The sequence below is a fragment of the Nicotiana tomentosiformis genome, chromosome 8, assembly GCF_000390325.3.
Source record: "Nicotiana tomentosiformis chromosome 8, ASM39032v3, whole genome shotgun sequence".
NCBI classification, from domain to species: Eukaryota; Viridiplantae; Streptophyta; class Magnoliopsida; order Solanales; family Solanaceae; genus Nicotiana; species Nicotiana tomentosiformis.
The window spans coordinates 101,416,536-101,560,714 of record NC_090819.1 but is presented as its reverse complement, the minus strand read 5'-3'; the positions used below and the strand labels follow the sequence as shown (position 1 = coordinate 101,560,714).

Sequence of the window (144,179 nt, the reverse complement as noted above, 5' to 3'; positions counted from 1 at the left end):
TTGTCTACCTGCCTCAATATGTATTAAGCTTCCCATTGACTTACGGCTGAGAGCGTCTGCCACAACATTAGCTTTACCGGGATGGTACAATATCTCGACATCGTAGTCTTTCAGTAATTCAAGCCACCTACGCTGCCTCAAATTCAACTCCTTCTGCTTGAAGATGTATTGTAAACTCTTGTGATCTGTGTAGATGTCAACATGGACGCCGTATAAGTAGTGCCGCCATATCTTCAAAGCATATATTACTGCAGCCAATTCCAAATCATGAGTCGGGTAATTCTTTTCATGCTTCTTCAATTGTCTTGATGCATAAGCAATCACCTTCCCACGTTGCATCAATACGCACCCCAAACCTATACCTGAGGCATCACAATATACCACATAACCTTCTGTTCCTTCTGGGAGAGTGAGCACTGGCGCGGATGTCAATCGATTCTTTAGCTCCTGAAAACTATATTCACAAGCATCAGACCACTGGAACTTGGTAGCTTTCTGTGTTAACTTAGTTAATGGTGCTGATATAGAGGAAAACCCTTCTACAAACCGCCTATAATATCCTGCTAGCCCCAGGAAGCTGCGGACTTCTGACGGTGTTGTAGGTCTCGGCCAATTCTTCACTGCATCGATCTTCTGAGTGTCGACACTAATACCCTCATCAGATATCACATGGCCAAGGAATGCTACTGAGTTCAGCCAGAATTCACATTTAGAGAGCTTAGCATATAACTTATGATCCTGAAGGGTCTGTAATACTATCCGCAAGTGGCCCGCATGTTCCGCCTCCGAACGAGAATACACCAGAATGTCATCAATGAATACGATCACGAACACATCAAGATAGGTCCTGAATACACTATTCATGAGATCCATAAAAGCTGCTGGGGCATTTGTTAGCCCGAACGACATCACCAAGAACTCAAAATGCCCATATCTTGTCCGGAAGGCCGTCTTTGGAATATCCTTCTCCTTAACCCTCACCTGATGATACCCTGAACGCAAGTCAATCTTGGAGAAATACTTGGCACCCTGGAGTTGGTCAAACAGGTCATCAATTCTTGGAAGTGGATACTTGTTCTTTATTGTAAACTTATTCAACTGTCGATAATCGATACACATCCTTAACGACCCATCTTTCTTCCGCACGAACAAGACTGGCGCACCCCAAGGTGAAGTGCTAGGCCTAATGAAACCCTTATCCAGCAAGTCCTTCAACTGTGCCTTCAACTCTCGCAACTCTGCCGGGGCCATCCTGTATGGAGGGATAGAGATCGGTTGAGTGTCAGGCAATGCATCAATGCTAAACTCAATCTCCCTTTCAGGAGGAAGGCCTGGGAGTTCATCTGGAAATTCATTGACCACAGGGATTAATTGTAGAGTAGGCGGCTTCGCCTCCGCATCCCTAACGCGAACAAGATGATAAATGTAACCTTTTGAGATCATCTTCCTTGCCTTAAGATAGGAAATAAACCTACCTTTCGGCGTAGCAATGTTCCCCTTCCATTCAATGGCGGGTTCACAAGGAAACTGAAACCTAACCATCTTCGTACGACAGTCAACATTTGCATAGCATGAGGCCAACCAGTCCATTCCCATTATCACATCGAAATCAACCATTTCTAACTCAAATAAATTTGCCGAGGTTTGACGACTACAAATCATCACAGTGCAACCTTTATATACCCTTCTAGCAATCACAGAATCTCCTATCGGAGTGGATACCGCAAGTGGTTTACTTATCAATTCAGGTTCAATGCCAAACTTATTAGCCACAAAGGGTGTAACATATGATAAGGTAGATCCTGGATCAATTAGCGCATATACATCATAAGAAAACACAGACAATATACCTGTAACAACATCCGGAGATGACTCGAGATCTTGTCGACCTATTAGAGCATAAGTTCAATTTTGAGCACCACTCGAACTCGGCACTGAACCTCTACCTCTACCACGATATGTCGACTGTTGAAAACCTTGTGCTGGAGGTCGAACTGATGAGGAAGAACCAGACACAGATCCAGTCGGTTGAGCCATACCACCACCTCCTCTCTTAGGACAAACCCGCATCATATGGCCACGCTGTCCGCAAGAATAGCACGCATCGGAACCTCGACGGCACAGTCCAAAGTGGGCCTTGCCGCACTGATCACAACGAGGTGTTGGGGGTCTCGTCTGACTAGTATCTCTATGAAATTGTGAGCCTGATGCCCTCAAATTCTGACTTGAACCAGAATAAGTAAATCGATCATACCGAGGCCTCTGAAACTTTGGAGGAGCACTAGCTACAGGTGGCGCCGAACTCCTTGAAGATTGGGGCCTGATACTGCCTCTGAACTCATCAGAATACCCTGCAAATCTCGCCCTCTTATGCTGGCCCCTATCCTGCTCCCTATCTGCCCTTTGCTGGCGCTTACGATCCTCTAGGGTCTGGGCATAAGCCTGAATACGGGAAATATCCATGCCCTCTACCAAGGAGGCTGTTGTGCACTCATTTATCAGATGTGGTCCCAACCCGTTCACGAACAGATGCACCCTATCACTCATCTCGGCCACCATATGGGGAGCATACCTTGCTAAAGAATCAAACTGTATACTATACTCTCGTACACTCATATTACCCTGTCGAAGGTTCAAGAACTTATCAGCTCTAGCTCGTCGTATCTCAACTGGCAAGTAGTGACGAAGAAAGGCCTCAGAAAATTCCTTCCACACGGCTGGAGGAGCGTTCGGACCCCTAGATCTCTCCCAACTATCATACCAGAAAACCGCTAAATCCTGTAACCGATAAGAAGCCAACTCTACTGCCTCCGTATCACTAGCATGCATAACCCGCAATGTACGATGAATCTGATCAATAAATATTTGTGGGTCCTCCTTGGGGTCTGATCCGGTAAACACTGGAGGGTCTAGATTAATAAAATCACGAACTCTCGCACTAACCGGTTTATCAGCAGCACCGGTATTCTGCCTCTGAGCCTGAGCAGCTACCAAGCTAGTCAACAATTGCACCGCACTGCGCATATCATGGTCTGTAGTGCTAGACGGAGGAACTGGATGTACTGGGTGCCTCCTAATATCCTCTGGAGGAGACGGAGAGGTATGAGACGGCATCTCACTCTGAGCCTCACTTTGGCCTGCTCTGGCTGGAGGCACCTGAATGTTACCCTCTCCCACAGCTGTATCAAGCCGTTTACTAATTGCTTGCTTCCTAGTCGAAGGCATCGCTGAAAGAAAACAAGGTGAATATTAGATATGAACACTTACTACTCAACTCTACGCACGATCTAGATTCAGGAAGAAGGTAACAACCCTAGATGTCACGTAGCCTCCTGATTATAAATGTGGCGCGCTACACATCCATAATCAAAACTCTACTAGACACGGCTCATAGACATCCCCTAGGACAGACTTGCTCTGATACCAAGTTTGTCACGACCCAACTGGAGGGTCATGACTAGCACCCGGGCCATACTTGCCGAGCACCAACGTACATTTTATCTAACCTTCCTTATTATCTTTAAGGGCCGACAAGATCAATATAAATAGTAGACATGGATCATGAACATCCAACAATGAAAGATAATGTCATGAACATACATAACATGGGACGACAAGACTGTCAAGAAACTATATATATAAGGTACGAGCTATCATGATGCCATGAAAGACTATACAACAAAAATCAGCCGAAAAGGCATTCTAAACCATACATAAGTCGACACCTGTCTATGAGCCTCTAAAGGAACATAAGTGCTACAACATTGCCAGAACAGGGCCCCGACATACCCATAATGTCTATAACAAAAATGCATACCAAGACCACGGCAAGTCCGGAGAAGGGATCTCGCCAATAACCGCTGAACTGGACAGCCTACTGTGGTGGGGGAGCTACGTCTACTGTCTATCAGGACCTGCAGTACGACATGCAGCGTCCACAAATAAAAAGGACGTCAATACGAATAAAGTATTGAGTATGTGAGGCAAGAAAGCATAAGTAAGAACAGTAATGTAAACAGGGATAGAGAATATACAACCTGTGATATCTGGGTACCTCTGAGGGCTACTGACATGAAATACATGATACATACATATATATACATAAACTTTTAAAACATACGCCTTTGTGGGCATCACCATCATCATATCATACCCGGCCATAATAGGCTCGGTAAAACATACCCGGCCATCATAGGGCTCGGTAGAATCATACCCGGCCACGTGGAGCTCAGTAAAACCCAACTGATCAGTGGTTGCACAATAGGTGCCGTACCCGGCCAACTATAGCGCGGCTCGGTAGAGTAAAATAGATACATATATATATGATGCATGCTGGACTCATTGGAATCATATTTTGAACCTTTCGGAGTGACATAAGGTTGGTATCCTTCGTACACGTTATTAGGATTAACTCTTCATCAAGAATCTTATAAGAATCAGGAACTACCAACAACATTGATAATATAAGAATAAGAGAAGTAACATCAATATCAATCGTTTCATAAGAAGGGCAGCAATGTAAGTACTGCTAGCTTCTAAGAGTAGAGTATCTTTAGGAGCTCGTTCATTACATTATGTACAATTGGAGTCGTGAAAAAGAATGAAGGGGATAGCCTCACATACCTTGTATATACTGCCCAACCTCAAGCTATGCAAATGTCACGACTCCTTAGTCTACAATAAGACAAATGACACTATCATTATCGTTTAAGCGTCGTAACTATTATGTATCGACCACAACCTATTTTACGATGAAACGGACAGCACCTCCCCTATTTATATGACTTCCCACAAGTCAATACAATCACCAAACAGCCCAAACAACATCATTAATAATCATATTGAGCCTCCAAAACAGTCCACCAACCAACAACATTACTACCAAGCCTTTCGATATATATTTCACAAGTTCTAGCTTCAACGACTTAGCTGCAACTTGGATAATCTTAAATATATATAGAGTAAGAGGTTCCTTACCTTTAAACAGAAAGAACAATTCCAATTTGACCTTAATTTTCCACGAAATATCCCTTCAATTCTGCCACAAGAACAAGGAAGCGAAACTAGCAATTAATTCGGGTTTTTCGGCACTAGAATTACTTTAGAAGACTTGAAATCACCTAAGGTTGATATTAAAAACTTGAAGGTGTATTTACAGGACATAAAACACTTAAAACAACCTCCCACACGAGCTGGAACAACACAAAAATCAGCAACAACAAGAAGAACAAGAAACTTACTAGCGCCACGGGATTCCCGACATTTGATTTGTGTTGTTTGCCCTTTGTTTGGGTCTTGGATCATGAGAGAACCTTGAGAGACTATTTTTAGGGTTATAAGGTCTGAATATACTGAAAAATAATGACTTAAAACGGGGTTGAGGTATCTTATATATGTCCATATGTCTTAAACCGCCTTTGTGGGCCCCATAGAGAGCAGCTTGGCGCACTCTCGCGAAAACGCGAATATCTCTCTATTACGAGATCGTATCGACAAACGGTTTAATGCATTGGAAACTAGACTCATAGATCTTAAATTTGATAGGTAGATAACCCCATAACTCCAAGCACATTGGGAGAAAAATGCAGTAACATTTAACCTAAAGTTTAAGTAAAATTATAAACCTAAGTTGCGACAACTTTTATCGACTTTTGTTTCATAACTCGCTTGACTTCAAGACTTATGATGCGGATATTATATGATTCAAATACATTAAAACAAGACCTCTTGGGACAATTAATCACCTCTAGTGTTACCCGAAAATACGGGTTACAACATCCTTGATTCGTTTAACTTCAAATACTTGTTAACCACTCTTATACACCCTTGTATCGTTTAAGACCAATAGGATTAACTTCTTATCATCTCAAAGATAATCTCTTCTTGGATTTACGTCGACTAACTTACGGCGTGATCTATGGTATGCGAATTTGGGTTGTAACACCCTCTCCCCCTTAGGAACATTCGTCCTCGAATGTAAGGGTTTATGGGGTGTCTAACTCATTGTGGATTCCGACGGAGATTTCCGGCTGAGTTTCCCCTATAAAATGGACACTAGCCAAACTTGCAAGCAGTTAAACCTAACCTATGGCCTTACAAGACTATACAAAGCATTATGGATATGTACATTATCTGCATATTACCATTTTGTATTAAAAAAAAGAGTATTCACAAGCTATTGCTTACCTCATAGAGCCGTTTCACCTTATAATGCGTCCTTCTTTCCCCCGGCATCCTCGTTATCTTCACTCTGGAATAGGTAAGGGTATTTAGACTTCATCTCCTCTTCTGCTTCCCATGTCATTTCTTCTATATTCTTGTTCCTCCATAATACTTTCACGGAAGCTACATCCTTTGTTCTCAGCTTGCGGACTTGTCGATCTAATATAGCCACTGGCAGTTCATCATATGATAGATCCTTTGTAACTTGTACATCTTTGATAGGGACGACCCGAGAAGGGTCTCCAATACATTTCCTCAACATATGAGATCAATCGGACTTGATTTGATAGGTTTCGGCGTCAGATGTAGAAGTCTGAAACTTTGAAGTTCATTAGGCGTGAATTGATGTATAATTTGTGTTTTTAGCATTGTTTGATGTTATTTAAAGGCTCGACTAAGTTCGTGTGATGTTTTAGGACTGGTTGGTATATTTGGTTGAGGTTCCCTGGGCCTCGGTTGAGTTTTGGATGGTTAACGAATAATTTTATTTTTAGACTTAGAAGATTTTCTGGGCTGGTTCTTGTGTAATCGCACCTGCGCAAGATTTACCGCAGGTGAGAGCCCGCTGAAGTGGGCATTTGAGCGTAGAAGCGTGCTGGAGCAGTGTGGGCAGAAGTCGCAGATGCGAGGAAAATTCTGCATCTGCGAGACTGCATATGCGGACAAGGAGGTCACAGGTGCGCTGGAGTCGGAGAAGAGAACAGCTTCTCACATAAGTGTGTCCGCAGAAGCGGAGGTAAGGAAGCCTGGGCAAAGCCGCAGAAGCGGTGCATTTTCCGCAAAAGCGGGACCGCAGATGCGGTCAAGTGATCCGTAGAAGCGAAAACACTAGGCAGACTCTATTAATTCAAGGGTTCGGGATTTTTATCAGTGTTGGACATTTGAGCTCAGGTTTGGCTATTTTTGAGAGCATTTTTGAGGGATCTCTTGAGGCAAGTCTCTTGTGCTTAATTTGATCAATAATCTTGTTTCCCCATTGTTTTTCCCACCTAGATTATGTGTGTTTAAGGTGGAATGTGGGAGTTTGAGGTTAGGGATTTGGAGAGTAAAATTTGGGGATTTGAGCGGCGACTTGGTGTCAAATTTTGGTAATTTTGGTATGGGTTAACTCGTGGTTGAATGAGCATTCGTATTTTGTGACTTTTACCTGATTCAGAGACGTGGGCCCGGGTCGACGATTTGGGCCGAAGTTTTTGTTCTTTGCTAAAGTCGTAGTTTCATTATTTAAATTAGTTTCTTATAGTTTTCTTCATGTTATGTAATTCATTTTGTCTAGATTTGGGCCATTCGGAGTCGGAAAGTCGAGGGAAAGGCATTCTTACCGATTGATTGAGCGACATTTGAGGTAAGTGACTTGTCTAACCTTGTGTGGGGGAAATACCCTTAGGATTTGGTACTGTTGTAACAATTTGTGATATGTGAGCGCCGTGTACGCGAGGTGACGAGTGCGTACACGGGCTTATTATGGAAAAAATTGGTTCTTGCTGATTTGTCATCTTTTAAAATACATTAACTTAGTTGTCTTCTTTTAAAATACATTAACTGAGTTGCCTTAGCATATGTAGTGATCATGCTTAGTCTAGCATCACATGTCTACGTGCCTTAACTCTTACTTGCAATTTGTGCAACATGCTTAGTTGAATTACCTGCTTTCCTTGATTTGAATTAAATCTTTAACTGTAAGATTCTTGTTGAAAAATTGTGTTTTCCTTCGATTACTTGCTATATATTTACTTTGGGACTACGAGGCGGTTCCTCGGGAGATCCCCCTATACTGCATATTTACTTTGGGACTACGAGGCATTTACTCGAGAGATCCCCCTGTACTGCATATTTACTTTGGGACTACGAGGCGTTTACTCGGGAGATCCCCTTGTACTGCATATTTACTTAAGGACTACGAGGCATTTATTCTGGAGATCCCCTTGTGTTGCATATTAACTTTGGGACTACGAGGCATTTACTCGGGAGATCCCCATGTACTGCATATTTAATATGGGACTACAAGGCGGTTTCTCGGGAGATCATCCTGCACTGCATCTTTACATTTGGGACTATGAGGCGGTACCTCGGGAGTGCCCCTGTTGTGTACCTTTATTTATTATGCTGATATCTTTTGAAACTTCTTATTGTTTAAACTCTCAGTCATTTCAAAATATTATTATATCCTCTGCTTTACTTTTCTTTTAAACTAGTAGGGTCCTAACCTGACCTCATCACTACTCGACCGAGGTTAGGCTTGGCACTTATTGGGTACCGTTATGGCATATTCATACTACACTATGCATATTTTTTTGTGCAGATCCAGGTTCTTCCCTCCAGACCAGATACCAGTGAGTCGGACCATACGTGGAGACTTCTAGGTATATCTGCCAGCGTCCGCAGACCTCGGAGCCCCCCCTCTATCCTTATAAAGTTGTTTTCCTTATTTTTCTTTAGACTCTGATGTATAGAGACACTTAATAAATTCTCTTAGAAGCTTGTGACTAATTTCTACCGAGTTTTGGGAGATGTATTGATTTTGAATCGTAGTTTGAATTATATCACATGTTTAGATTTGAGCTTCAGTTTTATTATTCAGTTATTCCACAAATTGTTAGGCATACCTAGTCTTAGAGATTAGGTGCCATCACGGCATCCTACGGAGGGGAAAATGGGTCATGACATTGAGTAAAACTAGTATGGTTAGACTCGTAATTGAATGGGTTGTCGGATTTTGTGAGTTTCGTCGGATTCCGAGATGTGGGCCCCACAGGCAATTTTTGAGTTAAATTTCGTATTTTTATTGGAAAATTAGTATTTTCATATGGAATTAATTCCAATGATTTGTATTGAGTGAATCGAAATAATTATGACTAGATTTGAGTTTTTTGGAGACCAACTCGCGAGGCAATGGCATAGAGGAGTAAGAAATTACATGGTTTGAGGTAAGTAACATTTCTAAACTTGGTTCTGAGGGTATGAATCCCCGAATTTGGTGTTATATAAATTGTTTGGAGGTGACGCACACGATAGGTGATGAGCGTGTGGACGTGCACCATAGAAATTGTGATTTGAATAAATCATGTGAAGTTGTAAAAGTAAAGAATCATGTTATTATCTGAATATTTTCTACGTGTTAGGGAAATTGAGCTGAGGCTCTTATTAAATATAATGTTTAGGCTACGTGCCGATATTTTGGTACCCATGGGGTCGTGTTGCTGTTGAATTAATTGTTTTAAAAATGTACATTTCACACTCAATCATATTCGTCCATTGTCAGGATAATTATGGGATCGAGCTACCCGCCTGCAGCAGGTGTCACGACCCAAATTCCATTAAAGGTCGTGATGGCGCCTAACACCGTTGTCAGGCCAACCAACAATAATTAATTAACTTAATTACTCATTTCAGTATTTTTGAAATCATATTTTCCTTCAATTAAATAGTAAGAGATAGACTTTACAAAGTAAATGATAGTATTTTTACAACTACAATACTGAACAGCCCATAATCACCCCTAAAATCCGGTGTCACAAGTACATGAGCATCAACTAGGAAATATATTAGAAATACAACATCTGTCTGAAAGTACAATTAGACAGGAGAGGGTAGATAACTCTGATGGAGACTCTGTGTGCTGCGAATTCGCAACATGGGATGCAGCTCACCTATGTCCCTAAAATAGTCACACCTCTGCGCCCACAAATATGCTAGACATATATGCACCTGCACAAAAATATGCAGCAAGGGTAGTATGAGTATGTAAATCAACATGTACCCAGTAAGTATCTAGTCTAACCTCGAAGAAGTAGTGACGAGAGGTCGACTCTGACACATACTATGGGCAAACAATAAATTCTGTTATTATACTTAAGCATGGATTGTATGAAACAACTGTAAGCTCAATAAAAAGAAGTGAGTGGACAATTCTTATATTAATAGGAAATTTTGTCAAATTTATTCTCGTCATTTAATAATTTATATCTCAAACCATAGATGCATCTATCTGCTACCGAGGCGTTCGGCCCGCTCCATAAATAGAAAATATTTTAAGGAAAACACAAATTCTCAATAAGAGTCAAGTATTCCATTCACAAATTCAAGTAAGTGAAATTTAATTCTTTTATCATGTTTCAAAAGACTTAAGCAATTAAGTTAATAAGTAGGGGACAAACATTGTAAGTATAGCATGATATGGGTCCTAGACTACCCGGACAATAGCATAATTAGTAGCTACGTACGGACTCTCGTCACCTCATGTGTACGTAGCCCCCACAAATAGAAGAACCTTTTAATTCAATTCACCTAGCCTCAAAAGGTTAGAAAAGAGACTTGCCTCGCCTCAAAGCCTACTTTCCGGTCCAAGATTATGCTCAAACCCTCAATTTGGTTCCGAACAATCCAAAACAAATCAAATAGTATATAAACTAATCAATACATGTTCAAAAGTTCATATTCCAACTATTAAAGTGATTACCCAACCCTAAATATAAGATTCCTAAAATTCACCCGCGGGCCCACGTGCTCGGATTCCGTAAATTTTTGAAGAAAGTTGTTACCCATAACCTCACGAACTAAAATATATGATTTTTACTACATTCCTTAACCAATTTTGTGGTCAAATCCCATTTTTATCCAAAACCTAGGATTTCATCTAAACCCTTGATTTTACCAAATTTTTACATGTTAATCTACTTATAATCTATGTATTTAACTCATGTTGTGTAGAAATTACTTACCTCAAAGTACTAGGTGAAAACCCCCTTCCAAGAGCTCCAAAATCGCCCAAGAGATGAAAGAAAATGAGCTAAATGGCCTAAGTCCCGCATTTAATAGAGTTATGCACAGGTCTCAGATGTCGCATTTGCGACACCTGGTTCGCAAATGTGGCAAACTCATCGCAAATGGGAACCTGGGCTCCCACTGCCAAGGTCGCAAATGCGAACACTGCCAAGGTCGCAAATGCGACCAAAGTTTCGCAAATGCGAACACTACCCAGCTCAGGCTTCTTCAAAATTGCGAAGCCTTCCTCGCAAATGCGAGGTTCGCAAATGCGAACACATTCTCGCATTCGTGAGACCTGCAATAGCTGCCAAGAAACACCAAAAAAACTGAAGTTTTTCTCATCCTCCCGAACGTCCGAAACTCACCCGAGCCCTTGGGGCTCCACACCAAATACCCACACAAGTATAACAATATCATACAAACTCGCTCGAGCGATCGAAACACTGAAATAACATCAAAAAGCATGAATCGGACACCAAAATGCATGGATTAACTCATGAGCTCAAAAACTTCTAAAAATACTTCCGTGCGTCCGATTCCTATCAAATCAACTCGGAATTACCCCAAATTTTGCGTGCAAGTCTTAAATGACATTACAGACCTACTTCAACTTCCGGAACCAGAATTTGAACCTGATATCAAAAAGTACACCCTTGGTCAAACTCTCCAAAAATTTCAAATTTCCATTTTTTCGCCAAATGACCCCGAAACGACCTACGGACCTCCAAATCCACTTCCGGACGCGCCCCTAAGTCCAGAATCACCATACGGAGCTATTCCCAGGCTCGGAATCCCAAACGGACATAGATAACATTGTTATGTACCTCAACCCAAATTAATGAAATCTTTCCAAAATGCCAACTTTTCACAATAGGCGCTGAAACGCTCCCGGGTCATCCAAAACCCGATCCGGACATGCGCCCAAATCCAAAGTCATCATACGAACCTGTGGGACCTTCAAATCCTGATTCCAAGTTCGTTTACGCGAAATCATACCTTAGTAAAATCTTCCAACTTAAAGCTTCCGAAATGAGAATTTTCTTTCTAAATCAACTTCGGATTTCCCGAAATTCAATTCTGAACGCACGTACAAATCATAATACCTGAAGTGAAGCTACTCATGGCCTCAAGCTACCGAACGACGCGCTAGGGCGCAAAACGACCGGTCGGGTCGTTACATTCTCTCCCACTTAAACATACGTTCGTTCTCGAACGTGCTAAGAACTGTTCTGGAGTTGTCTGAAATCACCGTTTAACACCTCGTGCACCTACCTGTGCTACCACAACTCAGTTGAGCATATTAGCTCGAGCGAATCTGAAGATCTTCCCCTTTATTTAGTCAAGTAAGCCTTTGAGTCAAATTCCAGCATCCGAAATTCTCCACCAGTCTTGTTTCCAACATAGGAACACCGTATCAATCACTACACACTACACCAAACACGATTGTATACCCTTACTAAATTCTTACCATGCACCGCGTAACTCATTTTCCCAAGGCAATCTTTTGCAAAGCACAACAGCTAAAATTTCCACTTACCCGAAGCCCGTAGTGTACCTCATGACCAATTAAACCTTGCTTTAACTCTCACAATACAGCCACGACAGAGAAGATGTGCAGAACTCAAAACCACCTGCCGAATCACAATTTATGGAGTCTCTCCTCCCGACAAGAACCATTACCTCATTTTGGACTGAATAACAATATTTACTCTTTAATATGCCTTATATAAATCTGATCGCACTGATCCTAGGTCCAATAAAATCTTGTTTCACCCAGTACAAGCTTCTCAGGCAATAAGCCACCTCAGATACTGCAAAAGCCTCATATGATGCCACATTGTGCTAAAAAACTACAAACTCAAATGTGATACATAAGGAAAACGAACTCTGGAATGAACTACTCAACCCACGTAACTAATTTAATAACCGAAAAGATGTTATGAACCTTCCTCAGAAATGAGACACAAAACACACAGGAATAGCTATCGAAAACTGTACTCAATGTCACACTATTGCGGCGTGCAATTCGATCCACACATGATACCGTTGGGCGAGCAACCCGATCCAACCATGATACCTATGGCGGCGTGCCACCCGATCCACACATAATAATCTAAAAAAAACACACATCGAGTCGTAACGCTTATACTCACGAAATGCCCAATTATCAACCATAAGCACGCCAAGTGCATAATACAAATCCTGGGGAGACGGGTAGCGTCATACGCTATAAAACTCAAGCACAACTAAGGTGCGATATATGATCTACATCTCGAGAGACATCCTGCTTACATAACACCACCACTACGCGGGACCTTAACACATTGTATAAATAATCAAGTCGTCTCACAACCCACGGGGCACAATAGAGAATTACATGAAATAGTTGGCGACAAAATTAATATCCCATGCCCGAATACTCTTTCATAAGGAATGTTATGCTGAATGAACACACACAGGCTGGTGTAGAGTACACATCCACATTTGGACCCATCAACGGACCTCGAACCGATTCTGATCATACCATGCTTGGGCAAATAACCTCTCAAGGATCCACAATGACCCTTTTTCCCATGACACGCAAAAAAAAACATCGAATTCGGAACAAACTTTCACAATTCACAACCAACTAAATAGAGCACATTTTTAGGCCTAAACCCTCACATTAGCGATAGTACAAAAATCTCCATACTTGATTTCAATCTTTAATCAATCAAGTGACTACATGTCACACTTAAACAATCTTCCCGTGGGATACGCTCCCACGAACTTCCGCACCAAGCAATAAGTTTGCACCTCCATACCGCCGGCCACATTAATGATGTAAAGCAAATCAAGAATCCGCAAATCAGTACACAAAGCCTCTTGCACAGGACATCAATCTTAGGTGACGCTAAAGACAATACCAGCTGATTCTAACTATCTGAATTCTTTCCTGCTCGTCCAAGCTCGTGACATTCTTGCCAACACCGAACCGCAACCTTGATCCTCAGCTTTCGATTTTCATGTCACTCACTGCATCTAACATGACAATACGTGAGAGTACAAGAAGTTAACCCCTGATCCACTAATAGAATAAACACTCCATCATATAATAACCTTTCACTTAACTCATTTCAGGAGAACCATTGCAACACGTAACCGAATTCTCATAACCGCAGAAAATACAACCCCAAGTAGTGGTCTAAACCACCATGACCCTTCAGGGATCCATCTACACATAACATGCCATAATAACTCAAATGCCTCCAAGTAAAATCAACTACGGTGGCCGTCAAGTCTCGCACGTACCGCCACAACCACCTGTAAAACTTAACACGTTGAAGGAACTTATCATTGCCACATCATGCCGATTCAACCATTGCTAACCGATCCGACTTCTTCTAATTTACTTCGGACTTGCCTTAGGAATAATAATAGCTCCATTCAAAACGTGATAAACCCAATTCGCACTCATCCAGAAGGATCCTATTTCACGAGACCATGTTGTCTCAAAACCCACAAACCATCTCATACCCTCCCTGTGCGCACATTCGCATCTTCAACTGGCACACCCATTCTGAGATTTCCTTTATGAATCCAAAGTTATTTTCTACCATTCCTCCAGTGCTACACCACAGACCGATGATAACATAGAACACTCCAAGCCCCTTTTCGTAATCTGTTGCAATGCTCGATACTTAACCATACTACGGACTCGAAATCCTTAGGCACCGCACTTTAAATTTTTTTGAATCCACTAGGACCGTTGTTGTGAGTCACCCGCTCTAACTTGTTCCCAAATATGATCAAACTCCAAGGCTCTGCTAGCACATGAACGCCCTCTTAAAGAAGCACCCGGTTGAATCACCTTTCTCGTACATCATATCTACACGAAGCATAAATCCTAAGTCTTCCCAAAACTTGAACATGAATCGATAAGGCCAATTATAGCACATATTCCTCAAATCCTTTGCTCAAATCACCACTGATGTTCTCTTTCCTTAGTCGTAATAACCCACCGATAACCAGAAACCTCACAAGTAAACAACCATGCAATCCAATCATAGGCAGTGGGGCTCTCCCACTTAGCTTGAAGCTACCATTACATAACCCTGGAACCTACCAAAATTCCTTCTTTCTCACTGACATGACCTCGCATAATTGACCCGCCAAGCTCCTTGAAATCTTCCTGTTAACCATTTCGTGAACGCTCTGAATCCCTAGCCACATTCACGTGTTCGACCTCTTACCGGGTAGCCAGTAGAATTCTTCGCAGAAGCTTCGTCAACATCACGCAACCATTAACCTGCTCATCGAAAATAACCCACCTGTGTAAATTCCATGCTGACATCTTCCAACAACGCTGCACCGAGTACAATTACCACGAAACCAATAAACCATCCTGAGCCCGTGCTTATTCACCAGCAGTACGAGTCTGTTTAGTCCTTATGGACATTAACTAAAGGTGCGACGATACATTCCAATCCAAAGTCATGTTGTATCCTTCTTCATATCAAGCAACTTCTTTCCGTCGTATCCAACCTTTCTCCGTATAGCAGCCAATATTCCAAATTAAGTTCATAGACTTAGTCACTCTCCACCATGTGTTCCAAATCATTATAAACTTTCCTCAACGCGTGTAGCTATCCTACCACAGAACCTATATGCTACCCGACCACTCTCCCATTTTGGTCAGACCCTCTCCTTTAAGCAATTACTCGACTTCTGTTTTCTTACACTTGGCCTTCTAGAAGTTTAACCACCGCAAGACACCTCCCACATGTCCTTCCTCATCCTTCGCTACCCAGCCGTTTCTTTAAATCAAAATCTATCTCTGCAACACTTGGATTAATAGATCGCTACCAACTTTAAACCTCCTCGAAGATCACCTTTCTCGAGCCATCAACACTAGGAACACTGATTCGATTATGAACCACAGCACACAGCGATCTCTGACAGCCGTTTCCCCGACACCATTCCACCATACCCTGCCTCGAAGGCGAATTGAAGAAAACCATAACATCGGCAAACTTAACATATTCAACAAGGACAACTATGCCACATCAAATATGAAAATTTCGCCATGCTCGAAAATACCAAGTCTCGTTACTCCATCAACCTAACCCTGAACATTCATAGTCTGATTACCTTTCCTCTACTGGAAATAAAACGTTGAACCTCTTAATCATGCACTGAGAAAAACCTCCTTTCAAGTCATTCACTGCCCCGACACATAGGCAAGAGTTTTACCATTACATCAATACTATGTGATAACCACTCATGAATCATCATAACAACTAGTGCCCAACTTCAAAACCATAGGAATTACTGATACTGAGCTGAAATGACAGGACATCCTTCTGCAAGGCGACGACCATAGCCCAAGCAATTACGCAGGGAGAAACATCCTGCACCACATCTGTAGTACCATTAAAATTCATCGATTCCCAATTGATAATAAGCGCTTCATGTCACATAAGATTGAGTAGGAAAGAAATAAGGGCATAAGCCTCAAAGGAATAAAATTGCACAATGAGGAATCAAGAAGGGAAGTGCTCCTATCAGCCTTGTAGCCTCTCGAAGATAAGTACAGACGTCTCCGTACCGATCCGCAACACTCTACTAGACTCGTTCATGACTCATGAGACCTAAGTGAACCTAGTGCTCTGATACCAAGTTGTCACGACCCAAATTCCATTAGAGGTCGTGATGGCGCCTAACACCGTTGTCATGCCAGCCAACAATAATTGATTAAATTAATTACTCATTTTAGTATTTTTGAAATCATAATTTCCTTCAATTAAATAGTAAGAGATAGACTTTACAAGGTAATGATAGTATTTTCACAACTACAATACTGAGCAGCCCATAATTACCTTCAAAACCCGGTGTCACAAGTACATGAGCTCAACTAGGAAATATATTAGAAATACAACATCTGTCTAAAAGTACAATTAGATGGGAGAGGGTAGGTAATTCTGATGGAGACTCTGTGTGCTGCGAATTCGCAACATTGGATACAGCTCACCTAAGTCCCCGAAATAGTTGCGCCTCTGCGCCCACAAATCTGTTAGACATATATGCACCTGCACAAAAATGTGCATCAAGTGTAGTATGAGTATGTAAATCAACGCGTACCCAGTAAGTATCAAGTCTAACCTCGAAGAAGTAGTGACGAGGGGTCGACTCCGACACTTACTATGGACTAACAATAAATACAGATATTATACTTAAGCATGGATTGTATGAAACAGCTGTAAACTCAATAACAAGAAGTGAGTGGACAATTCTTTTATTAATAGGAAATTTTTCCAAATTTATTCTCGTCATTTAACAATTTATATCTCAAGCAAAAGAAGCAATATCAATTATAATTGGCTCTAAAGATTTATTATGCGCAAATTATGTCGAGGTCGTACGGCCCGATCCAATATAATATTTAAAATGTGCACTGCCGAGGGTCGAACGGCACGAACCATACATGCATCCATCTGCTACCGAGGCGTTCGGCCCGCTCCACAAATAGAAAATATTTTAAGGAAAATACCAATTCTCAATAACAGTCAAGTGTTCCGTTCACAACTTCAAGTAAGTGAAATTTAATTCTTTTATCAGGTTTCAAAAGACTTAAGCAATTAAGTTAACAAGTAAGGGACAAACATTGTAAGTATAGCATGATATGGGTCCTAGACTACACGGACAATAGCATAATTACTAGCTACGTACGGACTCTCGTCACCTCGTGTATATGTAACCCCCACAAATAGAAGCACATTTTAATTCAATTCACCTATGGGGTTAATTCCCTCTTACAAGATTAGAAAATAGACTTACCTCGCCTCAAAGCCTACTTTCCGGTCCAAGATTATGCTCAAACCCTCAATTTGGTGCCGAACAATCCAAAACTAATCAAATAGTATATAAACTAATCAATACATGTTCAAAATTTCATATTCCAACTATTAAAGTGATTACCCAACCCTAAAATGTAAGATTCCTAAAATTCACCCCCAGGCGCACGTGCCCAGATTCCGGAATTATTTTAAGAAAGATGTTACCCATAACCTCACGAACTCAAATATATGATTTTTACTAAATTTCTTAACCAATTTCGTGGTCAAATCCCATTTTTATTCAAAACCTAGGATTTCATCTAAACCCTTGATTTTACCAAATTTTTACATGTTAATCTACCCATAATCTATGTATTTAACTCATGTTGTGTAGAAATTACTTACCTCAAAGTGCTAGGTGAAAACCCCCCTTCCAAGAGCTCCAAAATCGCCCAAGAGATGAAAGAAAATGAGCTAAATGGACTAAGTCCCGCATTTATTAGAGTTGTGCACAGGTCTCAGATGTCGCATTTGCGACACCTGGTTCGCAAATGCGGCAAACTCATCGCAAATGCGAACCTAGGCTCCCACTGCTAAGGTCGCAAATGCGACCAAAGGGTCGCAAATGCGAACACTGCCAAGGTCGCAAATGCGAACACTGCCCAGCTCAGGGTTCTTCGAAATTGCGAAGCCTTCCTCGCAAATGTGAGGTTCGTAAATGCGAACACATTCTCGCATTTGCGAGACCTGCAACAGCTGCCAAGAAACACCAGAAAAACTGAAGTTTTTCTCATCCTCCCGAACGTCCGAAACTCACCCGAGCCCTCGGGACTTTACACCAAACACCCACACAAGTCTAACAGCATCATACAAACTCGCTCGAGCGATCGACACACTGAAATAACATCAAAAACCATGAATCGGATGCCAAAACACATGGATTAACTTATGAACTCAAAAACTTCTAAAAATACTTCCGCGCGTCCGATTCCTATCAAATCACCCTCGGTCAAACTCTCTTTCCTTCAGTTATTATAATGTTCTATACTTTCAGATAGTGTTTTATCAGTCAGACTTTGTATTCCTATTAGATGCTCATGCACTCAGTGACAACAGGTTTTGGGAGTGTTTATATTTGTATTTGTGAGATTCTTCCACTGAATTTAATTATTATGTTTTCAAATTTAAAAGATATGGTGGTTTATTGAGATTGTCGGCTTGCCTAGTATTGAGATAGGCTCCATCACGACAAGTGAGATTTTGGGTCGTGACAAGTTAGTATCAGAGCCTATCAAATCAACTTGGAATGACGTCAAATTTGGCGTGCAAATCTTAAATGACATTACGGACCTACTCCAACTTCCAGAACTAGAATCCGAACCCGATATCAAAAAGTACACCCTCGGTCAAACTCTCCAAAAACATCAAATTTCTATTTTTCGCCAAATGACCCCGAAACAACCTACGGACCTCTAAATCCACTTCTGGATGCGCCCCTAAGTCCAGAATCACCATACGGAGCTATTCCCAAGCTCAGAATCCCAAACGGGTATCGATAATATTAAAATGCACTTCAACCCAAATTTATGAAATCCTTCCAAAATGCCAACTTTCCACAATAGGCGCCGAAACGCTCCCGGGTCATCCAAAACCCGATACGGACATACGCCCAAGTCCAAAATCATCATACGAACTTGTTGGAACCTTAAAATCCCGATTCCGAGGTTGTTTACTCGAAATCACACCTTAGTAAATACTTCCAACTTAAAGCTTCCGAAATGAGAATTTTCTTTCTAAATCAACTCCGGACTTCCAAAAATTCATTTCCGATCACACGCACAAGTCATAATACCTGAAGTAAAGCTACTCATGGCCTCAAATAGCCGAACGATGTGCTAGGGCTCAAAACGACCGGTCAGGTCGTTACAGCAGGCCTTATAGGCTTTATTATTATATGGATCGGGGTTGCTCGCCTGCAGCAGGCCTTATAGGCTTTATTATTATACGGATCGGGACTGCCCGCCTGTAGTAGGCCATATCGTCTTTATATCATGCTTTGGCTGAAGGAGCCCCTCCAGAGTCTGTACACACACCCAGTGAGCGTAGATGATTATATATTCAGGATGGACTTCCAAGGGCATGGACTTACCTTACTTATTTATATTGTGATGAATTTCCCTGGACATGGATCTTGTCCGTATCATTTACATTTGGGGATAAATTTCCCAGGGCTGGATTGGCCTTATACGGTACTGAGTGACTAATTGTCAATCGATGTGTGTATATATATACGGGATGGAATATCCCAAGGTTGGATTGTCCATATACAGTACTGAGTGGCTGAATGAATTGTGACTAGTAGTACATGAGGTCTTTCCACTGAGATGTCATATTCCTCATATCATGCGGTAATGATCTATTTTTGCTTGTACTGAGTTTAACTGTTGAACTTGAAAAAATACCTACATTTCTGCACCATTATTTATGTCTTGGACTGTACGTGCGGAGCTCATCACTACTTTTAACCCAGAGGTTAGTCTTGTTACTTATTGAGTTGGTTGTACTCATACTACACTCTGCACCTCGTGTGAAGATCCAGGTAATTCCGGACACGGTGACTGTTAGACCTCAATGTGTTACCAGTTGGAGACTATCAAGGTAATTGCTTTGCGTCCGCTGACCTTGTCTCTCTTTCCTTCAATTATTACACTGTTCTATACTTTCAGACAATGTTTTATCAGTCAGACTTTGTATTCCTATTAGATTCTCATACACTCAGTGACACCGGGTTTTAGGATTGTTTATATTTGTATTTGTGAGATTCTTCTACTGAATTTAATTATTATGTTTTTAAATTTAAAAGATATGGTGGTTTATTGAGATTGTCGACTTGCCTAGTATTGAGATAGGCGCTATCACGACAGGTGAGATTTTGGGTCGTGACAAGTTGGTATCAGATCCTAGGTTACATAGGTCTCACGAGTCATGAGCAGGTTTAGTAGAGTCTTGCGGATCGGTACGAAGACGTCTGTACTTATCTTTGAGAGGCTGTCAAAACCTTAGGAAATTTCACTATCTTGTATTCTATCGTGCTTTATTGATTCAGCTTGAAACATAACTCTTTGAATCCCTTCCATGCATTCGTGTGCGTATTTGAGCGATCGGTATCGTCTGTGCATCGCCGGCTTGTGATTCCATGAACGAGGTTCGAGATGAGTATTCTGTGGTTTGGTGATGGGCCAATCTGGAGGACTTGAGGCTAGGGTTAGACCGCGGCTTAAGCTTGATAGTTTTGGTAGTGAGAACTTGTGTGTTTGGACTTATGGGTTCAGTAGTATCCCTATGAGTGGAATTTGTGGCTCAATGAGCGGTTGAATGACTATATGATGAGTATAATGTGAATGCGGGATGTGTTCAGATGGATTGAATGAGACAAATAAAGTTTACTTATGACTCAAAAGTTTGTTATTGTGTACTTGATTCGTGTTTTGATGTGACGTACGATCTTGAGTTGTGTGTGCGTTGAGGGATCCGTCATGTTGTTTAATTGTAGAGCAAAGTAGATTTTCATGTCGTGTTGATGAGTTCAAACTAAGAAATAATAAGTGATTCGGTAGTAATTATGGCTGCAAAAAGGTATAGCAAGATGCCAATTTGAGGCTAAGCAAGTGGGTTATCTCTTGCGGAGTAATCTACGTATGTGTGTTCCTTATAATATTGAGTGGAGGGTTTCTTTTCTCCTAGCGGGATATATGTGTTGAGATTTGAGTTTGGATTAGTTGAGAAAGTTGACTTGATCGTCACGGGGGTAAAGGAGAGCTTAATAGATAATTTGAGGTATTTTATGGTTTGTGTTACCTGAGCTTGTGAAGAATTTTCGTGGAATTTACTGCGGGATTATGTCAATAGTAGAGTATGGGTATGGTGAGTTGTCATATGTTTTGTTATATGGCTTTGAGCCAAGTAGGGGAGTCTGCTCTATGATTTGATTGCACGCTTATGTGCGGTATTGGTTTTGGTCCGAGGCATAATTGTTGATTAATTATGACTTGCAGAGGTTGAGATAGGGATGACTCGAGTAAGAAAAAAAATAAAAAAATTCTTGAATGCGGGTTACATTGCACTTTATGAAAATATGAAAAATCATGAAATGATTAAATTGTTATTTTGAAGGATGTAGTGCGCACAAAGTATGAATTTGATTGGTGGTGTTAAGGCAGGGTTACTTCTTTGGGGGTTGTGGTGCTAATGGGGCTTATGTCTTTCGGCCCGTTTGGGTGGTGCAATTTAGATTTAAGCATAGTGGGTGACTTTTGAAAGGGTTCTAATGGATTCAAAATATATTTATGTCAATTGAAAATGTTTCAAAATTTGTATATCGGCAGAATCAGCGGATGGTGCCAAGACTTAAGGTAATTCTGTATGACTATGGATTCTACATTTTAGTGTAAGAAAGGTAAGAAGAACAATTTTAAATTCACATAAGGTATTTTCAGAGTGAGTGTTACTGTTGCGGTACTTTTGTGGTGCTTAAGAAGAATACAATGGCTTATGGACCTTAGGGCGGTATGGTTTTATGTTAGGATGTCTTGTAGTGAGATATGGGTATGGATCGTAGTGTTCTGACAAGGAGAAGTGTCAACTTGAGGTTAATTAAGAAGAAACTCGAAGTAACTAGGATAACTGGGTAGTAGGATAGACCAGTATGGTAATGGTATGTTCAGTTCTTTTGGGTAATTATGATGTGGTGAGACTTTACAGATATTTTGGTGACCATATTCTTGGGTTTGGTGACCTGCGTGGCTTGGTCGAGTTAGAGGAATTCAGTTCCGATAGCTTGGCTATGTGCAAATGAATTTCAAAGTGTTCTTGATGGTTTCTACCATGGTTTGAGCCGGATATTTTCTACTGGTGTGGGGAACGTGTTGTGTATTATGATTTCCTCCTGGAATGAAGCAAGAGGGAGGTTTCTAACTGACCGAGTATGTAAATTGCTGGTGACTCAGAGTTGATAATGAGAATCTCGTGCTATTCACATGATGGCATAATAGATGTGATGTGTTGTACGGGATTAAGATTTACATGTACAAAGTGGCAGTTTATTCTTGAAGGGAAGGTCATGAATTCTGGGCAGAATGATCAGTTTCATATATTTAGATTAATGTTATAACTTATAATGACTCGGCCGGTCGTTTTGAGTATTACAACCCTGTTTCGTCATTTACTGCTCAATTTATGCTTTACAGTTATTATGTGACTCATCGGGGTGTTTGGTTCGGGTCTGGTGAAGTTATGGGATGAATGGGAACACTTAGTTCCAAGGTTTAAAGCTTAAGTTAAAATAGTCTTCGGATATCGACTTATGTGTAAACGACCCCGGAATAGAGTTTTGATGATTCCAATAGCTCTGTATGGTGATTTTGGACTTAGGAGTGTGTCCGAAAAATTATTTGGAAGCCCGTAGCTAAATTAGGCTTGAAATGGCTAAAATAGAAATTAAAGTTTGGAAGTTTGACCGGGGAGTTGACTTTTTGATATCGGAACCGGAATCCGATTCTAAAAATTGGAATACCTCTGTTATGTCATTTATGACTTGTGTGAAAATTTTGAGGTCAATCGGAATTGAATTGATAGGTTTCGGCATCGAGTGTAGAAGTTGGAATTCGTTAGTTTTCGTTAAGCTTGAATTGGGATGTGATTGGTGATTTTAGTATTGTTTGATGTGATTTGAGATTTCTACTAAGTTCGTATGATGTTTTAGGACTTGTTGGTGTATTTGGTTGAGGTCCCGGGGGCATCGGGTGAGTTTCGAATGGCTAACGGATCAAATTCGGACTTAGAAGAAATCTGAAAGTTTCTGCCTTCTGGTGCAACCGCACCTCCGGAATTTGGCTAGCATGTGCGAGCTCGCAGAAGCGGGAAGGGCATCGCAGGTGCGTAAGGTCCGCAGAAGCGATTCAGCAGAAGCGAGTCAGTAGAAGCGACTCTAAGGTCGCAGAAGCGAAGGCAAGGGGAGCTGGGCAGGACCACAGAAGCGGACAGCTTCTGCGCAGAAGCGAGTCCGCGGAAGCGAAGAAGGCGCAGAAGCGGAAGCATGACCTCAAAAGCGGGACTGCATATGCGGTTAGTTTTCCGCAGAAGTGGAACCCCTGGACAGATTACAAAATAGATGGGTTCCGATATTTTTGTCATTTGGGACATTTCAACCACGATTTTGGGCGATTTTTCAGAGGGAATTCACGGAAAAACTTGAGGTAAGTCACTTGTGATCATTGTTAGACAATAATATTGGATTATCATTCAGTATTTCAACTAAATTACATGTTTTTGAGGTGAAATTAGAAGATTTGGGCCTAGGGATTTCAAAAAAAGAATTTGAGATTTCGAGGTCGACTTGACGTCGAAATTTGGTAAATTTGGTATTGTTAGACTCGTGGTTGAATGGGCTTTCGGATTTTGTAACTTTTGTCGGGTTCCGAGACGTGCGATGTTTGGGTGAAATTTCGGATTTTTATGAAAAATTTATATTTTCATATAAAATTAATTCCTATAATTTTTATTGACTAAATCGGATTATTTTTGGCTAAATTCGAGGCATTTGGAGGCCGATTCGCAAGGCAAAGGCATTGCAGAATAAAGAATTATACGGTTTGAGATAAGTAACAGTTCTAAATTTGTTCCTGAGGATATGAAACCCTGAATTATGTGTTATGTGATTGGTTTTTAGGTGACGCACATGCTAGGTGATGGGAGTGTTGGCGTGCACCGTAGGAATTGTGACTTGGTCAATTCCATGGAACTGTGTAGTTGAATAATATGTTGATATCCGTACATTTTTCACGTATTAGGGAAATCGAACTATAAATAATGTTTAAACCATGTGTTTACACTGTTGGGACCCACAGAGGTCGTGTACTTGTGGAATTATCTGCTAAATTATTGTTTTACACTCAGTCACAGTTTATTTGCACATTTCATCTCAGCCTCTATTTTTCATTATTGATGCATCATATCATTTCTGCTTTGGCTGCTTATCACGATTTTTGAGAGCCCGAGAGACTGGAGAGGTTGATGACTGAGTGAGGCCGAGTGCCTCATTGTAAGGATATTTATGGGATCGGGCTGCACGACGCGGCATGTTTCATTGTTATATGCCATGATTAGCTTGTTATAGTGCTTGGGCTGAAGGAGTCCCTTCGGAGTCTGTACACACCGCCAAGTGAGCGCATGTACCTACTGAGTGCGAGTGCCGAGTGCTGAGTGATTGAGAGGAATGAGTGACTGTGAGGAATGAGTGACTGTGAGGAAAGAGTGACTGTGAAGTTGGAGTGAATGGGAGGACTGAGTGACTGTTACTCTGAAAGTATGCATTGATTTCATTATTGCTTCATTTCAGGTTTCATATATCACTGTTTTGGAAATTTTTGAAACACATTATCTTCTGTTTCAGTCGAAGTTGATATGAAATTACTGTGGAATTTTAAATGTTGAACATGAGAGCATGCCTACCCTTTTTGTGTTGAAAACTATTGTATTTGGACTTAGCTTTGAAGCTCGTCACTACTCTCAGTCCTTATTTATTATTGTTACTTACTGAGTTGGTTGTGCTCATACTACACCCTGCACTTCGTGTGCAGATCGAGGTGATCCCAGACACAGTGGGTGTTGATTCTTTTGCACAGTTGATTTTTCGAAGATTTAGAGGTAGTTGTCGTGTTTCGCAGACCTTGTCTCTCCTTCCCTATCTCCTTGTTTACTGTATTTGGTCCCAAGCTATTATAAACTGTGTTTTCCAGACTTGTAATGTATAGATGCTCATGCACTCAGTGACACCGGGTTTGTGGGAGTGTATTTATATCCAGTATTTGTGGGATTTTCTCTTAAACTTAAATTATTATGTTTTCTGTATTTAAAAGAATCTGAGGGTTATTGATGTTGTCGGCTTGCCTAGTATTGAGATAGGCGTCGTCATGACAGTTAGGATTTTTGGTCATGACAAGTTGGTATCAAAGCCTAGGTTACATAGGTCTCTTGAGACATGAGCAGGTTTAGTAGTCTTGCGGATCGGTACGGAGATGCATGTACTTATCTTCAAGAGGTTGTCGAACCCTTAGGAAAATTTCACCTTCTTGTATTCTGTCGTGCAAAATTTGCTGATTTCGAAAACTAAATTTATGTTATTCTATTCTCTCACAGATGGTGAGGACACATACTACCGGATCGGACATTCAGCCACCAGTTAGGGTCGCGAGAGGCTGGGGCCGAGGTGGAGGTCGAGGTGGAGGTCGAGGTGTAGTTCATACATCAGTTGGAGCAACACCTATAACACCACCAGTTGCTCCAGCTCAGGAGCATATTCCAGAAATATTTGAGCCGGCTGGACCAGCTCAGGCACCAACTGCACCTATTGTGATTCCAGGATGCTCTAGCACAGATATTGATAGTTTGCACTGGCCTTGCTCAGGTGGTTTCGGCTCAGGCCGCACCAGCCACTTCTCAGGCCGAGGGAGGTACTCATACCCATGTTGCCCATACTCTAGAGTAGGTAGTCCAGAGACTTCAGATACCATGGGCATTACCAGCCCAGCCGACTGTAGTTGCTCAGGCCCCGGTAGTCCCCGTTATGGAAGATGATGAGCAAAGGAAACTTGAGAGATCTGGATAAGTGCCAGCGAATGCTTCAGACAGCGGATATTCTGGAGAACAGTGGGGTCTCATTTACTACTTTTCAGTTTTTTGGGGTTGCCTTCAAATGGTGGGAGGCATATGAGAGGCACAGGCCGATCGGTGCGGCACCACTTACATGGAAGGAGTTCTCCGATCTCTTTTTGGAGAAGTTTGTGCCGCAGTCTCGTAGGGAGGAGTTGCGCAGACAATTTGAGCGGCTTCAGCATAATGGAATGTCTGTGACCCAGTACGAGATGAGGTTTTCTGAGTTGACTCGTCACGTAGTCTAGTTGGTTCCCACTGATAGGGAGAGGATTAGGAGGTTCATTGATGGCCTCACATATTAGCTTCTGTTACTTATGAAAAGGGAGAGGGTATCTGGTGCTACTTTTGATGAGGTAGTAGACATTGCTCGGCAGATAGAGGTAGTCCGTAGTCACGAGCATAGTGAGAGGGAGGCCAAGAGGCCTCGTGGACTAGGTGATTTCAGCGGTGTTCCTTCAGAGGAGTCAGTTTTACCGCGGCAGGGGTCGTCCTTACAGGCATGCTCAAACGGGTCGTCCAGTTCACCGTGGTGTATCATCCAACCATGGTTCATACAATTCTCATCAGGTTCAGCCATCGCTCGGTCCCCTTCCAGCCCAGAGTTCATCCCGTGCCCCTTCAGTTCAGGGTTTATTTGCATTGGGTGCTTCAAGCAGTTATTCTGGTTCTCGGGCCCCGATTCAGTCCGCACTACTACCAGTACCGGGGAGCTGCTTTGAGTGCGTGGAATTTGGGCATATGTGGAGACACTGTCCTCATCGCCTGGGAGGTCCGGTGCAGCAAAGGAGTCAGACTACGACTTCAGCACCTGTTACTTCACCACCCACCCACCCAGCTCGGGGTGGGGCTCAGTTAGCTAGGGGTCGCCCAAGAGGGGGAGGCCGATCAAGTGGCGGTCAGGCCCGATTCTATGCTTTTCCAACTAAGCCAGATGTTGTTGCTTCAGATGTAGTGATCACAGGTACTGTTTCAGTTTGCCACAGGGAGGCTTCTATATTATTTGACCATGGTTCCACTTATTCGTATGTATCATCGTATTTTGCCCATTATCTGGATATGCCCCATGAGTTCTTAGTTTCACATGTTCGTGTATCTATGCCGGTGGGCGATACTATTACTGTAGACGTGTGTATCGGTCGTGTGCGGTAACTATTGGGGGGCTGGAGACTAGAATTGATCTTTTATTACTCAGTATGGTTGATTCTGGGTATGGATTGGTTGTCTTCATGTTATGCTATTCTGGACTGTCACGCAAAAATCGTGACATTAGCAATGCCAGGGTTTCCTAAGGTCGAATGGAGAGGTTCGCTAGATTATGTTCTCAACAGGATAATCTCTTATTTGAAGGCCCAACGTATGGTTGGGAAGGGGTGTTTGTCATATTTGGACTTTGTGAGAGATGTTGATGCAGATACTCCTACTATTGATTCACTACCGGTCGTGCGAGACTTTCCGAATATATTTCATGCAGACCTGCCGGGTATGCCACCCGACAGGGATATTTATTTCGGTATTGACTTGGTGCCGGTCACTCAACCCATTTCGATTCCTCAGTATCGTATGGCACCAGCTGAATTGAAATAATTGAAAGAGAAACTTCAGGAACTCCTTGACAAGGGGTTTATTAGGCCTAGTGTGTCACCTTGGGGTGTATCGATTTTGTTTGTGAAAAAGAAAGATGGTACTATGCGTAAGTTCATTGATTACAGACAACTGAACAAAGTTACAATCAAGAACAAATATCCTTTGCCGCGTATTGATGATTTATTTGACCAACTTCGGGGAGCGAGGGTATTCTCCAAAATTGATTTGCGATCGGGGTATCACCAATTGAAAATTCAGGATTCGGATATTCTAAAGACGGCATTCAGGACTTGTTATGGTCACTATGAATTTCTCGTGATGTCTTTTGGACTAACTAACACCCTAGCATCATTTATGCACTTGATGAATAGAGTATTTCAGTTGTATCTTGACTTATTTGTAGTGGTATTTATTGATGATATCCCGATGTACTCACGTAGCCAAGAGGAACATGCACAACACTTGGGTATTGTACTACAGAGGCTGAGAGAGGAGAAACTTTATGCCAAATTTTCTAAGTATGAGTTCTGGATCAGTTCGGTGGCATTCTTGGGGAACATAGTGTCCAGTGAAGGAATTAAGGTGGATCCGAAGAAAATAGAGGCAGTCCAGAGTTGGCCCATGCCATCTTCAGCTACTGAGATTTGGAGTTTTCTCGGCTTGGCCGGTTATTATCGTCGCTTTGTGATTGCCTCACCTCTAACTAAATTGACCTAGAAAGGTGCTCCGTTTAGGTGTCGTATGAGTGTGAAGAGAGATTTCAGAAGCTCGAGACGGCTTTGACTACAGCCCCAGTATTGGTGTTACCTGTAGGTTCAGGGTCTTGTACTGTGTATTGTGACGCGTCGCGTATTGGTCTCGGCGCAGTGCTGATGCAAGACGGTAGAGTGATTGCCTATGCGTCCAGACAGTGAAAGGTACATGAGAAGAATTATCCGGTCCACGACCTTGAGTTAGCAGCTATTGTTCACGCCTTGAAGATTTGGCGACATTATTTGTACGGTGTCCATTGTGAGGTTTATACCGATCACCGGAGTCTACAGCATCCATTTAAATAGAAGGATCTTAATTTGCGGCAACGGAGGTGGTTGGAGCCGCTTAAGGATTATGACATTACCATTCTTTTATCATCCCGGAAAGTCCAATATGGTGGCCGATGCCTTGAATCGTAAGGCGGAGAGTTTGGGCAGCTTAGCATACTTATCGGTAGCAGAGAGGCCTTTAGCCTTGGATGTTCAAGCCTTGGCCGACAGGTTTGTCAGATTGGATATTTCTGAGCCGAGCCGAGTTTTGTCCCGCGTGGTTTCTAAGTCTTCTCTTTATGACCGTATCAGAGAACGTCAGTATGATGATCCTCATCTGTTTGTCCTTAAGGGCACGGTTCAGCACGGTGATGCCAAGGAAGTCACTATTAGAGATGACAGTGTATTATCGATGCAGGGCAGGCTATGTGTGCCTAATGTAGATGGCTTGCATGAGTTGATTCTCCAAAAAGCTCATAGTTTGTGGTACTCTATTCATCCAGGTGTCACGAAAATGTATCAGGATTTGAGGCAGCACTATTGGTGGAGGCGAATGAAGAAAGATATAGTTGGGTTTGTAGCTCGGTGTTTAAATTGTCAACAGGTGAAGTACGCGCATTAGAGACCGGGCAGATTGCTTCAGAGACTTGAAATTCCAGAATGGAAATGGGAGCGTATTACCATAGATTTCATAGCTGGGCTCCCACGAACCTTGAGAAAGTTTGATGTTGTTTGGGTGATTGTAGATCGGTTGACCAAATCCGCATATTTTATTCCAGTTGGTACTAATTATTCTTCAGAGTGGTTGGCTGAGATTTATAACCACGAGATTGTTCGCCTACATGATGTGTCGGTGTCCATAATTTCAAATCGGGGTACGCAGTTTACATCATAGTTTTGGAGGGCAGTACAGCGAGAATTAGGTACACAAATTCAGCTGAGTATAGCATTTCACCCTCAGACGGACGGACAGTTCGAGTGCACTATTTAGATATTGGAAGATATGCTACGCGCTTGTGTTATAGATTTTGGGGGTTCTTGGGATCAATTTCTGCCACTGGCAGAGTTTGCTTACAATAACAGCTACTAGTCGAGCATTCAGATGGCTCCGTATGAGGCTATGTATGGGATACGGTGCCAGTATCCGGTGGGTTGGTTTGAGCCGGGTGAGACTAGGCTATTGGGTACTGATTTAGTTCAGGATGCTTTGGAGAAGGTTAAATTGATTCAGGAGCGGCTTCGCATGGCGCAGTCTAGATAGAAGAGTTATGCCGACCGGAAGGTCCGTGATGTTGCTTACATGATTGGGGAGAAAGTTCTACTCAAGATTTCACCCATGAAGGGTGTGTTGAGGTTCGGGAAGAAGGGCAAATTGAGCCCTCAGTATATTGGGCCTTTTGAGATACTTAAGAAGATTGGAGAGGTTGCTTATGAACTTGCTTTGCCACCTAGTCTATCAAGTGTTCATCCAGTGTTTCATGTATCAATGCTCCGGAAGTATGTCGGGGATCCGTCGCATGTTTTGGATTTTAGCACAGTGCAGTTGGATGGTAATTTGACTTATGATGTGGAGCCGGTAGCCATTTTAGACTGGCAGGTTCGAAAGTTGAGATCAAAGAACATAGCTTTAGTGAAAGTGCAGTGGAGAGGCCAGCCAGTCGGAGAAACTACTTGAGAGACAGAGCGGGATATGAGGAGCAAATATCCACACCTATTTGAGACTCCAGGTATAATTCTAAACCCGTTCGAGGATGAACGTTTGTTTAAAAGAGGGAGAATGTAACGACCCGGCCGGTCGTTTTGAGTATTACAATTCCGTTTCCCTATTTACTGCTCAATTTATGCTTTACAGTTGTTATGTGACTCGCCGGGGTGATTGATTTAGGTCCGGTGAGGTTATGGAATGAATGGGAACACTTAGTTCCAAGGTTTAAAGCTTAAGTTAAAATAGTGTCCGGATGTCGACTTATGTGTAAATGACCCCGGAATAGAGTTTTGATGATTCTAATAGCTCTGTATGGTGATTTTGGACTTAAGAGTGTGTCCGAAAAATTATTTGGAAGCCCGTAGCTAAATTAGGCTTGAAATGGCTAAAATAGAAATTAAAGTTTGGAAGTTTGACCGGGGAGTTAACTTTTTGATATCAGGGTCGGAATCTGATTCTGAATATTGGAATACCTTCGTTATGTCATATATGACTTGTGTGAAAAATTTGAGGTCAATCGAAATTGAATTGATAGGTTTCGGCATCGAGTATAAAAGTTGGAACTCGTTAGTTTTCATTAAGTTTGAATTGGGGGGTGATTGGTGATTTTAGCATTGTTTGATGTGATTTGAGGTTTCGACTAAGTTCGTATGATGTTTTAGGACTTGTTGGTGTATTTGGTTGAGGTCCCGGGGGCCTCAGGTGAGATTCGGATGGTTAACTGATCAAATTCGGACTTAGAACATATCTGAAAGTTTCTGCCTTCTGGTGCAACCGCACCTGCGGAATTTGGCTCGCAGTTGCGAGCTCGCAGAAGCGGGATGGGCATTGCAAGTGTGTAAGGTACGCAGAAGCGAGTCAGCAGAAGTGACTCTAAGGTCGCAGAAGCGGAGGCAATGAGAGCTGGGCAGGACCGCAGAAGCGGACAGCTTCTTCGCAGAAGAGAGTTCGCAGAAGCGAAGAAGGCGCAGAAGCGGCAGCATGACCGCAAAAGCGGGACCCCATATGCGGTTAGTTTACTGTAAAAGCGGAACCTCTGGACAGATTACAAAACAGAGGGGTTCCAACATTTTTGTCATTTGGGACATTTCAAGCACGGTTTTGGGCGATCTTTCAGAGGGAATTCACGGGAAAACTTGAGGTAAGTCACTTGTGATCATTGTTAGTCAATAATATTGGATTATTATTGAGTATTTCGACTATATTACATGTTTTTGAGGTGAAATTAGAAGATTTGGGCCTAGGGATTTGAAAATAAGAATTTGAGCTTTCGAGGTCGACTTGAGGTCAAAATTTGGTAGATTTGGTATGGTTAGACTCGTGGTTGAATGGGCTTTCGGATTTTATAACTTTTGTCGGGTTCCGAGACGTACAATTTGGGTGAAATTTTGGATTTTTATGGAAAATTTGTATTTTCATATAAAATTAATTCCTATAATTTTTATTGACTAAATCAGATTATTTGTGGCTAGATTCGAGGCATTTGGAGGCCGATTCGCGAGGTAAAGGCATTGCAGAATAAAGAATTATACGGTTTGAGGTAAGCAACAATTCTAAATTTGGTCCTGAGGGTATGAAACCCCAAATTATGTGTTATGTGATTATTTTTGAGGTGACGCACATGCTAGGTGATGGGCGTGTGGGCATGCACCGTAGGTATTGTGACTTGGTCAATTCCATAGAACGGTGTAGTTGAATAATCTGTTGATATCCGTACATTTTTCACGTATTAGAGAAATCGAACTATAAATCATGTTTAAATCATGTGTTTACACTGTTGGGATCCACAGAGGTCGTGTACTTGTGGAATTATCTGCTAAATTGCTATTTTACACTCAGTCACAGTTTTATTTGCACATTTCATCTCAATCTCTATTGTTCATTATTGATGCATCATATCATTTTTTTGGGCTGCTTATCACAATTTGTAAAAGCTCGAGAGGCTGAGAGGTTGATGACTGAGTGAGGCCGAGGGCCTGATTGTGAGGATATTTATGGGATCGGGCTGCACGCCGTGGCATGTTTCATTGTTATATGCCATGATTAGCTTGTTATAGCGCTTGGGCTGAAGGAGCCCCTCCGAAATCTGTACACCCCCCCTAGTGAGCGCATGTACCTACTGAGTGCGAGTGCCGAGTGCTAAGTGATTGAGAGGAATGAGTGACTGTGAGGAATGAGTGACTGTGAGGAAAGAGTGACTGTGAGGTTGGAGTGAATGGGAGGACTGAGTGACTGTTACTCTGAAAGTATGCATTGATTTCATTATTGCTTCATTTCAGGTGTCATATATCACTGTTTTGGAAATTTCTGAAACATATTATCTTCTGTTTCAGTCGAAGTTGATATGAAATTACTGTGGAATTTTAAATGTTGAACAAGAGAGCATGCCTACCCTTTTTGTGTTGAAAACTATTGTATTTGGACTTAGCTATGAAGCTCGTCACTACTCTCAGTCCTTATTTATTATTGTTACTTATTGAGTTGGTTGTATTCATACTATACCCTGCAATTCGTGTGTAGATCTAGGTGATCCCAGACACAGTGGGTGTTGATTCTTTCGCATAATTGATTTTTTGGAGATTCAGAGGTAGCTGTCGTGTTTCACAGACTTTGTCTCTCCTTCCCTATCTCCTTGTTTACTGTATTTGGTCTTCGACTATTATACACTGTATTTTCCAGACTTATAATGTATAGATGCTCATGCACTCAGTGACACCGGGTTTTTGGGAGTGTATTTATATCCAGTATTTGTGGGATTTTCTCTTAAACTTAAATTATTATATTTTCCGTATTTAAAAGAAAGTGTGGGTTATGATGTTGTCGGGTTGCCTAGTATTAAGATAGGCGCCATAACAACGGTTAGGATTTTGGGTCGTGACATAAACGCTCGGTAGTCCCTAAGAAGGGTGCGTATTTCAGGAAGCGTGTTGTGTTTTGACTTACGGATGTTCATCGGTACTGCGGTACTCACCTGGGTGATAGGCTGATGATATTCCAATTATTGCTATGCGGCACTGAAGAATTATGGAAGTATTCCTAGTGGGATGATCATGCATGAAGAGTGTGATAGTCATTCGAGTGCTGGAGTTGTGATCAGTTACGGTGGTTCATGTGTTCTATGAATTTGGGGGACTAGGAGTTCTCAGAAGCAAATTGTTTCATGGTTGCGACTTGGTTGAGGTGAGTATTTTATTTAAACTCAGTGGAGGCACTAATTGCGTTAATTATTTGTGATAGTTGCGCGCCACGAGTGCGTACATATGGGAGGTTTGAGCCATATGCGGACATCGGGGAAAGTATTCATACTCGGAAGAATGCTTAGGCAAAGATATGCCTAGAGTTGACTGTTACGCGTAAAGTTATTAGTTATAACGTTTCTCGTATTCGTACCTTTGTTGAGAACTATCTGGACTACACTTGAGGTTATAAAGAGGCTAATTCCCTGAATAAATTGGGTAGTTACTATTTTTGCGTTAACTTGCTGATTTGAGTGGTGATAGCACACTTTGTACTTGCCTACTCTATGGCGTGTTATTTATACAAGTCCAGGAGCATGAGAATCTTAATTCATTTATCATATACATGTGTACTTATTTGATTTCTCCTATATGATATGCTTGGACTGGATGCTTGTGACCATGCCAGACGGATTATATTATTGGCACGTGAGTTGTCCGTGCGGATCCATATACTGATATTATTGGCACATGAGTTATTCGTGCGGGTCCAGATATTGATACTATAGCACGTGAGTTGTCTGTGCGAGTGATGTTAATGTAATCTCTAGAAGAGATGGTTACTGTTATTAAATTCGTGTGTCTTGGTTATACTATATATAATGAGCTTATAGCATTGCAGTTGTGGTGGTGCTTGTTGAACTTGCAATACGGTTCTCTAATTTGAGACATCTTTCATTTTGGGTACAAGGTTGCGCAGTTGTGGCTTGAGTTATATTGGTATGGCATGCTAGTAAGATAGTTGTGTTTAATAATATATGGTCATTGGACCTAGAATAGGTACTATCAGATTTTATTATGGTATATTGGGAGGATAATATTGAAAGTCGTCTTAGAAAGTGATTATGATTCTGGTTGGGGCAAGAAAGCTCCATGACTTGTTGATCTGATAAGGGGTTATGAGATTCCATGTGTTTCTTTCATTATTAGTAGTGTACGAAGGTTTTAGAATGAGGTTTTGTTTGATATAGGGTTTAATACCAGTACCAGGTTGATTTTGAGTAATTACTGTGATCGAGAATGGTGTTGTGAGTATGCGAGTTGCGTAGTATGTTATGTGATTATATCTGGAGTTATGGCCATGGCTTGAGACAGTTTTTTCCGACTTATACAATATATAAATGTGAGATTCGGGTCTTGAAAAGAAATTCTAAATGTTGGAAATTGAATTCCAGGGTTTATGGGCTAAGGTTGAAGTAATGATCTTCAATTACGTGGTATTGTCAGGTCTATATGGAATAGGGTGGTGTAGGATCACCCCCGGGTGTGTGCGTGGTAAGAGGAATAGTGGTGTGATGGCTTGAAAACAACTCTTGGCACGTTCGAGGACGAACGTATGTTTAACTGGGGGAGAATGTAACGACTCGGCCGGTCGTTTTGAGTATTTCAGCCTCGTTCCCCCATTTATTGCTCAATTTGTGCTTTATAGTTGTCATGTGACTTGCCAGGGTGATTGGTTCGGGTCCGGTGAGGTTTTGAAATGAATTGGAACACTTAGTTTTAAGGTTTAAAGCTTAAGTTAAAATAGTGACTGGATATCGACTTATGAGTAAATGACCCTGGAATAAAGTTTTGATGATTTCAATAGCTCCGTATGGTGATTTTGGACTTAGGAGCGTGTCCGAAAAATTATTTGGAGGCCCTTAGCTAAATTAGGCTTGAAATAGCTAAAATAAAAATTTAAGTTTGGAAGTTTGACCGGGGAATTGACTTTTTGATAACGGAGTCGGAATCTAGTTCTAAAAATTTTCATAGCTCCATTATATCATTTATGACTTGTGTGCAAAATTTGAGGTTAATCGGAATTGATTTGTTTGGTTTCGGCATCGAATGTAGAAGTTGGAAATTCTTAAGTTTCATTAACATTGAATTGGGGTATGATTCGTGGTTTTAGCGTTGCTTGATGTGATTAGAGGTTTCGTCTAAGTTCGTATGATATCTTAGGACTTGTTGGAGTATTTGGTTGAGGTCCCGAGGGCCTCAGGTGAGTTTCGGATGGTTAACGGATCGAAATTTGGACTTAAACAGCTGTTGGAATTTTTCTGATGCATGTATCTGGTTTCCTTCAGTCAGGGGCAGCGTACGGGGGTAGCGATCGGGGCAGCGTTCGCGACCGGGGGCAGCCTGGACAGAAACTTTAAGTTATAAAAAAAGGGGGGGACTTCGTCCCATTTTCTATTTTTGACAAATTGGAGCTTGGACACATAATTGAATGGGTTGTCGATTTTGTAAGTTTTGTCAGATTCTGAGACGTGGGCCCCACAGGTAATTTTTGAGTTAAATTTCGGATTTTTATTGAAAAATTAGTATTTTCATATAGAATTAATTCTAATGATTTGTATTGACCGAATTGAATTAACTATGACTAGATTTGAGGCTTTCAGAGATCAACTCGCGAGGCAAGGGCATAGCGGAGTAAAAAATTATACGGTTTGAGGTAAGTAACATTTCTAAACTTGGTTTTGAGGGTATGAATCCCCGAATTTGGTGTTATATAAATTGATTGGAGGTGATGCACACGATAGGTGATGAGCGTGTAGACATGCACCATAGAAATTGTGATTTGAATAAATCTTGTGAAGTTGTAAAATTAAAGAATCATGTTATTATCTGAACATTTTCCACGTGTTAGGGAAATTGAGTTGAGACTCTTATTAAAGATCATGTTTAGGCCAAGTGCCAATATTTTGGGACCCATGGGGTCGTGTTGCTGTTGAATTAATTATTTTAAAAATATACATTTCACACTTAGTCATATTTGTCCATTTTGAGGATAATTATGGGATCGAGCTGTCCGCCTGCAGCAGGCCTTATAGGTTTTATTATTATATGGATCGGGGCTACCGCCTGCAGCAGGCCTTATAGGATTTATTACTATATAGATCGGGACTGCCCGCCTGCAGTAGGCTATATCGGCTTTATATCACGCCTGGGCTGAAGGAGCCCCTCCGGAGTCTGTACACACACCCAATGAGCGTAGATGATTATATATTCATGATGGATATCCCAGGGCATGGACTTGCCTTATTTATATTGTGATATTGTGATGAATTTCCTTCGACATGGATCTTGTCCATATCATTTACATTTGGGGATAAATTTTTCAGGGCTGGATTGGTCTTATATGGTATTGAGTGACTGAATGTCAGTCGATGTGTGTGTGTGTGTGTGTGTGTGTGTGTGTGTGTGTATATATATATATATATATATATATATATATATATATATATATATATATATATACGGGATAAAATATCCCTAGGCTGGATTGGCCATATACAGTACTGAGTAACCGAATGAATTGTAACCAGTAGTACATGAGTTCTTTCTACTGAGATATCATATTCCTCATATCATGCAGTATTGATCTGTTTTTGCTTGTACTGAGTTTAACGGTTGAACTTGAAAGCATGCCTACATTTCTGCACCATTATTTATGTATTGGACTGTACCTGCAGAGCTCATCACTACTTTCAGCCCAGAGGTTAGTCTTGTTACTTATTGAGTTGGTTGTACTCATACTACACTCTGCACCTCGTGTGCAGATCCAGGTGCTTCCGAACATGGCGACTGTTAGACCTCAGTGTGTTACCAGTTGGAGACTATCAAGGTAGCTGCTTGGCATCCGCTGACCTTGTCTCTCTTTTCTTCAGTTATTGTACTGTTCTATACTTTTAGATAGTGTTTTATCAGTTAGACTTTGTATTCCTATTAGATGTTCATGCACACAGTGACACCGAGTTTTGGGAGTGTTTATATTTGTATTTGTGAGATTCTTCCGCTAAATTTAATTATTATATTTTCAAATTTAAAAGATATGGTGGTTTATTGAGATTGTCGCGTTGCCTAGTATTGAGATAAGCGTCATCACGACATGTGAGATTTTTGGTCGTGACAATAAAATAATGCACAACTAAAATTTAACTAAATTCATCATCTATGCATAGTTCGAGTCACCCCAAGAGCAAGGTAGGGAGTTCTTGGAGGGAGGGAGCCGAGGATCTATCGGAAATAGCCTCTCTACCCCAGGGTAGGGGTAAGGTCTGCGTACACACTACCCTCCCAGGACCCCACTAGTAGGAATATACTGGGTTGTTGATGTTGTTGACATCATCTATGCATATTCAAAAGATATTTAATACAATTACTATGAGAAGAATAATTTTTATCTTTTAAACAAATATTGTATTTTATTTTAATGTCAATGTACATATTTCTAATCGATAGACACTATACACACGTGCAGCGTACGTATACTAAAACTAATTCTCAAAATGATCGATCGGGTTGTTACCAGACTCAAATCCAATCACCTTGCATATGCAATTTTTGAATAATTTCCATGGCGGACGAGAAGAAAATAATGTAATGAAGCACTTTTATTCCATGATAGAAACGAATTAATTGAGAAACTATTGAAACTTGAAGAACACAATGAAGAATGTCAATGTTGAAAACCACGTGGTTGCAAACGAAAATTATATGGCAGTAGCACCTTTTTGCCTTTGTCATATAAAACTATTAAATTAGTATATCCAGTACAAAGTCTTTCAGGTTAAAGTTGTAAAAATTGGATTCCATAACAATGTACTGAAATTGAAAAAAAAAAAAACGAAAAGAATATTATATCAGTAACCCACTATAGGATCTTGGAGATTTAAGTTGCAAAAATTGAGCTCCAAGATAATATACGGAGTCCTAAAAAAGTGAAAAGAATGAAGAATTGGGTCTCTACCTTATTTTAGGCTGGAGATATTTTTGTTCAAACACTATTATCATATAAAAAAAATGACTAAATTTTAATTAATTTTAAATATGTGGTTTATTTTCAACTAGCAGTCAGAAAAGTGACTGTTTATGAGTTTTGTAACCGGTGTGGCCCAGCTAACAGCATCATGGCCACTTCTTTTGGGGAGTTTTTCCTATATATATATATATATATATATATATATATATATATATATATTATGATAGGAACTTATTAATTTATTTTCTCTAGGTTTTGTAATTTTCAAAAAGTATTTAGGTTTTTCTTACAAATTGTATACATTCTCCCCTTAAAAAGCTCTCATCTCATGATTAATACCTTCAATTAAGGGATTCAGTTATATTCTTTCCCTTTTTCACACTTCTCCTCATTTCAAGTGTCCTAATTTTTTTAGTATGCAGATCTCCTCTTCTCTCTCTTCGATAGTTGCACGTCTTCAACAAGAAGCTAGTAATTTTGCTTCAGTTGTTGAATGATTTTGGTTGGAACCTTCAAATACTGAATATAATGCCATACTACATATTCTATGTTCCTATTATCCTTATAATATTAGGAAAGTGATACATAATCTAACAAATCCAATAATACATAACTGATTTCCATAATAGATACCAAAAAGATACTTTTTCTTTGCAGTTATAAATCTATACACACGGCATAGAATGTCATGAGATGGCAAAAAAAATCAGTTGCTAGAAGTTTCTTCAATAATTCAAAAATTGTTAAACTCTAGCAAAATTATTACTAATAGGATAATGGCTCATACACAATCCAAATGTGAAATTGATCACAAACATATAATTGTTTATCACCATATACAATTATCATACATTTATGATATAACTTCTGCAACAATTATGATACAAATACAATTATGATACAATCGTGATACAATTCTGATCTTCAACTTTTTCAAGTTTAAATCACAACTCTAAACTTAAATTCTGATAAAATATTGTATTAGTATTGTATTAGGTATTATTTTACATATTGATATATTAGATACAAGTCAAATACAACTTTAATACAATAGTGATACAATTATAATACAATTATCATACAATCGTGATACAAATCAGAAACTTTTCTTCTTCGAGTTTCAATATGAAATTTTATCTAAAAATAACTTTAAACTTAACCAATCTCCCTCATAATTGAGATATAAACTCCAATTTATATTCTCAATCGTCTGCAAGAACACCCAATTCAAACAAATCACAAATTTATAAAACTAAAATGTTGAATTCAAAGCTTCGAAACTTTTTAATGATTCTCAATGGAAAAATCTTTGCTACTGTAATTTTAGAGATAATGTCGATGAATTTGTGTGAAGAGGATGAGAACAATTCACAATTTTGTAAAACCCAAATGTTGAATTCAAAGCTTCGAAACTTTTTAATGATTATCAATGGAGAACTCTTTGCTACTGCAATTTTAGAGATAATATCGATGAATTTGTGTAAAAAAGATAATATTTGGATTAATTTGTATGAAAGAGAGAAATATTTCAAAATCTTTTTGAAAATGGGATGAAAACGTGATTTTAGGGGCTTTGTATAACTGATATACATGAGAGTGAAGGGGGCTAACGTGGGGGAGGGGAGAGGGAAGGGTTGTATCAGTTACATCCTAGTTTTAAGGATGCTCTCTTTATTAAGGTTTTGTATATAAATTGTAAATATAGATAGAGAATATAATTTTTAAGAACTTAAAGAAAAGTGGTAAATAAGTTTTTATTATAGTATAGTTAGGTAAATTTTTTCTTTTTTTGTGATCTTTACACAAATAACTGGTGGAATATATTATTTATTTTTTTAGCTAGCATACATATATTATATACTGATTATATACAGTTATACATATATTATAAATAAATTATATACATAGTAATTATATGCCAATTTTTTAAAATATAAACAATTAAGTAGGCGACTATTTAAGTTAATTCTTCTGGTCAGGTCGGTCTAACCCAATTGACGCCTTGTGTATATCTAGTGTCCACCAAGAAAATCCGAAAAATAAAGACGGACTCATTTGTATCTTAAAAAAATTGTGAAATAAAAACAACGACTTTTACATTTTTCTATTCCCAAAATATCCGTCTAATTACAAAATTGTTCCTTCTACTCTATTTTTATTTTTCTAGTACCCCTTTTAAATTTTGATATATGTGTTATAAATAAAAAACTAGAAGAAAATAAATTATAGACAAGAATATAGAGAGACTGATATATTATTCAATTTCAAACTAATATACAAAATGAATTGGTTTACCTTCCTATTTATGGATGCCATGACCCAAAATCCACTATAGGTCGTGATGGCGCCTAACGCTACCGTCAGGCAAGCCAACGGTGATTGATCAACACTACTAAAAATTCGAAAAAAATCGTCCAAAATAACCGACCAAAGTGGGTCAGTAATGGCCAATAACTGTCCAAAACGCGACCATTTACCTGTTGACGGTATTTTGAAGGTCGGAAGGGCATACCGACCAACTTGGTCGGTCAATTAAATTCAAAAAAAATATTGTCGAAAAATCAACCAAAGTTGGTCGGTTTTTTCCGACCAAAGTTGGTCGGTATTTTAATTATGTAATTAAAAAATGCACCATCTGGGAATCGAATCGGGGTCTGTACTGTGGTCGAATACTACTCTACCATTAGACCATTGGTGTATTTTATTTTAAGACTGTCTTTTATTTCATTTATACTCTTTAATTGTATTTTTGTACGAAAATAACCGGCCAAAGTTGGTCGGTTTTATTAAAAAATAAAATTACCGACCGAATTTTGTCGGTTTTTTAAAATGACCGGCCGAATTAACCGATCGATTTTGGTCGGTTTTTTTAATATTAATTTTAATATATTTTAAATAAAAAACAGACCAAAGTTGGTCGGTTTCTTGAAAAATAAATTTTGCGGGACTCAAAAATAATTTCTCGCATTTTTGCGCCAAAGAAAACCGACCAAAGTTGGTCGGATTCGTAAAAAAAAAAAAATTAAAAAAAAATATTTTGAAAAACCGACCAACTTTGGTCGATTTTTTGGCCAGTTTTTTGACCGACCAAAATTGATCAGTCGACCGTGGTCGGTGTTTGCCGAATTTCTAGTAGTGTAATTTAATTACTCATTTTATTATTTTAAAATCATAATTTTTATTAATTAAATAGTATGAAATAGAATTTACATGAATTACAATAATCAACAACCCGTAGGAACCCCAAAAACCCGGTGTCACAAGTGCATGAGTATCAACTAGGAAATATAATAAAATACAACATCTGTCTGGAATACAAATTAGAGAGGAGAATATAAATAACTCTGATGGAAATTCTGCAGGCTGCGGATCGTAACATGAAATGTAGCTCACGGTAAAGTCGTTGCAATAGCCGCGCCTATGCGCCTAAAAGACCACCAAACATATATGTACTAGCACAATGAGTACAATAAGTGTAGCATGAGTATATAAATCAATGCGTACCTAGTAAGTATCTAGCCTAACCCCAGAGAAGTAGTGACGAGGGATCGACATCAACACTTACTAGTGGTCCAATAAAACAGATACAATAAAAGTAAGTTGATGTGAGTCAGGGTAAATAAATAAAATAACAAGTGAAAATGCGTGGTGCAGTCTCCTCTCATCAATAACTCAAGCTCCCAGCTAATAGATACCTCCTTATATATATATATATATATATATATATATATATATATATAAAGGACCACACCAGATAGGTCGTCACAATTCAAATTAGGAAAACTCACAAACACACTGGCTTCTTGCCAATTATTACGCACAATTTCATAAGAATATTTTATAGAAATGCCGAGGCATACGGCCCGATCCGTCATAATATTGCCGAAATATAGATACATCTATTGTATTGCCGAGGCGGACGGCCCGCTCCCATGAGAGTGGTATAAAATCATGCCGAGGCGTACGACCCGATCCATCGTAATGTGCACACTGCCGAGGGTCGAACGGCACGAAGCATAGATGTATCTATCTTGCCGAGGTGAACGGCCCGATCCCATTAGAATAAGAAGCTTTGACGGGTCCTCAACCCCACTCACGAATAGTCATGTGAGTTATAGATTTTTAAGGAAATTTTACGATGAGAACGCATAACGCGGAAGAATTTCGAAGGAGAGTACAATTAATTTGCGGCTTATCATGAAGCCCGTTAAATCTCAACAATAGCAAGTTCATCACTCTACACAAGTCTAGTCTCAAGTCGTAATGTAAAATAAAGGAATTTAATAGGCAAGAGACAACTCAAATAGTACAGTTATAGCATGGCGGGAACCTAAGTCTACCCGGACATAACATGAATCTAGCTACGTACGAACTCTCGTCACCTTGTGCGTACGGAGCCCCCGCAACAAGTAGCACATAACAAATACATCACCTAGGGGTAGTTTCGCCCTCACAGAGTTAGACAGGAGACATACCTCGCTCTGAAGTTCCATAACCGGCTCCAAAGCTTCTCGAACACCACAAACCGATGCCTGACAATCCAAAACTAGTCAAACAATATGCAAACCAATCAAAATGTACTCCAATACCCATAATTAATCAATTCAAATAATTTCCAACTCCGCTTGAAATGTCGATAAAGTTAACTCTTGGGCTCACGTTCCTGGATTCCGAAATTTTTTGAAGATAAACCTTACCCATAACACTACGAACTCAATTATATAATTTATTCTAAATTCCATGTCCAATTTTGTGGTCAAAACCAAAAATACCAATTTTTCTACGTTTTCTACCAAAATCCCAATTTTTACAAATTCTCATGCATAAATCCATATATAAATTATGTATTTAACTCACAATATGAAGAAATGATTTTCCCTTTTTGAGCTGATGAAGATGGCACTCCAAAAGTGCTCAAAAATTGGCTCTCATGGACGAAATGAAGTTGGATTGAGCCAAACCCTCATTTTAAAGAAACACATTGCCCAGACCGACTTTCGCACCTGCGGTCCAATAGCCGCTTATGCGGCTCCGCACCTGAAGAAAAATCCATCGCAGGTGCGGCTCCAGCTCAACCCAACAGTTCTCGCATCTGCGCCCTATGTAGCGCATCTGCGCTTCCGCTTCTGCGGCCCTCAAGCGCTTCTGTGCTGCTCAATTCTGCAGGTGCGGTCCCGCTTCTGCAAAAATGACTGCATTTACAGTCCCAGTACTGCCTAGCCAGGGTCCGCTCCTGTGCTTGCCTGGCCGCTTTTGCGGCCCATTTTCCGCAAGTGCGATTGCACTAGAACTCAGGCCCTTCAGCAATACAACAAGGCTCCAAATTGATCCGCGACTCGTCCGGAACACACCCGAGGCCCTTGGGTCCTTAACCAAATATACTAACACGTCCCAAAATATAATACGAACTTAGTCGAAACCTTAAAGCACGTCAAACAACATCAAAATCATGAATCACGCCTTGAATCAAACTTATAAATTTTCAAATTTCAAATTCTATATCTTGTGCCGAAACGTACCAAATCAATCTAGAATGACTTCAAATTTTGCACACGAGTCATAAATGACATAACGAAGTTGTTGCAAGGCTCAGAACCCCAAACGGACATCGATAACGTTAAAATTCACTTCAAACCAAACTTATGAAATTCTTAAACTTTCAAAATGTTAACTTTCCATAATAAACACCAAAATGCTCCCGGGTGATACGATACTCAACTCGAATATATGCCCAAGTCCAAAATCATCATACGAACCTATTAGAACCTTCAAATCCTGATTCCGAGGTCGTTTACTCAAAAGCCAAACCTTAGTCAATTTTTCCAATTTAAAGCTTCCGAAATTAGAATTTTTTTTCCAAATTAATCCTGAACTTCCCAAAATTCAATTCCTACCATGCGTACAAGTCATAATACCTTAAGTGAAGCTGCTCAAGGCCTCAAACCGCTGAAAATGCGCTAAAACTCAAAACGACCACTCGGGTCGTTACAATGAAAAACATAAGCTGCCAGCAAGTAATATAAGTAAGCTACTTCAAGAAGTTGCTAGCAAAGTTACTAGTAAACTTCTTTAGGAATCTACCTATAGAGATACTTGCCGAGGTACTTGCAAGTTACTTATAAGCTTCCTGAGGAAGCTTCTAGCAAAGCTACTTGTAAGCTTCTTGAAGAAGCTGCTCGCAGAGCTACTTATGAATTATTTGTAACCTACTTGTAAGCTTATTCAAAAATCTGTAGGATTAAAAATAGATATTCATAACATAGGATATTCATAATACTCTCCCTTAGATATTTATTGATAATAACGTGCCTTATTAAAATCTTACTAGGAAAAAATTCAGTGAAAAAAAATCTTAGGTAAGGAAAAAAGAGTACAACGTGTATTTTACTCCCTCGATGAAAACCTTGTTTCAAATATCTTCGTTTTTGTATCCCTTGATTATTTTAAATAGTATAAATATCTTTGTAATCTGATCGAATGCATTTTTTTTTATTTGAACTCTATGCTTCAGGCATTTACCTTCAGGGATCTTTATATAATTTTCATTATCAAGTGAACCATAAAGGTAAGATGCAACTACATCCATCAGATGTATTTCAAGAGATTCATTTACGGCTAAACTGATGAAATGTCAAAATATTATTGCATCCATAACTGGTAAATATATTTTTTCATAGTCAACAACGGGTCTTTGTAAGACTTCTTGTGCAACAAGGTGTACTTTGTATCTTATAATTTTATTTATCTTGTTTCTCTTTTGTACAAAGATTCATTTATAGCCAATCAATAGAAAATTATTAAGCATTTGGACTACAGGCCCAAATACCTCACGTTTAACAAGTGAATTCAATTTTGATTGAATTATCTATTGCCATTTTATCTGTATCAATATTCTTCGACAGATTGAGGTTCAAGATCCTCACTGTCTTGCATAATATTAACAATTAATAAGATGTAAATTTAAATAAAATACTAATTAATCTCAATACTACATCAATAAAATATAAGAAAAATAAATTTATATAGTGGTTGGTGGTGATGAGAATGATGGTAATAGTGGATGCCGACTAGCGATGGTGGTGGTAGTGCATAGTAATGGTGACTGACATTATTGATTAATGGTGGTAGTTAATAATGGTGGCTAGTAGTTATGGTAGATAATGATGATAGTTAATGGTGGTGATAAGTGATTACGGTAGTTGATAATAGATAGCGGTGATTAATGCTAGTGATTGTGAACAGTGATATATGGTGATTGATGATGGTGGTAGTTATAGTGATGATCGATAGTGATGACAGTTGTGACTGAGAATGCTGGTTATGAGTGATGATAATTGATTGTTTGCGGCGATGAAATTGCTGAGTGACAGTCATCAAATTAGTTAGAGTTATTGTGAAATGTCTTCTTTGCATAAGTTTTTGAACGAGTATCATCTCAGTAACATAAAAATTTTGTTATATGTTTTAATCATTCAGATCTATTTAAATCCATTAAGTAATTATAAAAGAAGAAAAAAATAAGCTTACTAATTGAGATTTTAATGTCTATGATCTGAATAATTAATATTCTAACATTCATTAAGGATAAACAAATAAGCTCTTAGTAGCCCTAATTGTAAGAATCTTTGCGCCTACACTATTCTTTATATCTTTTTAAGTGTCTCACCTAATTAATACTACACCAATTGAATTAATAAAGATAAATTTAAAAAAAAAATAATAAATGAGAGTGCAAAGTCTCGGGTCCATCTATTGATTTGCTAACGCAAAGCAAGGAGTTGAGCATGAACGGGTTATCAATCAAAGTCACTTTCGAAACTATATTTCCTATAACTAACAGTAACTCAGTAAGATCTAATGATAAGTTATACTTCAAATATATATTTTGTTTTTGTCAAAATGATAAACATTCAGGAGGGAGGGAATTGAATTTGAAACTTTATTCTACCTGCAATAACATGTTATTTATTGATACCTTTGAAAGAAACAGAATTCAAAATAATGATATTGACTATACATATATAGTTCATATGGTCCTGGGTGATGCTTAGGACACAGAAATTAATGGAGGTGATGGAATACGAAGGGGGTGGGGGGGAGGGGGGACACTACATCTGACATAGGAGGAGGACAATAGCACACAGTAATACATTCACGTGCACTTCTTCAATTGTATCCTTCCAAAATCCTAATATCAGAATGTCCCTACACACATCCGACCCCCACACCCTCACTTGCTAAAGTCAGCACAGTGCAATTACACACACATCTATCTCTGTTTCTCTGTGCCAGCAGCTTTCTCCCACACGTGTCCCCTTGTACTCTTCTGTTTTCTCCAATGGGAGTGCACCTCAGATCTTCTGCACCCACCAGTTATCGTTCCCTTGCTTTTATTAAAATCCCAATCTTTGCTTTGGAATGGCATCTCCTCTTTACTTGAACCCACTATTTTTACTATGTTCCTTTATTACTACTTAAATTCACAAAAGAAAAAATGACTTGGTTTCTCATTCACCATTTAGTATCCGTACTAGAGATTGAATAATGCATAAGACTTGTTATTTTTTATTAGGAATTTTGATATTCACAAAGTTAGAATGCAAAACCTTTGATAATGATAAAGGAATTCTATTCCTCCCACGATAAGTGTCACAAGCGAACAACTTAATGGTTAAGGAATTATCATTCAAATTGCAAAATACATCTTTAGATCTCAAGTGATGCTACTTCTGTCTAATTAAATTTTCTATTATTTGAAATTAGAAAACTTTTTAATGGAGTTAATTGTGTGATTTACGCAAGATGAAATCATAAAAAATATTTTTAATGTAAAATCCATGATTTGTATGAGGAATAATTGATGTAATCTTGGAAAGCAAATGATATGTCAAAAACTTGTGTTCTATTGTAATTAGAAAATACACAATCTTGACTAATTGCCTTATGTAACCATTTGTTTAGCGTAAGTGGTGGACTGGTAGTATAATTTAACTGAGGCTAAGGGGAAAATCAACATATTTTACTGCAGCAAACATCAAAAACATTAATATACAAGTAAAAGTAAAATCTAATAGCGAGGGACCTCATATATATATATATATATATATATATATATATATATATATATATATATATATAACTACTACTATTCTGAGATGTATTTTAATAACAAATCAATCCCTTTCATTTCAAGTTATTTGTCCTCAGTCAGTCAACTAAGTCAAATCATCAAGCTGATCCCTAATAATCAAAAAAAGAAAAGAGAAAGTGAATTTGGCATTAACATTATTTATTCTTGGTTAAAAACAGCTTCTACTTTCTCAAAACGTAAAGCGACAAATTATTTTGCTCCGATCAATGCCTATTTTAAAAAGGAAAAGAAAAGGAAATTTATGATTTATCATTAATTAACAATTTAACAATTATCATTAATTAACACTGCACTTTGGTAAAAATAATACTACTACTCTATTCTATTGAATTTAAATCATTACCATATGATTAAAGGTAAGAAATATAGAGCCTAACATAGCTGGGACTTTGGATTTTGGGAATCATATAACGAGGCTGAATTCAGCATTGCCATAAATAAATTACTCCGCAAAAAACACTATATTAACAAAATAGTACAACTACAAATACCAAAAAAGAAATAATAGAGGTACACCATAATTAAACGGGTCATTGATAAAACCCAGTAACCCGGCCCATAACACTTCTTTAGCCGCAGTTCCTGCTTGGGAAGTAGAAGCAGCACATCTATCTAGTACTAGTATCTACATTTCTCTCTCTCTCTCTCTCTCTCTCTCTCTCTCTCTCTAAGAGTTTTTCCCTATCAAAGTTTCCTCCATCTCACAAACTCCTCTATCCTTCACCTTCTTATTAGGGTTTCTTGTTAATCACTTCGTACACTCAAAAACACTAATAAAAAAATCCTATATACTAGAACATAAGTGATGCGTTTGTATTTGTTTCTACTAATCATAAATCTTAGAGCATAGTACAGCAGTTGTGTGTGTGTGTGTGTTTCTCTCTCTTGTAGGATCGGTTTTGGTTCAACGAAAAAGAACAAATCTGAAGAAAGGAGGTGTTATGCAATCAGATTATGAAATGGCTGGGATCCATCATCAGAGAAACAGAAACCAACAGCCACAAGTGGAGCAACAGCAGCAGCAGCAGCATAGATTTATAATGGAAAATGCTTCAACTTCCTCACCATTTTTTCCAATAAACTATAACCATCACTTCCCTCCTCAACAACCAAATCCTCTCCTTCAACCCTTTACTCAACAGTTTTTCCAATATCAACATCTCCATTACAGATCCATTTTAGAACAACAACAACATCAAGATATAAGGCTAGAGCTCAACGCAGAAGGCGAAAATCATCAAGTTCAAGATGTTTCAGCCCAATTTTTTCCTTTAAGTTTCAAGGAAGATAGTGTTAGTAAAGGAGAAAGAGAAGAAGATGCTTTGATTCGTGGGAGTGAGGGATACTGCAACGAGGCTCGACAAACTTCTCTAGCTGTGTCTCATTGTTGGCAAAACCAAGAAGATTCTGCTATTAAACAACCTTTCTGGTAATTTTATGTGCACTCAATCACATGTAAAATTATTATAATTACTCTTTTACCGTACACCCCTATTAATGACCCTACTACTCTCTTTATTTAAATTATTTATACTTAGATTTTGGTCCACTATTAATGCATTTCTTTTATTTTTATTTTTTGGGTTTGTATAGGAAGCCCCTTTGTGCGGAATTTTCAAATGGGAATAACAACAACAGCAATGAAAGTGAGAAGAACAAACAAGAAGAGGATCAAGAAATGTATCCTGAAGAAATCCATCAGCAGCAAATTATTAAGAGCTTAGAAGAAAATAAATGTAGAGTAGTATTTGGAGAGTTAGAAGCCATTTATGCTACAAATGCTGACAACACCAATACTACTCCTAATATTCATCGAATTGCATCTGAATCTGTTCTTACTGCTGAAGATTTGCCAATTAATAATAACAATAATGTCTCTTTTCCTGTGGCAACTTTCAATGATTCTAATCAAACCAGTGGGCCCACAGCCATTGCCACAACAACTGCTGCTGCAATTGATATTGGATCAGAAAGTGCATCCGTTGGAGAAGCAACGAGGGAAGATGAAGTTCATAATAAAAGGAAGAGAAGGAGAAAAGCAAAAGAAGGAACAAGTACTACAATGGCAAGATTTTTCGAATCCTTAGTAAAGAAACTCGTGAACCATCAAGAAGATCTTCAAAAGAGGTTTATGGAAACGATTGAGCGATTGGATCAAGAACGAAAGGAGAGAGAAGAAACTTGGAGGGAGCAAGAATTAGCAAAGCTTAAAAAAGAAGCAGCTGTTAGAGCTCAAGAAAGAACATTGGCTTCAAATAGAGAAGCTGCTCTTGTTTCTTACTTAGAAAAACTCACTGGTCAAAAGATCAATTTTCAACATGGATCAGAATTACCAATCAAGAATGAAGATAGGAGTTGTAGTAGCTTGGCAAAGTTGAATAACAAGAGATGGCCACAAGCTGAAGTTGAGGCCTTAATTCAGATTAGAAATAGCTTGGAATCTAAGTTCCAAGAAGTTGGTCCAAAAGGGGTACTTTGGGAAGAGACCAGTAACTCAATGGCTTCAATGGGGTTTCAGAGAAGTGCCAGAAGATGTAAAGAGAAGTGGGAGAATATGCATAAATGTAGTACGGTCAAGAGAACAAAAGAAATCACGAGGGAACAATTAAATGATGGAAATAATAGTATTGACTTTGTAACTCAAGGAAATGATATTGTTGATGATCATTTGGCTACTGTCAACCTAACTGAAGGAAACAAAGGGAATAGTGAAAAAGTTAAACATGGAAATGGTGAGAGCAAAAATGGAAATTGGAAAGAAGAAATGGAAGAAATAAAAGAAGGTGAGATATGAATTAAGGATTCATTCATCAGAATCCAGACAAATGAGACAGCCAAGCTAAGAACATTACTGGTTCCTTTCAGGTGTCGGCTTTTTTGCTCTTTAAATTTTGATCATTGCTTTTTATCTGTACTGGGTATTTATATGTTCATCCTGTCATTTCTTTTTCTTCCAACACTTAAATGAGTTTCCTCTTTTGATGTCGTTTCTTATATTTTCTAGTGTAACTATTGGTTTAAAATATGAAGAGTATTCTGTAGGCCATACATTGTTAATATTTTGTTGTTCTATCACTTAGCCTTTTGTTACTGCTACTTTTTATCTTGTCTTTAGCCGATGATCTACCGATCAAAAATAACTTTTTTGTTCTCCCACTGTGAGGGTAAGGTCTGAGTACACATTAACCTTCTCAGACTTACTCACTGGGCTTGTTGTTGTTGTTGATTCTGTAGGCCATACCAACAAAACTTTGTCTCAAAAGATATGCAAAACATGGTGCCTTGGTATACTTAGCAGCACATAGTTGAATGAAGTAGTTCAACCTCATTTCTTATGCATTGGAAATTATTATATGTTGAAGCTTTGTTCTCTTTAAGCTAAGGCAATACAATTATTGGAAAAATTGGACACCGAGGAAATGATGCTTAGGAAAGCATGATGAAAGATTAGCAGATGGCAGACAACCAGCTGGAACATATTAAATTACATTGATAGCGTAATTTTTTTTAAAACTATCATGAGTTAAATCTCTATCGTAATATATTGAGGTCTTGTTCCTACTACTATTATACTCCACATTTCATAATTTAGAAACAGGGACCGTATTGGCAAAACATGATCAGCCCATGCATTATATATAGAGTACATTCTTTTCATGACTCGATAAGGAGGTCGAGTGTCAACAACCAAGAAAATTTTTTGGATATTCTGTTTTAGATTTTTTGTCATTTAAGTCGTCGTATCTTTTTTTCCCATTATTTGAACAGTTGTTATATTGGCTTGGACAGTCCCTAGCAACTAGTACAAGGTCATTGCTAGACGTGGTCCAAACTTTTGAGGTCTGGGGGTAAGAGGAATTGTACTGTAAGATCAATTGTGGGTTTTGCTTTCGTCCAAATTTGGATTTAGATCTAAATTGAAGCTATACATGATGTTTCTTTTATCCGAAAGAATACTGGCTTCTAATCTGATTTCTATCATGGATCAAATGTTCATATGCTTCTATTAAACTTTTTTCCTTATAAATTTCAAGAGTTCACAAAATTCACAATTTTGTACTCACATGGAAAATTTGTTTGCGAAGACTTCATTTCATGTCTCATTTTTTGTTTCACTGGCTTGTTTGTTTTGTCTAATTTTCATTGGTTGGAACCTAAAAACAACTCTACGCATTTTGATTTCCTTTTCCCGTGTTTGATAAGAGCCATGCCCTCAGGGGTGACATATGCAATTTACTCCAACACAAATATAGCCCTCAAGGCTATATTTATTCATTCAAATTCATGTTAGGTCATTATGCCCATTAAAAATAAAAATAAAAAGTACTAGAAATAAAATAAGAAATAGAAGTGTGCGTTTTCTACTTTTCTTAAGTGTAGATGAACATGGAAAACTGAAATCGAAGCTTATAAATATTTAATCTTCAATCCATAAAGGGGAAGGGGGTTCCATAAGAGGAAAGAAATGCTGAGGGTGAAATAAGGGGTTGCATGAAGAGTTGCAAAGTAAAGGGAAGGACAACTTGGTTATAAATAAAAAAGGGAATGATAGATAGAAGTGTATTAGTATTTCACTCTTTCACCTTATTAATTGGTTTTTTTAGTGTACAACAGATTGCAATAAAAATTATCACCCTCCACCATCAGTCCAATGGAAGTTAATCAACAGATTTTTCCTTAATAAATAAGACAAACAACCTTTTTTTCGCGTCAAATAAGACAAATAACTCATAAGCACCAACAGATTTTTCCTTAACCATGAATGACGAGATTAGGAAAATGAATTTAAACAAAATAATATGAAGATAAGTCCTTCTGGTAAGGGGGTTAAACATATTATGAATATATATATATATATATATATATATATATATATATATATATATATATATATATATATATATCAGTCCGGCTATTCATATCCTAGAAGAACCAAGACCAAAAGTTTGAAGCAAGTTAATGGCATAGTATGATTCTGAAGTGCAAATACAAGTGCCAGAAACAAAAAAGGAAATTAAATTAATCAATCTCCAACTCAAAAAAAACTGCCTTAGTTTCTGAACACTATTATAAATGTTACATATCGAATTCATCATAATTTTGGCGTTCTCTCTGAGAATTCTGTGTGATAGCTAATGCCTTTGCACTTGAAAGCAGAAGACATAACTTGAGATATCCTACAAAATCACAAAATGCAACTGCAAACTCTTCTTGTTAGCTCGAAGATCTGCGAGCTATGACGAGAGAGATCATAAAGAAAACCGTAGAAGAGATGAGGAGAAAGAGAGAGAGAAAAGGGTCGGTGGAAAGAGACCCTGAACTTTATTATTTCTCATTATTGTTCTATGTATTACAAAATTGACTACTTATATTTATAGTAATAGAAGTATAGAAATTAAAGAGAAAATGGAAAATACAATTAGGTCGGGTATTTTAAACAGCACTATTGGGCCAGCCCTTTTCCCTTATCAGTACTCAGGTTAACACCCCCCTCAAGCTGGAGGGTGAACACGCACCAAGCTTGCCAAGGATGTTTTGATGACGCTGTCCACACAAATCCTTTGTCATTATGTCATCCAACTGGTTGGCACTGGAAATAAATTGCAAAGAAATCAGTCCAGAATTCAAGCATTCACGAAAATAATGGCAGTTAATCTCAATATGCTTAGTACGTTTATGGAAAACTGGGTTTTTGGCAATATGAAGTGCAGTCTTGTTGTCACAATAGATTGGAACAGGACTGTTAATAGGTAGGCCGAGAACCCCAAGAAGTCTAATCAACCAAGACATCTCAGCAACCACCTTTCTTAGTGCCCTGTACTCAGTTTCAGCTGAAGATAAAGAAATGGTGGGCTGCTTCTTACTTTTCCATGAAATAAGACTGCCACCAAGAGTCACATAAAACCCAATAACAGACTTTCGAGAGATGGCACAAGAGGCCCAATCAGAATCAGAATAGCCAATAAGAGAGAAATCAGAAGAATTAGAGAGAAGAACTCTCTGAGAAGGATCATTCATGAGATATCTGAGAACATGTAGGCCAGCCAGCATGTGAGGTACCTGAGGCTGATGAAGGAATTGATTCAGGTGCTGAACAAAAAAAGAGATATTAGGCCTTGTATGTTGCAAGAAATTGAGCTTCAACTGGAGAGAAATGTTGGCAATTGAACTCAGTGAGGAGATTAGTTGTGTACTTGTGTTGGCTCATGAGATAACCTTGAGAATGAGTAGTGATTTCCAGTCCCAAGAAGTAATGTACTTACCCCAATCCTTAATCTTAAATTGATCATCCAAAAACGATTTCAAGGAGTTCATTTCAGTGAGGTCATCTCTAACCAAAAGGATGTCATCAACATAAATAGCCAGAACCAATAAAGGACCAGAAGAAGACTTGGTGAAGAGGGAGTAATCATTCAGACTTGAAATGGAGCCTCTAGAAAGCAAGGCTTCAGACAGTTTTGAAAACTACTGTCTGGAGGCTTGCCTAAGGCCATATAATAACTTCTTGAGTTTGCAAACCAATGGAATGGAGGAAGAAGAATGAGTGACATCAAGACCTTGAGGTATTTTCATGTAAACCTCCTCATGAAGATCACCATGGAGGAAGGCATTGTTAACATCCAACTGGAATACAGTCCATCCTCTCTTGATGGCAAGAGTCAGCAGGCACTTGATAGTGGTGAGCTTGATAACAGGAGAAAATATTTCAGTAAAATCAATGCCTTCCCTCTGAGTATCACCTCTAATAAATAACCTGGCCTTGTATTTTTCAACAGACCCAATCTGCCATTTGTTTGATCTTATAGAACCACTTACAAGGAATAACCTTTTTATGAAGAGGAAGAGGAACAATGTCTCAAGTGTGATTTTCTTCAAGAGCATTAAATTCCTTTAGCATAGCCTCCTGCCAGGCAGGATGAGAAGCAGCCTGCTGGTAGAATTGAGGCTCGTGCATGTGTGCTTCACTAGGCAGAACCTTGGAGAGGGTAGAAGTATAAGGATTGGAGTTGGCAGAAGAACAGACATAGTCTTTGAGATAAGCAGGTTGTGTAGCAGTCCTGGTGGATTGTCTTAAAGGAGGGAGCAGCAGGTGTAGGAGTAGAAGAACAACTAGAGGAAGGAGGAGAGGTAGGTGGAGTAGAGATTGAAAGTGGTATTAAAACAGAGGAGAAATGGCAGGAGAAGTAGCAGGGTGAGAAGGGATGATATGTGGAGAGGATGGAATGTCCACAAATGGTGAAGGTAAAATAGTGGAAAGAGAAGGTGAGGAAGAAGAAGAGGAAGAGTAAGGAAAAATGTGTTCATGGAATACTACATCCCTAGAATAGAACGCAGAGGAATTGGACATATTCAACAACTTATAACCCTTCTTACCACAAGGGTAGCTTAGGAAGATACAAGAAATAGCTCTAGATTGAAACTTATCCCTACCAACCTTAGGAGAAGTGGCAAAACACATACAACCAAAAGACCTCAAGTGGTCATAAGAGGGTGGATATCCACGCAGCTTCTCATAAGGAAAAACTTTGAGCAAAAGAGGTGAAGGCATCCTATTTATAAGGTAAGTGGCAGTCAAAACACAGTCACCCCAAAATTTTAATGGTAGTTTAGATTGGAACAAAAGGGCTCTTGAAACCTCTAATAAATATTTGTATTTGCTCTCCACAATACCATTTTGTTGTGGAGTATGTGGAATAGTGGTTTGGTGTAATATACCTTGATAAGCAAAGAAGGTGACAGCTTCAGCACTACTTCCAAGTTCAAAAGCATTGTCTGACCTGAAAGTGTATACTGAAGAATTAAAGTGTAATTTGACCATAGAAGTGAAAGCTTTTAAGATAGATAAGGCATTGCTTTTGGAAGAAAGAAGATGAGTCCAAGTGACTCTAGTGTAATCATAAACTAAGGTGAGAAAATATCTGAATCCATTGTAAGTTTTAGTGTTATATGGGCCCCAAATGTCAATGTGAACTAGCTAAAAAGATGTAGTGGAATGAATTGTGCTATCATGAAAAGACAGTCTTTGTTGTCTAGCCATAGGACAGATTGGACATATAAAATTTCGTTTACTGGATACTTTATAAGATAAGAAAGGAATAGATTACATTTTATAAAAAGGCATATGACCTAATCTTTGATGCCAAAACAAATCCATCTTATTGACAATAGAAATCTCATTACATTTAGATGAAACAAGTACATACTGAGAAACTAATGCATGCTTATTACAAGGAATAGAACTTATAGTAGAACTAGAATCTATACAAGATATAGTAGCATGGGATGACAAAGCAGGGGTTGAAGTAGGAAATAACTCCGCATCTGGATGTAGGTAATAAAGTCTGTCAGCAGCCTTAACAATTACCAATGGCCTCTTCAGAGAAGGGTCCTGTAAAGAATAATGGAACTTGGTAAGTACTGCTATACGATCAAGTTGGGTAATGAGTTGATATATAGAGATTAAGTTGAAATAAAAAGAAGGCACAAGAAGTACATTAAGTAGGGTTATATCATGTCTCAGGTGCAAGGACCCAGTTGATATGACCTTAACTTTATAACCATTTGGTAAGGTAACAAGGAAATGTCTAACTAAAGGCACAATATCAAAAGGTAAATATTTGTGTGGAGTCATGTGATTGGTGTCCCCTGAATCCAAAATCCAAGGATCCATGATAGCCTGTGAAGATCCACACACATGAGAGTCTACATATTCTACAGCATAAGCAGTAAACAAACATGCAAAGTGAGCAAAACCAGAATCCTCAGCTGGAGGAATGTTGGAAACAAGACCAAGAGAGACTTGAACTTGTTGGAATAGAGTCAAGAGGTGCTGATATTGTTCCTTAGTAAAGCCATAAATTGGAGAAGAATTTCCTGGAAACTGATTAATAGCGGAAGATGATTGAGGATGAGGTATGTCACCTTGGACACATGATGCAGACTTCTTGTTCTTTGTGAACTTGAACTCAGGGGGAAATCCATGGAGTCTGTAATATTTTTTCATTGTGTACATGTCCAGGTTTCTTACAATATTTGCAAGAAACACCAATGACATTCTTTCTGGATTCAAAATTTACTCTTTGAGTAAAATTTCTATTGTTGCCTGATTGTGCAGGTGACACAGAGAAAGAGGCAGAATCACCAGAGAAATTAGAAACATTGGAAAGAGCTTCCTTTTGACTCTCATCCTGTTGTAATAAAGAATAAGCCTTGCTCACTGGAGGGAGAGGATTCATCATCATGATGGCACTCTTCACAGTGGAGTGTGACTCATTCAGACCATTAAGGAACTGGAATAGTTGTTGATCCTCTATGAACTTTGGAAGAGCTTCACATGAATAGACAAGACCCATATAAGAGGAATTTAACTCATCACGTAGACTCCTAAGTTTGGTGAAGTATGTGGCAATATCATAAGAGCCTTGAGTAGTTGTACTAATTTCTCTTTGAATTTGGAGATATTTGGACCCATTTGACTGACCAAATCTCTCATTAATGTCTCTCCAGACTTCCCTTGCAGTCTTAAGATACATGACACTGGTTGCAATTTTCCTAGACACAGAATTAGTGATCCATGCCTTAACCATGTCATTACATCTCTCCCGGTATGAATGATAAGGGCAGTCTGGTGAAGGTTGGGGAACTCTACCATCTAAAAGCCCTAACTTGTTCTTTGCAGATAGAGAAGTAAGCATACTACTTCTCCAAAGCACAAAACCACACCCATTAAAAGGTACAGCCACCAACTGACTACCAGGACTATCAAAAGGGTGCACATACAATGGATGAGACGGTCCAGTGTAAAAGGTGTAAAACCATCAGAACTCGTGCTATTAGGTGATCCTACATTATCCATGACACTACCCATAGCATGAATTTCAGCTAAATTGAGTTAAAACAACACATACAATAGCCTATACAGCACAACAGTTTTTTGAACATAAGTTAGAACATGCAACCAAAATCTAGACAATTTTACTGTTGAAAACGAGAAGGATATTACCAGCCTTCTTCTGAAACTCGAAAAAGAAGAGTCTTCTCTGAAGTATAAACCCTAGGAAGTCAGATTTGACCAAGTCAAATGCGGAATCTGAGATAATCCGAGATGTTCGGCATCATGAGATTACTGGTAGTCAATAGAAGAAGAAAACCCCAAAAATTATCGGTGGAAAATGTCGGTCGATAGTTTCATCATTCTGAATCAATAGAAGATCAAATCGACGAAAAGTCTGAGAGAGGGTAACATCGGAATGAAGGTTGCGATGAGATGAATCAGAGTTTTTGCTCTGATAACATGTTAGCTCGAAGATATGCGAGCTATGACGAGAGAGAGAGAGAGAGAGAGAGAGAGAGATAAATAAAATCCTAGAAGAGATGAGGAGAAAGAGAGAGAAAAGGGTCGGTGGAAAGAGACCCTGAACTTTATTACTTCTCATTATTGTTCTATGTATTACAAAATTGATTACTTATATTTACAGTAATAGAAGTACAGAAATTAAAGAGAAAATAGAAAATACAATTGGGCCGGGTATTTCAAACAGCACTATTAATCCAGCCATTTTCCCTTATCAGTACTCAGGTTAACACTTCTTTCTTAGGCCTACCTGCTAAGTACTTGACTGACAAGTAAAACATTAAGTTGGAGAATAAAAAATGAAGAGGAAGGCAATGACATCAATATTGTTGAAGGTGAAAGACATACGTTAATCTGTAGAAATTTTGTATGTCATCACTTCTAGCTCTGTGTCGTTGTTGCAGAAAAATTGTAGGATTGTGATTTTAATTTATTTTTTGTAGTTTAGTGATCGGTACTATGGATTTTTAGTTTAAAATAGAATTAATTTTTTTTATATAATTATCCATCATTCATTCTCGAGTAATCATTCACGACAAAGGCAGTATACAGATGGGTACTATATGCAAATTTTATACAACACGTAGCATATATTAGTTTTTGAAATATTTTCCCACTTTAAACAAATAAAACAAAATATATTACGTTCTCTGATCAAGTCCAAAATATTAGTCGTTTTTGCAAATTGAATTTGTGTTAAAATAGTTGATGTTTTAGGAAAAAACAAGAAAAAGATCTATTCACTTTTTTTCCCTTCCAAATCACACTTACTTCCCCAGTTCTTTATACTTTCAGTTAATAGTAATTGCACTAGTTTTGTTTGTAATGACTGAACTAGTTAATATTATTATCTCTCTTTCGACCAAATAAAAAAGAAAATACTTTATACTTAAAGCTAGTATATCTTCTTAATATGGACCAGAATAGAGGTAGCATGAAGCCATGAATTAATGCACCAAAACTTTGGACTTTGGGATTGTAAATTTATGCTATTCTCCATAGAGTTCAAGCTCTGCCTTAATGGAGATGGAGAGAGAGATGAACAAATGAGCTAAGATGTTCTGAAAATGAAGGAGCTTAATTCTCATTCTCCTTGCATCGGCATTTATACAAATGTTAACCGCCTATAACCAACGAATAGCTCATGTACAACTGTCAAGATCTAACTATAATACTCTACAACTAACCCTTCCAATAATTAGTTATTTAACTAACTCTAGTTGACTGCTAACTCTAGTTACATCAGTTCAAGTTACTCCTATTCCAATATTCCCCTCAAGCTGGTAGGTGTAAAAATGTTCAGCACTCCCAGCTTGGATAACAGGTACTCATGTTGTGATCTTAACAATGTCGTGGTGAGTATATATGCATGTTGTTCATTAGAGCACACATGTACTGTTTTCACGATCCCTTTTTGATTCTTTTCCCTGATGAAATAGCAGTCCAACTCTATGTGCTTTGTCATCTCATGATACACTAGATTTGAAGTAATTTGAAGGGCTGCTTTATTGTCATAGAACAATTTTACTAGCACTTCTACTTCTGCCCTAGTTCTTTAAACAGTCTGATCAACCATGTCAACTCTGCAACAGTCCAAGCCATGCTTATATATTCTGCTTTTGTTGAACTCCTTGAAACTGTGTTTTGTTTCTTGGACTTCCAGGAGATAAGTGAGTTCCCATGTTTGACAATGAACTCTGTGACTGACTTTCTAGTATTAGGACATGATGCCCAATCAGCATCGCAATATGCACTCAATGTGTTGCTCTTCTCACTGCTCATCAGTACACCCATGTCTGGTTCCTTTTTGACATATCTTACAATTCTCAAGGCTGCCTCCCAGTGACTACTCTTAGGCTGCTGCATAAATTGGCTCAATGTCTGCACTCCAAAGGCTATATCTGGCCTTGTTTAAGTAAGATATAGAAGCTTCCCAATGAGTCTTTGGTACTTCCTTTTTTCTTCTAATAATTCATCTCCCTTCACACTTGTAATATCATCAAGCTCCTTTACTGTGAGTTTCAAATTGTATTCAAGTAGAGTTCCCGTTGGCTTTGCTCCACCTAGTCCAAGTTCTTTAATAAGGTCAAGACATTATTTTCTTTGAGTCATCAGAATTCCCTTAGTCGACCTGCTAAATTCCAACCCCAGAAAGTATTTCAGCTCACCAAGATCCTTCATCTTGAAGGTTTGGTGCAACTTCTGCTTTGTGCTTTCAATTGACTGAAGGTTATTACTAGTGATCAACATGTCATCAACATACACCAAAATGATGACAATATTGATATCTTGTTTTAAGGTAAATAGGGAGTGATCCAGACTGCTCTAAACAAATCCTTTAGCCACTAAAGCCTCAGTCAGCTTTACATTCCACTGTCGACTAGCTTGCTTCAACACATAAAGAGACTTAACAAGTCTGCAAACCATAGGATTCTCTCCCTGACGAGTGAAGCCCCCAGGAAGTTGCATGTAGACTTCATCTGGTAAGTCACCTTGCAAGATGGCATTATAGACATCCATCTGATGTATGTGCCACCCCTCAATAGCAGCCATTGAAATTACAGATCTGACAGTAACAATCTTGACTACCAGAGAGAATGTTTCATTATAATCAATCTATTCTTGCTGGTTATACCCCTTGGCCACCAACCTAGCCTTAAACCTCTCAATATCACCATTAGATTTGTATTTAACCTTGAAGACCCACTTGTAGCCAATTGAAACTTTACCTTTAGGCAATGACACTAGTTTCCAGGTGTGATTATCCTCAAGGGCTTGCATCTCAGCCTTCATTGCCTCTACCCATCTAGCATCTTTAGAAGCCTCATGGTAGATCTTAGGCTCAACAACAGAAGACAAAGCAGCTATAAATGATTTATAGGTGGGGCTGATGTTGGAATATGAAACTGAATGATGTATAGGATGTGATGTAGTGGAAGAGGTACCAGCAGGTATAGTAACATAATCAGATAGTTAGCCTGGGGGATTCTTGGTTCTAACTGAATGTCTCAAGTTAGAGAAAGAAGCAGGATCTAAAGTAGTGGTTGCTGGTGCAGGATTTGAAGTAGGGACTTCAGATGAGACCATATGCTTTAACATAATCTGCCTGGTCAATATCATGAATATCTTGCATGCTATCATGAGATTCCTCTAGTGAACCTAAGTTAGATTGGTCAAGGTTATCTGAGACACCTTGTGGAGGAATTTCTCCAAGGAAATCTGAAGGATCAGTTGCCAAAGTGTCCATGTTCTGCTTCTGGCAAGTAGATTATGTTGCATTGTCAATGAACAAAGAAGGCTGCGAAGATTTTCTATGCTTGAAAGGAAATATGTTTTCCTTAAAAATGACATCCCTGTTGACAAAGAAAATTTGGTTAGTGTAGTCATATAAAATGTATCCTTTGTTGACTTCTGAATAGCCCATCATCACTACTGTAACTTCCCTGGCATCAAATTTTTCCTGTATATTCCTTTAAACACAGGCATCCGATCACTTTCAGATGATCCATTCTTGGCCTTCTTTTATGAAAAATCTCATATGGAGATTTGCCTCCAAGGACTATAGATGGCATTCTATTTATCAAGTATACTGCAGTTAATACATAATGACCCCAGAATTCCAAAGAAATACCACCTTGAAATCTAATTGCTCTTGCAATTTCCAAGATGTGTATGTGCTTCCTCTCAGCAATTCTATTTTCTGAGGGGTATACACAATGTCCTTTGATGAATTACACCTAGTGACTGAAAAAACAGTGAGCAGTTTTCATTTATGAACTCTCCTCCATTGCTTGATCTTATCATTTTAAATATTTTCCCAAACTGAGTTAGTACTAGAATAAAGAATCTTCTGAGTATAAGAATAACATCACTTTTAAGTCTAAGCAAATATAGCCAAGTGGTTCTAGAATGATCATCCATAATTGTCAGAAAGAATTTATTTCCATCAAAGGTTTGTACATTGTATGGTACCCATACATCAATATGTAGCAAGTGAAAAATATCAGCATTTCTACTAGTACTATTTGGAAAAGGTAGTCTTAAATGTCTAGCTAGAGGATAGATCATACAGCTACATTCATCCTGACTTAAGCCCAATAATTGTTTCATTGCTCCTATTGGTGCATGACCAATCTCTTGTGCCACAGTTCTACATCTACCTTCTCTTTTATTCCTGATAATCCTTTTTTTCAGTTGTGTTATTTTTTGTAGTGTTGTGAAGGAACAGGTAGAGGCCTTCATTTTCCTTACCAATCCTATTCACTATTCCACTGTAAAGATCCTAGAATATACAGAAATATAGAAAGAAGCACACTGAGCGTTGTAATTCTTTTGTTAGCTTAGATACTGATAAAAGATTATACATAAACTCTGGTATATATAGAACATTCTTTATTTCATCGCTTATCCGTCAGCCTACATGACCCAGTATGTGTTACTGTTGTGGTCTGCCCATTTAGCAATTGTACTCTCTTCTTGTTAATGTCATTACTTCTGATTTTAGTGCTCAACATACTTAAATCAGATACCATATGGTATGTTGCTCCTGTGTCAACTATCCACTTCTTTATCTCTGAGTTTTTTAAGAAAGCAGTAACATTACATGCCATGTTAGCTACACCATTACCATTTTGAACTTTCTGCAATGTTGTCCCTGCAATGTTGTCCTTGCTGAGCATTTTCAGAATCTGTGAGTATTGTTCAGGTGTGAAGTAGGGTCCTGTGATGTTCTCAGTCATGTTGATCTTGTCATTACCACGGGTGTTGCTTACTCTTATGCCATGTGGTTTGTACTCTTCCATTGTTGCACTGTGTGCAGCTGTGACTGTGAGATTTTTTTTGTATTTTGAATCTGTAGGGTAACCTATTAGCTTGTAACATCCCTCACGTGTGTGTCCTTTGAGTTTGCAATAGTCACAATACAGATTATAATTTTTCTTTCCTCTTTGAACAGGTCCATTTCCTCTAACTGTCATCAATATTGTTGCCTCTCCCATTTTAGTTAAGGGCACTGTATTTGTTATGTTCCTCTGGCTTTCCCTCTCCATCAACATTGAATATGCCTTGTTGATTGAAGGTACTGGGACCATCATTAAGAGTTGGCTCCTTGCTTGCTCATAAGATTCATTGAGTCCCATAAGAAACTGCAAAAGCTTCAGGCTCTCCATAAAGGTTATAAATTCACAAAACTTAGCACAATCGCAACCAGGAATTGGGGCTAAGCTATCAAATTCAGCCCAGAGTAAACGTAGCTTAGAGAAATAACCAGAAATTGAACTTGTTCCTTGATTAATAGTGGCAATCTCCTTGTGAATTTGAAAAATTCTAGAACAGTCGATTTTGTCAAATCTCTCTTTTAAATCCTCCCATACTGATGCTGCATTTGTGGAATATACTATCCCAATGTCAAATTTGTTTGGCACACAGTTCATAATCCATAACAGGACGATTGCATTATATTTCTCCCACAAATCGAATAAATCTGGACCAAAGCTTTCCCTTTTACAGGTGCCATCTATGAACCCTAGTTTGTTCCTACCTAGGATTGTGATTTGCATCGCACAACTCCACATAGAGTAATTCTCTGGTCTAGTCAATTGAAGAGATATCAAAACAATACTTGAGGTGTCTGTTGAGTGCAGAAACAACGGGTGATTGTGGCTTAATTTTTCTGGCTCAGTGTTGTCAGTCGCCATCTTTAGTTGGTAAAGCTTGAATCTAAGGATCGATATGGACTGTACTAACAGTCGTGCAGTTATGATACCATGTAAATTTATGCTATTCTCTACAAAGTTTAAGCTCTGCTTTAATGGAGAGAGAGAGAGAGAGAGAGAGAGAGAGAGAGAGAGATGAACAAATGAGCTAAGATGTTTTGAAAATGAAGGAGCTTAATTCTCATTCTCCTTGTATCTGTGTTTATACAAATGTTAACCGCCTTTAACCAACTAACAACTCATGTATAACTGTCAAAATCTAACTACAATACTCTACAACTAACCTTTTCAATAATTAGTTATTTAACTAACTCTAGTTGACTGCTAGCTACTGCTGCTAACTCTAGTTACATCAGTTCAAGTTACCCCTATTCTAACAAAGATTGCATGCGCAATGGTTAAAGTTGCCCTTTCTTCTCCTTCACTTGCTCCCTTTCCTCTTAGAAGATTTATTCTAATAGTTTGTGGATTAAAATTTATTTAGTAGTTTATTTGATGTGTCATGTCATGTCTAATCACATCTCCCCAATTTTTCTTAAGTTTCCCTCTATCTCTCCTTAGACCGATTATTGCCAACCTCTCATATAAGTTTCTAATTAAAATTTTGTATTAGCTTTTAATTTTTTTTATCTATGACTCTTCTCATGCCAACTAATGCAAACACGTTCTTGAAACCTTAATTAATTAAGAACCTCCAAAACATATTCCCTATAGGCAAATGTTATAATATATTCACCATAAATTGGGGCTATTTTGAAGCATTTTATCACGTTTGTCTATTCCTTTTTAAAACCAAATAATCGATGCGTTGTCCTGTTATAAATGGTAAGCAATTCTTGCTCTTCACTCCTACATTATAACATAAGCTTCTAATGCTTTGTACTGACATGCAATTAGTCAATTTATATGTTTGTTGTGCTAAGTTATGCTCTTGAAACCTTAGTACCCCGAAGCCTATACCTAGGCTAATATTACAAAATTTTCACCTGTTTTGGAGCTTGCTTTAAAGCCTTTCCGTTGACCTTCCAAATAAGAGTGTGTTTGGGTTGGATTATATTAAGTACTTGTTTTTGTGTTTGAATAGATAAAATAGAGGAGTTTTTTATACACTTGATCCTTTTTTAACTATTATTTTTAAAAAAATAGCATCATTTATTGTTTATTCCATAATGAGCACTTTTTTTCATTATTAGCATATTACAAAAACTAAGCCCAACATTCCTCTTCTTCACTCCATGTTTTAAAATCTGATGCATATGTGAATGCCACCTAAATTCAAGATGTATTGATTTATACGTCTTTTGTACTTTGTATATCAAGTATCACTTTAATTCAAAATTTATTTTTATGTATATAATTTTTGTATATTTATTTTGTGAAGTGCCATCTTATTTTAAGATGTATTTTTAATGTATATTTCAAATATATTTTATATGTCAAGTGTCATTTTAATTCAGGATGTATTTTTTATAAATATATTTTTTATATATTTATATATATATATATATATATATATATATGCCATCTTAATTAAATTTAAGATATATTTTTTTATGTGTATTTCACATGTTTAAGTGTATTTTTTATGTATATTTTATATGTGTTAATTCAATATATATATTTTTATATACGTTTTGTATATATTAACGTATATTATTATCGAAGTAAAATCTTTATGTTAAGAAAGGAAGAAAGCAGGAAGAGAAAAACTTAAGAAAGATAATTAAAAAGAAAACGAATGGAACAATTTAGAAAATAGATTGGCTTCGGCAGAAAATAAAATTAAGAAAATGAAGAAAAAGAAGGAAAGCTAATAGATAATGAGAAAAAAAAGGCATGATTTTTGTACAAAAAATTATTGACTTTCCATTCAAATTGCTTATGTTTAGAGATTAATAATCAATATTCCTATTTTAATGGAACTGTGTGCTACAAATATAAATATTTTCCTGCCACGATTGTAATATTTGATTTCATGCTACGAATTTATTATATTTTATTTAAATTGTGACAGTTATGTAAAGTTCCCAAAATAGAGTGCTTTTAAGCCAAACGCTTTTAAGCTGAAAAATCTAAAACAAGTCAAAAGCTTTGGATTAGAACTTAATCCTTTTGGGCCTTCCTTTTGTGTTATGCCGACTTCAACTTACGCATGCCCTGCTAGCCCATATATAGTACCACTAGCTTAGATTATTAGCCAATCAACCAGATTCACATCTACACGAAGAATGATTATAATAATGTAAACTTGATAATCTAATATTTAAAGAAACAACAAATATGAAATTTGATTATACATCAATTATAAATTTATTACTGAATCTACAGTTATATTTCACTTTACTCATAAATAGATTGCTAAAATCTATTACAAGACGTAAATTTTAATGTCACTTTTGATAATTTTAAAATATACATTCAATATCTTACAAGACTCGAGTACTTTGAAACCTTTATTGTCCTGTTTTATTTTTAAACTCTTCAAATTATCAAAATGTTCAAGTGAACAATCCAATAATCAAGAAGTTATTACTCAAATAAGGTTATATATGTAATATTTGGATGGGAAATGCAGTCGCATTCACTCCTCTCGACGCGCTCTCTCTCTATATATACACATTATCGCTTTTCACTAATACACTGCCTCGTAGCCCGTTTGTTCATGTGTTCTCCTCGTGGTATTCATCCATGGTATGATATTTTGTGAACACTTGCTCAAGCATTATATTTGTGTTCCCACGATTAATTATTTATCATAGTCTTTACACTTTGATTCAAAATTAATCTTTTCGGCCCTTTATTTTGTGGTATATCGCCTTCAACTTATGCATGTCTATGTCTTACTGACCTATACAGTCACACTAACATAGAGTATTGAATTTAAGATGGTAAGAAATTATCCATTAGTAACAAATAAATATTCATGAAGTGGATTATTAGCCAATTGATCATATTTAAACTACACCGATTATGATCGTAATAACGTAAACTTAATAATTTAATATTTAGAGGACAACAAATCTTGAAGTTTGATTACACATCAATTATATTTTGGTTACTGAATCTATAGTAAGATTTCATTTCACTAAAAAATGGATTTCTAAAATCTATTACAAGGACATAAATTTTAACTTTGTAATTTTAAAGTATACACTCAATATCTTACTACTTACAAGACGTTACTATTTTGAAGTCTCTATTGCCATATTTTATTTTTAAACTCGTCAAGTAAAATGTTCAAATAGATTATCCAATAATCAAAAAATTATAATTCAAAGAAGGTAATATATAAAAAATTTAGTCGTCATGTGTAGTCGTACCCACTCCTTTCGGCTTAAATATGTGCGCGCACACACACATACTATATCCGGTTTTCATCATTGACGCTTTTCACCAATACACTGCCTCATTGCTCGTAGGCTCTCTCGTTTATGTGTTCCCTAACGTTATTCATCTATGGCCGGATATATTGTGAATACTTGCTCAACAATTATATTTTTGTTCCCGCGATTGATTCTTTATCATAATCTTTACACTTTGATTCAAACTTAATTTTTTCAAGCCTTTATTTTGTGGTATTTGCTTCAACTTATGCATGTCTTGATGACATATATAATAACACTAGCATAGAGTATTGAATTTAAGGTGGTAAGAAATTCGCCATTATTAATAAGTTATTATCCATTAAGCGAATTATTAGCCAATCGATCATGTTTATTTCTACGGATAACAAATCTTGAAGTTTAATACTTAGGGTAACAAATCTTGAAGTTTAATTACACATCAGTTATAGTTTGGTTATTGAATCCATAGTACGATTTCACTTTATTCATAAATGGATTGCTAAAATCTATTTCAAGAAAGTAAATTGTAACGTCGCGTTTTGTTATATTAAAATAGCACTCAATATATTACTACTTACAAGGCAATACTATTTTGAATCGGCTAGTGTCATATTTTATTTTTAAGCTCGTCAAGTAAAATGTTCAAATAGATAATCCAATAATCAAGAAATTACAATTCAAAAAAGGTTATATGAAATATTTGGTCGTCGGGTGTAGCCGTACCCATTCCTTTCGGCTTAATTATACGTCCACACACATACTATATCTGGTTTTCACTATTGACATTTTTTACTATACACTGCCTCATTGCTTGTAGGCTCTCTCGTTTGTGTATTCCTAACGGTATTCATCCATGGCAGGATATATTTGTGAAAATATGCGCAACAATTAGATTTTTGTTTCCGCGATTGATTCTTTACTTTCCTCTGTACACTTTGATTCAAACTTAATCTTTTCATGCCTTCATTTTGTGGTATATCTGCTTCAGCTTATGCATGTATTGCTGACCTATATTGTAACACTAGCATAGAGTATTGAATTTAAGATGGTAAGAAATTCTCCATTGTTAATAAATTATTATCCATTAAGCAAATTATTGGCCAATTGATCATGTTTATTTCTACACCAATAATGATCGCAATAACGTAAACTTAATAGTTTAATACTTAGAGGATAACAAATCCTGAAGTTTAATTACACATCAATTATAATTTGGTTATTGAATCTATAGTAAGATTTCACTTTATTCATAAATGGATTGCTAAAATCTAAACAAGAAAGTAAATTATAACGCCATTTTTTGTAATTTTAAAAATGCGCTCAATATATTACTACTTACAAGGGCATTACTAATTTTGAATCTTCAAGTGTCATATTTTATTTTTAAACTCGTCAATCAAAATATTCAAATAGATAATCCAATAATCAAGAAATTACAATTCAAATAAGGTTATACGAAATATTTGGTCGTGGGGTGTAGTCATACCCACTTTTTTCGACTTAGATATATATATGCGTACACGCACATAATATATCCAATTTTCACCAATACATTGACACTTTTTATCAATACGTTGCCACATCGCTCATAGTCTTTCTCGTTCATGTGTTCTCCTCATGGTATTCATCCATGATAGGATATATTATGAACGCTCGCTCAACCATTAGATCTTTGTTCCCGCGACTGATTCTTTATCATGGTATTTATACTTTGATTCAATCTTGATCTATTCGGGGCTTCATTTTGTGGTATATCGGCTTCAACGTATGCATGTTTTTCTGACGATATATTAACACTAGCATAGAATATTGAATTTAAGATTGTAAGAAATTCTCCATTGGTAACAAATAATTATCCATTAAGCGGATATTTAACTAATTGATCACATTTATTTCTACACTAATGATGATCGTAATAACGTAACAAATAATTATCCATTAAGCGGATAATAAATTTTGAAGTTTGATTACACATCAATAAAAGTTTGATTACTGAATCTATAGTAAGATTTCACTTCACTCATAAATGTAATACTAAAATCTATTACAAAATAGTAAATTTTAATTTTGTAATTTTAAAGTATGCGTTCAATATCTTACTACTTACAAAGCTTTATTATTTCGTAGCCTTTATTGTCATATCTTATTCTTAAACTCACCGAGCAAAATGTTCAAATCGATAATTCAATAATCAAAAAATTACGATTCAAATAAGGTTATACGAAATATTTGGTCGGCGTACCCGCTCCTTTCTACTTAAATCATATATGTATATGATCAAACACACACTATGCACGCACATATACTATATGCAGTTTTTACCAATACGCTGACGTTTAACGTTTTGGCCCAGACGAAGCACACTTTTGATGTGTCCCAGTTGTCTTACTAGTTGTTACACGTAATAGCCATGCCGAGAACACGTGACCCTCCCCTCTCTTCTGAGTCATAAAACTCTATAGGAACCGCTTCAATTAGTTGTCTTCTGTTTTTTCAACTTCCGTTACTTGTTTAGCCAATTAGCCCCCTTCCTGAAGAACCCTCTCTCTCTCTCTCTCTACATATATATATATATATATATATATATACAGATAGATTTGCCAATCGTTTGAATTGGATCTGGTAGAAAGGAATGTCAATTCACTTCAAATTCAGGAGCTGTCCAAGCTTCGATTCCGTTGATATAGACGGCCGGCCGTCTATCTCGGTGCGAGAGCTGAGGTTGAAGATCATCCGCCGCAAGAATCTCAACATTTGTCAGGACTTTGATCTCGTTTTCTCTGACGCCCTCTCCGGCCAAGGTCCTTTAATTCTTCTGTATTTTTTTCCTTCTGTTTTTGTTTGAGTCATTAATTGGCCGTTTATTTATTGTACTTTATGCGCATGGCTTGGAATTTATTAACTCAGAGATACATAGAGCTAAGTATAGATAGTGCGTATATATTCATAGGTTCCTGATTTTTAATGTTTGAAATGTAGTTTTAATTAGTGTGCAAGCGAGAGAGAGAGAGCGAGAGAGAGAGAGAGAGAGAGAGAGAGAGAGAGAGATTGTGTGTGTGAGAGAGTGACGTGTATGTGAGTGTGGCGACATACATGTATTTGAAAAATTAACTTAATTCAGAGATGCGTATATCAACGTGTTTGTGCGTATGTGAAAGTTTACGTTTGGGAATTTTTTATTGAAATATATGAGAGAGAGAGAGAGAGAGAGAGAGAGAGAGAGAGAGAGAGAGAGAGTAGTTTCCTGAGAGTTCTAAGCCAATGCAACGGACAAAAATTCCGTATGCTGAAATGTATGATCAGAGTAACATCTATCTATGCATTCCTATATATGTGTTTGCATGTCTGAAATTTATCATAATCTTCTTGTGTTATTCATTGCAGAGTATAATGACGAAAATTTTCAGATTTCGAGTGGGTCAAGTGTAATTGTCAAGAGAGTTCCCGCTGGAACGATCCCTTCAGCTACTAAGTGAGTTCTTACTTCTTTGAAATGCAAAATCCCTTTAGGAAATTTTACTAATATATGTCTTACTATTAGGTATTACCTCAATTGAATTCATTTTATAACTAGATTCTTTCGTCTTTTGCTGTGAGAGAGTGATTTTTAGCTTTTCCCTGCACTGACTAATGGATATGTATTGTATGAGGTAAGATTAGTTTGTGAACTGTATAAAAGAGAATTGATGCTCAATTATGGATGGGCTTTGCATTGTTGACTTGGGATTTATTGGTAATCTTTTGAGTTAGAGCACTATGAATGTCACACAAGATGGACATACGATTATATTAGTTAATGGAAGAGGTAGATGGCATGGAGCCATGGACAGAACTGCTAGAGGACCATGATCTGAAGTTATATGGTATAAAAATGAGTTGTTGCTCGATTGAAGGTTGGCGCTTTTGAACGCCATTTGCATATGCCCGCATTCAAAGAACCACAGAGGACACATATGCTGTCTTTTATAGTTTTCTTGATATTGGTCGCGATTGATTCTATGTGAGTAGTATCCGGCAATAGTCATGTGATAGTTTTTCTTGATATTTGTTGAGACGATTATGCATGTGTAGCACTCAGCAATAGTGTATCTGCTATAAGCATATTTGGATGGAAAGTGGTGGAGTGGAAGCCTTGCTATAGTTGTAGTGTTAGCTGGTGCGATCGCAAAGGATTGCCTTGAATGGTTAGCGTCCGTGCATAGGCAGTTGAAATCACCCATTAAATGAGGGTGTCAGTTAAAAATCCAACAGAAAGTTGTATTGTTTTATCAATGATTGCAATGTTGTCAAAGGATTGTTTGAGACGCGCTTAAACCCTAAAATTAGGTTCAAAATAGGCTATGTGCTTTGCCTTGCTTAAGCGGTAGCCATACCAAGGCGTTAAGGCATGTGCCTCGTTGCCCGTAGGCTGTCTCAAAAAAGACTGACACCAAACAATAAATATTTCACCTAATTGTAACTTATCCAATTCTTTTGTTTACATAATTGTGGTTTGGTTTTATAGTCATTATTCTTGAACACATTTTCCCTTCAACTACACCTTTCTTTATTAAATCCTGCATTTTGTTAATGCTTACCGTTTAGAGCTCCAACTGCTTCAATTTTTCTTTCTGTCTTTGATAACACTGAATGATCGCAAATCGTGGTGATGCGTTTAAGTCAAAGTTTGTGGTTTGAGATCTTGCTGTAACAATGCTTCATTGAGAGCATACTTCTTTTTGATAAGGTAAACAATTTTATTAACAATTGGGGAGAACCCCCTGTATAAACCGTATACCAAAGAGAACAACAACAACAAAAAACCCAGTGACCTCATGGATACACCAAAATATGGTTCTCAACAAAAGAGACCCTATCCTCTATACAAATAGGGACCTCATGTGTACACCAAACAACAACAACGATCCAGTAAAATCCCACCCAAAGGAGTAGAGATGTTATTCCGGAAAGACCCTCAACTCAAGAAGACGAAAAGAAAAAAAAGACAATATATCAGTACCATCAACAGAAACGAGCGGAATAATAACAACATCATAAAAATCAAAAAATAGATAAAAAGCAATAGCAATAACCAGTAAATAGACCCGGCACTATGAAAAACGAAAGAGTAGTGAGAACACAACGTTAACCACTGCAGTCTAAGACAAAAATCCTATTAGACTAGCCTCTCATAGTTACGGAGTAGATCATGTGTACACCAAAAAGAAACTAAAAACAAAAGACCATTTTGCAACTTCACAAAATCTTGTTCCACCCCTTAAAATGCCCTTCTATTTCTCTCTTTCCAAATAACAGATCATTGAGAGCATTCTTGAGTTTACGTTTTTACTTTTCAACAACTACATTTTTTGAGATTTAAAATGGATTGGCAAAGGAAATATATTAGAAATATTTACTTTTCATATTCAAATTGGTAATATTTAGTGAAGTGGAAAAAAAAAAAAATCAAAAAGAAAAACAAGCATAGCATGAAATATGTACCATATGTTAACTACCATAAAATATTTTTCTATTAGCATTGCATACTAATATATACCATACGTTAAAAGGGATTATGCAAGCCAAACCTTGTTTTTCTTTTATTAAGAAAAACTTAATTTTTAATAACAGTGGTGCCCGGTCCAACTTACACATTAAGCTAAACTTTTCCTTCCAAGTTGCATTATCCCATACTAAAGTGCTAATATTGCAAAGATGGAATCTGGACGCGATCCTAGGTTCATATTCTTTCACATCACATGATTAGAAACAATGGAGGAATTACACATGGAGTTTGGGGAGATTAGGAATCGGTTTTGTTCCTGACGCTGACGCTGACACCATCTTCATTGGGGACACTACCATGCAAGGTTGTCTTATTTGTTAGTTCCTAATTAAGCAAGTGCATGTTTCCATTTCTCACTTCAATTAATTGGTAGAGAAAGCAAGATGGGAGCTCTCTAATCTTCAAATTATTAGTTTATCTCGTGAAAAGTTGCATCATTTAATACATAATTTGATCTTGTTACTTTTGGATGAGCATTTTGGCGAATTCTTCTACTTTGCCTGCTAGTATGGCATAAGTTGTTTAATGTCTTTTTGCATAGTCTTAGATATTCTTTGATGGGGTTATGTTGCGTTAATTATAGACTTGTTGAATTTTAGTATATTTGAAAATACCATTATCAAACTTATCGACAAGTCAAATTGTATGCGTTTAAAGCTTAGATTCTATAAAGTATTTTAAGTAGCACAAAAGTACCCAAGGGTGTGGCGTAGCAATTATTGAAGTGGGTGAAAATCTTGGAGACCAGAGTTCAATTCCAAGCAGCGATCAAAAACTCTTGGCGATTTCTTCCCATCAACCATAACAAATATTTTAAGTAACACAAAGATGTACCCGATTATCTTGGTGTTGTTTCTTAATAAAAGATTTACTTTGACTTGATCCAAAGTACATCTTACCCTCCCCAGACCCCACTTGTGGGAAACTACTGGGTTTGTTGTTATTGTACTTTGACCTGATCCAAAGATGTAATAAATTGTTATTTTCTTTTTCAGATTGACACAAGCCTAATTCATTGGGGTTTAACTTCTAAATTATCTTACCAAACAACCTTTTAGTGTTTGCTTAAGGATTAATTTGGCAACTCTTTGCGTGCTTCTCTTTTTCCCTAATAAATGAGTGCCATCTTTTTGGTAAAATAGTTGTTTCTTTATGAAAATAAGGAAAATCTCTATATCCATAATGAGTACAAAAAGCGGAGAATCCTATTCGATAATATGATTTTCTACAACAATGATCCAATCATTAATATTGATAAATAAATGTTGTTTTATACATTTTCTTGCTGTTCAGGTGCTAGATAGGGATGTTAATAAACTTTTAGAGCCTTTTATGACCAGAGATTCATCGAATCCAGGAAATTTCTTATGGTTTGATTATTTCGTTTTCTAGAAGCTTTTATGGTTTTCTCTAAAGATTAACAATGCTAAAATTTATCGTTCTGAGGCTTTGGTCTAGTGGTAAAAGTGCAATGCGTGATGTGTGCTAGGTGCACTCACGGGTTTGAACCCAGTCATTGTCAAAAGTCGGGCATTAAGTGGAGAAAGATAGAGGGACGGGCTTATTATCCTCCGAGTTCCTAACAATGCGCCACCATCGAGAATTTCTCGGTTAAAAAAAAGATTGAATATACAATAGAGAATTTGCTCCTATGATATCAATGAGGTATCAAGGTATAAATGAGGTCGATAACGAGTATCAAGCATGACGTCGTTTAGAACAATTTTTGTATCTAGGAAATTGCACATGCATTTAGACCATTTGGACATTAGTGATGTCATTTAGCAAAATGGAGTTATATTAATTATGAACCGAAGCACCTTGTCAGTTGGGAAAATCCCTTTTTCCTTCTTTATGCACATTTAAAGACAAAAGCTTTGCTCTATGAAGGATTTCTATTGAGTTGCTCCATGTTTTTGGGTCTACTGTGCTGCCTGATGTTAGTTCAGCCTCTCCTTATGTGTTAGAATCAGGTAGCAGAGGAGAAAAATAGGATAATTGTGGGTATACTTTTCGATATCATCACTTTGCTATTACATACTGAAGTTGGGTAGAGGACATGTACCGGAGAAGAGGGGAGATGTTTACCGATGAATATCATTCATTGGTAAAGCATGCTAAAATCCAAAACCCTTAAACATTTATGAGAGCCACCTTTACTCAATTCTCAATTCCCAATTGTAATTTCTTTCTTCTTTTCTTAATATACCTTTCCTCCTTTATCTTGACTGCCCCATTTATAGAAACATGCTTCTAAGTCTATTCATTATGATACAACAATTAGTTCTCCCTCATGCAAACTGCCTTTGCTTTACTGCTTGAACCTCTAGAAATCTTGGCATTTTAAATAGCAAAAATTTTCACAAATAGAAGTACTTTCGTGGGTGGCTGATTTGGTACAGATCGACTTGTTGGGTGTGTGGGAACAAAGCCCCATATGAAAAGTAGAAAAGAAAAAGAAACTACTTATAAGGAGTTGGATGTTCTTAATGTTATGAGGTCTTTTGGAGAAAAACCGTGCGGGCTTGACCCAAAGCGAACAATATCACACCATGTTAAGAATATCTTTGGGTCATTTTAGCCCCGACAACTGGTATCAGAGTCAATTGTTTTGCAGGACTATGGAGATGACGGAGTGGCGTTTGGACCTGGCTTAGTGCCTTTGCCCATCTACGGGGTTTACGACCTTTATCCGTAGCTTTGAAGACACGTAGGCTGGGCATCGGTGACCGTAAATACTCAAGATCATGTGGGTGGCACACAATTAATCTCCAAATAATGGATATGGCTCATGTGGAACTTAGTAAAATGGGGAGATTGATGGGTATGTGAACAAAGTCTCACTTGGAAAGTAGAAAAGAAAAAGAAGCTACTTATAAGGAGTTGTCTGTTTTTAATGGTGTGAGGCCTTTTGGGGAAAACCGTGCGGGTTTGGCCCAAAGCGGATAATATCACACCATGTTAAGTGTATCTTTGGGCCATTTTAGTCCAACAATTGAGTTGCCTATACTTAAATTTAACAAAGTGGAAATATATGGACCTTGACCTATTTATTGTTGGATGAGTCCCAGCTTGCAGAAGTGTGGTTGAATGTATATTAGTTATTAGCTTGAAGCTAGTTGGTGTTGTTTCTGGTCTTCACTTACTTATGCGACCAAATATTCTATTTGTTTTCCTTTTGTATGTTAAAGTTCTTAGGCCTTGCCTTAGTCATTGAATGGGGTTCTGTGTTGTATGGAATGTTTATGGTGTCGGTCACGATTCTTGTGCTTCCCTAACTATGTTGTCTAAATACTGAAGTGCTTTAATAATGATATGTCATTTAAGCTTGTTGCTGCTTTCTGAAGTTTCTCTCATGTGATCTGATATGGTAACAGGCCGCCAATTGGTATAATGAAGGAATTAGGGCTGAAAGATGCTGATCCTATTTATCATGCAGTAAGTGTGGTTACCATTTGTACTTGCCGCACCCATGCTATCTATAGCATTTTTTCCCTTTTAGATAGTCAACCCCAAAACTTTGTATGTTGCCTCATGTCTCACATATATTACAGAGTGGGCAAGTAGATGTGTTTGATGACTTTGGGGCTGACATTTGTCCGGTGGCTGAGGGAACATTTCTCGACAGTGATATAGGGTTTGGTAATAAGAACTGCTGGGACTTTGAGAAAGAAAACCTTTCTGGTCCAAGGTATATTATTTCTGCCTCTCTTTTTCAATTTGGAGTAAGTTTCTATTCAGCAAAAGAGAGTATATTTCTGGTTCATTGAGTAACCTCAGTAAGATTACCTCCCCCTACCCCCACCACCATAAAATGCAGAAAGTTTAATAATAATAATAATAATAAAATAAAAGTGGAATAGCTTTAAAACCAACTGCTTTACATATATGCTTCTGTGCACTATTCAGCTACGCTGCATAAGTAGCTGCTAGTTAGTGGATTACTGATACTTTATACTTGAATAATGTTAAACTGAAAAGGAAGCAGGGGATAGCTTGTTTAACCAATATGTTACATTGTACTCTCCTTTGTATTTCCTACAAGTATATACTTTGCTAAACTTATGTTTTTTTGTGTGGATACTAGCAGTAGCATGATAGTTTTTCCAATACTTCAGGATCTTGATAAAGACCGAAATATATGACAGATATTCTAGGTTCATCAGTTGAGTGAACAAATAGAATGTTGTGTTTTTATTCTTAGGCAGCTTTTGTAAGCTGAAAGTTTGTCCTGGAGGCTTGACCAAGAGGAACCCTTTGCTCCTTAATATTACTGGCATGTATAATGTTGTATACGCTTATTTTATAGGTTTCTCTTTGTTCATAATATCTTTATTAAACAAAGGAAAGTAAAGGGAAAAAAAAGTAAAGAAAGATTAGTCATGACTTCTACTTTTCTTTCTGTAAACTTCATAAATACCTATGCGTGACTCGAGTCAAGTCATATGAGCAACATGTGCATACTTTTGACACCGCTTGGTGTTTCATGATTAATATTTTGACTTATAAAAAAAAAGAAAAAAAATCCTCTAACCACAAATTCTTGATGTATGGCCCTCCAATTATTCCGAAGTTTTTTTCCTAGTACTCTTTGAACAATATTCTTTATTTTAACAAAATTAAAACCTGCATAGTACAATAGATACAATGATTCGTCGATCAAAGAAAATGGCAGATACCATGATTTTATGTTCTCTAGTAAATTCGAATTTTGTTTCATACTTCTGATAATGGTAAAAAAGCGATTGAAACACTATATTTTATCCAAATCATTGTCTTTCTATATATTATTTATTAGCAATTGTGTGACTCAAATTTAGAAAAGTATGTTTTTAAGGATCTTTTCTTGGTAGTTGTACTATTTAAGCCATTTGAATTTTGTTAGTGTCTCACATCGATGTGGGACGAGATTATTCGCATCACCTCATGAGCTAGCTTTTTGGGGTTGAGTTACGCCTAATGTTCATTTCTTCTCATCCTTTGAATTAGGGTCAAGGTCCATTCTTATCATCCATTATATTGTTTGATCTCAAAAAATGTTAGAACTCAAACTTGACACTGTAAACTAACATTTCTAGTGAAGTGTTGGTAGTAAATTGATGTAAAACCTACTTAACCATACCTCTAGCAAGTTTTGTTTTAAAGACCTTTTCCTATTCCATAAAAGGAAGTGATGTTAGTACCTGCTGCCAATGCTTAAGATTCTGAACTTTCTCTTTTGGGTAAGTAAATGAGATTTTATTGGACCCAAAAATAATTTCTCTAGTATAGAAAAGTGTACAAATAAAACGAGAACTAGGTAAAGATGTTGCTATCTGCAAGTAACATTCAATTTGCCCTTAAGGTTTTGGTTTAGTGGTAAGAGTGCAACGCGTCATGTGTGGGGTTATGCACACGTCAACAAGTTTGGACCACGCCGCAGATAAAAGCTTGGTATTTAAGTGGAGAATGGTAGAGGGAGTGGCCCACACCATTACAGTCCCCCAAAGTTCTCTCTTTCCGCATTGTTCATCATATTCTGATGTCCTTGCTACACGCCATAATAATTCTTTCGGGCAATACACTGAAGAGGTGTAATTACATATGTGGTGTTCCGCCTCCCTTCTTCCTCTATTCGTTCTCCTGTATCTAAATTCTTATTTCGTGCTTTGAGGGCCTACGTACCTAATTTTTCAGTCGCAGATGGGTTAGGGACTTGGTTCTTAGGCTCCTGCATTTGTATGCAATTTATATATCTCTGCCTAGTCTGTCTTATTTGTGTCAAAAATATGATAACAAATTGCATAGAATGTCGGGCCATAATATATACTTGGTTTCTCCTTGACTCTAGCCTAAGGAGCGGTAGTCTCTCTCTAACTTTTTTTTTGTGGGGGGGGGGGGGGGGGGGTTGAAGGTTGTCTGGGCCATTTTGTGTACAGCTCGGTCAATTCACTAGGTATTTGCGAGTAAAGGTACTGGGTAACTTTGTCTACTTAAGGCTCAAGTAGATGGGAAATGTTCACCTTCTCTTGCTTCTGCTGATTTTCAATCTTGGTTCCAAAGGTTGTATCAGTAAAATGCATTTCCCTTGGTTATGCCAAACCATGCAAATGCACAGCCTTTCTCATTCCCTTCTGATTTGTGATACATGGTGTTATTTTCAACGTTGACTGTTTCTTGCTTCTGCCTTCAATTCTCATTTTATTTGCAATCATGTCAATGGGGACCGTGCGATCTTTTTATTTTTATTTTTTGCATGAAACATGTCTGGTGTAATTAATATGATACTCCATTTTTGGATTATCATGGGTCATCCCTCAGTCAGGGAAGCCTATGATAGCTGGTTTTTGTGAAAAGTTGATAAGGCCATCAGAAGGATATGGAAAATGATCCCAGCACCTATTTTTTGGTGTATCTGGACAGAGAGAAATGGCAGACGTTTTGATGGTGTCTCAACTCCAGCTTGTTTTCTCAAGGCTAGATGTTTAGTTTGTCTTTTTGGTTGGAACTACATGACCCCTGTAACTAGCACCGACTATTTTTTGGACTTTGTTAGCTCCCTGATCCTATCCTAGCATAGCTTTTTTTGTATTAGCATAGCTAACCGTCATCTCTCTTTGTACCCTTTTTTTCTTATGCATCTTCTTGATGCCTTTTTAATGATAACACCTTACTTCATAAAAAAGGAATTAATGCGATTCTCCTTTCATCCAGGTTTCAGAATCAAAAGCTTGATTCAAGTGATCTAAGTCAAGCTATCCAAAGAGGTTGGTCTTAGTGTTATGTATATCTTAGAAGGTGATTTTCTTTTTGTTCCTTTTTTTTTTTGAAAAAAATTGGTTGAATTTTTGTCTCAGGTTCTAATCAAAGCAAGAATGACGCAAAATTACCTGAACCAAAAACTGGAGAAGTGGCAACATTGCAAAAGTATTATGTTCTCTACCTTCTATTTTAGTCATTCATTTAGCCCATAAGCACGGCTGATGTTTGTTGTCTTATGGATAAAGGGTGGTAAGCCCCAATTTTCCAGCATTGCCCAATTGTAATTTGCCAGCAGAACTGAAATGCCCTCTCTGCAACACCTTTTTTAAGGATGCTGTGATGATACCTTGCTGCCAGCACAGTTTTTGTGAGAAATGTGAGTAGTATCTGCATTATTGAGCAATTTCATTGATTCATCTGTCCCTGCTTCGATCATGCATTTGTTTCTTTTGAAATGTGCGCATTTTCATCACCTGCGCTATTTGCCTTTTTTTTTATCATTTAAGCATCTTCTGTTCTTGGATAATATATTCATCATTGAGAATATACTTCTAATTTTTCTGGGTATCTGTAGGCATTCGCCTAGTTCTTCTTGAAAAGGCAATGTGCCCAAAATGCCTTTCTAGTAGATGTAAAGTGGAAAATCTGCTACCAAATTTATCTCTCAGGCAAGCGATTGAGCATTTTCTTGAATCTCAGATGGTTGTCACTGGGTCAGAAAATGCTTTACGCAAATATGCTCCAGGTGAAAATGATTGCTATATGAGAAATGTGAATCTTGAAAAGAGACTGCTAGTGAATGAGGGCTGACTGACCTGCTTCTCAATGCAGATGGTGAATCTGGAATTCAGGTGAAGGATGTTTCCTGTGCTGTTACTGTTGTACAACGGGAACCAGAGATGCCTCATTCACCCTCAGCTACCGGAAAAGGATCCAATCAAGTAATGGCAGAATCTTTTTATGACTCACTTATTCGGAAAAATTCAAGGACAATGCAACATATGGATGGAGGAAGAGGTCGATATGCTAATCACTGGAATTTTCCAAGTGTACCTGATGACCCAGAAGATTGTCAGGGTGAAAGCAAGCCTCTTAATTTGCTTCATTCACATGTTCAGGATGAAGGTATTAGCTCATAACTGACTAGTTTTTGTAGCTATTTCTTCTGCATATGAAATGTTCATATGGTTCTCTTTTAAATGGTGAACATCTCAATATCCAATGTTTGCAAGTGCCGCCCCTATCCCCACTTCACTATGAAAGAAAAGCAAAGTCAATTCTGGTTTGTAATCTTTACTCAAGAAAAAAACTGATTTTCTTTTCCAATCACTATCTTACATAGATTTGAGTTTCAATTTCTATTGTACTCATTGTCTTATCCTTTTAGCTGGTTACGTTTAGTAACTTTTTGCATTGCTCTAGAGCATTGGATGTTTTAGGTTTTTCGTCCCCACCTACTATGTTGTGATAAAAAATGTAAAAAGGAAATAAGCACTGTTCATATTGATTGTCTCTTGACTAAAACAAGTTGTATCACTGCATGCGGTAAAAGGTTGAGATTTGTTTTACTTTTACAGTCCCTATATTTGCTTTGTCTCCTGGATTATTGCTCTGTATAGTGGTTTTAATGTACTTATTCACGGACTATTTGATTACAGCTGATTCTTCCATCAAGAAGAATAAAGGCCAGTGGTGTGACACAAGAGGTAGGGTTTACTTGTGGTACTGGCATTCTGAATTTCGTTCTGGATCTTTTGCTATCTTAATGCTGATTTTTTCTCATTAGTAACAAATCTTTTGTTGCTTATATATCTTAATGCAGGTGGGGACGTGAATTTTCTGCCTGCTGGTAGAGTTAAAAGGGTATTATGCAACTTTTATCCAGTATACTTGGCTACTGTTTTATGGTATTTTCATGTGGACATGTGTGCTAACCATTATAAAACTATAACAGCTGAAGCTTTTCTGTATCTTATCTTGGGTTCTTGTTTCCATTTTTCTTTGATTTTAAGATGAAATTGACCTATATGCTTTAAAGAGAGGTTAGTCTAACTTCAGGCTGAGCATGGTCAGTGATTTTAGGCTTAATTTTGAGTTATTTGTAATGCCTTCACAAACATCAACCCATGTTTTGCGTATAAATGCATGTTCTTTCTTGATGTCTTCATTTACTTTCTACTTGGCTATGTTAAGCTTTATTGGAGGAAGTGTATTTACTTTGCTGGCGTTACTTTAACTTATGCTTTTTCGCTTATTTAAGAAAGAAGCATGTTCTTATTAGTAATTTGTGGATCCTGAGTCCGGACATTTTTCTACTTTTGCCTTACTGGAAAAAAAGGTAAAACTATCGTCCTTGTTGTTACTTCTAACGTCTGGTTCTAGAATCAAGAAACATTTCTACTTTTTTTCCCTGTGGCTTGAAACTAATTTGTATTAAAATACATTATTCCTGATATCCTGGCAATGTTTAAGTTATACAACATTTTTGGTTTATTGATCAGTGATAGCCATCGTTGTTGGACTTCGCTAAAGCTTTTGGGTTGGTGATTGCGAACTCTAGCTTTCAGAAGAGGGAGGGGCATTTGGTTACTTTTCAAAATACGGTGGCGAAGACCCAGATTGACTATCTCCTCCTCAGGAGGTGTGACAGATGGTTGTGCAAGGATTGCAAGGTGATTCCGGGTGAGATACTCGCGACGCAGCATAGGCTTTTGGTGATGGACGTTGGTATTATGTTAAAGAGGAGGAAAAGGTCTACTCGAGGAAGACCGAGAATCAGGTGGGGAGCCTTAACTAAGGATAAAGCCCAAGCGTTGGAGGGGCGGTTGTCGGCTATAGGAGCTTGGAGGAGCAGTGGTGACGCGAGCACTATGTGGTCAACGACAGCAGACTGTATTAGGGAGGTTGCGAGAGAGGTGTTAGGGGTCTCGACGGGCGTCTCTGGTGGGTACAAAGGAGACTGGTGGTGGAATGAAGTGGTCCAAGGGAAAGTGGAAGCAAAGAAGGCGGCGTACCTGAAGTTAGTGGGGAGCATAGGCGAGGAGGAGAGGCGAGTGTGCATGGATAGGTATAAGGCAGCTAGGAAGGAGGCTAAGTTGGCGGTCACAGAGGCTAAGACTGCGGCTTATGGTCGTATGTACGAGGAATTGGGGGGAAAAAGTGGGGAGAAGAAGTTATTCTGGCTGGCCAAGTTGAGAGAGAAGAAGGCTCGGGATTTGGACCAAGTGAGATGCATCAAGGACGAAGATGGTAGAGTATTGATGGAAGATGTCCAGATTAAGAGGAGATGGCAGACTTACTTTCGTAAACTTCTGGATGAAGAAGGGGATCGTGATATTGTGCTAGGCGAATTGGAGCATTCCGAGAGTCACCGTGACTTTGGGTACTGCAGGCGTATCGAGGTCGAGGAGGTCGTGGGAGCTATGCGTAAGATGAGTAGGGGCAGAGCGACCGGGCCAGATGAGATTCCGGTGGAATTTTGGAAGTGTGTGGGGAGAGCAGGTTTGGAGTGGTTGACTAGGTTGTTTAATATTATTTTTAAGGGGAAAAGGATGTCGGATGAGTGGAGGTGGAGTACGGTGGTTCCATTGTATGAGAACAAAGGTGATATCCAGAGTTGTAACAATTATAGGGGTATCAAATTACTGAGTCATACCATGAAAGTTTGGGAGAGGGTGGTTGAAGCGAGGGTGAGGATGACGGTGTCTGTATCCGACAACCAGTTCGGATTCATGCCGGGTCGTTCGACTACAGAAGCTATACACCTTGTTAGAAGGTTGGTGGAACTATACAGAGAGAGGAAGAAGTTTCTGCACATGGTGTTTATTGACCTAGAGAAAGCATATGACAAGGTTCCTAGAGAAATTCTCTGGAGATGCCTGGAGGCAAAAGGTGTGTCGGTTCCCTACATTATGGCGATTAAGGACATGTATGATGGGGCTAAGACTCGGGTTAGGACAGTAGGAGGTGACTCTGAGCATTTTCCTGTTGTAATGGGGCTACACCAAGGTTCTGCGCTCAGTCCGTTCTTATTCGCCCTATTGATGGACGCGTTAACACACCATATTCAAGGGGATGTGCCATGGTGCATGCTATTCGCCGATGACATAGTTCTGATTGATGAGTCGCGAGCCGGTGTTAACGAGAGGCTGGAGGTTTGGAGACAGGCTCTTGAGTCTAAGGGTTTCAAGCTGAGCAGGACGAAGACGGAATACCTGGAGTGTAAGTTCAGCGCTGAGCCAGGGGAAGTGGGCGTGGATGTGAGGCTTGATTCGCAGGTCATCCCGAGTAGAGGCAGCTTCAAGTACCTTGGTTCGGTTATCCAGGGGGGAGGGGAGATCGACGAGGATGTCACACACCGTATTGGGGTAGGATGGATGAAGTGGAGGTTAGCATCTGGAGTCCTGTGTGACAAGAGAGTGCCACCGATACTCAAAGGTAAGTTTTATAAAGCGGTGGTTAGACCGGCCATGATGTATGGGGCTGAGTGTTGGCCTGTTAAGAACTCATATATCCAGAAGATGAAAGTAGCAGAGATGAGGATGTTGCGGTGGATGTGCGGGCACACTAAGATAGATAAGATTGGGAATGATGATATTCGGGAGAAGGTGCATGTGGCTCCCATTGATGACAAGATGCGGGAAGCGAGGCTTAGATGGTTCGGACATGTTCAAAGGAGAAGCCCAGATGCTCCAGTACGGAGGTGTGAGCAGCTGGTTACGGAGGGCACGAGAAGAGGTAGAGGGCGGCCTAAGAAGTATTGGGGAGAGGTGATCAGGCAGGATATGGCGAGGCTCCAGATTTCCGAGGACATGACACTTGATAGGAAGATGTGGAGGTCGAGTATTAGGGTTGTAGGTTAGGAGGTAGTTGAGTCGTGCCTTACTTCGTAACATGGTGGGACTAGCCATGTATTTTATTTTATTTTATTTTATTTTTTTTATTTTATTTTAAGATAACTAGTGGGAATGTTGTGGCTTACTATTTCTCTTTTCAGTACAGGTCCTATTTACTAGCTATCGCTTTTGCTTTACATCTTTCTTCTAGATTTCATGAGGTTCCTATTTTACTTATGACTGTTGTGGTGATACTAATATTTACTAATATTGTCTCCCTTTACTTTGCATCTTTCTTCTGGATTTCATGGTGTTCCTATTTATCCTATGATTGTTGTTGTGATACTAATATTGTCTCCCTTTTTGTCCCTTTTGTCTTTTTTTTTTTGAGCCGAGGGTCTTTCGGAAACAGCCTCTCTACTCCTTCGGGGTAGGGGTAAGGTCTGCATACACACTACCCTCCCCAGACCCCATTAGTGGGATTTTAGTGGGTTGTTGTTTGTTGTTGTTGATCAGTGATAGCCAGAGAAAGATATATAATCATTATGTACTGATTGGGAAAGAAAAATGATTATTTAATTAGTTATGCTGCTTTGTAGTGTAGGGCCTGTAGGCATAAACTGATGATAGTTTATCTTAATTGTTCTTAGGACCGTAACTGTTACATGTGTGGTTCTCCCGATCATCTCATCAGAGACTGCGCTTTTGCTTCCAATCCAAATCCGATGCTTCAGACAGGTATGCCCATTGTTTGTTTAATTCACATCATATGCAGTATGATGTCTGAAATATTTTTGCTTTGGTTGTGCTTGAATCAGGAAATCCCATGCTTACGGGTGGGTTTCCAGGCTATCCATCACCTTACTGGAATAGCAATACATATTCCACATTGAGGCCATTTGCAAATATGTATGGTAATGCTGGAAATGCTCCATTTAATGCTTATATGGTTCCGCCAACACCTTTTACTGCTCCTTATATGCGATCAATGCATGGTGGCGTGCCTTTACCTGGGTAAGTAGTTCTTTAGGTGGATATGTTTGATGAACTTTTGTAGCTCAAAAGTTGCTTGTTGTCATTTATCTAAATGAATGTCCTTTATCCTTTTAAGATCCAAATGAATTTAAGACCCTGGAAACTTCTTGCAGAGGAATCATGAGAATGGGTGGTATGGCACTTCCAGCTGGAAACAGAGATGATCTACCACTGAACCAATACGAGTACATGGGCCTCCAGCTTGCGGAAGATAAAAGCAGAATTCAGAATGAAAAACTGGGAAGGTAAGTCTGCTACATAAATCAGTCGTAGAGTGTGATTGGCACAGGTTTATTTTGCTCTCGCAATATCTAAAACAGGAAGTAGCCTTCCAAATTTTATATGTCATAGATTGCTTTTGGATCTTAGCTAGATGTAAGGCATTATTTGGAGTGGATATGATTTGGTTTTGGTTAAATCAGTCCCATTGTTCCTCTCCCTCGCGATCCTCTCAAATTCTGAATTATCACATCTCAAATGGTTGCTGATTAGTGGTAGCATGCATACTTTTCCTTTTGTCACATTATCACTCAAACACTTATTACAAGCAACAATGGGACCATCTGAACAATATGTTTTGTGAATATATGTTATGTCTCTTAGTACTTTGATGTGTCATTTGTTTTCTGGAATTGCTGATTTCAAGATTACTGTAGAATATCGATCAGTCAATTATCTCTCTCCTTTGATTGCTCCCAAGTATCTCCCTTGTTTTTGCTGGCTAAGGCTCCGTCTAAAATCCAATGATTTATTTGTCATCTTGTCAGATTTTACAGTTAAAGCAGGTTTGACAAAGGCCAACTATAGACTTTAAGAAGGTTGCTACTTTACAAAATTAGATTTTTCAACCTTGACAAATTCACTCTGCATTTCAATGTCATACAATATTGAATTCATTGACATCAGTCCTCGTGTCTGACTCTTGATGCTTTCCTGCTGAAGTAAAAAAGTGCATTCTTTCCCTTCAAAGTATGGTCAAACAGGATTCTACTTGACCACTTTAATCATATGTAGCCAAATATTCTAGTGCTTTCCCTTTGAAGAATTTTGTTATTTCCTTTGTCCTTCTCTAGAATAAGCTGAGAATTTATAACACATAATAGTACTGAGTTTCATTTCAGTACTTGTCATACTTCTTTTGCCTTTATCCTGCCTCCAACCTCTCATCCTTGATCCTTCTATAGTTTTCTACTTTTCTTTTAATTTGCTTTCCTTTTCATTTAGCAATTGTCTGATTGAACTATATTTTAATTAACACTATCATATTACAGTGGGCAACATTGTCAGGCTGAGTCAAACGTTAAGGAGCATTACCCAAAAAATGATCGAGAAGCATCAGGAAAGTTCCATAAGGAGAGGGAACCAAGTACAAGTTGTTCTGGGGACAGCTTTGTTCGAAAAACACGGAAAAAGCACCTCCATGTTGAGAAAAGAAGGGAGAGAAGTCCTCATTCCTCATCTGCTAGTAGAGATAAGGTGCCTCGTCACTCTGACAGATCCAATTCTGTCACTGATGGTTTTCCTAGTAGTTCTGATAGGCGAAGGAGAGAAAGTCATCAACACCATAGTCGGGACTCAAGAAAGCGCCATGAGTGTGATTCTACTTTGGATCACTATCAAGCCTCTGATCGTAAATACAGAGTCGATTCTCATGTAAGAGAATCTCATCAGAAGCATCACCCAAGTTCTGCACTAGAACCTAGTTCACCTGTGCACCAGAAAGCACGATTCAAAGAGAGGGGCTTTGGGCATGATCCAAAGTACTCCAGGCCCCATGCAAGAGACTCCACCGATGAGGTACATGACAACAAGAGACGGAGAAGCAGCGGCTCTTATGAAGATCACAGAGATGATTATTATCACAAGCGAAAAAGAGTTCATTGAGGGTAATGAACATGACTCATGTGGTAAACTTGTAAATGAAGTTGCGCTCAAATCAGTGTAGGTGATCAACCAGGTTCCTGTTTCCTTTCAAATAGGTACTTTGTATTAACTTGGTTTTGTTGTAGCTTTGGTATATGGTCTTTTATATCCCTATAGATGATGGAAATATATAGGTCCCTACAACTTATAAAATACATAGGTATTTTAGGATCTAATTTGCAATATCTGTTGGCTTTGTTGGTACAGATCTGTAGAATGGTCGGCTTTTGGACAGTAACATCATGACTAACCTTTGTTCATATTCCTAACTAATCCTCTTCACTTCTTTAGTGTGAGGTCTGGATGCTAGACAAAGGTTTTAACCAGAAGCCAACTGGTTACAAATAGTATTTTGGATCATTTTATATGCTGCCGAACAATCCTTTTGGACAAAGGTATGGAAGCTGATTTGAGGTATGTTCTCTGTCTTGAATTTGGAATAGGTTTGTTAATGCTTACTGCAGGTAAGTTCAACCGCTTTCACTGGATCTGGGACAAGTTGCTCCTCGAGTCCTATTCACTTAATTTGGTCCACCTACCAATTCCTTTTAGCTAACAACTAAATCTATCAAATAAAATAATAATTGCTATGATACCCGTCAATATAATCTATGAATACTATGATAACATAACTTACGATAAAGTTATACCGCGATATGTTGGTGAGATGCCTATATTCGAACAAGAGATGCACAAGCACTTGTGGAACCTTCCTTGGTTCACTGCGACAAGATTAGTTCTAATTTAAGATCTTGTATCATGGTACCCCAAGTGGGCCTCTATTACATTGCACGGTGGTAAAAGTGTGGCCTGGCATTACCTGGAACATGACGCAATTCCTCTGAGAATTCCTGGACGAGAACAAACAGGATCGCATTCAATTTCTTAATGAAAGCTCCCAATATATTAATTTGGAAGTAAAGAAATGTTAAATTCTAATTAAACATAAATCCTAGGATGGCAATGGTGTGACCATGTTCAGACCCGTATTAGATGATGTCGGGATGTATGCTGTCTGACACAATCTCCATGGTTTTTACGGATGTCTAGGAAAGTGTGGTTTGTCGACAACAGTACGTTATAGTGGCGCTCGATATGTTTTCACGTATATTGCTTATGTGGTTCGTCACAAACAAGTATTCGCTGTCAAAGTATTTTAGGAGAGTTCTGTTTGAGGTAGGTTGAGACCAGATCAATCGGGATGAAGAGGCAACTAGTCACCAACTATTGACAAGGAAAAAAACGTAATTACATCCAGTATTACACCAACCTAGTCCTAATGTGACATGTTCTCACATGTACATTTACAAATATATACCCCAATTTTTATTTAACCATTATAAATTACTAGTACATAGTTTTTGTGTAAGTATCGGGTGCTTATGTTTTTTGCCTAATGTCGCTAGGTACAGTATGTGCCATGTGGTGCATGATTCAGAAACGGGAGGATTTACTTGTGTGATTTATCTGCCATATAGCAGGCACTTTATTGCATAGTTAATTAGATTGATTAATACACGCTTGTTCAACAGAGTAGTAGCTGAACTGTTGCTTGCTTCCAAGCCATGCATTATCCTTATTTCTTCTTGAAACACTTTCCTTGCCGTCCCTCCAGAAACCCCCCTTCCCCCCTCCGCGCTCAAAAGAAAGACAACGGGCTCACTTGTTTTGTTTTCTTTGTGTCCTTCGGAAAATGCAAAGGAATTGGTGAGCATCGAGGTTGCACTGACAATACGTCATACTTCAATAGTGCCTCTCCCCCTACCCCCAACCCCCCCCCCCCCCCCAAACACACACACACACGCACCAAAAAGTATTCAGGAGAAGGGGAGAGCCGAAAAGAAAAAGAGAGAAAAAGGACCGAGCTCCTTCATAATTCCTTTGAAGAAAATTTTGTGAACTGGGAAAAACAATCCTACAGTAATTTTCTCAAAGTAGGATTGTCGATGGGCTCTTCAATATAATTGCACTCAGCCTTATTGGATGTACTTTATACGGGCAGTCGTAAATCGGTCTCTTACCATGCAGGTTCTTCTTTTAGCTAATAATATTGGTGTTGTGTATTATTAAGCATCAGTTATTTGGCCTGATCTAACTGTAGGGATACTTGCAACTTTAAGCCTAGAGCTGTTAAGCGGGTGAATTTAATTTTGGCTTAGTACGAAATTGGCTGAGATGAACAGGTCATGCCCCGACCTCTTAAAGTTGCTTGGGTAAAACTCGGTTGGTTCAGTTAGGGTTGAATAGCAGTTAATAACGCAACCTGTGCATTACCGATTCAAGTCAAACTAACGGAGAATTCCATCTACTTGACGGCTGTTTTGGGGGCAAGTGCACATGTAGCCATTTTCAGGGTGTTATTTAGAGATTTGCCAATGCTTATTCTGTTTTGAAATTTTAAACTAAAAATTTTAATTTCGGGACACTTTTATACCGCAAAACTGAATTGAAAAATTGAAATTTAGGACGTACTGATTAATTTTTAAATATCAACCCTTTAAAGTGGCTATATGGTGTCATTTCTTTGTTTTTTTATGGGTAAATTTGGGCTTTCTAGGTACGTCAAGTTGACCTTATTTTTTGAATGGATTAGTTTGATTTTGTGCCAGATTAATCTATTATTTTATTTATTCTAAATCAGACCCACTCAAAATTTTGAGTGGCTGGGTGGGTTTGGTGCGCGACATTTATATGCTGTTGACTTATTGTCTGGTTTAATTTGATCCACTTATATTGACTTGGGGGGTTGCGTCATGAATTATCTCTCATTTCAATCCGGTTTCACTTTACAGATATAAATCTGCTCGTATAGCATTTCAATTGTACTTAATTTGTCGATTGGCTCAGCTTAGATTAGTGGTTTAAACTCATTGAGTGCCAATTCCGATACATATATCTGTATTTTGGCTGATATAATTTTCTATAATAGTTCGTTAAAGAAGCTATGGATCTTCGCTTAAATGTAACAATTGCGCTTATTCTAAAAAAACAAATGAAACTAACATGACCTTATTTCTTCATGTTCTGATGGGTTTAATGTGACATTTCTTGTCTTTTAAAACGTGTATTTAGTATTTGCCAAGCATGTATGTATAAACTTTTTTCACGTATGTATGCTTTGGATTGTCTTTTGTCTTCTAGAAAGCTAGACAGTTGTTTACCAGAAAAAGAAACAGTCAAAATGTTTTCTAAAACAGTTCATCGAAATTCAACTTCAAGCACTCGTTTTGCAACCTAAAAAGGGAACGAGAACCATAATGAAAATTGAATGCGTCACATTATTAGAACATTATGTATCTAATATTGTCTTTTAGGCATGTTTTAATTGGTGAGGTAATCATACGTACCAATTTATGACCTTAAAAAATTGAACCAAATCAAAAGCCAAATAAATCAGATGTGAAAATCTAATATATCCTTTGATTTGATTTGGTTTTCAATTTAAACAAATTGACAGTATTTAGTTTGGTTTGACATTTAAGAAAAAAATCAAACCAACCAACTGTTGAGTATATCCATTTATAAATTTATATGACCATAAGTATTTAGTTTTATAGAGATGCCTTATATATTTTAAGCCATAAAAAATTGTATTGACATATTTGTGTGTACTTGAGTTTTCTATTCTTCTATATATTGTAATTAATTAGGAGTGATTTGTTTATTGTTTTAATCATTGAGGTTGGATGAGTTTGATCTACGAAAGTGATTAATTTTTACATCTCATGCATCGTTAAATTTGTTGCAGATATATGTTTAAATATAATAGCTTAATTAATTTTTTCAGTTTTTGCTAAACATATAATGTTGTATGTGAAATTATGTCTTTAATTTTAGTAGATTGAATGAAATGAATTTGTACTTCATGCAAAAAGAAAAATATAAGAAGGCCGAAATTGGAACACAAAGTAGACTTTATTTGGTTTTAGTTTGGTTTAATTTGTACATCTATTGAATCGAGGTTTTGTTTTGGTTTAGATGAAAATCAAACCTAATTGAATCACGAACACCCCTATTTTGGCGCATGGAATTTGATTAATTTTTGGAGTTACATCATATTCAATCATTTTAATATTTTAAAATTAAAATTAAGTACCGTAAGTTGCAATTCTTTTCATGTCAACACGATAAGAAAAATATATTTTATAATATTGGTCAAGTTTTTCATAATTTGAATCTTGAGATTCCAGCGCACTGATTGAGCTAGCTAGAAGCAGGAACTCCTATTTATTTAAGGCTAGCTGTAAACAAAGAAAACAAGAGATTCGTGGTTGTACCGATACCAGTTGACAGCAATTGGCCAGTTTCCTACAGTTGACCGATTGATCCATAAGAGCGGTAAGGGAGTGATATTTACAAGGACGGGAAGCGGTATCGAACAAGAAGAGCTGGAAACGAAGCACCCTTTGAAAAGCTTCTATCTGACAGGAGGAAGGGAAAGTATCACAAAATTGAGATGGAGGGAATATTTTTTAGCGCCTTGCTTCTGGCTAAGCTCCAATCATACAGTGTCTCGTCTGGTGTAGATAATATTAAATATAATCAAAGCAGAAAAAATTCGAACAAAGTTCAGTATAAGAGTCTTCACATTGTTTTTCCGAAAGAAATATCAGAAAGTACAGTTATATACTTGCTGAACCCTGGTTTCTTGTTAAGCTCTTCTCCTGTGAATCTTGCATTCACCACTTTTATCTCCTCTATATATATGCTTCTAGCACCTGTATAGAGGGTGGGAAGTCAAGCAATAGTAGTTGGTCAATCGGAGACTGCTACGAAATCTGTTTCTTTCTTTTTTTAATCAACTTATCCAGTCTTTTTTTTTAATTACTTCTTATTCCTTTTTTAAAAAACTTTAATCATTTCCAAAATAATGATTGATTTCTTTTTTCTCTGACATTTCTTGGAAGTCCAAGTCTGCCCTAGTGATGTGTTAGAAGTTTTTGCTGATAATATAGCAGTTGTTCATGAGCGGTACATTCTTGTTTTTCTTTTATGGTGCGTTCATTTTTGTGATATATTGGTGATTTGTTGGTGAGTTAAACACCCCATTATTTATCGAATATATAAAATAAGTTAATGTCACTTAACAACAAAGTCGTTGTAGTATAGTGGTGAGTATTCCCGCCTGTCACGCCGGTGAACCGGGTTCGATCCCCGGCAACGGCGATTTATTTTAATTAATTTTTGTTTTTGGTTCTTTTTATCTGAGACAACGAGGCCCTACTCGTCGGACTGTAGGCGAAGGAATTGTGCACGTACTAAACAAGATTGGGCTACCACAAAATCTCAAAGTGTAGGCCGAAATCAACTCACGATTTGTATAGAATGGACGTTGCCTTAAGATTGGATCTCAAGACCCTATGGTGATTATTTCCCAGAATACAAGGTTAAAGAAAGTATATATTATATATTCTTTAATTAACTGAACCATATTGATATTAGGTGCTTTTCTAATTTTCTCTTTCTTTTTTATTGTTCTCTGGACTTCATTCTAATATACTGGTTAAAGTTCTTATGCGGTTGAAGTGAAATAAATGAGAAGTCCCCTGAAGGTCAAAATTTCGAATCTCTTAAATGGTTAGGAAACGCAAATCTCTCATTTTTAAAGTAGGCCTTTTTTCTCATTCAGGGATTAAAAATGAACAACAGTCTATATCTATATTTATCTATATATATCTATCTATACTATATTAAAAGTACGAAGACATTTAACGAAATGTCGTTTGCCTTTTTTACCTTTAAAATATAATTTCACATTGAATAAAATAGTAATTTTATTTTCCTAATATTTGGGATTCTAAAATCCTATAATTTTAATATTAAATTCTTTCTTATTTGAATTACATAAGAAGTCCTAATATTTAGGACCTTCAGATAAAAAGTTTTTAAAAAAAAAACTTTAAAAAGGCTTTGATTTGGGTGTTAAAACTACTCTAAATTTTAGAGGATCTAATGTTTAGGGTGTTAGAGTTGTATTCTAGAAACGTCACTCATTCTATTGTAGCACAAATATATAAGTAGTTACTCGTAATCGAGCACGAACTTTCATATAATTGAAAAATCTTAACCCTTGATTTAAAAAAAGTAAAAAAAAGCAAGAAAAGAGCTTTGAAAGTTTAAATTGGATATTCCAATTATTCTAAAAGAATGTTATTTTTGCATGTACCCTAGGATATATGAGTAATGCCTTTAGCGAAATGTCGTTCGCCTTTAATACCCTTTAAAATAGAGTTTCATATTGGACAAAATAGTAATTTTATAATTTTTCTAATATTTAGGATTTTAAAATCCTTTAATTTTAGTATTGATTTTTTTTTATTTTGAAATATACAAGAAGTCTTAATATTTAGGACCTTCAAATAAAAAGTTAAATAAAAAAAAGCTTTAAAAAAAGGCATAGAATTGGATGTTAAAACTATTCTAGAATTGAGAGGAACTAATATTTAGGGGATTTAGTTGTATTCTAGAAATGTTACTCATTCTATTGTAGCATAAATATATGAGTAGTTCCTCATAATTGAGTACGAGTTTTCATAGAATTGAAAAATCTTAACCCTTGATTTAAAAAAGTAAAAAAGCAAGAAAGGAGCTTTGAAAGTTTGAATTGGATATTCCAATTATTCTAAAAATGTTAATTTTTTCTTGTACTCTACCATATACGAGTAGTTCCTACTTACAAGTAATGATAACACCGAATTTACATTGACATAGAAGATGTTAACGTTTGATCTTAATTAACATTAGGATAAAAAAATTCACAATAAAAATAGTTTATTCGATTTAGCAATTTTATTAATAAAAATAAAAATAATAATAATAATTTATCTAACCAATTTAGAATAAAAAAGAGTTAGAACCTTATAAATATAAACTCAATACACATACTACAAAAAAAATATTAAAACCAAATCTAGATTTTATAGCAAATCTCTAAAAGATTTTTATTTTAATTATGATTTATAAATTATTTTATTAATAACAATTAAACTCAAATTTATATATGCACAACCTATCTGATAAAACACTAACTTTCAACACGTAATGTTTATGATTTTTTTACCTTTTCTAAATGAATTTGATCTTAGATAAAATTGTAATTATAATTAATTTAAAACTTTATTATTGATTTTATTCATCGTTGGATCTTGAAGATTTCTTCATTTATCAAGCTAGCAAAATAGGACAAATATTCATTATTTTCAAGATTAACACCTCTTTTTTTTAGATTTTTGTTTTAAAAACTTTTGTTGATTAATATTTATTAAACTATATAGAAAGACTTACTATTAAATATTTTGTATATCTTTTCCTTATTTGAGATATGTAACAACAACAATTTTGCAGAAAATAAGTAATATCAAAAATGAAAAAATCAGCAGAGAATATGAGAATTATACTAATAATTTAATTATCTCAGTAAAAAGAAAAAGTAAGAAAGGCTTAAATTCGAAAATATAACTAAAGTCGATATGGCGCTCTTTCGATTTTCTTTATTCTTAACTATAGATTTACAGAAGTAAAATCAATTATGTTATATAAGTTAATTATCTTAAATAAAAAAAATTAGAGAAAGACTTTGTGAAAAGGTATACTTGATTCTTTGGGTATACAATAGTATGTCCATTACCTTTTAATTAAAGCTTTTTCTATGTACACGAAAATGCAAATACATCGAATTACCTCAATATTCATATTTATCATATTTTTGAACTCAACATTAAATCTAGAAATACAGTCAGACCTCTTTATAACGTCATCCCTTTATAATAGACATTCATCATAAAAGTCGAATTTTTCTCGAAAATCGAATATTATATTATGTTATAATATATGTCCTCTATAACAACACTTCACTATAGCAGCAAAAAAAATTCGGAATAAATAACGATGTAATAGAGATATTTGACTGTACATGTGAAATGTCACTTAGTAATAACACGTCATGTTATGAATAGTTTAATAATATTTAGATAATCTATTATAATTTTATACTTATTGATAGTAGGAAAACGAGAATTTAATCTACCAAAGCAAATAATTAGGCACATATGGTAAATTTGGGGAGGTTATCGCGAATTCAAAAACCTTAGGGAGGCATTTTATTGGCATAAAACTATTGGGAGAGACATGAAAATATCACTATACTTTGATGACGTTGTAAAGTCATGTAATCCATTGTAGTGAAGCCTCCTTGATAAAACGCTGTCGTTTCGAGGGGTGGAAGACAACGTTAGAAACTTGTCAACAGCTTCGGCATCCACTTCCCGAACACCGATATACACTATCTGAATTCTGAATCATGGGATTGGAAGAACCTGCTAGAATTTCAGCCAATGTCGGAAACAGCAGCGACGGCGGCGGCGCCTCCACTTCCGGCAGCGTGAAGAGGTTCCCACTGGCGGCGCAACCGGAGATTATGAGAGCCGCCGAGAAAGATGACCAGTATGCTTCCTTTGTCTATGAAGCTTGCCGTGATGCTTTCCGTCACCTCTTCGGTCTCTATCACTACACCCTTTTTCTTAGTTAGTTTCACTTCGTAACTGTATATCTTTCTGAAATTTGTAAGTTCCTGTTTTTTTCAGGTACAAGAGTCGCTGTAGCTTACCAGAATGAGGTAATTCCCAAATTTTCCTTTTGATGCTTCAATACTGTGTCGTCCCGAGTTGTTAACTTCACTAGACTATGTGCAGTGTGAAATAAGGAAAGAAAAAAGATTTATTTTTTGTATCTAAAGAGTTGAAAAACAAAATAAGCGATTTTAATTTTTTAACTTTTGTTACTGTTGAGTGGATTAGGGACCTTTTATGTAACTTGAGATTTGTTTTCTCTGATTGATTACTCTGTTTGTTGAAATGAACTTCATTGCAAAATGCATTTGGCGAGTGATGTATCTGAATTTGATTACTAGTCAGAATGAATTTTATTCCAATGTATTCACCTAATTTGGAAATTCAGAAAACTGCCACTGGGAGTTTTTCAGCAAGAGTCACCCTCACCTTTTACTGTGAACTTTCACACAATGTTTTTTTCATTCTGGTCCTCTTTTGGTTGGGGTAAGCCCAGGTGGTTAGAGTTAGAGTTCCATATGGCATCCTCGTAAGCTTAGGAGATCAAAGAAATAAAAGAAAACTATAGGTGGCAATCAGAAAATGACGTAGTAGTGGGTTGAAAATTTTGTGTACTCCTTTTACGTTGGATATGAGTTGATTAGAAGAAGTTAAAATGATTAGAATGATCTAGCATCAAGCGAACGATGTGATTTCAGTGCAAGAGCAACTTGCTTATCTCGAGGGCATATTATGAAGATAACTGATAATGTTACCCAAATAGTGGCTATGCATAATTCAATTATTTGCTGTAGAATTGGACGGGAAAGAAGAATTATGTTTATTTTTTCTCTTCCAACCATACCTAACAACAAAACTAATTGTACTAGTTTTCTCTCCTCCTTTACACTTTCCTTTTTCTATTGTGGAGCCAAAAAGACATGCAAGATAGCCTGTGGGTTTTAATTGTGAAGCCTAACAGTTCTAATTTCGTAAGTTGTTTACCTAGAAAATATACCCTATGGATAGCGATCACTTCCTAATACTAGCATTTGGTGCCCTCTTTTTTTTTCAGGCAAAACTCTTGGGGCAAATGCTCTATTATATGCTGACAACGGGTGCAGGGAAGCAAACACTAGGAGAAGAATACTGTGACATCACTCAGGTTCAGGGAGTATATGTTTTGCCCTTTCTGCCTCGGGACAAAGTATCCTGAGCCATTTGGCGTTACTTTTTTTGTCTTGGTTTTGTCTTCACTCATTTTTACTACTCCCTCCGCTCCAATTTTATGTGTGGAATTTGACTCAGCACGGAGTTAAGAACGATAGAAAGTTCCTTGAAACTTGTGGTTCTAAACCTGTCATGATATTTTAGTGATTATAAAAGCATGTCATTAAGGGTAAAATGTTAAATTTAGAGTTAAATTATTTCCAAATATAGAAAGGTGGCACTCTTTTTGGAATGGATTAATAAGGAAATAATACCACACAAAATGGAACAGAGAGTATCTTATTTGATAGGGAGGAAAGGATAATATTCTCTCTTGATTAATGTGTCCATGGATATATTTCCTAGCATAATTGTAATGTTCGCAAGCATGCATTTAGACATTGTATAAATGATGTTCTAGCTTACATGTAATTGGTTCCTTCAGCAGTTATATTTATCGAGAAGTTTTAGTCTAGAACATTCTTTTTTTCTGCTAAGAAGTCTTGGTCCAAAATGTTGAACGTAGAGTTCAAAACCAGTCCACAGTTCTAAGTTATACGATTTTACCATTTGATATTCAAAACTGCGTCAGCAAATATTTGCTGTTCTCCTGTGCAATTAAGCGTCTATGTTCCCATTACAGTTTACTATTACAGGTTGCAGGACCATATGGGCTTTCCCCTACACCTGCAAGACGTGCTCTTTTTATTTTCTATCAGTCAGCCGTTCCATACATTGCAGAAAGAGTCAGGTTCATCTACATTTTGTAGGAAACTTCATAGAAAGACATGCACATCTCTTACTTCTCCTTGTGCCAATATTTTATTAGTGTATGATTTTTGTAGACCATATCAATATTTATTGCCTTGTTATTTATTTATTTATTTTGTGTGTGTGTTTTGCAGTTCTAGAGTAGCTTCCCGTGGCATCACCCTTACTGATTCAATGGCCGGCTATATATTTGGGGACGTTCGTACTTCAAGCAACGAAGCTGAGGCATCAGCGACTGTTGAGATACAGTCATCTTCAACATCCACTCCCTCAATTTCAGCTCTTTCAAGATTAAAAGCCAAGATAAGGGATTTCTGGTTGTATGCTGTTCGAAGGTGGCCTTCGGTATGCTCCCTTCTTCCTAAGCTTTTTGTTATGTGAGATTGCCAAAGCCTGGGTGTTAAATGAAGTGTTTCTCTCTCACTTTTATATCTATTCTCTGTCACATATGTTATCCACAGACTCAGTGAATAAAGTTGCTTAAGTTAAGGAAGCATCTATGACATCTTGTATTTCCTGGAACATTTTAGACTGTTGGATGGTGATAAACTCTTTGAATCTTGTGCACTCGCCAATTGTTAAGCCAGGGGTGCCTTGTGGAGTATTATTACAAATAAATGTTTGTGATATTCTATTTATGTAGGACAAAGGTTTAGAATTACTTCCACCCTGAGTAGAATGCCTCGTAGCACGATAAATCCCTATTTACTGATGGTCTCCCCTTGGAGCTGCCAGGGCTGCTGACTGCCATGTTCAACTCCTTTATGTAACTTGCCAAAGTGGCTAAGATAGAGTTTACATGTAGAGATAATTGGGCAGTACTTTGAATTTTTGTTACATCCTTGCTGATTTTTGTAGGTGCTTCCTCTTGCTCGTGAGGTCTTGCAATTGGTTATCCGGACCAATCTCATGTTCTTCTATTTTGAAGGTGACTTTATTTGCCACAATAAACTTAAGTGCTGCTAGTTTCTGAAACACATGCTGAAAGTCATTAAACTTCTTTTTACGGCAGGATTTTATTATCATATATCAAAACGTGCTGCGGGCATTCGCTATGTGTTCATTGGCAAACCTATGAACCAACGACCTAGGTAAATTGCTTCCAGCTTCTGTTGCAGAAATAGTTGTATGAAGTCTATTGTCTGTAACTCTTTGCATCATTAGCATCTGTTCTTTGAAAAGTGACTTTTCCCTCGGACCAAATTTGGTAGATTTTCTGGCTATATAATTTTTCCATGCTTTTCTTCTTGTGGAGGAAAACAAATTTCACATAAATGGTTCTTTCATTGGACCAAGATGGCATCCCTTCTTGTATACCTTGGGACAATATTTTTGTATCATTGCTTATTAGTTTTCTGCCAGGTACCTGTGTTCTTTTTTTTAATCTTTCCCTGATTTTTAAAGGAAAAATTTAGAGTACCGTTTTTCAAATGGCAAGACTGCTTAATTTTGCGAAAATATTTTACATTGGACGTGTTGCCGCTTTATGTGCTTTGGGATGTGGGTAGTCAGCTACTTCACTTTCATGTACCACTTAAAAGTTTTTCCGGCCATTTTGCTTAATTTTCTATATCAAACTTCAAAGTAGTGGATGATCCTCTGTCTGGTACATAGTCATCTCTTAAGATAGTGTGGTTTATGGCTCTTATCTTCATTAAGATGTCAGTTGGACTTTAATGGGTGGCCAAAATGTTCTTGTTGTGCAGATATCAAATACTAGGGGTCTTCCTTCTAATTCAATTATGTATTCTTGCTGCTGAAGGTCTGAGGCGAAGTAGTTTATCATCCATTTCAGCTTCTGTTCAACAAGCACCCTTTGGAACCTATCAGACTTCTACAGGTGAAACATTTTGCATAGTCTCTTGGTCTAAGAAATCATGACATTCTCCGATTATCATGTGCTAAATGTTTATTTATGTTGATCACTCCAAAATACAAAATAATTTATTGTGTGAAGAAAAAGAATAGTTGTACCCATTATGGACTTTCATCACCTGCTCCAAGGGTGTCACTAAGGCTTCAACACTAATAGAGGAGAGAAGGAGATTAATTTCAAAAAAGCAGTTTCCTATGATTTGGAAGATTTGATCATGGCAGAAAGAGTGATTATGCGTCAGAAAGTTACAAAATTTGGTTACGGTCATCAAGTTCACTTTTTGTATCTTTGCAGTTATGCATCTCTTGTAGGTCTGCCAATATGCACTCGTAAATTAACATTTTGGCCTTTTCTTTTTTTGATGAAGTAATTTGTTCATTGATGGCATCAAGAAGATGCAGTAGTACAAAAGATAATACAGCAAAAAGAACTAAGTCAGCTCTAATACAAGAAATGCTAATCTAAGACCAAGGTGCTGACAAAGTTCAGAAAGCTGTCAGGGGTGTCTACAGGGGACAATTTGTGCCAACTAAAAAGAAACATTAAGCACCTAGCCTTAATAGAGTGAATTGGAGTTGATACACCATCAAAGCATCTCCTATTTCTTTCTGTCCATAAACACCAAAAAATACTAGCATGGATCATTCTCCAGACTTGTTTGATGGCTTTATCAACTTTCCATGTGTTCCAGTTTCTAAAGGCTTCCTTGGTGTTCTGAGGCATGACCCAGTTGAGTCCAAAAAGTGAGAGAAACATGTTCCACACATCTGCAGTACTGGACAGTGTAGAAACAAATGGCTGTTGGTTTCTTCATGGTTCTGACACATGTAGCATCTATTTACAAACTGGAAGCTTCTTTTCCTTAGATTATCCTGAGTGAGGCATGCATCTTGTAGTGCAGTCCAACAAAAGCAGGTGACTTTTAAAGGAGCTCTTGTTCTCCAAATAAACTTTCATGGCCAGCTTTCTACCATTTCATTTTGTGCTGTCAAAGATGTATATCCAGCCTTGACAGAATAGCAACCTTCCTTGGACTTGCCCCACTTTAGCTTGTCCACTGCATGAGCATTGATTCCATTATTCTCTAGCCTTGACAGTAGATTTAGCAGCTCCTCATACTCCCAGTCTTGTATATACCTTCTAAGAATAATGTTCCAACTGTTGTTTTCCCTGTATTGAGCAATGGATGAGTCAGGATCACAAGAGATCTGATAGAGGTTTGGAAAGTCATCTTTTAGAAGACAGTTCCCTAGCCATTTATTTTTCCAGAATTTGATGAGTGTCCCACTTCCCGTAGAAAAGTAGGCATTCTGATAGAATTCATCCCAGAGTCTGCTAATGTATTTCCAAGGTCCAACTCCATGTGAGGCTCGGGAGATTTTTGTACACCAATGGCTTTGGGCTCCATGCTTAACTGTGACTATCTCTTTCCAAAGTGCTTGGTTTTCCTGAGAGTATCTCTATAACCACTTCATTAGTAAAACTTTTGTTATGTGCAGCCAGATACTACATTCCCGGTCCACCTTGTATCTTAGGCATTGTGCATTTAGACCATTTGACAAGGTGGAATTTGTGTTCCTTACTGTTCCCTTCCCACAAAAAGTTCCTCCTGATTTTGTCAAGCTGTCTCAGTACCTTGCTAGGCATAGGGAATAATGACATAGTATATGTTGGAATGCTATCTAGAGTGCTGTTAATCAAAGTAAGTCTACCACCCATTGAGAGGTACTGCATTGGCCTTTCTATGTTAGTTTTTTCTTTCTTCAGGTCTATGGTAAGTATCTTTTTCACTTGTTGGCTGTAACCTTTTCTCTTTGTGCCTTTAGGCCGAGGTTTACCTGTTTTAAATGAGGAAGGCAATCTAATTACTGCTGAAACTGAGAAGTATGGGCTGGTTGCTGAATCCACATCAACCTCAGAGGTATATTTTGTTTTACTGTCAAGAATTAAGTTTTTTACATAATTCATTTAGGAAATTTAACCTAGAGCGAATTTTATCACTTTTGCACTATTCAAAAATTGCTAGTAGAGTAGTTGAAGGTTATATGAGTATAACTTTGACTTTGTGCCTTCTATAATGGGTTCCACTCTAAATTGTCAGACTTCAAGCACCCTTCTTTTTAATTTACAAAGTTACCATAACCTTCCCCTAGTTCTATTCTATATTGCAGAAGTCTCCGTTCCATGAGTCAAAGCATTTGACCTTCATATCTTAGTCATTAACCAACTAATATTTAAAACTAAATTTTAAAATACCTACGCTTTATTATGTCAAATTACATTAACTTCTATTTTTTTTTAAATAGAAAATTTTCACTATTTTGATTCACACTGATAGAATTGATTAGTAAGGTCTTTCCACTCAAACGGACAGTAGTGAGTTCGAGGATGAAAGAACCAAAAATAGTAAAAGCATGTTTGACATTGTCTTCTAATAAGATATTTGAACAAAATAATTCATGCTGCACTTGGCAATCTTGGTAATAACAATATAATTTGGGATACCTACAAATTAAATATTTATGTTGTATATGATGTGCCAAATATGTCAATTATTACTTTCAACTTCACCATTACTTACTAAGGCTGAGAGGTTTAGGGTTCAAAGTTTAAAAGAGAAGGTTATATTACACACACAAACATATAAATGCAGTTAAAGGAGATGCATTGATGCATCTCCTTCTTAGACTAATCATCTTTTTTGTTTCTGCTATTTATTATACCCTTGTTCTCCATTACAAGGTACTCAAGCACATGGAATTACAAATGATTAATCACAACCCCTACCTAGGTCCCCTTTTCATCATTGCTAGCTTAATCTTACGTTTTTCTAGCCTTAATTTTAACTAATCCAACAAATTATTCTTTTGTTGTTTCAGTCACAAGGAAGCAGTTCAAGCAAATGCACGCTTTGCTTAAGCAGCCGCCAAGATCCAACAGCCACACCTTGTGGTCATGTGTTTTGCTGGTATTGACTCCTGACTGTTTCTCTTTTTTCCCATTATTTTGGTTGACCTTTCATTCCCTGCAAAACCAAAACCAGAAAGAGAAAAAAAGGAGCAAAGATGTGAAGACAGCAGAAAAACTAAATAAGAGATTATGAAAGAAGAAGAAAACGACATAATGCTCTTACCTTTTGTTTTGACTACTATTTGTAGGAACTGCATAATGGAGTGGTGCAATGAGAAGCCTGAATGTCCTCTTTGCCGTTCTCCTATAACACATTCAAGCTTAGTTTGTCTGTATCATTCAGATTTTTAGTCATGGATAGGTCAGATATTGCAAAAAAATCTGCAAATAAATCACCAAGGCCGGGTCTGTTCTCGATGTGTCAGAAAACATTCAGTGGTACAGTTGTGTACTTCATACTGAAATGTGGGATCTCTTTTATTTTCGGGTGCTGGAAGCCATAATGGGGTAAAAAGGGTGGTTGTGAGCTGTGGAAGGAAGTAGAGTTTTGCTATTGATTTACTAAAGTTAATGAGGTTAACTTTTGTGCCATGTAATGGTGTAGCAGATTCATTTATGGAAAGCAAGCACACAACAGCCATTCCTCGTCTTACACAACACCGCTACTTGTCTTGCACTGAAGAAAAAGCATTGGATTTCCCTCATAAGAAGTTTTTGCTGCTGTTCCGTATATCGTCTATATTACATATGCTTCGGGACCAGATTGACTGGATAAAGTTGCGACTGAATCAATCATTGTTGAGGTATGACTGGTATTTGTGATGTATGACGAAACACATTTTCACCTGTGGTATTCAAAAGAAATTAGTTTTTTCAACCTCAAAATTATAGTATGTGGAGGTGTTACAGCTAACTGTCTCTGGTTTTCTAAACCGAAAGAGGAAAATATGCACCTTCCTTTATTTACTTCTCATTTTATACTTCTATTGCATTAGAAATACATTTCGTTGCTTGGTCTACTTAGCAATATTTGCTCGGTACTTCAGTATACCTGGAAAAAGAATTTACCAGACCATATTTTGACTTTACATTTGAGAGGATAGTATCAATAGACATTAAAGAACGGATGATCCCTGCAGAAGAATCACCTAAGTTAATAAGCCGAGCTGCATCATTTCGTTAATGCTGAGAGATTTGCTTCTATTTTGTCATATTTATTATTATTGTTATTTTTTTGAAAACTTTTCACTCACGTCTTAAAACTCATTTTAAATTTTTTTGATTATGTTTTCTAAGTTATTGTTTAGCAAAAGTATCAACCAAGTAATATAGGAAGGAAAAAGAAAAGCACATTTTGGAGCTTAGCAGTTTTGGAAGATTGTCAATGAAAGTCATTTCCTTTCTTATTTTCTTTCTTTTTTGTTCTCATTTTATTTTAGCAAGTGAACCAACTCTTAGGGGGTTGAACTAAAATTTATAGTCGTGGATCTGTCCTGTCCCTCACTCATGTATGTGCTACTTCAAGACAAGTATTATAATGAGAAAATGTGGGACAAATAGTACTACATTCGTGTAGCTCTCTGACAAATGAGTATTTTCCAGAGGGGTAAAAGTATACACAGGCAAAACTCAGTACTATTACTTATAAGATGAGAAAGAAAAGTTTTCCTGCTTATAATTTAATGAAAATTGGGTGAATCGTCTCTAACTGTCAGACCAAATACTCTTTTGAGTTTTGACCTCCTTATACATACCAGACAAAACTTCCATTCATTCTAAGACACACTTTTTTCACATACAGAAGTATTGGAAGTTAAATAACATAACAGCATCACCAATCCTCAAACCATTGCCGAGATAAACTCTGGAATATAAACAAAATGAGATATTACGCGCTTTGATATGGTGAAAACATATGTACTGATTCAAAAACATAGTACCTTATAAAGGACTAAAGTTGCTCTAAGAAAAGGCAAGATAATAAAGGCATGAGTTGCTAAAATAGCTCACTCAAAACAGAAAACAAAGAGAATTTCTTTTTAATCTTAATTGTATATCTGATGATATAAACTACAGAAAACTTTAAAAGGGGGTGTTGTAGTTATGACTTATGATGGTATTGTAATTAGCTAAAGTAACTTTTCACATATAAGAAACTAGTTCTAACTCCAGCTATGTCCGAACAGCAACACTACTATCAGCGACTAAGTACGTATTTTGGAAAAGTACTCGGCATTTTTTCTAAATAACAGCACTCTCATCAAGCTTCAACTTAAATCTATATATATATATATATATATATATATATATATATATATATATATATATATATATATATATATATATATATATATATAACAAAGAATTTTACTAAACTAATTTAGAAACCAAGAAGTTTGCAGTAAAACTAGGAGCATGTTCCCAATAAAAAGGACTATCATAATTTCTAGACTATCTTGCCAAGCAAAGAGCAACTAAATTTACTTGCCACTTAATACAAGCCAGATAAATATCGGAATTTCTCTTTAGCAAGAAACAACAATCTTCTAAAATTACTCTAAACTTTGTAAATTTTCACTCGAGGAGTTACAAGAAAGCACAATTTCTTTGGCATCACATTCGACTATACTTGGGCTATCAAAATGTGCAACAAGATGAAAGCAAAAAGCAAACACATAATTTCAACAGCATGCCTAGCATTGACGTAATTTCGAGCAGTAGTGGAGTACGGATTGTTGTGCGTGATTCGTCAGTTTCTAAGAGCAGTTTCTTTGGTTTTTCGAGGTCGTGTCAATAGGTAAATCATCTATAAGCAAATGGTCCCAGCGGCGGCCGAGGTAGCGGCATAAAAGGCGGCTCCTCCCTGAACCACCGCGCACTGGCGGAACGCATGTCGGCCCTTGGTACCCTATGATCAAAAACAAATCGACCACTGCTACTACTACTTCCTTGTCTCTTCCAAGCATGAAATTCACACTTGCATTCACGATCGTCAACACGTACAGATCGATATTGATCTTCTTTAGGTGGCGGTGGTACGTAATTTTCAACTCTATGGACCCAATCTTTACGTGGTGCATAATGATCACCCGTTGTATGAGTAGAAGAATCTTGATTGCAATTTTCACCTTCTCTTTTGTAGTAATTCCTTTCTCGAGTATCACTGGAATTATTCTGCATTGGACAATTGTTTTTAGGAATATTCTTCTGGTGACAATGATATTCGTTATAAGGGTTTTGAGTTTCCTTGGGCAAGTTGTTTTCGGCTTGATTTTCCATTGAAGTATTTTCATGAGTGTACTCATCTCTTTGATTCTTCTTGCCATGATATTTAACATCAGTTTTTGCCTCTTTGGAACAATAGAATATGACTTTTGCATTTGTAAGTTTTCCTGATCTTCGAGTAAAGTAGTCCATGACTGACTCTACATTGCCTGCTATTTTTACCCATCTCCTTTCTCTATCCATCTCAACTGAATAGACACCTGTCCATAAAACAAAAACTCCAAGAGTCAATAAAGATGATCGATCATGACTGGAGTTGCAAACTACATGCATCCATATGAGAATAAAAGCCAAAATAGATGGTCGGTCACATGTGTTATTGAAGACGAAAACTCAACCACATTATAAAATAATAAAATATGTACTACATTTTATGTCTTTTAGGCCTCATTTGTTTGTATTTTTTCATGTCTGGTTCAAGCCTCAAATCACTAAGTAGTTAAGGCAAGTAATCCGAATCGAAGTCCAGAGGTGCTCAAACTAACAAAACATTTACTTTATCTAGGCCGAGTAAATACTGACATAATTTATCCAGAATCTTTAAATCCTAGATCCGTCTCTATCAGTAATCACTAGCACTAGTCACTACCACCAATTACCTCCACCATCACAGTAGGAGCAAAGCTAAGAGGCGAGAATGATTCATCCGAATCCTCTTATATATGGTTAAAATTACTTTTTATGTATATAGAGTAGACATTGAATCCCCTTTACTTTTTGCTTTTTCTTCATGTGTTTAGATTCCTACATTTTAATCTTAAAAGAGAAAAACAACCCCACCCCTTGGGATACCTTGTAAAACTCAAAGTTTATTTTCAACAGCAACCCGAAAAGGAAAAATGAGAAAGCACAGCAAAGAGTTGTTTTTCTCTATAATATGGTGAACGAGTTTGTTGTACTCATCTACTGGCTGTAGCTTTATTATCCAAAGGTCTTCAAACAATCATTTTGACAAACGACATAGAAAGAACTTCATTAGCTATTGGACAAGCAAGAGCGGCACACGCTATTTAACTTGTCCTTAGACCTTTGTAAAGCACAAACCATATATATATATATATATATATATATATATATATATATATATATATATGCAGTTTATACTTATTTTCTAAAATACGAATAGTACTACAAGCCCAGAACAAAAAGCTAGTACCTTCCAGTCGAAGAATTCTTTTCCTCACTTTTTTGGCACAGACATTGCAACAACCAATGGCCTTTATTTGTAGTATACAATCCTGCAACAAAAGAAGAAGAATATAAACTAGTTTACCTACTGAACTAGGAAGAAGGAAACTATGTAGAACTGCACAAATTAAATAACATGGCTAAAATTTGATGGTGTATAATAATAATAATGGAGAAAAGAACAAATTAGTACCGGTTTAGGAGTTTCATGCTCCATGGAGACAAAGGACGGCTCTAGGGTAAGGAGGCCCCAAATACTTAAAATCCCAAAATAATATAAAGTATTACTATATTAATATATAATATAGATCATTTATATTTATATAATTATTAATAAAAGATTTGAAATGTTAACTTTTTTTTTTTTAATTTGGTAGAGCTAGGATTAACTGAATTAATACAATAATTTTTTCTCTCGTTAAATCAAATAATATATTTACCTTCTCATCAATTCTTTCTTCCTCTATGTATAGTCTTTTTTCATGTTTATCACAATTTTACTTTCTAATTTCAATTCAGATTCTCTAAATTAGCTTATTTTTTGTCACATTTTATTGATCCAATATCCATATATCAGAAAGCAAGTTCTTTTGTGTATATCTTTTTTAACTAAAGAATTCAAAACTCGATGAATAATGGGATCACCCATTTATCATTCTTACTTAATATAATATTTTTGAATAGGGGAGAGTTCAATACCATGACGTGTGCCTAACAACACATCATGTGTTGCGCTCTCACTACTAAGTCAAAACAATATTGGCTTTTATGTGTCATTATTATATAAATTTTATGAAAGAAGCTTAAGAGTCTTTTAATATATTTTAGTTTTTGGCCACCAATTTTATTGAGACCATTGTTCCACGAACGTGCTGTTCAATCAGTTTCATTCATATTTGCTAATTGAATGATACATTCACTACCTTAACTGTTCTTAACTTGTCATTGTTGACTTGTCTTAATTAAGTCACTATCAAATTTGATCGGGAATGTCAGGGGTGGACATGTGGCTCAAAGGGGAGGCGAGTAAAGCCTTGATTTAGGCCCTCAAAATCTGAGGCCTCAAAAAAATTTAATAGTGAATCTTGTGATTTTTTTTCTAGTTTAGACAATATTAAGGTTTGCAGCAAAATTAAAGAAGTACAAAAAAATTGTAAAAAAGAAAGAAAGAAAGACTACCTATTCTTTAAGTAAATTTTTGTTAGAACTTTGAATTAAACTACTTAAATCTTCATATTAGTAAATTTTATTTTACAATAATTAATATTAAAGGTAACATATTGTAAATACATGTCTAACATATTTTTTTAAATTATCCTTACTAATATAAATAATAATATTACTATGTGAAGTTAAAAGGCTTATATCATTTAAAAATATTACATTATAAACAATAAGTGCGAAAGAAATAGCAACATTAACTTTTTTGCCTGTGTGTGTATAAGCATGTGATTCTAATAAAAAAAAGTATAAGGTCTTTTATAAAAATTTTACTTTTCACTAATTTTAAAAAGCCGCCGTTCCATGGGGAGAAACTTGTTTATAGGGTGCTAAAAGTGGCTAAATATAAATTCTAACTAATTACTGATCTAGGGTTTAGACTTGTGTAAACAGAAATTATTTACTTCCATTATGATCTTTGACGAACTAAAGAAATTGGAAGTTAAAAAAGGAAAAAGAACGAGAGGGAAGCTACACCTGCGTAGTAAGCTTCTACAGTGTGTAGCATTTTTTTGATTGCCAAAATTTATCTCTTTTGGTAGTGCATGTTTGGCCCCTTTTTTATATATCAAATTTAAGTTTTCTTAGTCTATATATACATATGAATATTAAGATAATACATTTATGTCTGATTATAGAATAATTAAGACTGTTAATTTTTCATGAATGTTGAATTTGTCTCTATTTAAAAACTACATAAATATTGTCACACCCCTTTTTCTACCCGCAAAATAATATTGTGTGGATTAAAGAGTTTTTCCAATTAAAGTGACAAAATTAAGTAGGGATTATTTTATTTACAGAATCGCCACTTGGAATTGATTTTGTTGGTGTTCCAAGTCACATTTTATTTGAATCCCTAATCAAAGGAAGATTTGACTCTATTATTATTGGTCTGCAAAAATAAAGTCCGGGTAAGGAATTCTGTTAACCGGGGAGAAGGTGTAAGGCATTCCCCGAATCCCGTGGTTCTAGCACGGTCGCTTTTATTGACTAAAATTTGATTTGAATTATTTTTGGATAAAGTGTGTATTATTTGCCTTAAGTTACTATTGTCTAGAGCTACTTAATAATTAATAATTTTGGCCTAGGAGCGTGCAAGCACACAAAGTCCTTATTTGATTATATGTATTAAAATAAAGAACGTGTCGGTATACATGGTTTAAATACAATTAATATTGAAAAGTCAAGGAGCGGGAATGCACACATGACTACTTTATTAAAAAAAAAAATATCGACCAAGGACCGTGTATGAACACATGGTCTACATCTCAAACGTGCCTAAAATTGCCTATCACTTAAATTAATTAAAAAGTGCTTCTTTTTTATTTATTACTTGTTCGACTGGAAAAAAAATTATTATTATTAAAAATAATTTTCACTAATGCAAGACATTAAACCCGGGTAAGCTTATGTTAAACTTTCATGGTATTGGGCCACTTATTTTATTTAACAAAAGATAATTTATTGATTTTAAAGAAAATGCTCATCTTACTTTCTATTGTCATTGGGCCTATAAATTTTAGCTTACTTGGCCCATGTTGCTTAAGAGCCTCGATGACCAAGGCAACACAAAATAACAAGTATTCTTCTAAGCCCAAATTATTTCTTACATTGATGTCCAAACTAAAAATTATTTTTTTCATAAAAGAAACTTACATGCTAATTATTATCTTTTATCTTCTTAACCAACTATTTCTTAAGGACTAACATAATATTTCTACTCATCTATACCAATCATGGCACTAATCAAGCTACACTCATTAACAACATAAAAACCACGACTAAATATAAAAACTACAAAAAACGGTAATGCTAAAGAGAAGAACTATATTAAGTATAACATTATGTTGACTATAATTCAAAGCATCAAAACATTTGAAGCTAGAAGTCTTTCTTAGATAATTATACATGAACCATGAAAGTAACTCACGAAAAAGAGCCCAAACTAAACAAACATGGTTAAAAGTGGGGTCTTTATCTTTTCCTTAAACTAAGTAATCTTAACAGAATGCAATTTCAATCATATATATAAAGAAGAAAACGATAATTTAACTAATTTTTAACAGATTTACATGATGATAACACTAATATAACATTCATCTTGAAACAAAATCAGATCTAATATGTTCCATCAACCAAATCGGGATCAAATCCTTCTTATTATCATCAAGAATCTGCAATATAAGAATTTAAAAGTTACCTGGTTTGTAGAATAATAAAATACAGCAGTGCAGCAATAAAAAACTCAGCAGCAAATACAGTAGAAACAACAGCAACTCAAATGTTAAGGCAACCCAGAAAACTCAACAAAGATGCTTGAAACTGGTAGCTATCAACTTCACAAATTGCTTAAGGGATCTTTCTATTTTTCTTGATGTTTTTGCACTCAAATAATCCTCACAAAACTCTGAAATTTCAGCTTGTTATATGTATTAAGCTGTTGATTTTTCTCAAAGATATATGTCTTTTAGCAACTCTCCAAGATGTGTCTCAGTATAAGATAGAGTGTGTAATAGAGTGTCCCCTCCTTTTCAGTGAGTAAAGAGCCCTTTAAATAGGTAAATAAATCAGATTTTTTGGACAGATTTTGGTTCACCAAAAGTCTGTCCAAAAGACTGACTTTGTGTGCTAAACACTGTTCAAAAGCTGTCAAAAAATATTGTACTTGTCACCACACAATGACTTTTGAGTTTTGCACTCCAAAGTCTTTGCACAGTAAAAAATAACTAAATTTGTACTATTCCTTCTTTAATTTCAGCTTTTATCAACACAAAAATTCAAATACTCAAATCCAATAAAAATAAATTCACTAAGCACTTGAAACTTCTATCATAAACTATCATGACTAAGCAAATAGCTATTTCAAAACTAATGAATAACTAATTATCAGTGATTAATAACTATGAACAACTAAGCTAACATAGATTAAACACAACTAATAATAAAAATATAAATAATAATAAAAATAAATACATAAAAAAATCAGAAATTATGCTAGACATAAACTAAATACAATATAATTAGAAAAAATAGACAAAGAAAATGAGAATAGGGGTATACCAAACGAGGGTGTTCGGGGTGGTCGCCGGAATTTGGCCGGATTTTTAGTTGCCGGATTTTCGGGAGGGAATTGACATCAATAGGTAGGTCTTGATGATCTCTATCCGTTGATATAGGTATTGTAGGGTGGTAGTGGCCGGAACTTCAAGATTTTGGGCAAAAAAATGGCGGCTAAAGTTTTATAGATCTAAAATTCAAGGCGTTTGAGGGGTTTTTGAAGGATTTGGTTTGGAGATATGGAAAGAGGAGGTTGTAGAGATTACATGGTGTGAATTTGGTGGTGTTTGGAGGTTGACCGCCGCCGGTGGGTTATTTCCGGCGGCGGCGGCGGAGAGAAGAGAGAGAAGAGAGAGAGAGAGAAGAGAGAAAGAATTATGGGAAAATGAGGGAATTTTTCAGATTTTTGATGCTTTAAATACCTCTTGAGAGATCAAATATGGACCATTAGATCAAGGGATGATCAATGGGTAAGATTTGATCTTGGGTCACTTAATGAAACGACGTAGGTTTGAGGCAAAACTACGTCGTTTCGGACCCTTTCAAGGGCATCCCCTTATCTTGTACTTTTGGCCACTTTCTCTTTCAAATTTGGCCCAATTTCTTTCTTAATCCTACTTATTAAACTAAATTTACACAAACAAAAAAATTAATTAAGTAACTTATTCAAATGATCAATTAACTATATTAATTCACCAATTGAATATTTAGTTAATTCCTAAAATGCACAAATAAAGAAAGAACTATTTTTTGGTATTTTTATGATAGGAAATATGCAATCAAAGACACAAAAATTGGGGAATATAATTAAAGTAACAAAACACTAATGACTTTAGGAGGTGTTAAAATAATACAAAAATTAGGTATTCACAAATATAGAATTCAAATAAATTAAATTACTATTAAACAATATATCAATAAAATATTAGAGAAAATATTAATTTATATTATTCTATATGAATTGTTTTATTTATTTGATGAATCACGCTATAAAAGCTAGAGGTAATAGCGGGCGGTGGTGGTAATGGTCGGCCATGATATTTATAAATTGGTGGCCGGTGGTGGTGATAGTTTTACAAAAGAGATTGGTGACGGTGGTTATCCAGTGGCGACGGGTGGTGGTTGTAGCTAGTGGTGACGGTTGTCCAGTCGAATTTGGGGATATAGGTGGTCGATAGTAGTAACTATTAGTGGAAGTGGTTTGTGGTGGTTATTGGCATGATGCGTTGCTCGAATTTTTTACCCATTAAAAAATAAATTTCACATCGGATAAAAACGTTATTTAAATTTTTTAAATTTAGAAATTAATACAGGTTTGGCCATTAAATCTTTTCTTATTTGAATTAGATAAGAACTCGTAATATTTAAGAATTTAAAATTAAGTAAATTTTTTATTTTGATAAATTAAATATCTTCCTAATATTTAGAACTTTAAAATTAATCAAGATTTTTATCTAATTTTGTAATCGGAAATTTAAGGGTTCTGTATTTTAGCTAAAACTAAAAAGAAGTATGATAACTTGTGAAATTGATATAATTATAAACTGAAATGAATTTTAAGTTGAATAAATTGATTGACATGATTGATGACTTATATAAGAGATAGTTTCTTCCTTTATCGAATTAGCTAAAAGAAATGCGATCAACAATCATCTTTGTCAGGAACTTATATTTTTTTATTGAACTTTATTATAAAAGCATGAATGTCAAAGTGAAATGCTAAACCACAAAAATATCTGTAAAACATTGATCAACTTTTATGCCCTTTATTAAATCTAAAATATCTTTTTAAAGAAACAGTAAATGTTAGTTAAAATTATAATTTTAAGGATTTTCCCAACATTTAGGACCTTAAATTCAATTTTAAAACTTGTCATTTGACTACTTGTGAAATTATAATCCGAAAAACTGAATATGCTAATTAACTTTTCTCTAGGTTAACATTAAAGAAACTATAATTTAACGGGATTGGACCAATAACTAAATATACAAATTAACTTTCCTCTTTCATCTTGTGCATAAATTTCTGGTTTGGCGCTGCACCTTTTCTTTTGTTGGTTTGCTGGTTTCGGAGTATGATTGTATATGAGAACATTATAATCAAATAAGATTATTGAAGAACATTTTTTTTTTTAAAAAGAAAACGTGTCTGAAGTGAATATGAAGAGGATAAAAGAAAATATAGTATTTTTGATCCCTTTTTTTTTTTTTGTAGCTATTGTCGATGTTTTTGGAACTTTGCATGGTATCAGGGACGGCCCAACATCATCTGAGGCCTAAAACAAAGTCTTAATAAGAGGCTTATATATATATATATATATATATATATATATATATATATATATATATATATATATATATACACACACACACACACACTATTTAATAAATATTATTTTTTAAAAACTTAGACAAGTGAGGATGTGAAATTAAAAAAAAATGAGAACTTAGTTTTATAAAATACAGAAAATTAAATGAATTTGACGTTGATTGCATCACAACTGAAATGAGAGAATCCCAGAAAACATACTTCCTCCGTCCCAACTTAAGTGACTCCTTTTTTTTTAGTAAGTCCCTTTCTATATTTGGTAACAATTCAACTTTAGATTTTTCTTTTTACCATTAATGAGATGATTTCTAGCCCACAAATTTCTATGATTTATTTAAGATTACAAGTTTCAAAAGCCTTCCTTAATTTCATAAACTCCATGTCCAGTCAAACACTTTCATATAAATTAAGACGGAGAGAGTATAATTTATGTAAGAAAAATAAATAATAAGTTAAATTTATTGTCGATGTTTTTGGAACTTTGCCTGGTATATGAAAAGTTGAGAGAGAAAATCATCAGGGGGAGAAGGAATTGAGCGAAGAAAAAGATTGCGTCTGTTTGATAGATAGTGGTTGCTATGTTATTTTGGGCTACAATAGCAAAACGCATTTTTATTGGCTAAGTGGAAGAAAATGGAAGTATACATTTGTGCACGTTTTCTTATATCCATTCGCAATGTATTTTCACGAATAAAAAAAAGGGAAAAAGTTTTCATGACAATGGCTATTTCTTAAAGACAAACCGAAAAGGGGACAATGGACACCATTTCTACTCACAAGTCACAACAATATTTTGAGCCCATTTGAATGGATAAACTTCGACGATAGCTTATTTGGTCAAACTTTTAAAATCTAATTTATTTTGAAAAGTGTGAAAAAGTATGTTTATGTTATAAAATATAACTCAAAATAATAATATGGAACAAGAAAAAACAAGCTAAGAGATATATAGAAGAGATTCTTATTTCTTCTTCAAATATGTGTATTTTCCTATCTATTACAAGGCCTTTATATAGGCATGAAAAGTGAAGAAAATATGTCATTAAATATGTCATTAAGCATTTGAGATGAATATCATGGAGGAAAAGTAGACATCCACCATAGTTTGATATTTCTTATAACACTCTCCCTTGGATGTCCATAAATAATGGTCTCGTTAAAACCTTATTAGAAAAAAAAATTCCTAGTGAAGGAAAAAGAGTACACATGTTTAGGAATACGCTTTTTGGTTGCCTCATTAAAAACCTTGCAAGGAAAATCCAGTGGGACAAAACCTTGTAAGGAAAAAAGAGTACACCGCGTATTAACTCCCCCTGATGAGAGCATCAGTTCACATCCTTGAGCCTTCACATCCCAATCTTGTACACTAGTTTCTTGAAGGTTGACGTCGGTAGAGATTTGGTAAATAAATCAGCCATATTATCACTTGAACGGATCTGTTGCACACTGATATCACCATTCTTTTGAAGATCATGTGTGAAAAATAACTTTGGTGAAATGTGTTTTGTTCTATATCCTTTTATGAATCCTCCATTCAATTGAGCTATGCATGATGCATTGTCTTCATACAAAAATGTGGGTAGTTTGTCACACTTCAAATCACATTTGTCTCGAATTAGGTGTATTACAGACCTCAACCATACACATTCTCGACTTGCTTCGTGAATAGCAATTATCTCAGCATGATTAGATGAAATAGCCACGATTGATTGCTTAGTCGATCGCCAAGATATTGCAGTGCCTCCACATGTAAACACATAGCCTGTTTGAGATTGAGCTTTATGTGGGACAGATAAATACCCAGCATCGGCATAACCAACAAGATCGGGACTGCAATCATTGCCTAAAATAAGCCCATATCGGTAGTCCCTTTTAGATACCGCAATATGTATTTGATTCCATTCCAATGTCTCCTTGTAGGAACAAAGCTATATCTTGCTAAGACATTAACTAAAAAAGTTATGTCAAGCCTTGTAGTGTTAACAAGATACATTAGTGCACCAATTGCACTAAGATATGGTACTTCAGGACCAAGAAGCTCTTCGTTCTTTTCTCGAGGTCGGAACAGGTCCTTATTCACATCAAGTGATCGAACAACCATCGGAGTACTTAATGGATGTGCTCCATCCATATAAAACCGTTTCAATACCTTTTCTATGTAGGCAGATTGATAAACAAAAATCCTGTTTGCCAAATATTCAATTTGCAAACCGAGACATAATTTTGTCTTTCCGAGATCTTTCATCTCGAATTCCTTCTTTAAATAATCAATTTCCTTTTGGAGTTCTGCAGGAGTTCCAATAAGGTTTATGTCATCAACATATACGGCAAGTAAAACAAACTCCGATGTTGTTTTCTTTATAAAAATACATAGACAAATGACATCATTTATATAACCTTCCTTTAATAAATATTCACTAAGGCGGTTATACCACATTCTTCCTGATTGCTTTAGACCATATAAAGATCTTTGCAATTTGATTAAAAACATTTCCCTGGACTTTGAATTATGTGCGTCAGGCATTTTAAATCCATCAGGAATTTTCATGTATATCTCATTATCAAGTGAGCCGTAAAGGTAGGCTGTAACCACATCCATTAAATGTATGTCAAGCTTTTTATGGACAACAAGACTAATGAGATAACGAAACGTTATAGTATCCATAACAGGAGAATACGTCTCTTCATAATCGACACCAGGCATTTGTGAAAATCCTTGTGCAACAAGGCGTGCCTTATATCTTTGTACCTCATTTTTCTCATTCCTTTTACGTACAAAGACCCATTTATAGCCAACAGGTTTAACACCATTAGGTGTTTGGACTACAGACCTAAAAACTTCACGTTTCGCAAGTGAATTCAACTCAGATTGGATTGCTTCTTGCCATTTTGGCCAATCACGTCTTTGTCGACATTCTCCAACGAATTGAGGTTCAAGATTCTCATTATCTTGCATAATGATAGATGCAACATTATATGCAAATACATAATCCACAACTATATTCAATCGATTCAAATCTGTCTCAATATCGATTGGGTTTATTGATAGTTCCTTATTTTCTTGAGTCTCAGGCTCATCGATATCCTCATGAATTTCAGGATTGGTTAAATCATGGGTTTCTTTATGAGACTCTTTCGTAGTGTTATCTTGATCATTTATTTTCTTTTTTTTCTAGGATTTCGATCCTTAGAATCCAATGGTCAGCCACACTTTAGGCGTGTTTTTGACTCATTAGCTATGACACTAGAAGATTTTCCAACAGGGACATCAATACGGATTGGAACATTCTCTGCAGGGATATGTGATTTCGTTATGCTTTTCAGATCCGTAAATGCATCTGGCATTTGATTTGCTATTTTCTGCAAATGGATAATCTTTTGCACCTCTTTTTCACAAATAGAGGCACGTGGATCACCGTTTGATTTCACAAATTTCTCTCCCTAATTTTGGGAAAAATACCTCATCGAATCGACAATCTGCAAATCGAGCAGTGAACAAATCTCCCGTTTATGTTTCGAGGTAGCGAATAATGGAGGGCGATTCAAACCCAACATATATTCCTAACCTTGGTTGGGGACCCATCTTGGTGCGATATGGCGGTGCTATAGGCACATATACAGCGCATCCAAAAATTCTTAGATGGGATATATTAGGTTCATGACCCAAAACTAATTGCAACAGGGAATATTTATGATAATTTGTCGGTCTGAGACGAATTAGCATTGCTGCATGCAAAATGGCATGACCCCAAACAAAAGTAGGTAATTTCATTTTCATGAGTAACAGTCTTGCTATCAATTGCAGACGTTTAATCAAAGACTGTGCAAGGCCATTTTGAGTGTGAACATGAGCTACATGATGTTCCACTTTTATCCCAATTGATAAGCAATAATCATTAAATGCTTGGGATGAAAAATCAGCAGCATTATCAAGTCAAATAGACTTAATTGGATTATCGGAAAACTGTTCCCGTAATCGAATTATTTGTGCCATTAATTTTGCAAATGCCAGGTTGCGAGATGATAATAGGCACACATGAGACCATCTAGAAGATGCATCTATTAAGACCATAAAATATCTAAACGGCCCACTAGGTGGGTGAATAGGTCCACAAATATCCCCTTGTATACGTTCCAAAAACGCAGGGGACTCAATCCCAACCTTTGTTGGTGATGGTCTAATAATAAACTTGCCTTGATAACAAGAAATGCAAGAAAACTCATTATTTAAAAAAATCTTTAAATTCTTTAATGGATGCTCATTTGAGTTCTCTATAATTCGTCTCATCATAATTGATCCAGGATGTCCCAATCGATCATGCCAAAGTACAAAAGTATTGGAATTAGAAACCTTTTGGTTTACGCTAGAATGTGCCTCAATTGCACTAATTCTTGTCCAATACAGGCCACAAGATAAAGATGGAAACTTCTCAATAACCTTTTTCTGGCCAGAGACATTCTTGGTAACAATGAGATATTCGAGATTATTCTCATCTATTGTCTCAATATGAAATCCATTTCGATGGATATCTTTAAAACTCAACAAGTTCCTCTTGGACTTGGAGGAGAACGTTGCATTCTCTATGATAAGTATTGTTCCCTTAGGCAGAGTTATATTAGCTATTCCAGAGCCTTCAATTAGATTACTACTACCAGAAATTGTAATAACAACTGCCTTACACATATTTAAATGAGAGAAATATTTCTTCTCTTTGAATATTGTATGTGTTGTACATGAATCAATTAAGCAAATATTTTTATAATTGAACTTTGATCCAAGTTTGCTTTGAAAGATATCCATATTTGCTTCCCATGGTTTGACATACCAAAGAAGTATATGAATAAATATTAGTATTTTTAGAGAAAAAAAAAAGTTAAACCAATAATTCAATAGTGACTTTTTAATGCAAATTTTAATTATTATACAAATAATTACGCAGCAAAAATAATACAATTATAAGTACATGAAAAAAAAAATTGAGGGTGAAGTAACAAAAGTTGTTCCAGGGTGCTTGTAAACCTTTCTTAAAGAGAATTAAAGTAACGTAAAGGAAGATCAAAAGGAATTAAAAGATTAGGGAGACTAGGACACTAATTACTAAGATATTACTCCTTGTTTGTGAAATTTAGGAAATACATATATTTTTAAAAACTACATAAGAAGTATTATTAAGTGCAATAAAAATTACAAGATGTTTATTCATTAGATACTACGAATAGGAAAACATAAAAATCAAAATGCTCAATCATCTTTAACCATAGATTCATCACCGATCGTGTGGTTTATTTTTCCATCAGGGTGCTCAAAAAAATCTGTCACATCCAAGTGGGTGATGTCAAATTCATTGTCATAGACAAAATTAGCTTCAGGAGCTTTATCCTTTAGAGATGCTTGATAAAGCTCATCCAAATGTTTTGGTATGCGACAAATATTTGCCCAATGTCCTTCTCCACTGCAACGATAATATTCAGTTTCTGAACCATTTGCCCTTGGCCCTTTCCACTTTTGGTGATTATTTTTCTTTGGGGGGTGATTAACACCAGAAAAATTTCTTCCTTAGCCACGGCCACGGCCACGACTACGAACAGGGCCACGACCTTTTTCACGCTTAGAATAATGCGAATACACCTCATTCACTTCAGGCAATAGTGTAGACCCAGTGGGTCAGATTTTCGTGATTTCTCATTAGCAAGTCATTGTTTCGTTCAGCCACAAGGAGAAGAGAAATCAACTCAGAATACTTCTTGAAACCTTTCTCTCGGTACTGCTGTTGCAAGACCATATTAGAGGCATGAAACGTTGTGAACGTTTTTTCAAGCATATCATAATCAGTGATAGTATCTCCACAGAGTTTCAATTTAGAAGTAATTCTGAACATCGCAGAATTATATTCAGAAATAGACTTAAAGTCTTGGAGTCTCAGATGAGCCCAATCATATCGTGCTTGTGGAAGAATGACCAACTTTAAGTTGTCATATCTTTCCTTTAAGCCATTCCACAAAATAAGTGGATTTTTGACTGTGAGATATTCTATCTTCAACCCTTCATCAAGGTGATGGCGCAAGAAAATCAAGGCCTTAGCACAGTCTTGGGTAGATGCTTTATTTTTGTCTTTAATGGCGTCTCCAAGACCCATTGCATCTAAATGGATTTCAGCATCCAACACCCATGTCATATAGTTCTTGCCCAAAATTTCAAGGGCAACGAACTTTCTTTTCATAATATCAGTCATAATTAAAAGAGGAGAAAAGTTATACCTTAGTCTTCTCAAAGAGCTTTTTGAGACGGTAGAGTCTCGTGCTAATAACGTGTTATAAAATATAACTCAAAGTAATAATATGGAATAAAAAAAAATAAGCTAAGAGATATATGGAGAAAGATAGAAGAGATTCTTATTTCTTTTTCAAATGTGTGTATTTTCCTATCTATTACAAGACATTTATATAGGCATGAAAAGTGAAGAAAATATGTCATTGAATATGTCATTAAGCATTTGAGATGAAGATCATGGAGTAAGAGTAGACATACACTATAATTTAATATTTCTTATAACAGTTTAATTAATTTAAAAAGCATTACTGAGTATTATTTGGTTAGGCCTTTAAAATTAATTTTAAGTATATTTTTTGCAAATTATTTTTTAAAAATCATTTTTTCCTACTTTTCATAAACGGCATCTGCTCAAAAATAAGTTTTTTAAAAAAAGAAATTTGAACAAATACTTTAACTTTAAAAAATATTTTTGAAAAAAAAATCAGCTTTGCCAAAGGCTAGCAACCGCAACTCTTTGAAGGCTGGATTAAAAGAAAATAAATAGAGCCTAAATTCTAGTAACTCTTAAATCTTTGCCAAACCCTCCTCTTCCCTTATTCCCCCATTTCTTTCTACAACAGCGAACGAATCCTTAACTGCCTCTGATTTGGATCTGCCAGCCAGTGGCCGTAGTGAATGTCAAACGCAAATCAAAATGGCGACTCAGATTAGTACAAAACAAAAGGTTCGTCAGTTCGAGAATTCTGAAATTTATATTTAACTGAATATATATTGTATACTATGTTTTGATTGATTGATTGTTGTATGTGTTTTAAACAGTTCGTAGCGGATGGAGTGTTTTTTCGCTGAGTTGAATGAAGTGCTGACGAGAGAGCTGGCGGAGGATGGTTACACCCATTAGAGCTACTCGTACTCAGAACGTTCTAGGTACATAAATATATATTTATGAATTTTATTTGCGGCTATTACATTTTCAGTTTTATTCTAGTTTTCTTTTCTTCATTAGAAATGGCTCAATCAACAGTAAGAATTACAGAGAAAAAATTCGTTGTATTTAAGTGGAGAAGGATAGAGAGGTGGGCCTTATTCTTTCGAACTGTGGGTCAGGTAACCTTCCGGGATTTCTCGGTTACCCAAAATAAAGAAGAGAGTTAGAAGCAATCTGCTAACAAACTAGAGATATAATTAAACATTGTACAGAGTAGCTACTGGATTCATCCTACTGGAGAAAGCAAATACAGCATATATTATAGACATTTGCCTAAGCCAAACTTGTACACAAATAAGTCTATCGTCCCACAAAAGAAGGATACGCCCTTCTGATTGAGTCCATGTACAGTACAGAGCAAATTCTAGTAATTAGCCTATGTTTTGGTACATTACTCATTCTGTAAGTAGAAATTATAAACGTAATGAAATTGATACTTGATAACTTGTCTTAAAAGGATTTTGAATGCCGTGAGTCGTCCAATGCAGGATACTCTGTTCATCCCAGTTGGCTATCCTGCCGGACAAGTTTTTCACAATAAGAGTTAATTTGTATCTAGATAAAGGTAATAGTTTGGAGAAATTGAAATTTTCCTAATGTGATGTTGTGTCTGTGGTGCTTTATTTTACTATAAAATGCTGCAAAAGTATCAAAGAGGGTACAGAAAAAGTTTTCCATGGCAAATGAATCATGGTTGCTGATTATCAGATGGAGTTGTGGAAGTAGATGTTTTATTTAATGGAGATTTTATTATTAGATTACTAATGGCATGATTGTGTCTGTATTATCCAAGTGAAAAAGGTAGGAGGATCAGCGAGCTAACTTCAATTGTTCAGAAGCGTTTTAATTTCCAGGATAGAAAGTCAACAATAGGGGTCTCTGTGCTACTTGGAGGACTTGCTGTCCGAAGGTCTGTTGCTTGGTTGCACTTGTTCCCTGCCTTAATGTTTCTTTGCTCTCTGACTTGAAAGTCATCTTTACAGCGAGTTGGTATCTGCTAGTACCTTTCTCGTGTCTGAGGGTGACGACATTTGATCCCATCTGTTTAGGAATCAGAGGAATATATCTGCTCCTAATTTCCTATTTTGATGAATTTAAAGGTGGGAAAATTTCTGATGCCATACATACCTGTGAGGATCGGAGAACAATAAATTCTGACAAAGTAGATCGATGTAGTTAACAAAAATTGTAGTCACAAAATATCTTCCAATATGGTGGTCCATTTGTTTGGTTTCATGACAGCATGGTGTACAATATGCATGCATCTTAATCTTGAATAGATCATAGATATATGTATTTGCTTGGGCTCTAATAGCATGGTCTACAAATACATGCATCTTCATCTTGACTGAGGGTGAGATTATATTCATTTTATTTAAAGTTACACAGATTTTTAAGGTCACCATGCGTCGTAGCTATTGAAAGCAGATTTTATCATGTAAAATATGGGTAAATTATATTACTATATGTTAGTCTAGCGAAATGTTGTTGTTGCCATGGTTTTTTCTCAACTTGAGGCAAATTTCTCATTGGAGTGTAATTTCCATGTCATGATCAAAGTCCCTAGAGGTTTCCAATCCTTTTGTATAACTCCTTTTTTTCTTTCCAACTTATCTGTCGTCATGTTATAGGGCTTGCTATGGTGTTCTGAGATTTGTCATGGAGAGTGGAGCAATGGGATGCGAGGTTTGCTACGAGTAACTTTCCTTCTCTGCATCTATCCCCAAGTAGATGTTCTCTGAAGAGTTTTATAGAAGCCTTTTTTCTTTAGGTGATTGTTAGTGGAAAGCTCAAAGCTCCATGCTCAGCGTGCCAAGCCCATGAAGTTTAAGGATGGATACATGATTTCTCTTGGGCAACCCGTTAAAGAGTACATTGATGCAGCTGTTAGGCATGTTCTTCTTAGGCAGGTTAGTCTCATGTCTACATATATTAACTAATCTTTTTTACTTATTGTGATTCTTGTGCTGCAGTTGTTAGTAACCATGAGTGCTACTTTACTTGTTGTCTATTTAATTTATAGGGTGTGCTCGGTATCAAAGTCAAGATCATGCTAGACTGGGGTAAACAAGGGCGTATGACTCCATCGCCAGATCTGATGACTATTCATCAACCCAAGGAGGAAGAAGAATATGCCGCTCTTATGGTAGCTGCTCCTGCAATTGAGGTTCCTGTGGCATAAAAAACTCTGGCTGGTACTTCTAATTATTTTCCTATTTCACAGCCGGAATACTAGATTACATAGTGAACCATTTTGCTTTGTAGTTTTTGTTAAGTAAGATACTAATTATACCAATTTTGTTCATTTTCTTTTTCCGATCTGTTGACTTTACGCCGAAACTGTTTTTATATATGTTCACTTTTATTTCTTGTAATAGTGCGTCTGCAGGACTTGAAGGGTAATTTGAGCTTCTAATTCTATAATGTGTGTGTATGTTAAAGGCTTCTAAGTTTGAAAGGGGGTGCTTCTGCGCATCTAGAGATGGAGTTACTACTGGCAGGTGGACAGCTATATGTGGTCAAGTATCACGAGTCTACAACACAATAGTAAAACTTAACAAACATAACTCCAAAACTGCCTCCCCCACGCCCACACGCATGACACCCTTCTGGGACCTTGAGCTGGTTTTGGGTCTGGGTATGGATATATGCACAAAACAAATTCCTATTTGAAATTTTGAATGTGTGGGTGGGTGTGGAGAAAGTGTTGGGTCAGAGTCCTAACACTCTCTTTTTTCAACTTTTACTAAACATATATTCACTTATCAAAACTTTATCTATAACTTTAACAAAGTAAGATTGAAATAATATTCACGTAACAAAAAAAATCCGAAAAAATCGAACCAATCCAAACCAATAAACCGAACCAACGCGATCCATGTACACCCCTAAATTTTGGGCTAATGCACCGATGATGTAGTGCAGTGGTCAATGAAATACGTGGGAACTATGAAATCTTAAGTTTAAATTCCAGCGGAAGTAAAAACACTAAGTAATTTCTTTTCATATGTCTAAGCTTTAAGAAATAGAGCTACCCGGTGCCGATACTAGTGTGATGTAGTAAATCTTTCGTGGAATTGGGAGCTAATCCAAACACCATAACTAAAAAAAAAAAATGGGCCTACAATAATCACATCCTATATATGTATCGGTATCAAGCACATAATCTCTCTAATTTGACCTTAACGAGTACTTAATATACTTTATAATAAAATTTTAGCTATATATCGGCTAAAAGAGCAAGAAACAAGCATGGCAGAGGTCGTGGAAACTGTTTAGAACATCACTTTCCTTCCCACCATTACAACCAATATATATGTAATAGATTTAGAGCCTGTTTGGCCAAGTTTTTCCGAGGCCAAAAGTATTTTTTTGTTTGTCAAAAAAGTAGTTTTTGAAAAATTTAAGTTGTTTGGCCAAAATAAAAAAGTACTTTTGGCCAACAACAGAAGTAGTTTTTCTGCTTTTGGGAAGAAGCAGAAGCAGAAGCAGAAAATTAATTTATTCAAGACAAAACTATCCTCACCATAAATATATATTTTTTAAATTATCCTTTACATTATATATATATATATATATATATATATATATATATATATATATATATATATATATATATATATATATATATATATATATATATGTATGTATGTATGTATGTATAACTTTTCTACCATCAGATACATGAATCATGTAAACTTTTCAAATTCGTTTTTTGTCTTTTCATTTGTTTTTGCTTCTTTCGCTTGGATAGTTCTTTTTTTCTTTTCTTTTTTTTTTTCTAATTTCTACCATTATTTTGAAAATTAAAGATATCAAATACATGAATCATCTTGTAACTTTTCAAATTCTTTTTTGACTTTTCTTGTTTTTGATTTTTTTCTTTGACTAATCTTGTTTTTTTATTTTTGTAAATTAATAGATCTCCTAGAATTCTCCCGGTCTTCGATGTACAATTGAAAGAACATTTGGAGTTTAGAAAAATAGGTTTTCTATTTTACGCTCAATGCCATCTTTCAAGTTTGACACTCAGATTCATCTTGTTACAACTACCATGGCAATACACAATTTCATCCGACGACATTCTTCTACTGATAAGGAATTCAACTATTATGCTAATAAAGACATTACTGCAGAGATTGAGGAAGGAGATGGGCCTTCTGGTATTCCTTTAGAAATGCAAGACAAGTCTTCTACTATTATGGAGGCGTTGCGTGATAGAATTAGAGATGAAATTGTTGAGAAATATTATTATATGTGAGTGACTTTGCTTATTATTTCATGGTTGATTATCAATATATAGTAATTTATGGAATAAACTTTAAGTCACACTGAATGGCGTATTTTGATTATTCAAATCATCGTGTAAATAACAAGTAATTATACTAGATAATATTATTGCTTTGGTATCACTATATATGTTACAATAATTTAAATATTTAGAATGTATGTTTACTTTATGTTTATATTTTAATTAAATTAAATAGAAAAATAATAACAGTCTCTTATAATAAATATTTAAATTTATTTATTTTTTAAATAATTATAAAACCTTGGTACTATCCTTTTTAGTAATTTGACACTCAAAAGCACTTTTTATAAAGATTGGCCAAATACAATTTGTTTATCAAATATTGCAAAAAATACTTCTTAAATGAATCGGCTAAACACAAATTATTTTTTTTTCAAAAATACTTTAGAAAAAAATACTTTTCAAAATAAGTAGCTTTTGGCAGCTTGGCCAAACGGGCTTTTAGTATAATGACTTGTTGTGAGTCCAATACCGCCACCAATTAATCAACTTGCCTTTGCATGTGAATCTTGATGATGCTACACCTACAAACAATGACTGTATCACTTGATCTATCGTCAGTAACCACCCCACAAATCAAGATTGATCAAAACCAAGAGAAATTCTTATGGAGACATTTATAGGGGCTGAAATCACTACATCTTGGTATCACATGGACTTCACTTGAGCTATGGCACACGGTATCAACCAAGAATCTAAAATTCTCAACAATAAAAAAAAATCAGTTTCACATAATAGACAAAAAGCCTCAATTCTTCAGAAAAGAAAAGAAAATATTGTTTCGTCTAAAACAATTGAGATCAAAAGCAAGACTTCTATACTTTTTGTAAGTTCTTGGTTTCCCAGTCATGTTTGTTCACAATTTCAAGCGGATCGGCTAAATCAATCCACCAAGAAATAGTTAAAACAATATTAAAGTGATCCCGTAAAATAAAAACGATAATTAATTCATGTTACTCACTCTGCTTTTATAATGAAAATGTTTAGCTCAGGATTCGTTCCTCAAAACGAAATCACGACGTCATATAAGTTTTTGTATAGTGCAGAGAACTTTTACCGGTTTCTTGAGTGAGAAACTAGTGAAGAAATCACTACTAGAAAACTGCCAAAAACCATCAAGAAAAATCGACCAAAATCGGTCGGAATCGAATAAAAACCGATCGATTTCCGACCGATTTTAATTCGTCGAAAAATTAATGGTCGCTAATGCAAGGCGATCGCAGACGGTCGGTAATTTTCAACGCACTTTGACCAAATAATCTAACACAAACTAAATTTACCGACCGAATTCGGTCGGTATTATTGAAAATAATTTTTAATAATTTTTAAATTAGCAACCGATATCGGTCAGAATCTTAATTATTTATTACCGACCGAAATCGATCGATAGTATTATAATATTTAAAATAAAAAATAAAAAATTCCAATCAAAGTCGGTCGGTAATTTACATTTTTGAAAAATTCAATTGAATATTTTCCACGGATTTCGGTCAGTATGCGGTCGATTTTCTAGGTAAATGTTTGGCAGAATATAGCTGTTTTACGGCTGCATCACATGCCAACAACCAATCACCTATAATGACAACATTACATTGCTGTCATTCAATCAATAACAACAACAACTACAATAATAACAACAATAATAACAACTATCAAAACTATATTAGCAATATTTATAGGGTTTCAAAATATCCAACAACAAAACGTTTCACAAGTTAAAAGTTCAAACATCATTCAATGAGTATTTTGTACTACATCATCTCCATTTTCACTACTAGAAGCTTCATCATCGACATGGTTTGAAGGATCACGATTAGAAGGATTAGCATATGGAGAAGACTCACGGGACCGAGGAATGGAAAAAATACCACTAGCAAGAAGATTGGCCAACTGACCTTGAAGGACATTAAATTGTTGGTCCCTCTTTTCTAGCTGACCTTGAAGGCTATCAAATTGTTTATCTCTCTTTTCTTCTCTAGCCTTTGCCCCTTCAAGTCTGCTGACAGCTTTGAGATCTTCTTCTCCATAGCCGAGAGAGTCGACCTATCAAGTGTCTCGCCCTGGGCGAAAGTCCTTATACCTTGCAATCCAACTCTGTAGCACCGAAATAATCTCTCTGGAAGGCCTTATGCTATCCTCTTTTTAGGACCACCAATAACATCCAACCATATCTTTTACGCTTCTTCGTCTGAAATGGAAGGTCGCTCGCCTTGCTCATTCGGTGGCAAGCTCTGACTGTACTCCTCCACAGTAGTTTTGTAGCGACCTTTTATTTAGAAGATAGAAAATTATTAACTATATAATATTATAAATATTAATTTCAAGTTATAGTAGTTATGAAACTTACATATGTGGTCTCCACCCGGTCCTCGACCCATCTACTTGGATTTGTCGGTGCCTTCTTCTTCCGGATGTGAGTCTCCATAAAGAACTCATATGAGTCATCTTTCTCCAATATTTTTTTCCTACAAATATAATAAAACATGTTAACCAAATTAAAATATATAAATATAGTTCGATAAAAATAGATTTAAATATTTTAAGGAATTACCAGTAGTCTCCTCGCAGTCCCCATGCTCCTTGCACCCACACAGTGCAAGGAGCTACCCTTCTCAGATGCTCGGGCTTTCTTTCCCTGTTCACTCTTCTTCTCGAATTTCTCAGTGGTCCACTACCTCAACAGATCTACCCATAAATGCGGTAGAACCCATGAAGGTTTCTTGCTCTTCTTTTGAGCAGAACAAAAGGAATCAGTTAGTCTTTACGACATTTGAACTCAAAATTTGCAAGAATGGCATAGTTCGCAAATGAAGTGGTGTATAACGTTAGATGAAAATATTATTAATATAATGCTTAAATAGATAAGAATTGTATTAAAACCTTAAATTGGTTAAAAATTTACTCCACTAGCTCCGGTGAAAAATCACTCCAAGTCGCATAGGGTGCATCATACAACCGACCAAGAGTTTCAGTGATTATCTTTGTAGTCTAATGACTAGGTAGGAACCTGCAACATAGAAATTACACTAAATAAACAAGACTAACTATTATAATTCAGCAAAAATAAAGAAGTAATAAATAAATCTTACCCACTGCCCTTAGGCCTGATGATCATCCTATGATAACGATCATACCGCACTTCCTCTGGATCATCATCCTCCAGTGTATCTGAAGCGTGCGTAGAAGGGGAGGCATATGGCTCAGCTCTACTATCCCGAAGGGAAGTCTAGAAATGCTAAGAGATGAACTCTGTGTAGAGGGAGATGGGGTCGTTGATGAAGATGGATGCGATCTAGACCCCTGCTGCGATGCAGACTACTGCTGCGATCCGGGTGCCTGTAATCTTGATGGATGCGATCCAGCTGGTGGTGAAGCAAATGGAGCAGATGACAGGCGTATCACTACATGGCCTTGTAACTGCTGACTTAGTGTATCCATATAACTATATGCAGGATCATATGGAGGAAGCGAGGTATAACCCTGTGATGGAGAATGGTAAGAATACTGTTAGGAGGGCGAATGGTAGGTAGTCTGATGAGTAGATGGATATGGTTGAAAAGATGTGTGCCTAGAAGATTGCTGCTAGTCGTCTTCGAAGTATCCTCATTTTCTATGATTGTTATTTCCTCCGTATCAACTTCTTCTAATATGCGTTGAGGATGCTCCAAGTCATTTTCTAACTGATTATCCACCATTTGGTTAACACTTGAGGTATCGTTTTGGTAAGCAACATCTACCCTACCAACATGCTTAGTTTTGATTACAACCAACCAATCAGCCTTATCCCCCCGCAATGGATATGGAGCATAATACACTTGCCTAACTTTTTCGGTAATTATAAAAGGATCATAGCGATCATACTTCCTCTTTTTATTAACCTCAATTATGTTGTACTGCGAGTGTACATTTGTACCTCTTCTAGGTGTTGAGTCAAATCACTTGCATTGGAAAAGTATGATCTTCTTATTTGGCCAACCTGAATATGATAATTCTAGAATCTCTTTGATCACACCATAATAATCATTTTCTCTATCCTGGTTTCCTTCGCCACCTTTGACACACACCCCACTGTTATTGCTTTTTTTTTTAATACTTGGAGCATTCCTCGGTATGAAATTTATAACCATTCACAAAATAATTAGACATAGTTGCAACTGTAGGTGCAGATCCCCAAGATATATCTTTCAAAAATTGATTAACACCGTTGTTTGGATTATTTACCTACATGTAGTGTTAAATAAATCACAAGTGAGAAAGTATATTCACAAGTGACCAAGTATGTATATTCACATGTGAGAAAGTATGTAAGATGCACTTACACACTATTTAAACCATGCCTCGAATGTAGAATATATAACATCATGGCCAAATTTACTCACAAAGTCACTGAGCGACACATTGAAAATTTTGTTAGTTGCATCAACCAAATTAAATAGTAGTCCATGTAAATTATTCTTATGTCAACACTTACTTAAGAAAGGGTTGAACTTTCGGAAAATTTAGCAACACATGATTTGAAGCTGATTTGTACTTCATACTATTTAGGCCCCTTTTTTATCGATCTTTAGAACCTCGGCCTGGTTGATTGAATATGTACATTGGTGGATATAATGGATCATTCTCAATCACGACATTGTGCCGATTGGGTCTATTTCTAGCACATGGAACATGATTGTTGAAGTAGTAAGAACAAAAATAGGCAGTTTTCTTTGCAAGATAGGCTTCACATATGGATCATTCAATCATATTACTCTTATTAACAAATCGTTTACACTTGCCGATAGTCCTACACATTGTCATATAAGACAATAAATATTAAAGAAAATTACAAGAATGAATCAAGGTTTGATCATTACCTCTAAAATGGATATATCTGCATTGAACCTGCCCTCCAAGTCGTGCCTCGCGTACAAGGTGAATTGGAAGGTGTTCCATCACATCAAAGAAATCACATGGAAAAATCCTTTCCGGCTTATTACTGATTACCGATTACATGAATGTTCCGATTCATTTGAAATAAGTTTTCTTCCCTTAATGTGGTAGAACATATGTAGCGACCCGATAGGTTATTTTGAGCATTTGCATTCTGTTAAGCTATTTGAAGCCTTGAGCAGCATCAGATGATGAATTATGACTTTTGAGAATAGTCGGTTTTGGTTTTCAGGTTATTCGAAATTGATTTGGAAGAATAAATTTCATGATTGAAGCTTTAAAATTGGAAGAGTTGACCAAGTTTGACTTTTTAGTATTTGACCTCGGATTGGAGTTATGATGGTTCCGTTTAGTCTGGGTGGTGATTTTGGACTCGGGCGTATGCCCGAATTTGCATTTGGATATTTCTAGAAGGTTTCGACGTTAATTGGGGAAAGTTGGAAATTTGAAAGTTTGAAAAGTTTATAAGTTTGATCGGGAGTTGACTTTGATGATATCGGGTTTGGATTGTGGTTTCGAGAATTTTAATAGCTTCGTTATATCATTTGGGACTTGTGTGAAAAATTTGACCTCATTCCGGGTTGATTTGATATATTTCGGCACGTATTTTGGAAGTTGAAAGTTCAAAAGTTTATTAAGTTCGATTTGAGGTGCGATTAGTCATTTTGATGTTGGTATGCGTAATTTGAGGCCTCGAGTAGGTCCGTGTTATGTTATGGGACTTGTTGGTATATTTGGGTGGTCCCGAGGGGCTCGAATGAGTTTCGGACGAGGTTCAGATCATTTTTCTCGCATGTTGCATTTGCTGAAGGAAGCTGGTTATGGGCAAAGTCTGGTGTGGTCGCACGTGTGGACCACTGGGTGCAGGTGCGAGAGTCGCATGTGCGATGAATGAGGCACAGACACGGTACTGTAAGGCTGGCACTGTGGTCGCAACAACAAGAAAATTGGCGTACCTGCGATAGCGCAGGTGCGAAGAATTGGAGCGCAGGTGCAATGAATTGGAGCGCAGACGCGACGAGCTTCGCAGGCGCATAATTTTTTTACCGCAGGTGCGAGGGGTACTGGTCCAAGCTACTTGACGAGCGCAAAATACCACTTTAATTATGCTCGCTAGTCAAAGATAGTATAGTATAATATCGTATCCACATGAATTGGAGTTAAACAGTATTTTCGTAGTTTCTAGCTTGATTTCTATTCAAGAGAATCAACAATTGAGGTTTTTATGATGAATAACTAAAATTAACTAAGAATCTAAAGCTATTGACTAATGACTATCGCAACAAAGGTAAGCAAGGAAGTTATCAATGGGAGAAAAATAGGGGTTGATAGGATAGGTGCAAGATAAATATTTGGGATCTAACTCTAGATAATTCACTTCTAATGTTCAAGTGAGTCTCTTGAATTCACTCAATTATTAGTTCAAACGTTTAGAAAAACTCCTCTCTCGATTATGTTTTAACCTCCCAAGATGAACCAATTTAAGCACGTGAAGATATGCAAGAATGCGTAGTGGATTGGTCTTTAGGAAAACATCTCTCGATTATCCTCCTAACTAGATTTAATCGATGATTCAACTAGCCTCTTTTGATTATTAAGAAGAATTAATGAACTAAACCAAAAATATAATGCAAAGATATCATAAGTTATGCCTCTCTCGATTACATGAACACGTGTATATAGATGCAACAGTTAAATCATCCAAAACGCTTCAATACATAAAACTAGAGTTATAATCCACAAACAATTATCAATACACCAAATCCATCAAACCCTCAAGAGAACTACTCCATAAATATGTAGTAATTCATCACAAATATGTTTAAAGTAAAGAAAAACGTAAAACAATCCAAACTCGGGTCTTTAGTGAGGATTGAATGATGAACTCCTTGTGCTTTTGCTTTTCCAACTACTCCTTAGCCTCCTTAGGTCTCCAATCTGTCAAAAGTCCCAAAAATAACGTTTTTCCATGTATTTATACTAAATAGGGTCGGGCGCAGACGAAACCACCTTCTCCTAGCCGAAATAGGATTTTCACTCTATAAAAATTGCACAAGCGCGTCGCATGGGGCGACGCATCATGCGAGGCATTAGTGGAGAAATCCAGAGAGTTGATTTCTGACAGAGAATAGGAAAATGGGTACACACGGCGCCCCATACGCCACGGCAGTGGAGCTTTCTCAGAGTACGGAATTTTCCTTGCTTTTTGATATCCAGATGTGGTTCTCGACTCCCGAACACGATCCCGGCTTAAGCCCTTGGGATTTTACTTAGAATTCAAAGCTCCAAATCACTCAAATTCATTCCATAACATCTACATAGCTCGGAATCAGTCATACAAGGCATAAAACACACAATAAGTACAAAACACTAGCGATTAAAGCTCAAAAACAATAAAAGTGCAGTAAATTAGAGTGCAATAAGCGACAAAAATACGAGATTATAGCCTAACATAAACACCTCAAACTTAAACCATTTTTCGTCCTCGAGCAATCAAACTACACTTCACATAGACACGGCCTTTTTAAACAACTCTCATAACTCATCACATCAAGAATATTTAAAACAGATTAAGTACAATACCGTAACATTCTAGCCTCAAGATTTGACTCATAAGTACCACGCATTATTTATAACCCGCTTACTTACTCTAACACAGAGGTCAACGACATTGCCTTTCCTTCATGAATCAAGCACCCCCACACAACAATAGAGAGTAGTTCCACACACAATAATAATTAAGAATAATTAGGAACTCAAGATAGAAAGAATTCGCTCACTCTCAGAAGCAACATTCATATTCCACAAAAGATGCACCATAGGCTTGCCCCTAGTATACTACTCTACTAATTGAGCTCATTCAGTCAAGGATCAAGTAGGACTTCATTCGGTTGTAATGTAGGTTGTGGGATGGGTAGGATACATTTGGATATAAGAGTGACTACACCTCCCTAAGCACTTTAATACATACAATTTACCATTCGAACCCTACACTTATGTCAAACCAAAATTCAACCTTCACATCAATATACATTAACTCCCCGCTTCTTTAAGCACAATTACATCAAGAATCACGACTATCAACGAATATTTTGCACAACAATACAACTACTTCTTTTTCAATTCAAGTGGCTCTTACTTTTCAATACAATGCACCTTTCTCCTTATTTCAATAGTTCTACTCAAAAGCTAAACCAACCACCCCACACTTCAACCTTTACATAGTTCATACCAAATTCAAGTGCTCACGAGAGGTACAAGGTTCAAATAGATGGGCAATTCGAACAAATGGTAAGGCTTGTAATGTGGTTGTCAAAGAAACAGGATTACAGGCTCAAAGGGATTAACTAAGATACATAACAACTAGGTGGGTAAACATATATCTGGCTCAATAAAGAAATGCCTAAATCACTTCCAAGACTGATCAAAACTACCATTTCGCTTTGCAAACACATGGGGTAAGTTCTAGACATCAAATACAATGCACAAAATAACACAAAATCTCGCACACACATGGCACATAACTCACTCAAGATTGGATTATCAAGACACTCTAGTCAAAGTAGTTAAGTAAAGTTAATATCATTCATTTTAAGGTACTTATACAAGAGTCAAAATATGAGCCTAAGCATCACAACTAACGCAGTTACTATTCTCAAGGCATAATAAAGTCAAGAGATATTGCCTTCCATTCAATTCATAGCACAAGGTTTCCTACTATTAAAAAAAAAAAATACTAACTACACCCGGTTCAAACAAAACCCTTGGAAAAGACCCGTGGCACAAAGAAAAACCAAGGGGGAATTATTACACTAACTAACAAAAGAAAATCTTTTTATCTTTTTCTTTTGACTTTATTCCCTCAAGAAACCCATCGAATGACGAGCGCAAAACACCACTTTAATTATGCTCGCTAGTCAAAGATAATATAGTATAATATCGTATCCACATGGATTGGAGTTAAACATTATTTTCATAGTTTCTAGCTTGATTGCTAGTCAAGGGAATCAACAATTGAGTTTTTATGATGAATAACTACAATTAACTAAGAGTCTAAAGCTATTGAAAGGTAAGCAAGGAAGTTATCAGTGGGAGAAAAATAGGGATTGATACGATATGTGCAAGATAATTGTTAGGAATCTAACTCTAGATAATTCACTTCTATTGTTCAAGTGAGTCTCTCGAATTCACTCAATTATTAGTTCAAACGTTCAGCAAAAACTCCTCTCTTGATTAAGTTTTAACCTCCTAAGATGAACCAATTTAAACACGTGAAGATATGCAAGAATGCATAGTGGATTGGTCTTTAGGAGAACCTCTCTCGATTATCCTCCTAACTAGGTTTAATCAATTATTCAACTAGCTTCTTTCGATTACTAAGAAGAATTAATGAACTAAACCAATAATATAATGCAAAGATATCACAAGTTATGCCTCTCTCGATTACATGAACAAGTAAATATAGATGCAATAGTTAAATCATCCAAAACGCTTCAATACATAAAACTAAAGTTATAATCCACAAACAATCATCAATACACCAAATCCATCAAACCCTCAAGAGAACTATTCCATAGATATGGAGTAATTCATCACAAATGTGTTTAAAGTAAAGGAAAATATAAAACGATCCAAACTCGGGTCTTGAGTGAGGATTAGATGATGAACTCCTTGTGCTTTTGCTTCTCCAACTTCTCCTTAGCCTCCTTAGGTCTCCAATATGTCAAAAGTCCCAAAAATAATATCTTTTCATGTATTTATACTAAGTAGGGTCGGGCCCGGATGAAACTACCTTCTCCTAGCCGAAATAAGATTTTCACTCTATAAAAATTGCACAGGCGCGCCGCATGGGGAGACACGCCATGCGAGGCATTAGTAGGGAAATCCAGAGAGTTGATTTCTGACAGACAATAGGAAAATGGGTACACGCGGTGCCCCACGCGCCGCGACAGTGGAGCTTTCTCAGAGTACAAAAGTTTCCTTGCTTTTTGATATCCAGATGTGGTTCTCGACCCCCGAACACGATCCCGGCTTAATCTCTTGGGCTTTTACTCAGACTTCAAAGCTCCAAATCACTCAAATTCATTCTACAACAACTACATAGCTTGGAATAACTCCTACAAGGCATAAAATACACAATAAGTACAAAACACTAGCGATTAAAGCTCAAACACAATAAAAGTGCAGTAAATTGGAGTGCAATAAGCGACTAAAATACGAGATTATAGCCTACCATCACTGCTTTTACAGAAGCGAAGAATTTTTCTGCAGAAGCGGACATCGCAGAAGCGACCTACTATCCACAAATGCGAACAGTGCTCGGCAGAATGCTTTAAGTTCAAGGGTTCGATATTTTTACCCATTTTTGGATTTTCTGAGCTCGATTTGGGCGGCTCGGGAGAGGAAATTCTCCACGTGGATTGGGGGTAAGCATTCTTGACTTGTTTGTGATTGTATTTCACGGATTAATCTTCATTTTTGATAATTGGATTGTGAATTTTAAAGGGAAAATTGGGAGGTTTTGTCTAAAATTTCATAAAGTGAATTTTCGAGTTTTAAGAATCGATTCGGAGTCAGATTTGAGTGAAACTAGTATGGTTGGACTCGTAATTGAATGTGTTGTTAAATTTTGTGAGTTTTATTAGGTTCCGAGGTGCGGGCTCGAGTTTGACTTTTTGGTTGACTTTGGGCTTTTGATTAAAGATTCGACCTTTATCGATTGGGTTTGTTTCCTTTGGCATTATTTGATATTCTTGAGTTGCTTTTGGCTAGTTTTGAGCTGTTCAGAGGTCGGTATGCATGGGATGGCATTTCTGGAGAATCATTTTTCTTGCTCGGTATTGGATTTGACTTGTTCGAGGTAAGTAACTATTCTAAACTCGGTGCTGAGGGTATGAACCCCTGAATATAAGTGTTATGTGTTTGGCGTTGAGGTGACGCATATAGTAGGTGATGGGCGTGTGGGCATGCACCATGTGAATTATGACTCGATTGATTCTGCAGTAGTGTGTAATTACCTAATCTTGTTTTTATCCATGAAATATCTACGTGCTAGAGTAATTGAGTTGTGGTCCATGTTAGAAACCATGTTTAGGCTATATGCTTATTATGTTGGGACCCACTGAGGTCATATTTGTTGTGGAGTTATTTGCTTAAATTGTAGTTACATACTTAGTCATACTCGTTCAGTTGCATATCATATCTCAGCCTCTGTTGCTATTTATTGATACATTATATCATTATTTTGGGCTAATTTTCATGACATTGTGAGCCCAAGAGACTGGAGAGATTGATGACTGAGTTAGGGCCTGAGGGCCGGATTGTGAGTGGTATTGATGGGATCGGGCTACACGCCACAATATGATTTATTATTCTTGGGTTGGACATTCCCTGTATTATTGATTCACGATGGGATCGGGCAGCACGCCCCAACAAGTTTTATTGATTCATGCCATGATTGACTTATTATAGCGCTTGGGCTGGTCTGTCCCTCCGGAGTCTCCACACCCACAGTGAGCGCAGTTGCTATTGATTCATTTGGGATGGATCTGCCCTGTACAGTGTTGAGTGACTGAGAGTGTTGAGGGTTGGATCTACCATGTTTAGTGTTTAGTGACTGAGTGTGTTGAGTGATTGAGCGTGATGAGTGGAAAGTGTGAGATTGAGTACTCTGAGAGTATGCATATGATTTTATCAATGAGTTGCATTGCATTCGGCATGCACACTTGACATACATGCATAAAGATGCATTTTTCTCATGTTGTACGGTATTGCATCATTCATGACTTCACATACACATTGACATGTAGACATAAAGATGTATTTTCCTTTTACCATTTGAAAATGAAACATTTACCTTTGAAAGTTTTGGGAAAAATCACAGTTTTACAAACTTATTCATATTTTGGTGATTTCGGTAAAAGATTTGGGTTTTCACTGATATACTTGAAAAGCATGCCTATTTTTCGGAACAGTTAACGAGCTGAGCATTATGTTTTTGAGTCATTTCTTTTATTACTTTTATCATGTTGTTACGAATTGTTGTTGGCTTTTGGTATTGGACTCCAACCTTTATTCCAACTCGTCACTACTTTCAACCTAAGGTTAGGTTTGTTACTTATTGAGTACATGTGGTCAGTTGTACTCATACTATAATTCTACACCTTGCGTGCAGATGTTGGATACTGATGTTGCTGTGTATAGCGGGAGCTGGATTTGAAAATGTACCTGTGTTCTGGTCATAGTTGCCTCTTGATCTTGGTAGCTTTAGAATTTTAATCTGTTCATGTATATTTCAAACAGATAATGTACTTTAATTCATACCAGCTTTGTAAATTCTAATCTTAGAAGCTCATGATTTGTAATACCAGTCCTTGGGAAATGTATAAAAGTTCAGATATTTTATTATTCATTTGTCTCAATAAATCTCATTAAATTGGATAGTTATTAATTGGCTTACCTAGCAGGTTGGGTTAGGTGCCATCACGACTAGTTGGATTTTGGGTCGTGATAACATAAGTCTTTGAAGAACAAACTTATCTCTGTGATGGGTTTCCAGATATTTTCAGGCAAACCACAAAATGCAATAGGGATTAAAGTTTCCATGAAGATATGATAGTCATGAATTTTCATATGAGTCACCTTCTTTCAACCATATTAGCACGTTTTTCCAACTTCGAAGCATAGCCCTCGGGCATCTTTAGGTTTGTAACCCACTCACAAATCTGTCGTCTTTGTTCCAAAGTGAATGTGTAGCTGGCCTTGGGCTTGAACACTTTTGCATTGTTCGCAGACTACAAATGTAATTCAGGTCGCCTGCAATATTCTTGTAAGTCTAGTCTAGCCTTTGGGTTATCTTTTGTATTATTCTTATCATCCATCACTGTGTTGAAAAAATTATTAAAATAGTTCTTCTCAATATGCATGACATCAAGATTGTGTTTGAGAAGATTATCCTTCAAATATGGCAACTCCTAAAATATGCTCTGTTTTGTCCAGTTATGAGTAACACCATATCCAGGAAATCTAGAATGTGGGGCCTCGGTATCTTTAGTGAAGTTCTGAGCCCTCTCCCAAATTTTCTCACCAAAAAAAATTGGAGGTGGCAAATCATGTTCAACTGTATTCTTTTTGAGTGTATTCTTCATCCTTCTGAACTCATGATCAACTGGCAAGAACTGACGATGACAATCAAACCATGACTGCTTTCGGCCATGTCTTAAAGTGAACGCTTTACCATTTTTCATGCAGTAAGGACATGCTAACTTTCCAGCAGTCATCCACCCAGACAACATTCCATACGCAGGAAAATCATTAATGGTCCACATTAAATTAGCGCGCAAGTTGAAATATACATTTCTTACTTGATATGTCATATGTCTCAACTCCATCATACCCCAACTGTTTTAACTCATCAATCAGAGGTTGCAAATATACATCAATCAAATTCTTTTGATTGCGGGGATCGATAATAACACAATATAAAAAAATATATGGACTAGTCATACACATTTCGGGCGGAAGATTATACAGCGTAATAAAGACTAGACATCATGAATATGGTATTGTAGAAACAGAAAATGGCGTAAAACCATCAGTACACAAACCCAACTGAACATTCCTCAGTTTACTAGCATAATCCGGATACGTCCTATCAAAATTCTTTCAGCTTCCCCATCTGAATGATGACATATAACACCAGACGACCTTCTATTTTCATAGTGCCATCTCATATGAGGAGCGGAACTCATCGATGCGCACAATCTCTTTATTCTAGGAATAAGAGGTAAATAATGCATCGACTTCACAACAACCTTCTTCCCGCTGGAATCCCGTTTAAAACTAGGTTTTTCACAAAATTTACAACTTTCTAAATATGAATCACCCTTGTAATACAACATGCAACCATCTTCACAACAATCGATTCTCATAAACGAGAGTCCTAACTTAGAAATCAATCATTTAGCCTTATAGAAATCTTCAGGTATGTTGAAAGTTGGGTCAACTAGATCACTCATAAGGCCAATGAAAAAATTCATTCCTGCTTGAGAAATATTGATATTTGATTTGATACTTAATAATCTAATCGCAAAAGACAACTGAGAGTGCATACTCCCTTCACTTAGTGGACGACTAACGGCCTCTAACTGTTCATCAAAATATTTTGCCTCATGGTATCAGGATGTTGAACGTTATTCCCCACCGACCTACTTCTTTTACCAACAACTATGTTATGAAATACACCATCAGTACCATCAACCTCTCCATGACTAGTCCACATAAAATAATTATCCATAAACCCATTTCTATAAAGATGAGTCTTGACATCCTCCGATCCCAAAAAGTGCAAACACTTGCACTTCAGACAAGGACACCTAATCATCCCTCCAAACTGAAATGGTTCAAGTGACATTGCATGCCTAATAAATTCATTAACCCCTTTTATAAATTCCTCCCTAAAAAACTGACGATTAGGATAATTCCTATTATAGATCCAACTACGATATTCCATCTACACAATGAACAAATAAATTGTATGTTATATTAATTGAGCATTCAAATTGATTTATAGTTTAAGTTACATAATAAACTTTAGTAACAATATAGTAAATTTAAATAATATGAGTGCTTATTAATTTGAAAGTTCACATATATCCCTAAATAAGTTCTTTTAAAATTTAATTAAAAGAAGTAATTTGAAAGTTCACATATATCCCTAAATAAATTCTACTTTTAAAGGATTTACAATCTAATTATCTTTGTCTTAAGTCATGCATATAACTTTGTTCTTAAAATAAAAATTTAAAATTTAAATATTTAACGAAATTTATCATAAGTTGTAACCCTAGCATAGTCTTAATCTTCTAACATAGAAAATGCTAGCATAAACATAATCAATAGGAGTAAACCCTAAATTTAATTAAATATTATTTAAATACTAATTTATACAATTAAAATAATTAAAATTACTTAAATTAAAAAATATAGATAACTAACCTTGAAAGAGAAAAGAGGGGTTTGATTTTGGGTGGCGGAGGATGACCAGTGCGTGTTGGGTGCCGGCGGAGCGGTGGTGGCGGAGGATTCCCCTTTGACCATTTGGGTGAGGAACAAGTGGCAGGGGAGGGGAGGGAGACTTCTAGGTGCTTTGTTTTTGAGTGAGGAGAGAGATAAGAGTTTATTTAGGGTGGGGATTTGGGGAAATCGCGACTAGAGGAGGAGAAGAAGAGAGATGGAAGAGAGATAGAGAAAAGAGAAAAACAGAGAAGAACCCGTTTGTGCCAGGTTTAATTTGGAAATTTTGGTCGGAAATTTCGGTCGGTAAGTTTAAGTGGCCTTTGACCATTTGACCACAACCATTCTGACCGAAATCGGCCGGTAGTATAATTTAAAGTTTTAAAAAAATTTATTTAATTTAAAAACCGACCGAAGTCGGTCGGGTTTAGCCAAGAAACAAATTAATTATAGGTACTATATAATATATAATTAATTGTGTATGTATACACACACACACACACACACACACACACACACACACACACACACACATATATATATATATATATATATATATATATATATATATATATTCCCCAATCGTGTGATTTGACCGAGTATATGTTGTTGTTGCTACAACTTAAGTTTTAATATATCACTACATCTTATAGCACTATACATTTTGTTTTTAAATGTGTTATAGCGTGTTGGATGCCGATACTTTGACTCGATCGCTCCAACATTAAAACTCAATATATATTTAATTTACTAAGGCCGTCAGTACGCCCGAAATCGGGTCAGTTTCGGTCAAGATCCAAATTATAGGTATTATTTAATATTTAATTAATTTTGTATGTACACGCGCGCGCACACACACACACACACACACACACATATATATATATATATATATATATATATATATATATATATATATATATATATACACATACAATTTACGATGTTATATATATATAAATTGTAAATAACAATAATCTATAAGCGTTTGACCATTTTGACCACTAATACCGACCGATTTCGGTCGGTCGAATTTGATATAAAATTACTATTTGAGTTGTAAATGTTAAACTTGAAAGCATGCCTACCTTCTTATGTTGGAAATTACTGTAATTGGACTTAGTTGTGAAGCTCGTAACTATCTTCAGTTCTTTATTTAGTATTGTTACTTTCTGAGTTGGTTGTACTCATACTACACCCTGTACCTCATGTGCAGATCCAGCTACCTACGGACACGTCGATTGCTAGTTTTTCGGAGGTTTATCTGTTGGAGACTATCGAGGTAGCTGCTTGACGTCCGTAGACCTTGACCCTCCTCCTTTAAGTTTTTGTATTGTTCTATATTTTTAGATAGTGTTTTTATCAGTCAGACTTTGTTACCCTTTAGATGCTCATGTACTCAGTGACACCGAATTTTGGGAGTGCATTTATATCCAGTATTTGTGGGATTTTCTCTTAAAATTAATTATTATATTTTCAGTATTTAAAAGAAATTGTGGGTTATTGATGTTGTCGGCTTGCCTAGTATTGAGATAGGTGTCATCACGACATGTGTGATTTTTGGATCGTGACAAATTGGTATCAGAGCCTAGGTTACATATGTCTCATGAGTCATGAGAAGGTTTAGTAGAGTCTTGCGGATCGGTACGGAGACGTCTGTACTTATCTTCGAGAGGCCGAACCCTTAGGAAAAATTTCACTTTCTTGTATTCTGTCATGCGAATTTGTTGATTCCGGAAACTAAAATTCTATTATTCTATTCTCTCATAGATGGTGAGTACACGTACCACCGGATCGGACAGTCAGCCACCAGTTAGGGCCACGATAGGCCGGGGCCGTGGTAGAGGCCGGGGCCGAGGTAGAGGTCGAGGTGTAGCTTGTACAACAATTGGATCAACACCTGTAGCACTACCAGTTGCTCCAGCTCAGGAGCAGATTCCAGATATTGTTGAGCTGGTGGGACCAACTCAGGCACCAGCTGTGCCTATGGTGATTCTAGGCCTTCCGGAGGCTTTGGCTCAGATATTGACAGTTTGCACTGGCCTTGCTCAGGTGGTTTCGGCTCAGGCCGCACCAGCCACTTCTCAGGCCGGGAGAGGTACTCATACCCAGTTGCTCGTACTATAGAGCAGCTAGTGTAGGAACTTCAGATATCGGGGGAACTACCAGCCCAACCGGTTGCAGCTGCTCAGGCCCCGGTAGTCCCCGTTATGGCTGATGATGAGCAGAGGAGACTTGAGAGAATTAGGAGGTTTCAACCTCCATCATTTAGCGGTGCTGAGTTAGGAGATGCTCAGGGTTTTCTAGATAAGTACCAGCGGATGCTTCGGACAACGGGTATTCTGGAGACCAGTGGGGTCTCGTTCACTACTTTTCAATTTTTTGGAGCTGCCTTCAAATTGTGGGAGGATTATGAGAGGTGCAGGCCTGTCAGTGCAGTGCCACTTATATGGCAGGAGTTCTCTGATCTCTTTTTGGAGAAGTTCATGCCGCAGTCTTACAGGGATGAGCTGCAGACAGTTTGAGCAGCTTCGACAGGATGGCATGTTTGTGACCAAGTACGAGATGAGGTTTTATGAGTTGGCTTGTCACGCAGTTTGGTTGGTTCCCACTAATAGGGAGAGGATTAGGAGGTTCATTGATGGCCTTACGTATCAGCTGCGGTTGCTTATGACTAGGGAGAGGGTATCTAGTACCACTTTTGATGAGGTGGTTGACATTGCTCAGTATATATAGGTGGTCCGTAGCCAGGAGCGTGGTGAGAGAGAGGCCAAGAGGCCTCATGGACCGGGTGGTTTCGACGGTGTTCCTTCAGGGGGTCAGGTTTACCACGACAAGGGTCGTCCTTACAGACACGCTCATACGGGTCGTCCAGTTCACCGTGGTGCATCATCCAGCCATGGTTCATACAGTTCTCATCAGGCCCAGTCATCTCTCAGTGCCCTACCAACCCAGAGTTCGTCTCGTGCTCCATCAGTTTAGTGTTCATTTGCACCGGGTGCTTGTAGCTATTATTCTGGTTCTCGGGGCCCGATTCAGTCCTCACTACCACCAGTACCGAGGATTTGCTTTGAGTGCGGGGAGTTTGGGCATATGTGGAGGCAGTGTCCTCGTCGCTCGGAGGTCCAGTGCAGCAGAGGAACCAGACTATGACTTCAGCACCAGTTACTTCGCCACCCGCCCAGCCAGCTCGGGGTGGGGGTCAATCAGCTAGGGGTCGCCCAAGAGGGGGAGGCCGATCAGGTGGCGGTCAGGCCCGATTCTATGCTTTTCCTTCCAGGTCAGATGTCGTTGCTTCAGATGCAGTGATCACAGGTATTGTCTCAGTGTGCCACAGGGAAGCTTCTATATTATTTGACCCTGGTTCCACTTTTTCATATGTATCATTGTACTTTACTCATTATCTGGATATGCCCTGTGAGTCCTTAGTTTCACATGTTCGTGTATCTATGCTGGTGGGCGATACTATTATTGTGGACCGTGTGTATCGAGCGTGTGCGGTAACTATTGGGGGACTGGAAACTAGAGTTGATCTTTTATTTCTCAGTATGGTTGATTTCGATGTAATCTTGGGTATGATTGGTTGTCTCCATGTCATGCTATTCTAGACTGCCACGCAAAAACCGTATCGTTGGCGATGCCGGGGTTGCCGAAGGTCGAATGGGGTTCTCTAGATTATGTTCCCAGTAGGGTAATTTCTTATTTGAAGGCCCAACGTATGGTTGGGAAGGGGTGTGCGAGACTTTTCGGATGTATTTCCTGTAGACCTGCCGGGTATGCCACCCGATAGGGATATTGATTTCGATATTGAC

General features: G+C 36.9%; 5 protein-coding genes and 2 long non-coding RNA genes across 23 annotated transcripts; 4 read left to right on the top strand and 3 right to left on the bottom strand.

Annotated features, from left to right (window-relative positions):
- Positions 1-48,526: 48,526 nt before the first annotated feature.
- LOC104103703 (trihelix transcription factor DF1-like) lies at positions 48,527-51,666 on the top strand. Of its 3 annotated transcripts, none has more exons than XR_687958.4 (3): positions 48,527-49,390; positions 49,555-50,826; positions 51,345-51,666. XR_687958.4 is itself a non-coding variant. In XM_009611628.4 (2 exons), the coding sequence occupies exons 1-2, from the start codon at positions 48,903-48,905 to the stop codon at positions 50,753-50,755; spliced, it is 1,689 nt and encodes a 562-aa protein (XP_009609923.1). In that variant the 5' UTR covers positions 48,528-48,902; the 3' UTR covers positions 50,756-51,036. The 3 variants fall into 3 exon arrangements, 1 of the variants encoding a protein (XP_009609923.1); XR_687957.4 differs by having other exon boundaries at positions 48,528-49,390; positions 51,196-51,666; XM_009611628.4 differs by lacking the exon at positions 51,345-51,666 and having other exon boundaries at positions 48,528-49,390; positions 49,555-51,036.
- A 1,770-nt stretch (positions 51,667-53,436) lies between these two features.
- LOC117278012 (uncharacterized) lies at positions 53,437-60,565 on the bottom strand. The gene is made up of 10 exons (XM_033657447.2): positions 60,484-60,565; positions 60,304-60,378; positions 59,889-60,216; positions 57,065-57,720; positions 56,456-57,021; positions 56,166-56,350; positions 55,397-55,739; positions 54,446-54,744; positions 54,178-54,394; positions 53,437-54,051 (listed from the first exon to the last, which is right to left on the bottom strand). The coding sequence occupies exons 1-10, from the start codon at positions 60,563-60,565 to the stop codon at positions 53,437-53,439; spliced, it is 3,366 nt and encodes a 1,121-aa protein (XP_033513338.2).
- Positions 60,566-69,854: 9,289 nt separating this feature from the next.
- LOC104094514 (E3 ubiquitin ligase PARAQUAT TOLERANCE 3-like) lies at positions 69,855-90,421 on the top strand. 8 transcript variants are annotated; one of them, XR_011410531.1, is made up of 17 exons: positions 69,855-70,174; positions 70,758-70,845; positions 76,296-76,356; positions 76,473-76,609; positions 79,612-79,664; positions 79,755-79,824; positions 79,905-80,035; positions 80,234-80,404; positions 80,491-80,784; positions 81,318-81,365; positions 81,482-81,522; positions 85,145-85,232; positions 85,313-85,508; positions 85,643-85,774; positions 86,801-87,470; positions 87,744-87,866; positions 88,859-90,421. XR_011410531.1 is itself a non-coding variant. In XM_070182573.1 (15 exons), the coding sequence occupies exons 1-15, from the start codon at positions 70,006-70,008 to the stop codon at positions 87,411-87,413; spliced, it is 2,292 nt and encodes a 763-aa protein (XP_070038674.1). In that variant the 5' UTR covers positions 69,855-70,005; the 3' UTR covers positions 87,414-87,656. The 8 variants fall into 8 exon arrangements, 1 of the variants encoding a protein (XP_070038674.1); XR_011410529.1 differs by having other exon boundaries at positions 86,801-87,508; XR_011410526.1 differs by having other exon boundaries at positions 86,801-87,508; positions 87,660-87,866.
- Positions 90,422-95,616: 5,195 nt separating this feature from the next.
- On the top strand, positions 95,617-103,730 carry LOC104109183 (peroxisome biogenesis factor 10). 2 transcript variants are annotated; one of them, XM_009618411.4, is made up of 11 exons: positions 95,623-95,947; positions 96,035-96,066; positions 97,074-97,163; positions 97,864-97,958; positions 98,113-98,323; positions 98,837-98,906; positions 98,991-99,069; positions 99,685-99,818; positions 101,681-101,775; positions 102,734-102,822; positions 103,013-103,730. In XM_009618411.4, exons 1-11 carry the CDS (start codon positions 95,752-95,754, stop codon positions 103,113-103,115), a joined length of 1,194 nt encoding a protein of 397 aa, XP_009616706.1. In that variant the 5' UTR covers positions 95,623-95,751; the 3' UTR covers positions 103,116-103,730. The 2 variants fall into 2 exon arrangements, with proteins under 2 accessions (XP_070038673.1, XP_009616706.1); XM_070182572.1 differs by lacking the exons at positions 101,681-101,775; positions 102,734-102,822; positions 103,013-103,730 and adding an exon at positions 100,546-101,669 and having other exon boundaries at positions 95,617-95,947.
- Positions 103,731-105,241: 1,511 nt separating this feature from the next.
- Positions 105,242-107,454, bottom strand: LOC138897907 (uncharacterized). The gene is made up of 3 exons (XM_070183931.1): positions 107,431-107,454; positions 107,206-107,287; positions 105,242-106,249 (listed from the first exon to the last, which is right to left on the bottom strand). Exons 1-3 carry the CDS (start codon positions 107,452-107,454, stop codon positions 105,567-105,569), a joined length of 789 nt encoding a protein of 262 aa, XP_070040032.1. The 3' UTR covers positions 105,242-105,566.
- A 2,837-nt stretch (positions 107,455-110,291) lies between these two features.
- Positions 110,292-111,905, bottom strand: LOC138896699 (uncharacterized). Its single transcript, XR_011410094.1, has 2 exons — positions 111,522-111,905; positions 110,292-110,635 (listed from the first exon to the last, which is right to left on the bottom strand). It is a non-coding gene; the product is annotated as an uncharacterized lncRNA (long non-coding RNA).
- Positions 111,906-120,678: 8,773 nt separating this feature from the next.
- Positions 120,679-123,484, top strand: LOC104109185 (uncharacterized). Of its 7 annotated transcripts, none has more exons than XR_011410521.1 (7): positions 120,679-120,845; positions 120,941-121,048; positions 121,598-121,674; positions 121,903-122,019; positions 122,741-122,806; positions 122,881-123,019; positions 123,133-123,484. It is a non-coding gene; the product is annotated as an uncharacterized lncRNA (long non-coding RNA). The 7 variants fall into 7 exon arrangements; XR_011410520.1 differs by having other exon boundaries at positions 120,680-120,845; positions 121,946-122,019; positions 122,741-122,795; XR_011410519.1 differs by having other exon boundaries at positions 120,680-120,845; positions 121,911-122,019; positions 122,741-122,795.
- The last annotated feature ends 20,695 nt before the right edge of the window (positions 123,485-144,179 follow it).

Bases quoted from the DNA above. Each gene is read 5' to 3' on its own strand.
- LOC104103703 (XM_009611628.4), top strand. From the start codon at position 48,903: ATGCAATCAGATTATGAAATGGCTGGGATCCATCATCAGAGAAACAGA. The intron at 49,391-49,554 runs GTAATTTTATGT...GGGTTTGTATAG, and splicing joins GCTATTAAACAACCTTTCTG to GAAGCCCCTTTGTGCGGAAT.
- LOC117278012 (XM_033657447.2), bottom strand. From the start codon at position 60,565: ATGTTGATCACTAGTAATAACCTTCAGTCAATTGAAAGCACAAAGCAG. The intron at 60,217-60,303 runs GTGTGAAGGGAG...AAACAAGGCCAG, and splicing joins GGAGCTTGATGATATTACAA to ATATAGCCTTTGGAGTGCAG. The intron at 57,721-59,888 runs GTTGATCAGACT...CCCTTTTGATAG, and splicing joins ACTGTTGCAGAGTTGACATG to TCCTGGTAGTCAGTTGGTGG.
- LOC104094514 (XM_070182573.1), top strand. From the start codon at position 70,006: ATGTCAATTCACTTCAAATTCAGGAGCTGTCCAAGCTTCGATTCCGTT. The intron at 76,610-79,611 runs GTATATTATTTC...CCTTTCATCCAG, and splicing joins GAAAACCTTTCTGGTCCAAG to GTTTCAGAATCAAAAGCTTG. The intron at 79,665-79,754 runs GTTGGTCTTAGT...TTTTTGTCTCAG, and splicing joins AAGTCAAGCTATCCAAAGAG to GTTCTAATCAAAGCAAGAAT.
- LOC104109183 (XM_009618411.4), top strand. From the start codon at position 95,752: ATGGGATTGGAAGAACCTGCTAGAATTTCAGCCAATGTCGGAAACAGC. The intron at 95,948-96,034 runs GTCTCTATCACT...TGTTTTTTTCAG, and splicing joins TGCTTTCCGTCACCTCTTCG to GTACAAGAGTCGCTGTAGCT. The intron at 96,067-97,073 runs GTAATTCCCAAA...TTTTTTTTTCAG, and splicing joins CTGTAGCTTACCAGAATGAG to GCAAAACTCTTGGGGCAAAT.
- LOC138897907 (XM_070183931.1), bottom strand. From the start codon at position 107,454: ATGGAGCATGAAACTCCTAAACCG. The intron at 107,288-107,430 runs GTACTAATTTGT...CTTTTGTTGCAG, and splicing joins AGCATGAAACTCCTAAACCG to GATTGTATACTACAAATAAA. The intron at 106,250-107,205 runs GTACTAGCTTTT...TTTTATGGACAG, and splicing joins AAGAATTCTTCGACTGGAAG to GTGTCTATTCAGTTGAGATG.